Genomic DNA, 125,207 nt, shown 5'->3' on the forward strand with positions numbered 1-125,207 from the left:
AAAAAAACGTTTTTTTTAAAATTTAGCAAAAAACAAAAAAATATTGGGCCGGAGGCAAAAACCGGGGCGGGCGGTTACGTAAATCTAAAAATTAATTTTGAATGGCCTAAAGACCTTACCAGTGTCGTCGATGTGGACCTTTGGCATATCTAGATAAGCACAACAACCACAGTCATAATTAGTGCACTTGCATCCAGATCCAGATGATGACCTTATCAATGGTTTGGATGCTGATGTGTCTGAAGGGAAGAAGAAAATGCAGGATATTTATTACTGGTGCTTTAGCACTAAAAGTAGAACACAAGAATTGCAAAAAGCAGAAAGTCAACAACTCGTCATCCAAAAACAAAGCAAGGTATGGCCGGCAAGGAAAGATGGGGTTGGACATAGCACGACAAGGCAGTTGTCTTCGAGTTAGATGTGGGGTCTTGCATTGTCTTGGCTACATTTGAGTCTTGACTCTAGTAATAGGTGTTTTCGAAGAAGACGAATCAAAGCCATAACAAATCAAATGCGCACACTCGGAACACGTCATAAGCAACTTTGGACTTGGGAGTTGGACAATGCCTTAAGCCACTGTGTCCCTTTGTTCCAGGCAAACCGCATGGCTGGTCAAACAGACTTCTTCGAAAAGGTTGATAAATGCGGTAAGAGGGGTCCGACCGGCACTACTGCAGGATCCCTTACAAAATGACCATCACTTCCAAAATGTTCTATAGCTAACCCGAACCAAAACCTCTCTTTGAAGCATTTGTCAGGGATTCTGCAATCAAGCCGTCTGACCTAATTGAGGGAGTAATAATGTGAATACAAACAGTTTTGAGATGGCCCCTAAAAACCTGCTATGCGCTATGCTTGCTTTTTGCAGTGGACACAGGCCGAGGGATTTGGCCCAAGTCAACAAGTGCAAATTAGGACAAAGGTATTCTATCAATAGAATGACTAGCCTCAAATCGCTCCCAGGGGACCCTGTCACTCACTGACAGCCGACAGCTGACAGCTGACAGTTGACAGCTGACATTAACACGAAACTGTAAAAAGTGTAAGTCAAGTGCAAGTTCACTTCAGTTCAAGTGTAAATGTTAGAGCAGAGCATCACACATGCAGTGTGGACTGTTCCAATACTATAATAGCCCGGTATTTATCATCTGTACGTACTTCTATCAAGTAAGATATCTTGGGAAAGTGTTCGGGTCACCGACAAGCCCGATACAAGAGGGTTCACAACAAAAATAACACAAAGTGTGAAAAGGCAAAACGACAACATTGTTAGGTTATTTCTGACATCACCTTAATCAGGAAATTGCGGTCGTTTTGCTCCATGACCTTTTCGCCCCAGTCGTTTCGCTCCAAATCGAAGTCGTTTCGCAAATGTTGCTGTTGCTTGGGCGATTCTGACTTTTATCTCTTGAGTTGATGTACCGTCTCTGTTGAGGATGGACCCTAGGTATTAGAAATGGTTCACAATTTTGTGGAGTACCCTGTACTGCACTGTTGGCCTGTTACCCTGTGCTACATTGTTGCTGAATTCCATACCATATAGGGGCCACTGCTTCTTTCGACCCGGGTAGAGAGATCTTGGTGTTCTCCTCCGTCAACTGTCATCAAGTTGATGTCGTCTGCAAAGCGCGGGTTGCAGACTGGTCTGCCTCCAATGGAAATTGATGATTCAAAGTTTGTCAGCGCCTCCTGCATGATGTTTTCCAGGAATACGTTGAAGAGTGCAGGGGAAAGGAGACATCCTTGTCGGACTCCGACCGTCGTTCCGACGTCGCAGAGTTGGTTGTTCTGGAGGACTTGCACTTGCATACAGTTCTTTGATTATTCTGACCAGGGGTTCATCGATGTTGTAATCCCTCATGACCTTCAAAAGGCCCTCGTGCCATACGCGGTCGAAAGCCTTCTTGAAATCAATGAAGTTGTGATGTGGTTCCCTCTGGTGGCCCAGGTGTTTTTCGTTGAAGATTTGTTCGGTTTTGCTTCTTCCACTCCTGAAGCCGGCCTGTTCCTCTGATAGTATCTCCTCGACTTTGGGTTTGAGAGGATGATGCGTAACATGACCTTGCTGGGGTGGCTGATGAGACTTATGGTGAGGGATTGTGTCCATTCCTTCGGTCATTCCTTTTGTTCCCAAATCTTCTGGCAAAGTGCGGTCATGACCTTCACCATTGCAGGGCCACCGTGTTTCAGGAGTTCACCGGGGCCGTTGTCCGGTCCGGGAGATTTCCCTATTTTCAAGGTTCGGATAGCTTCCTTGATCTCTTGAGGTAGGATCTGGTCGCCACTGCTGTCTTCAGGTTGTCTTGGCTGGTTGTTGTTTAGGAGGATGGAAGCATCTGACTTAAGCTCGTAGTTGTACAGATCTTGGCAGTATTCTGTCCACCGTTCGAGGATAGCGCTCTCTTCGGTAAGGAGGCAGCCGCTTTTATCTTCTATGACGGCTGCCTTCTGCTGATGTGGCTTACTAGTCAGTTTCTTCGGGGTGTCGTAGGCTTTCTTGCTGTCGTCTTTGGTTAGTCCTTCCTAAATGATGTCGCACTGCTTGGAAATCCAGTTTTCCTCGGCTTTCTTCATTTCTGACCGGATGGTGTTGTTGACAGTACGGTGCTGTCCTGCAGCCTCTGCATCTTCAGCTTCTTTTCCTTCTTTAGTTCTCTTCTTTTGTCACAGAGGTCTAGAATGTCATCTGGGATCCAGGGTTTTTTTTCTTTTTCCTCGGTTTTCCAAGCACCTTTGCTGCAGTTTCGTGCAAGACTTTTTTGATTTCTTCCGTGAGGGTGTTGATATCGTTCTGGAGGAGATTCAAAGCTGCGAACTTGCCACCAATCTGTGCCTCAAAACTTGCAGGAACGGCTGGATCTTGCAATTTCCTGACGTCGTATAATAGCAAATCCGTGGGCTCTTCTCCTTTTGTTGTCTTCTCAGCTTGAGCTTCAACGTGAGCAAGACCATTTCGTGGTCGCTGCCGACATCAGCCCCTGGAAAGGTCCTTGTTTGAGCCATGTTGATGCTCGATTTGAAGCGGCCTGGGGTAAGGATGAAGTCGATCTGGTTGTGCACTTTGCCGTTGGGTGAGTGCGATGTTGCGCGCCTCGATGGTTTGTGAGGATGGAGTGGTTTCTGGCTCCATGCGAATTCAAGAAGTCTGTGAGGAAGTCTTTCCTATTCGTTCTCTGCAGAGTGCTTCCTATTTCTCCGTAGAAGGTTTCAATTTGCTCATCATCATAGTCAGTTGTTGAGCGTAGACTTGGATGATGGTGCTGTAATTGGGTCTGGCTGCAATGCGGATGGATATGATTCTGCTGCTAACTGGAGTGCAGCTGATGACGGCGGAGTTAATCCTACTTACATCCACTATGAAGGCCACTACATGCTGGTGTTTAGTGTCATCTCCGCTGTACCAGATTGTGTGTCCTTCGTCTGTTTGTGTCTCGCCAAATCCCGTCCATCTTACTTCAGCTAATCCTAGGATGTCCCAGTCATAGCGACCTAGCTCATGGGTGTGTCATTTGATCTTTCCTGCGGCGTAGAGCGTTCGGACATTCCACATCCCAATTATTATGCTTTCCTTGTGGAGGCTGATGTTATGTTGTGTGCCAGAAGCTTTTTTTTCAACGCATCCACTGGACGCTTAATCGTCCATTGAGGCCTGATCAACTAGCATTGGCTTGGAGATTTCGGCACACTCTTGACGCTATTAGAAAACTTATGTGGTACCAATGATGCCAGCAATGGCCGGCGGATTTGCACTTAAGTTAGAGTCGATTCTCTTTGGAGTCAAGTCTGCATACCTCATTTATCGTATTCAGTGATATAGCTCACTGTGATTTAGAGGATGGACTTGGGTGAGGGATTTATGTGACCTGGAGGATAATGTGCCTATTCGCTTCTTTCCTGTCCTATATACATGTATGTAGAATGGCTGGGATAGTTTATCGTATTGATCCACTGTGATTAAAAGAGAGAACTTGGGTGTGGGATTTAGGTGACAAGGAGGAAAATGCACCTATTCGCCTCCATGCGCCTCCTCGTGTAGCAAGAGACTAAATGCTGATCACTAATAACGATTTCCGCAAGTTTTGTGAGGTGGTTTTGGACATGTCTAGGAAATTCTACAATTACACGCAGTTTTGGTGACATATTCGTTGCAGTCTGAAATCAGTGGGTACTTGAGTTTGTAAGGTTCGGGTTCAGGGATTTTCAAGATAAAAATGATATTGATAATAATGATGTACATGAATGAATAAAAAAGGTAAATGAAGAGAAAAAACGTTGTGGATATACGGAGAGTCGTAAATTAAAGTGATGAACAAGAAAAGCCAATGCTAGCAACTCAGGTCTCAATGGACGATTTAGCGTCCATTGGATGCTTTGGGAGAAGACAGTTATTTCACAATCAGTCGTACGATTTAGAAGTCCATTGGGCAGCCCTCGCCTAAAGTGATGAAAAAGAGAAGCCAATGCTAGCTGATCCAAGCTGATCAGGCCTCAATGAACGATGGGGAGTTTGGCGGTGGATCAGTGCTTTTGGAGAAGACAGTTTATTTCTCAATCAGTCGTACGGACGATTTAGTGTCCATTGGACGGCCCTCGCCTAAAGTGATGAACAAGAAAAGCTAATGCTAGCTGATCCAAGCTGATCAGGCCTCAATGAACGATGGGGAGTTTGGCGGTGGATCAGTGCTTTGGGAGAAGATAGTTTATTTCTCTATCAGTCGTACGGACGATTTAGCGTCCTTTGGACGACCCTCGTCTATGATATGGACAAGAAAAGCCAATGCTAGTAGGTCAGGCCTCAATGGACCAGAGCCGGGCGTCCAGTGGATGCTTGCACCCGACGGTTACTAAGTCGGGCGCCCGAGTAACAAATTTAGTTAAGTTTAGTTTAGTTTAACAAAGTTAGTAAATATAAAAATTTATTTCATCGCCATTCCCAGCTACCGTAAACTTCCGATAGTCAACAACAAATCACTTTTATACATTATATATAGATATAAGACTTATACATTATATATAGATACAAGACTTCCCCAATGACATGCCCTGTGCCCAAGAGATCCAGTTAATCGGATCAGTGGAATGATTCAACGTATCTTCCCGTTCTTTGTCGTATAACCTCACTACTCAAAAATATTATATATAGGCCTATAGTAGAAAGCGATTTGGTACCTCGGGCTTTCTCCATTGCTTCAAAACCATCCCCTAAGACCCAAGGAGCGAAACGACTACGATTTGGAGCGAAACGATTTGGAGCGAAACAACTGGGGGCGAAAAGGTCATGAAGCGAAACGAACGGGCACCTTCTCAGGTGTCACATGACGTTCAAAATGGCGGACGTTGTTGACAGAGTTGTGACAGAAATTACTCTGCAAACTTTTTCTGCAAATGTAGAACCGGGATTGTTTCAGGATTTGATATGTGATCCATATAGAAGTAGAATAGCCGCTTTATCGAAAGATAATAAAATTTTTATCATACCATCAAGAAAAAGTGTAATAACAAGCGCCAAAAGGTATAAAAATATCCATCCGGTTATTGGATTGTTAGTTATTTGCATGTCCTGTGTCCGAGAAAAGGTTTTTAAATGATCTAAAGACAGACATTTATCTCGTCAGGCCTGCCATTCAGAACAGGACTGTCATTTTAAACTCTGTCTGATTTGGTTTCAAGAGACAAAATCGTCAGCGGTCAACCATCAAACCAAAAAAATTCCCTTCCTCATACACTATACATGCAGTGAGTTGTCATAATTATATTCCACATACAGCATGCAATAGTCACTTCACACACCAGTCAGAGAAAGTCACTGCTGGCCAAGACAAACCTAAATATAGGCACAACGAACAAAAGAACATGTGGTATACGACCATGTGGTATTTTGTTTGCTGCTTGTTTGTTTTGGCCAGCAGTGGCTTCCTCCGCCTGGTATGACTATGAGGGTATCTTTTCAGTAGGGGCCTTACCACTGGGGGTCAAGGTCAGTGAAAGCATGTCAACACCCTCTCTAAGAAACAACGATGATTTTGGTTCCTAACTGGCCGTGAGCATTCAAATTGACCTCTGACTAGTTTAGATACCAATCCATTAAGGACAGCATCTTTCAGTTCCAGTGTTGTCCTTGTTGCTTAAAATTAGTCATTGATTTTTCAGGTGCCAATGGTGTTCTCCGTGCAAAGCTGGAAGAAATGTCTCTTCTCTTGCGGTTATTCATCAGGATGACAGTATTGCACAATACCTACTGGAGTTCGATGCCAAAGAAGAAAACGCTAAACCTACTAAAGTTAACAGACTTTCATTTCCTGCCTTAGACGAAATCCTTCGTGAGAGAGAAATAGGTGAATGAACTTTCTGACCTCCTAAATAATAGTGACAACTGCAGCCCTGACCTCGCCGATCCCTGGTTCTGAGGTGACCAGGGCATCGCCTAGTGCCAGTGCTTTGCTTGTTGTGTTTAAAACAGTTCTGGCAAGATCTTGCCAGATTTACCTCGTACCTAGGGTAAGATAAGTGCAAAAGTAAGGCAGCCTAAGTATTAGAGAGTCAACTTGGGGATGAGATTGATGGTCGTGATCCCTGAACCCGAAAAATACAAACTGAAGTACACACTAATTCGAGGTGCTCAAGGTGGGAAACTGCGAAGGATGGTTTCAATTTGGGCAAAGATAATTGAGGTAGTCAAATACAGTCGTGAAAACTTTGAGGCAGTCCTGGTCAGTAAAAAAACAATCCATGTATAGCTGCTGCTATTTTTCATTGTACCTTGTTTATGCCTTTATCTTTCAGAAATAACAAAAGATCAGGTGAACATCTCGTTTCTCAAATGTAAGGAAACTGAAATCTGGATTTTGATCAACAACACTATAATTGTCAAACTGGACTCCAGTAAGGAAAATGAAGTGAAGGTCTCATGCACTTATGAACTGGATCATGGACCACTGCCTCCAACACTCATGGATGTGGCTGAAGAGTTTGTGGTTTTCATGCAACTGGAATATCTATGTATCCTTTAATACTGCCATTTAAAGTGTTCTTGTCCAGCAAAGGAAATATTCACATGAGCCAATTTTCGTGGATTGTGAATTGAATCCCCTACTTCTTGTTCCATCAATAATATGTAAGGTGACCCAGTTTAACAAGAAACCCATGGAAATCGTCCTTCAAAATGTGTGCCGCAAAAAGAGGGCCTGGTTGTTAGAAAGCGTGTTAGCTTATGACATGTTGACATGTTGTTTCATGTACATCGATGCACATGTAACAACATGTCAGCATGATGTTACATGTATAAGCTAACATGCTTTCTAACAACCGGACCCTGGACTGTGAATGTTGGTAAATGTCAGTTTTGGGTGGCACAATATTTTCATCTGGGTGTCAATGTGAAAAAGTACGAAATTTTACAGCACGAAATTTGACTACATAACGTTACCTTAACATTTTCTCAGATTTCTATCACTACCCGAGTGGAAGACGTGTCGCTAAGTTCAATACAAGACCTTACTTGAAGGAACAGGATACGAATTGTGTGAAACTCTTCAGTATATCCCCTGATCTTAAGACGCTTTGCATCCTGACTGAAAATGGCTCACTCTTGTACATTTCATTCGACACCAGTAGCTCAGGTCTGACATTGGGAAAATCAACAAGGAGCCGACCAGGTAGTGTCCATACCGGTTCTGACCTTCAGGGTCGGTCAGCTATTACAGCCACTGGTGTCTGGAAGAGTCAGGTGGATAATATGCTTCACCTGAGTCGGCAAAAACACCGAGGGATATCTTTGAGTGCGTCCGATTGGAAATATGACAGGCGTAGTAGAGTTTCTGCTCTTCAAACAAAATTAGGGCATTCGCTGTCCAAGTCAACTTTGGCTAGTTCAAGACAATCAGAGGACAGTGAGGCTCCAGTTACCAAAGGGGACTTCTTCATTGCTGACTTAAAGGAGACGGTTGCTGGACATGATGTCAATCGTATGTGCTGCGGAAACACTTACGTTAGCCTGTTAATGAGAGATCTTGAAGAGGAGATTGAAACATTGCTTGTGTATGAATACACCACTGATGAAATGAAGAAATACAGGTAAGTATGGCTAAGTCCCCATCGCGCCTCAACTACATATGGTAGATCCTCTCTATTAAGGACACCCTCTTGACTGAACTGCCGTCCTTAAGAGAGAGGTGTCCTGATTATGGAGGTCAAATTGAAAGGCAACAACCTATTTAGGACCAAAACTAGTGTCCTTAATTGAGAGGTTGTCCTTAGTAGAGAGGTTGTCCTTGATAGAGAGGTGTCCGCTAAGACAGGTTCCACTGTCATAGTATTTAAACAGTCACAGTTGGAGCTTTACTTCATCGTCTTCCTGCCAACTAGGATGTTGACAGACCTTGAATTTTTAAAACCAATACTAACAGTCCATTCATTAATTTGAAGCCAAGTCTATACCAATACTCTGTGCCGTTATCAACATTTCAAAGTTCCCCACTTTCCACCTTCCCCAACAGTGGCCGATCATAAAAAATCACAGCCACATCTTCTTCTTCTTAGAATCAAACGGCAAATCAGACGTCTTCTACAATTTCAGATGTACGATGTCGGAAAGTCGGATAATTTTTAGTGAAGCGTCTCATCCTCACTTGGTGCTAGAATCAACTAGACTTTTAGCAGTTTCCCTCTCGGCAGAGCAAGAACAGATTATTAATAAGGTAAGGTAAAAAATGAAAAGAAAAGTTACTGGACCATAGAGAGTCTACCTGCATTCAACACCATGGACATGGAAGGGTTATTTTTTAGTGAATTGTGCGGGAATAAGTATTAACCGTGCACTCTTATCAAAATCATACCAATAAACTTCTTAGATTCAACACCAGACTGAAGTGTTTTTATCCGTCAAATTATATTGGGTCAGGTTTGATTGTGACCATGAGACACGATGCTGTACTTGATCAAACGAGCGTTACTTCAACACTTTCGTTCAGATACAGTGGAACCCCTCTATTATGGACACCCTAGGGACTGACTAGTGCTGTCCTTAATAGAGAGGTGGCCTTATTAGAGAGGTCAATTTGAATGGAAACAACCAATTTGGGACCAAAACTAGTGTCCTTAATAGAAAGGGTGTCCTTAATAGAGAGGTGTCCGCTAAAGGGAGGTTCTACTATATATTCTGTCAAAATTTGACTGTGTTTTTGACACTCCTTCTCATCCTCTATCTTTAGATGATGATTCATGACTCAGCTAGTCTAGCAGATCAAGTTTGCTGCCTGAATTCATGGGACAGGTGCGCGATACCAGTTCATACTCTAGAAGTTGGTCTAAAACATCGACAACTGGATACTGTGGCATTCTTCCTCAAAACCAGAGAAAGCGGTATAAAATCTTTTCTTCTGCCATATAAGGTGTTAGCTCGTCATGGCACAGGCATCGATGTGTCCGGCATCTTGGTATACCACCAACACACCTCAGTCTGTGCGGTGATGTTGTTTCGCCAGACTATTATAGGGTATTGGCATGCCAACAGGTGGCACTGATTTTCACTATGGCATGCATGAAGATGACGTTAAAACACAGAAAAATTGACGTCCATAAAGTTGGATGGGCAGGAAGTTTGGAAATCGACGACAAAAAAGGGCAGGTGAACTGAGAAAAATTGCAAGGTGAGCACCTTCTGTGATAGAAAATGCATTGGCTGCCGTAGAAAAACAAAGCCAGGTAGCTCTTTTAGAGTGGCAGACCGATGTGCCTTTCTATTTTAATCAAGCAGAATTACTAAAAGCTCATCTCTCGATTGATATAATCAATAATTCCAATCCAGCTTTTTCAAGAACTTCCAACACCGAGCTGACGTCTGCTGATCCACCCTGGACTGACCTTGATCTTCTCCAGCTGACCTCCTCAATCACCTTGTTGACAACCAGCATACAGGAAAACATCCACGACCATGGCTCAAAACAGTTCGCTGAACAGTTGCTACACATTACCTTGAATCACCTTCATAAGCTCCTACAAAGTGTCACTACCCTCCTTCCCAAGGATCATCAAAGTCAAACCCGCCTTGAAGGAGAGAAGTTCGAGGCTATCACATCGCTCGTTGCTAAACTCAGTGCCTCAATTTTACACTTGAGGAAATTCCTGAAACACCCTCATCTTGACTCTACCAAGTTTGTTACGGTGGAAAAGGTTGACCGAGCAAAAAGTGAACCCGGACATCAGAAGGTCATCGTTTGGAAGTCGTCCTCACCCAAGGTATGTTTCAGACTGACTCTTCAAAAGCTGAAAAATTGCACTAATGTTGTGGCGAAAAACATTGTCTAATTAGCACAAGTCTGAAAATGCTAACAGTCTTGAACCTCTCCATGTACCATTTCTATGTAGTTCGTTCCATAGTCTGTCCATTTTGAGCAGGAAACTTTTGTCACTGCATGCCTCCATTTAGTATGTATGAATCTTCAGGACGTATTTTTGACGTCCTTGGACATGAGCAATCACTTGAGGTTGTAGGATGCATAGCCTTCAGCCATTTCATTTGGCAGATAGCATTGGTAAAGACACCTCAATTGTGTGAGCTTTCATTGCTTATATTTTCTCTGATTTCAGGACATAGTTGAAGATGCCCTGCTCACTAATTGCCTTCCTATAGCCCAGGCATTCCTGTGGAAACATCACGGCCAGGAGTTCGCATCAAAAGATTACTTCACCAGTGTTGGCCTCTGCTCAGTCACCAAACATCTCCAGCAGGAAAACTTGTCTAAGGCCTGTAAGATCTTGGCTAATTTGGTGAGTGCTCTCCCCAAGAAAATGCAGCTTAGGCACTTCATGACTGCACGATGAGGTGTCATTGTGATGTGCCACTGGACGAATGAGTCCATATTGAGACGTGTTTACTCGTTCAGAGTAAAACATTGAAGCAAAGAGAACCAAGCTTTTATCATTAGAATTCACTCTCAGACATATTAAACTGTCTTTAGCCAGTCTGTACATTTCGACGTTTTAGAGCCTGTCAATTCTCCTTCTCCAGGGCTTTGTTGTGAATGGTAAACTAAAGGATATCTGCCGACACACTTCAGATAAAGACCTGAGGTCATATTTGGTCAGTGTATTGACAAGCCAGTCGACATGGACACAAGAGGAGAGCACGATGGTTGACTATCTGACTGAAGTTGAAGCAGTCTATGGGACAGAATCAGTATCTCCGCAAAGGTATGCTTTCTGAAACATTTCAAGTGGGACTAAAGGCAGATGCTATTTTGATAGAGGGGTCTAAATAAAGTCATTTTTTACCCACCAGTAGACCTCAATAAAAGGGCTGAATTGGCATTTTATTGGTAACTGCAGTTTGCAAGATTGTAAAAAAACCAATTAGCTAATGTTGCTGTTTATCATCTTTACTGTTTTCACTTCCTACATCATTTCATGTTTTGTGACTTATCATTGTCAGTATAATCACTCTTATTTCCAGCTTCATGGAAGACCCATTGAATCTGAAGACCATCTTGGATGAGTCTGGTGTTGCCCCGTTCATTCCGCTACCCGAGGCTGGGGAAACAATTAGACCTGTCCCCATCCTGTTGGAATGGACTCGGCACTGGGACAAGGAGACAGTCAACAGGATCATTCTTGATAAGACACTTCCCTTTGGGGGTGAGTGGTACACATAGTCTCAATCTACAGTGGAACCTCTCTCATAGTAGTAGAAATGAAAGCCTAGCAATGAAGCCTAAAATATCAAATACTCAGTCAACGTAAGCCTCAATTTAGCAAAACAGTGCATTTAAAAGATATGTTAAAGCAAGGCTAGAATTTTACACAATTTTATCATTAATTTCCTTTGCTTTGCCCAGTCAGGTCCTCAATAATTCCTATTTTCCATTTGGCCTGACCTAACATAAATTGCATTCTAGATATCAGCCAATGTCAAACCGTCAGCAAGGAAACAGTCTGGAAATACCTGGCAACTTACAATCGACAGAATGAGTTGATGAACTGGGTCAGAGCTGCATTCCCTCTCACGGATGAAGCCTCATCTGATCCTGGGTGGCCATATTGTTTACCCGTAACCATGGAGATGATTGATTGCTTGGAAGAGTGTTCGGAGTTTGTGAGGGAGAATATTTTGGATGAATTGGCGAGGTAACACAAACTTTTATCTCCTGCTGTTTTTTCTCATAAAATACACCGCAGATAGGGATTTGTGGTGTTTTTATTTGCGGGCGGACTGCGCTTTAACGCTGGCATGGCACACAAGTGGGAAAACGGCGCGGGAAACAGCTATACATCTTGTAGTGGGGTGTCATCAGAACCCAGTCTAATTTATCGCGTGTAAGTTCCGGCCTCATGTGCAATACCAGTATGATTCCCTTGATTATCATGGTAATCTATCATTTAAGCATTTAAGCATTTTCTAATTTGTTCAGAAAATGGTTCTTGGGTTGCGTGCGTACGCAAGACTATATACCCCCTCCCCCCCTCCCCCCTCAGTGCCTACGTGCCTAATGGATGCTCCCTAAGACCTTTGAATATAACATCAAATTGAGATTCCTCGCACCTGCTGCCCATGCCAAGGCAAGCAGGGGAACCAATCCAAGGCCATGGGGAAACTTGAGTATCTCTTTTTTGAACTACCCCACTTTGCTTAAAGACAGCATCAGTTCTCCCAATTGGCACCCGACTGTAGTTGTACCCTATCAAACACTCACTGCCACAGTAGAAGAAGACAGATTTTATCAAATGATACCATTTCTAACTCAGGAGAGGTGTGTTCTGCAACGATGAACTCCACGACTTCAACAAGATGTTACGGCGGCTGAAACAGGTCCAAAGCATCATGAAAGTCGATGGCCCCATGAAGTCCAAACACTCCCGGGTCTCCATTGATGACTACCACGGAAACACCATAGAGTATCTGGTCGGGAATGAACTGATCCCAGCTCTGTACCTTTATTTGGACTTTTATGGGTAAGCCATGTGATGTATTCTATTCACTTTGCCGGCGCTCCTAATGATATAGGCCTAACATTTGGAAGTTTTGTGCTATATACAGTAGAACCTCCCTATTACGGACACCGTCTGTACTGACAAGTGCTGTCCTTAATAGCAAGGTGTTCTTATTTGAGAGATCAAATTGAATGGAAACAACCAATTTGGGACCAAACCTAGTGTCCTTAATTGAGAGGTTGTCCTCAATAGAGAGGTGTCCGCTAAGGGAGGTTCTACTGTACCAGTCTGCAAAGGTTTTTTTGTGGTTTTATATGTTATCAGGTGTTCACACTAAAAGACTTCTTGCAACTACCTTTGCATCACCTATGTATATTTCATCACTTTGCTGTTCATTTCTTTAGATAGAGCAACAGCACTAAATAGTCCTGTCATTGCAATGATTACATTGTGATTAAAGTCTTTCTAAATTTTAGCATTGATAAAGATCAAGTGGAACATCTTCTCTCTTCAAACAACTTCAATATTCCTTGGGTCCAGATGATGTTGAGATTCAGAGATTTAGCCAGGGGTTCAACCGACTCCTCGAAGATGTTGGCTGCAAGTTCCGCAAATGCTGGCCTGATGACTGGTATGGCAGACGTCAATGTCCATGAGATGATCAAACAGGGACTGTTCATTCCTGCCCTTGCCACCTTATTCTACCAGCCGATCGACTTGAGAAAGGTGAGAATTGATGATGACAATAGACAGGCTTGGTTTATGAATTGTTGTATAGTAATTGTAAAACCTTTCTTATGAGTAGCACTGTAATGTGTAATTCTTGGAATTAAGCGTGCGGGATTATTGGAATTGGGTTCAGATAAGATACTGGTGGATAATCGTGGAAAATTCCCACGGTCAACTTATAATCCTCCATTCTCCCCAGCGTGATCAATTACGTGATCAATTACGTCAGCATTGATGCGGCTCCTCATTGGATGGAGACGCATCAGCGTTGCCCCCTGATTGGTGCAGACAAAGCTGCACGTGGATACAAAACAACTGTCTGCATGCTCTCGGCAGAGAGAGAGAGAGAGAGTTAGTTATCAGAGTGATTACAGTTATTCCAGTCTCCCGAGTATTTCTAGTCACGTGCACGAATCGTCATCCCGACGAACTATTTTATCAATTATGACTTTGGTGTGTTAAATCTTGTGAAGCAGTTTTAGAATAAAGGATCGGGACGTTAGAAGGCAAATTCAGGACTTCTTACTTTTGTAACCTGTGGAAATACAACAGAATAGCCAAATTTGTAATCGAAACTTTATGATTTGATGCGTGACGCAAACACTGTCACTGTGACCTAGGGCAAGTTACTCTCTTCTTTGAATCCGATGTCAAAGTTAGACTCTTGTTTGTTGTGCCGATGCCAGTACCAGGCCAAGCAAAACACTACATCTGCAATCTATTAGATGAGAAATACAGTGGAACCTCCCTTAGCCAACACCTCTTAATGAAGGACACTAGTTTTGGTTCCAAATTGGTTGTTTCCATTCAATTTGACCTCTCTAGTCAGGACACCTCTCTATCAAGGACAGCACTTTTCAATCCCAAGGGTGTCCTTAATAGAGAGGTTCTACTGTACATGTTGCTTGCGATGAACACTATCCTCAGCCTGACAATGAATCTCTATGCAAATAGCCGTAACAACTGTGGCGATATACAACAAAGTGATGCCCGACACAAGAATGTAGAAGAACTACAGTAGAACCTCTCTATTAAGGACACTCTTTGGACTGACAAGTGCTGTCCTTAATAGAGAGGTGTCCTGATTAGAGAGGTCAAATTGAATGTAAACAACCGATTTGGGACCAAACGTAGTGTCCTTGTGTTCTTAATAGAGAGGTGTCCATTAAGGGAGGTTCCACTGTATAAGGTAGTGACAAGAGGCAATGGTTCCAAGAATGGATCTATTTTTCAGATTCTTACTGATGGAATCCAGCACGATATGCTCGGGAACCTAACAAGTGAGGACCTCAAAGAAGCCTGCGCTGGTTTCCCCAAGCTACAGGCTGCATTGTTTCCATCGGAGCTCTCATGTGGTATGATCGAACAGGATATCACGGTCTATAATCTATTACAGGTGAGTGATTTTAAGCCTCTCCAGATTAAACATCTTTGAAGGGTTACGCCTTTCGTAATTACTTGTGGTCCAGTTAAATAGAAATTCATTAATACACAATGCTGTAGTGCAGTTATTGTGAATACAAATTTGTTTAAACTTTGTATATTTGTATATCAGTCTACACAACGGCAAATTTATATTTAGTTGGTATGTATTTTTGCAATTGGACATTTTGAAATTCAATTACAAATTCAATTGATTTTAGCGAACGGCGTTGGCCTTTAAAGTCAGAAGACATATGATCGCCATTGTTGCCGAAAATTTCATCAGAAATAATGTTGTGACGTAAATGGCAATAATGAAAAACATGGTGATGATTTTTCTTCTTATCTTATTGTCCTGTAACTACTTTGCAAAGTCGTCTTCAAAATGTGACTTTTGTGGGCTGTGAAAACGTTGCCCCAAACTTCCTACAATGGTAGGCCTGGAAAAGCACAAATAATCCCCTTGTCGTATCAAATGGAAACACATTATTAAGCCCCTTTTCTTGTCCAAATAAGGTATGTAATTCGGTCCTTCTTTTTCCAGGGAAATGCGTCATTTGACCCGACTCATTTGTATGGATGGAAACAACTGAACCCTGGTGCCAGCGAAGGTAACCTTTTCAAACAAGGCTTTGATTACACTCGCGGGAGGGGGGGGGTTATGGTGGCATAGATGCTAGTGTCCAGGACTCTGCACAGGGAGGTTCTTGGTTCAAAGCCCATCATTGGCAGTTAGTTCTTTCCTGTTTTCCCTCTCTATAAAGGACACTAGTTTTGATCCCAAACTGGTTGTTTCCATTCAATTTGACCTCTAATCAGGACACCTCTAATCAGGACACCTCTCTAATCAGGACACCTCTCTAATCAGAACACCTATGCTAGTGTCCAGGACTCTTCTTGGTTCAAAGCCCATCATTGGTAGTTAGTTCTTTCCTGTTTTCCCTCTCTATTAAGGACACTAGTTTTGGTCCCAAACTGGTTGCTTCCATTCAATTTGACCTCTAATCAGGACACCTCTCTAATCAGAACACCTCTCTATTAAGGACACTTCTCTATTAAGGACAGCACTTCCCTCAGTCCTGAGGGTGTCCTTAATAGAGAGGTTCTACTGTACTTTATTTCAGTGGTGAACCTGCCGCATTTCGCCGACCCTGAGATGCAGGCCAAGTATAGTCACCATGAAGTACTGCAGCCTAGTTACTACTTAACGCACGGGAGACCATCATTTGCTTTCACCACGTTTATATCATCCCTTCTTGAGAACAGTAGCAAGACTCTAGGGAAAAAGAGGTAAAAGTCCATTGGCGAAAAATGCAGCCATTAATACCATGAAAGGTAACGTCAAATAACTACTGGGTCCGGTTGTTAGAAAGCATGTTAGCTCATATCATCATGCTGACATGTTGCTATAGGTGCATTGATCATGCTGACATGTTGCTATAGGTGCATTGATCATGCTGACATGTTGCTATAGGTGCATTGATGTACATGAAACAACATGTCAACATGATGTTATAAGCTGACATGCTTTCTAACAACCGGGCCCTGGATTGAAAAAAGAAACTAATAGAACGTTTCGAATAGCATCCGCCATTCCTCATCAGCTGATCTACTGCTGTTGTTGTTGTCGTTGTTTGGTGCGGGAACTTTCGGAAGTATGTCTCGAGTGGGCGGGGTCCCAGGTGCGTGAAAGTTCCACTCGTCTTGATAACGACAACAGCAGTAGATCAGCTGACTAGGAATGGCGGATGCTATTCGAAACGTTCTGTAAGTTTCTTTCTCAATCCAGTAGTTATTTCCTTTCATGGAATTACTATGATACCTGGATGACTAATCTTCACAAGGCAGCCAAGAGTTGATAACAAAATACTTGATACAGTGCCTCATTACTGGCATGCTTCTATTCGCCCAATGACATTGACATTTAAGAAAGGGAAATGAACAGAAAGGACATTTTTACGAATTAGAGAACAACCATGCTGCGATACTTGAATAAGTATTGCTAACGTGAGTGGTGCATTGAGAGGGCCTTGGAGCCGAATAAATCAAAAAAGCTTATCGTTTCCATACACAAGTGATGGCCTTTGACAACTTGTCAAGAAATCATCTATGTCCAATGTAACCCCTCTGGTGCTCACTGTAAAAATTTTCCATCACAAAGTGTAAGTTTTATGTCACAAGATACTGCAAACAGTTTAAAACATTGTTTTTACCGCAGAATTTCCCATGCAAGTATGAAGGCTCACATCCTGGCCATAAAGAACTTCACCAAACCAGTGATCAGTAGTTCCTGCGTGGCGTACATTGAAATGCTGGGGCGTGATGGCACCCTGCTGCGAGTCTGCCTGTACGCCGCATCAGCCATATATAGCTACAGGTTACGGGGGATGACAGGGACATTTGAAGAGCGGAAGGAGACGGAGCGGCTCCATGAGCAAGGAACGAGTAAGTTTGGGGTTCCGCCTTCTCTCGGTGTTAATTCTATTGAGCATTAGCTTTAATTGGTCCTCTGTTCTGAGTTAATTTTTAATTGGATTGTAGGTGTGATTGTTTCTGCCACTGACTATAGGAAGAGGACATGCTCCGAAGTTGGTATTTTCTGTCATCGTATGTTGATCAGGGAGTGTTTCCTGTGTGTACAAAGTAGGATACAGGAACTGTTGGAGTAGTCTTTTACATGTAAGAGGGCTCAGTCCCATGGACATTACAGTCCTACTTACAGTCTGGGGGCAGTATCCTCCTGTATCCATCTTGATCCTTATTTTGAACCACTGGCCTTTCTATTTTGAAATCATATCCTCTTTACAGCTGATCTCCTGATGTCTGCATTGAGATGTAGGAAGAAATACTTTCCTGTTGTCCTTGAAGAACTTGAGCGAGCTACTCTGTATATGATAGAACGAGACAGTCTCAAACAGTAAGTGAAATCTTTGCCAGTGAAAAATCTAAATACAACATAATGATATTATTCTGTATTACATGTATAGGAGTTCTGTCTTAGATCAGAATCAAGGATGCTGGTGTTGTGATGTAGTTCTGTCAAAAGCTTTTGCAAATGATGAATTTGTTTCAATTTCAGGTCATCATTTGAAGCAAGTCTGCGTTGGCAGCCTGTGCTACTCCTGTGCCGCCTTAGCAAGCTCCGCTACAGTACTCTCTACCTGCAGCAGTGTGCCAAGGTTGACAACTGGTTGCAGTTCATGGCATTTGCCCAGCTTCATCAGTATTCCAGTGATCAGGTAGGTGATAATACATCATGACATGAAGCAGCATTTATGAAGTGCTGTGCAGTAAAATGTGCAACAAAAGCATCTCTCATCTGGCCATGAAACCAGGGATCGCTGAGTTTGATGTTGAGTGCAGGTCGATTATCAATTCTTGTTGCAGGTCGCTGCGATTATCAATTCTTGTTGCAGGTCACTGTGATTATCAATTCTTGTTGCAGGTCGATTATCAATTCTTGTTGCAGGTCACTGTGATTATCATTATCAATTCTTGTTGCAGGTCACTGTGATTATCAATTCTTGTTGCAGTTTGCTGCATTTATCAATTCTTGTTGCAGGTCACTGCGATTATCAATTCTTGTTGCAGGTCACTGTGATTATCAATTCTTGTTGCAGGTCGCTGTGATTATCAATTCTTGTTGCAGGTCGCTGCGATTATCAATTCTTGTTGCAGGTCGCTGTGATGCATTACTGGCTGACTTTAATTGCAGTGTACTGCCCATTTGACTGATGTTTGTGAGGTATCTAACCTGTCCATTGTATTTAAGCTCTTTGAGATCCTGCACCTCTTCCCGAGTACCCAGCTCCAGGAACACCTGCACTATGTCATATCGAGTGCAAATGTCTCGTCTCGACTGTCACCGCAGCCCTCTACCAAGATTGACATGAGGAAGAGTTCATCGTTCATACAGCGCCATTCAGAACTAGTCACGAAAGTGCTAGGCGTCTCCAAGAGTAAAGAAAGGGGTAAGTTGTTACAGTGGAACCTCTCTTAGCGGACACCTCTCTATTAAGGACAGTAGTTTTAGTCCCAAATTGGTTATTTCTATTCAATTTGACCTCTCTAATCAGGACACCTCTCTATTAAGAGCACTTGTCAGTCCCAAGGGTGTCCTTAACAGAGAGGTTCTACTGAGTTTCATTCCTCTCAGCAATAAAAACTTGTGCAAATAAGGTCATCAACATGGTGGTACAGCAGCGATGTAAAAACTGGGCAAAAAGTGGGCAAAAAGTCATGCCAATGTCGATGTCTGTAGGTTAGTGATGTTAAAGGGGTACACCGTTCATAATTACTTGTGATCCAATTAAATAGAATTTGTTGGAAATTGGGATTTATAGTACATGTATTTGTATATCTGTGTATACAAAGGCAATGCTAAAAATTATATTCAGTATGTATTTACACAATTGAAAGTATTCAAATTCAATTACAAATTCAAAAATTTTAACGAATGGCGTAGGCCTTTTAACACTAGCACAGCCAATATTAATTTGATGAATGTCTCAGACAAGGCTTCCAGACAACACGTCACAGTCTCCCTCTGTACAGATTTGTTTACAGTATTTTTGTGTGCATGTAGATGCACAATGTATCCTTTATCTTGTACTGACTGTTTTAGACCTGACCAGTGAAGAAGAAGACACGTCAAGCATGTCCACACCAGAACCAGTGGAGAGTGCCCGGACCTCCCCTGTGATCATCAACAGAGAAGCTGTTCCAGACAACCTGTTTGCTGTCCTATTTATCTGCCAAGCTACACTTGTGCCGTGGATTAGTCTCCTCAAACACAGCCTAGTCTTGAAGAATCCTATCTTGGCAATTTTGGCTGCATGTTTCAAGGTATGTATATATATATATTTATTTATTAAAGTGTCACCATTACGTACAATAATGCCAGCCTATGAAGGCTTACGAGACACTATAACATCATCAAACTCTTTTAAATCATGGCTGCTGCCTCTTCATTGACAACCATCCCGGCCCCACCGATTTATTCCCAACTTGACTCTCCCAAGCCCAAACACTGCTGACCCACCCAAGAACCGACCCCGAGCCCCCAGCTCAGAATCGGTCTTCCAGTACAGGTACACCTATGATGCAATGTTGTAAATTGAGATGGAAGTCTGGCATCACTACACTTTAGACTGGCCAAGTACCTTGATGCATTGAACCCCAAGCATCTGCATGTACAATTACAAAATATGTCGATCTGTGTGCCAGTCCCACTTGTTAGGCCTATCATAGTTCAGCAAACAATCCAAGGCATTTTAAAAGCAAAGCACTGAAGCACAAGAGGATGGTCTAGGCACAGAGACCAAAAATGTTTTAAAAATATGTATCACCTCTTTGCTGGTGGCCCAGAATTATTTTCCTTCACACAAAGGATACACAATAGAATTCTATTGTGCAAGGGAAAACCTTTCTGGGCCACCCTGTAGAATGCATTGTTTGAAACCCAGCATACTCCACTCCACTGCATTCTTGAAATCCTTTGGTACCCAGGGTGATGCACTGGAGATTCTTCAGGGCAAGTCTCTGTCAAAAACCACAGTAGGTGTGCTAGAGGAAAGGTTCTAACTTCAAAGCTATTCTTTCCCTTCTTCTGCTAGGAATGCAACCTTCTTGATGCCCTGACGACGTGGCTGATTTGTTCAGCTGACGATGAGACGTATGAATCGTACATCAAGGGCGAGAAGACATCGTGGACACTTTCAGAACTTCAGGAATTGATCACCACTCTGTTACATAAGAGACACGTCACGAGTCTTGCCAAGGGTTTCTCTATATTTCAAAAGGTGGGGCTCATGCATCTACTTGTGTGCTTTGTTCAAGTATGAGAGGAAAATATTGCTCTCTTGATAAAAACAACTTAAGAGCAACCTCCACTACATGTGACAATCTGAATGTTTTAATTTAAGCACTTACATGTACATGTACATGTATATGAAATATTAAAGAGATTTTTTGATATTTTTTACAGGGTTCAATATTGGTGCCATTGCTGATGTTCTGCAAGTTTGTGTGCCACAGAGATTTCCAGAATGCCAAAAAATGTCTAATCGGTTTCAAAGAGTGCATTCTACAAAGCAAGGAGATGGTGAGTATCTGACACTTTTAGGTCCGACACTTATAGGTTATTCAGAGTTTGGAATTAAAGAGTGTCTCGAGAGCCAAATCTGGCCGGCCCTTTAATTAGGGGCGACGCCAAAATAAACAAGCTTTACTTTGACTGTGAGAGGCATTTTACTCTCTCTCTCTATTTCTAGGTGCACTCCACGGTCCTCACTCCATCCAGTATTGGTAGCCTTGAATGGGAGCTGAGCACGTCACGACTCATCATACTTGAGCTTCTGAAGACAACCACATCCACAACAGATATTTCCTGGGTGCTAACAGCCTTACATGATACCAGTGTTATTCTTTCCCTCAAGATTGACCGTAAGCCTCTCTCTCTCTCTCTCTCTCTCTCTCTCTGCAATTTACTAGAGCCACAAGAAAACACAACCAATACAAATAGTGTAAGCCTTTAAAGGGTAACTCGTGTCAAATTTCACCATATAATGTTTTAGCTGTTTTTGACAAATGACTACGTCACTTTCTCATAAATCGGTAAGGTTTTCGAATCGAAATGCACATTTTCTAGAAATTGATGGTTTAATCCCGCCCGGACGGCTCGCTTCGATGCCGTTTTCGTTGATGACGTCACAACATGAACATTTTCGCGGTCGCGGTGGTTTACATTCAGCGCTTTTATAATAAATCTAATCAAAAATGGAAAATTTGAGCTTTACATTTGTGATCAACAATTAAAAACAGACGTATTTCCGCAAAGTTGTAAATCACATCATAGTATCACTTTAAGCATTTCTTGTGTGCTACTTAGCATGGATGCCAATATGGTTATTGGCTCTGTGACTCCATGAGTCCATCACAGGCTGTTCACGTCCCTTGCTTATGTAGGGTCCTTTGCTTGCCCTGCAACGGGCACCAGACACAAGGAGGGAATCCTTTTCTTTGCATTTCTTTGGCTTCCCTGACCTGTCTACATCAGGGGTTGTACTCTACAGGGTTGCCCAGAATTATTTTCCCTTGCTCAATAGAATTCAATTGTGTATCCATTGTGTGAGGGAAAATAATTCTGGGCCACCCTGTATATAACTGGCAAATTTTCTATGAAATGCTGACTTGTGGTGCTACTATCGTATCACAGGCCGTGAAATGATGCCATGCCATGAACTTAAGTTTTGCTTGAAAGACCTGATATACCAGTATCAAATTTCTGACGTACTCCTGTGATTTCAACAGACTATTGGCCTTTTCAGAGCCAGACCTTCACCGTCTGCAGAGCCTGTACACCATAGCCACTGAATGCAGCATCAGTCCTCAGTGTGGTCGGCTGGCTGACCCAGACACTTATGAAGAAGAGTGCCAGTCCATGATCTCGCTACTTATTGACAAGGAGAGGTTTGATGATGCCAGGAGATTTGCTGTGGTGGCCGGCATTGATACCGTCAATATTACCATGAAACAAGTGGAGAGAAATCTTGCTCGTGTCTGCGGTTTCACTCTGTGGGAATCTGAAGAGGGAAGGATTCAATTTTGGAATGAATGCAGCACAACATTTACCAGTAACAGAGTTCCGCCTGGCATTGCTGCGGCATTCTTTCAGGTAAAACTGCCAGTTGTCTTTAAGATAAGCAGTAACTAACATACTCTTCTGTGCAGACACTGTCAATTATCAGGAGGAGATTACCAGATTAGTATTTGCTGTATGGCCTTATAGATGTCTCTACTATCTCACAGTACATCAGCAATATCTATGCTTGTATGAGGACTCTTTTAAGTCAAACAAGACCCAGTTCCAGTTATCTTGACACCACCCATGTTGGACCCCCTAGCTTCTGCCTATTTGTCCCCCTTAAGTACTTGATTTGTCCTAGAGAAAATAACTCCAAAGGATTTTATGTGATAGGATGTTGGTAGGCATGGTCATTTCATTGAGACGTCTTTCTTTCCTAACCAAGGCAGTCTCTTTTTCAGGAGCAGTCCAGTCAGCAGTGCAGCCATATAGAGAATGTCAGTCTCCTGCAACTGGCCTATGACTGGTTATGTAGGGATGAGCAAAGCCCTGGCGCGGTTAGAGATGAAGTGCAGATGGCAATATGGAAATATAAGATACAGATAGAGATTGAAAAGCAGGAGGTATGTGCTTCAACTTAACAGTTAACTACTTTGTACACAGATATGAAATGGACATCCCTTGGGCAACCCTCTTGGAGTTTTATTTGTGTGTTGTACTTCAGGACAATTTTCCTGAAGGTCCAGTTTCCTTATATTTATGATTGTTTTGCAGAAAAAGTCTCCCACCATCTTGCAATATGACAGTGTGATGCAGACGCACCATATCCCAATCTTCGAGAAATCAAAGAAGGCCGAGAGGTCAGAGTTGTTGATCTATGGCAAGATGCCACGGGACGTCTCGGATGACGGTGGAAGCACTGTTCTCACAAGTCACGAAATTCTGGCTCTTGACTCGCTACTTGGTACCATGTTAGATCAAGGAAAGATATCAGAAGCTTGCAAAATGGCGGCAGAGTTTTCACACTACAGTCAGGACCTTGCAATAATTCTTGTAAGTCAGGTTGTAATTTTTGTTGCAATAGGATGCTGCGGTTCTCATTATGAGATAGAGTAGACTAAATATCGGGTTTTCTGAAATTATCACAGTTTTAAGTTCGCTTTTGACAGTGCATTCCAAAAATCACAAAAACAACGCACTCACAAATTTTCACAGTTGGCGGTAATACAGACATTGACATTGATGAAACTGGAAGAACATCCCCATCCCCTGGTTTTGCGTGAAGTGCACCGAGCTGTCTTGCGTTATTTCAGACCTGCATCCGTCTAGCTCAGCAAGTCGTCACTCCTGACAACATCGACGAGTCCATGAAGAAGCTGTCGGCCGGAAGCAAACTGACCATGTTCATGAGAAAACGTGCTCTTTCAAACGTGGGGATCCCAAGAAATCCAGGCAGTATGTGTTAAATAGTCCTTAAAACTTTATTCTAATTCTTAGAGGATTTACTTTTACTTAGGAGAGACCATATTGAGTTACCGTACCTTAATATAATGGGCCATATCACATAATGATGGAGACAATTATCTTTTAACTATCAAATACAGTGCCAGTTCTGCTATTGTTACATGGACTAAAGCATGAGCACTCTGGTCCTGCCAGAGGGCACAGTTTAATAATCTGGGTGGTACGTGAATATGTTGTGCCAGGATTGTCAACAGATACTGGGTATGACTTAAAGTTAAAATGTTTTTTTCAGGCCAAAGTTTAAGCACTGCTTTCGGTACAAGTTCTCCCGTCGACCAATCGCTGAACAATACTGATGAGGACGTCACCAAGCACACAATAGCAACAATGGAAAAGCTTTTAGATCACTGTTGTCATGGCAACCAGCCATGCTCCAGGGTCATCACTGCCTTTAAAATTGCTCAGGTAAATCCTCATTCTTTCAAGCTGCTATCTGTTGTCTGAATGGGACTTGATCACAATCTACAGTAAGACCTCTCAAAGGACACCCTCGGGACTGACAAGTGCTGTCCTTAATAGACAGGTGTCCTGATTAGAGAGGTCAAATTGAATAGAAACAACCAATGTGGGACTAAAACTACTGTCCTTAATAGAGAGGTTGTCCTTAATGGAGAGGTGTCCGCTAAGAGAGGTTCCACTGTAGTAAATTTGTTCATGCATGGCCCTACAACGTAGACTGTGGTAAGAGCTGACCAATAGTTCAGCATCAAAACCTCCTTGGAGTAGGCCCCACCAAGGTACCCCTTGAGCCAAGTAGAATACACATCCATTTGGCTTGATCTTCAGTAAAAGAGACCGTTAAAATGGTCTTCCTGTAATGAACCCTCAATTCTTGAAGTTCCTTAGTGAAACTTTACAAATGTTTGTCAATTACATATTTTCAGATGCTGAAACACAGGCGTTATGAAGACGTCATCAATGAAGAGGAATATGCCTTGCTCAAAACCATCTTGATGTGTGACCACTCAGATAAGTTCCTCCTCGCCCGTGACTACATAGTGACGAACAGACTTTCCGACGTGGAAGTCGCCGGGTTTCTGTGTGACATCATCACGCATTCTCTGGCGGTCATCACAAACCAAGGTATAGCAAGCTGCCATATATTTGCACCCCTTTATTATTGCGATTTGCAAACACCTTGGAAAATTTGGTGATAACGAAGCTTCCCTTAATTTTTTCTCTTTCAAAAGTAGGACTACAACTCTGTTTTGTCATGGGTCACTTTGAAAACCACCCTTATCATATCGGTACTTCTATTGCATAGAAGAGTTTTTTCGGTTATTTTAACCAATGTTACTTATAAAAGCTGTTGAGTTTTATTCCATAAACATTTTTTCCTCGAGGTGTCATTTCCTAGTTTCTCCTTCTTGACCTTCCAGAACCAGAAGTAGCAAAGGCAACAAGTTCGAGCGAATTAGTTTTCAATCCCTTGGAAGATGCCAGTGTTTTTACCTGTTTCATCAAGCTCTGTTCAGATCCCTCGGTGCTTGGCAACCGTCTGTTGGAGGCAGCTGCGGCGATGTCTAATGACACTGTCACCACGACACAACAACAAGGAGGTAGGTGGTACTTCGTCATCAAAACATTATAGTCCCTTCAGAGAATTCTGCTCATTTGAGAGTAACGATCCAGGTGTAGAATTGCCCGCTTACCCAAAAGCTATTTTAAACTAGGATGATTTCAGTTCATCTGGTCATCTTTTAAAGGGACAATATAGGCAGCGGCTAGGCAGGCAAGATAAAGTTACACGAGGTCGCCAAAGAGGGTCTCTCACATCTCGCAGCATGTCGAAATGATTGACGCTTGTACGAGGAATATATTTAGTGCTGGATCTGACATGACCCAGGGCCCTTGCTGTGTATATTAGTCACCTGGAGATGGCCAAATTAGCCCCTCTGCTCCTGCCTGTTGTCCCCCTTTTAAGTTGGTGCCAGACAAACTGTCGGGCACCAACTCACACCTGGCAGTCAAATCACAATTTGGTGCCATACAGTGAGCTTCACCCCTTCCCCGCCTATTTTCAGACTAGCATCACTATTTAGTCATTCATTTACTTATTCGATGATCACGATGAGTTGATTTCATTTCAGCTCTCACAATGGAGGTAGAACTCCTAGTCAGGTCACACGAGTGTCACACCATTGCCTGTAATATGGAGGGCATCGCCAGTGTTCTCAGGACAGCCCGACAGCTCACCAGCAACCTCGCACAGGCAGAAGAATTTACTCTTATGGTAAGGTCTGTCAGTGAGAAGCTGCTTGTCCAAAGTTACATGAATTTCATAAACATCTACTGCGTCGAAGTTGGGGCCTCTGTGCCATAATTGGTGTTATGGGAAATGGGGTTGATACAAATATGTGACCCGTCACAGCAAAACCAGACACATGTCGCACAGAAGATGAGCCTAAATGACACCAGGAGATAATGGAAGAAATTGATGTGCTCGTATTTCACAAAAGGCAGACAATAGAGAAATGAATAAACAGTCCATCTCAACCTGCCAAGCTCAGAGCAACATGCGCCTGGTTTTGCTGTGACGGGTCACATTTATGCACAACACTTGAAAGAAAACTCAGTAGAACTGAAAAGCTTCAAACTGCTTGGAATCGATTTGTCACCGGCTCGGCACGAGATGATTTTCTATGGCCTGAAAGCTCTCGACAGCACGAGATGATGTTGAGAGGTTTAGGCAGTAGAAAATCATCTCGTGCTGATCCGGTGACTCGAACCGGTCACTCAGTCGGTTTTCTTATTGTATATAGCTCCCTTCCCAGACACTGAAGGACCCACTCTCTATCAAGGACACTTGTTTTGGTCCCACCTTTGGTTGTTTTCATGCAGTTTGGCACCGCTTTTTAATTTCAGATACGGTTGTTGACGGGGATTGGTCGATTTAATGAGATGACGTACATCTTTGATCTGCTGAAGTATCACCATCAGTTTGAGTTGCTCTTTAGGAAGGGAATGGAAAAGGTACAGCTTAAATCGAAACAATTTGATCAATTAAAAGATGGTCACGATGGCCATTTGTGTAAACATGATGCTTGAATGATGGAATCCAAACAGGCGTACACAGCAGTCATTAGATTTTAATTGAGAAAACACAAAGTAATGTTGATTTTTGTAATGTGTGCTCTTTAAAAAGTCCTATGAACTTTTTAGGAGGCATCCCTGTTCCATTATACCCACTCCCCTCCCAACTTGTTTTCTTTTTTTAGGAAAATAAACTCAAGCTGGCTGTCCTGGACTATCTGAAACGATTTCATCCAACTGACAACGATACCTACACAATGGTGTCTTTGCACTTTACAATGTACAGAGAAATTGCACAGATGTTGGAGGAAAATGCTGTCAAGCTGCTCGACTCCCTAAAGAACAAGCCATTAGGTAAGCAAGGGCGTCTGAGACTTTGGCGAATGTCCCCTTGATAGATGGACATGCACCAGTGTTGCAATCACCAGCTCAGAAATGTCAATGTCAATGTCACCTCCTCCAGTTTCTAAGGAAGTGAACGCGAGTGAAGTCTCCGCCTAGTCCTAGTGGAAACTCTTCCTAAACATCTGCAAACTTCATGGGGACAGTCTCCTTCTTGATCATACAGCTTATCAGTGAATAATTATCTTGATTAAGCACTCGATCTCGGCCAGTTCATGAGCACAACTGTCTTCGAGAGGCATCTTAAAAACTATCACTTTGCTTGCTCTAACATCTTATTGTATTGTGAAGCGATGTTGACCACATTTTTGGGGAATCGCAGTCATTCATGTTACAGCTCAATATAAATCCTGTTACAGATTCCAGCAGTGATACCCAGTCAAAACTCAAGGACATCCAGCAGTACTTCTGCGATGCTGCTGAGAGTTATATCAAACAAGAATGCCTGAGGCATGCGCAGCACTGCATCAGACAGGCGCGGTTGGTCTCCTTGCAGCTTCACCTCATCAGCTCTGGAACCACTGTCCTGAACCTAGACTCGGACGGCTTGACCAAGTTCATCACAAATCATGGAAAGTTCTTCGAGGTAGATCAGGCTGATCATTAGGAAAACTGGCAGTTCCCAGAGTTGAAGAACCATCCTTCCCCCACTGGCTGACCAGGTGAAACCTGACCAAGCAACATATCTAAGCTATTTGTGAATGAAAACAGAAAAAGCTGATTGTGATATTTTGAATTCATTCCAGTTATGAAAATAGAAAGCATAAGCCAAACAATAGGTCTCGATTTTGTTCTTTCAGGCGTTTATTGTTGCAGAGGCATATCACAGAAAGTCCGACTGGGCAGCTGCGGTATGCCAACAAGTGGCCATCAATGGAGACTTTACTTACCTAAAAGATCTCAAGTCGTTTATACATCTAACCCCGAATCTTTTGGCGGAAATAGTGGACAGGTATGTATGGGACACAAAACGATGTCACCTCATTCTCAGAATTGAAAGTGGATGTGACAAGGTCACAGCTAGCTAGGATACTGGGACATTCGTGCGTGCATTCTAATCTCATGATTGTGATATCTCCTCTCATTTGTTTCAGGTTTAAGAGGGAAGCCAACAAACCAAGCCAAGGTAACAACAACATGAAGAGAATCCTGAGTTATTGTCGAGACATCCAGATGAAATATAAACTGGCTACTTCACTTGGATTGACTGATGTGGTCATGGAAATGTACAAGGGCGATGGCAGTGCTTATCTTAATGACACAGTGTCTGCATAAAAGAAAATGAGGGCCGCGAGGACACTTTCTCTGCATGAGAGGATGTGCTCAGTTCAAGGACAGATCTCTGTATAAAAGCATCTGCCTATTCATGGACAGTCTCTGCATGAGAGGATGTGCTCAGTTCAAGGACACATCTCTGTATAAAAGCATCTGCCTATACAAGGACAGTCTCTGCATGAGAGGATGTGCTCAGTTCAAGGACACATCTCTGTATAAAAGCATCTGCCTATTCAGGGACAGTCTCTGCATGAGAGGATGTGCTCATTTCAAGGACTATGATGCATGAAATGATGTGCTCATCTCATGAACAGTCTGCATTAGTAGTGGTGCTCATCTCGAGAACGGTCTCTTTATCATGCGCCCCATGATACCATGTGTTTATCTCAAGAGTTTCTAGACTCAGACTTGTAGCTTGCTTAACTGATCCTGACATGTGTACAATAGAGAAACTCGGAAAAGAATTATCAACTGCATATTCCTGACACATAGGAAGATATAAATAAAGACTCGCAAATGCTTGCTTTATCTTAAATTCCATGTAGATTTACACTAGGCCTTTCTGAACAAAACTGAAGTAAAAGCATTTGCTAGACTTTATTCATATCAGCCATTGCCTGCAGTACATATGAGTTGTTGCACCTCCTAATGAAGAGTGAGATAAAAAGTTGTGATATTGAAATATTTTGATATTGAAATGGTGCTAGTACAAATGATGTTGAAAAGTTAATTACTATCACATGTAATATTTTCTTTTGTGAATAAAGAATTCAATCAAATTCATAAGAAACCACGACTTTTTATGTTATTAGACTTGTTGTCCCATTTAGTTCAGACGGTTGAGTTGAAGTTTATTTTGGCCATCAACAAATGTAGTCGCCAGATGATTGTCTCCCTGGTTTATTTATGGTCGATTGTGACTTGTTTGTCATAGTTGTTGGGTTTTTTTCTTGTGGACGTCGACGGTTGTGCCAATCCTTTGATTGTAACAGGTGGGTCCAGCTTCTAAGAGGGTTGTCAGGTTTTTTTATTGGAGAGCCCAGCATCATGAGCCCATCATGTCACTATCAGTTGATTGACAGATTTGACTCAAATTGGCTAATTGGTTGGCAGGTGCTTGTTGGTCTTGTGGGATTTATGTATTATAGACTAATAAAGTTTCGAAAAATGGGTTTTTTAATGAATAATTATCTCAAATTTAGTTTCATCTATTCATTTTAAATATAATTTGACAGTATCAGTATCCGAGTTGAGGTGAAACGCATGAAAAGAAGACTTGGCCTAACTCAATTTATTAATTATTTATTTGTTGAGACCAGTCCAAACCCGGAAGTGGTTGCGAATGTAAACAACATGGCGGACAGTCCGCAGCGTTTTGGCAAAATGTCAGAAATTATGATGGCATAGCGTGATAAAACATGTATTCTCGTATGCGGTGAGTACAGAAGAGTCTGTCTTATACTGAGGTTGAGATGTCGTCAATATATTTAGTTGTCCTAAAGAATACTTTGCTTTGGGGCGAAAGAAACCAGGCATATGGCATATAATATATCATCCGAATCCATGCAATAGGCCTATCATGGTTGACATGAATAATTTTGCGTGATACCCTACGTACAAGCTCTGCTGTGTTGTGTAGGCCTAGTACCTGAGTGTGGCCCACTGCATGCCACATTGTCTGTGTGATTGCCAGTTGGGAACCACTCATAGTCATAGTAAGCAGTATGTCATGATCAGCCAACCAATCTATAAACTCATCCCAAATAATATATCGGTACACATCAGACTCATGTATCTCTCCTTGTTTAATATAGCGTAGAAAGATTGGGCAACAAAGCCCAGTTACCTCCAGCATGTTCAACACCAGTGAAAAGCATACTTGGTCCTGCCCCAACATCAACGAGCCTGTCTGATGGCTTGAAGGGTGAAAGTCTCGTAGATAAGTAAGTATTTTCATGCTTTGTTTCAGAGTCATAGGCCCTAGTAAATATTGAAATTGACCTGAAAAATTGTGTATTTGGCTCTAGGGGATACTATATAAACTGATACAGTGTAGACTTAACCACCTAAAAAAAGTATCTTCTCAATAACAATCAATCAGACGCGACCAAAATTATATTTCTTTTTCATCCTTTCTTAATCCCTTACACTACAGCATCTACTTGGCAGTGAAAGGCAACCGCGTCAGCGAACTTCTTCAACTTCTTCAAGAGAAAAAACTGGGGGACAAGGTCAAGTTATGGATCTTGATGCTGTCTGCTCGTTACGGCAGGGTTCATTTTGCCCAGGCAATGGTTGAGGCAGGGCTTGGTCTAGATCTTCAAGACGTCAACGGAAACACGGCAGTCCTACTCGCAGCTCAATACGGCCATACAAACATGGTGAACTATCTTGTGAAAACAAAGTGTAACCCGAGCGTCAAGAACAAAATATCGCGGGAGGCTCTTCATATGGCTTGTGAACGAGGGCATCCGGACTGTGTCAAGATTTTGCTGGGTGTGGTCGAAGACATCAATGCAGTTGATGGGACAAAAGAACCACCGATTGTTCTTGCTGCACGCCACGGCCACCACGATGTCGCCAGAGTCCTCATTGATGCAAAATGTGATATCGAGAACCCGAGCCAAATGGACCAGAATCAGAGACGGGCGATTCACTTCGCCTCCGTCTCTGGGTATGACGAGTTTTTGGATGTGCTGTTGCAGGCTGGGGCTGATCCGGATGTTCCAGACAGGGCAGGAAATTCTCCTCTTCTCCTTGGTGCAACGTGAGTGTATATCCTTTGGGGAATTCAAATTAGCTCCACGGTCGTGCAAGTTGAATCAAAATTTCCAGATTTTCATCAGGTGCATCTTGGTTACTGCTCGGTCTCAATGGTTACTTATCATTGTGCATCATTACCGGATACAAAATCTCGAAATTTCATTCCGTCTTCTGCTGATTGTGGTGTTTATTTGAAAAAGGCCTCGAATGAGTATTCAGCAGTGACATTGTATTTTCTTAGGCTTGGTGTCTGCAGCAGCGGTACCAGCGCAGTGGAAGGGAGTCAGCCTCATGATCAGGAGGTCGTGGGTTCGACTCCCGGCCCAGTCACTGCTAAGTATGGTGATCTTTTATGTAGCTGTTCATGTTTCTATTGTATGAGATATATTGTAGATACAGCACTGATCTGGTAGTTTCCAATTCTTGAATATACCAAATCTGTTTATAGAAATGTTCTATCTGCAATTCTAAGCATGGATTTTCATCTTATATATTTTCAGGTGGGGCCATAGTGCAGTAGTGAGGTCGTTACTGAAGTGCAAAGTGGATGTGAACAGGAAAAACACCCTCGGTTTGTGTGCTGTGATAATGACATCTGCCGAAGGACACCGTGAAATTCTTCGCCAACTGCTCGATGCTGGTGCTGATCCAGATGCTGTGAATCATATGAGAGATCCTGCAATATTAGTCGCGTGTCAAAACAGCAATACTGACTGTGCCGAAGTGCTAATAGAAAACGGCTGCGATATGGATTTATATGATGAAAAACATGGGAGGACAGCTCTAACCTGGGCTATCGACAATGGACTGAAGGAACTAGCCAAGAAAATGATTGAGAAGGGTGCAGACGTCGACGCTGGTCGAACAGGCTCTCCACTTGAGGCAGCGTGCAAAAAGGAAGATGAAGGAACTGTTGACCTGCTTCTCGGCAAAGGTGCCGATGTGAATAAGAGGTTACTCCCTGAAGAAACAACCGCAGTGATGTTTGCGCTCGAGACCGGCAACGTTGAGATATGCAGGAAGTTATTGAATGCTGGAGCTGATCCGAATCTTCCAACGATATATCGTGTGACGTGTTTGATGCTTGGCACGGACCGCTCGGGTGCCGAGGTCACAAGACTGTTGCTGGAGAAGGGTGCAGATGTTAATTATAAGGGCTTTCAGGGCTATTCTGTGATGTTCGCAGATGAGGTTGATGTCGTGCGTGAACTCCTTGCTGGGGGTGGTAATATTAACCAGCAGGACGATGCTGGAAATACACCTCTGATCCGAGCAGCGACATACACTCTTAAAGGCCTGGTTAAATTCTTGATTAAAAACAACGCCAACGTGAACATCAAAGGTATGTCCTACACCGCCTGCGAACAAGCCCTCATTGAAGATCAGGGTTATGACATTGCCAAAATGTTGATCAAGGCTGGGTGCGATTTGAGTTTCCTGCAGCGCTGGGAGAGGACTTGTTATCCCAAGACTCTGGAAGACAGGTTGGAACGGATTGAGTGGCTGAAGGAACAAGCAAAGCTTCCACCGAGCCTGACCCACTGCTGTAGGAAGTCTATTCTCAATGCACTTGCGACAAACATCCCAAAGAAAATCGATGAGCTCAATTTGCCCAAAAATTTGAAAGACTATCTTCATTATGTCGACTTGGATGAGGATGAGAATGGGAAAGCTGACGGTGAAGGAAGTGATGATGATAGTGATAATGACGATAGTGGGGATGATGGTGACAATAATGGTGATGATGATGGTGATGCTGGAGAAGATGCTTCTTCTGATGAGGCTGGGGAAGAAGGTACTAGATAACATCACATGTCATCATCTGCTATCGCTTCCGAATACACTGCCATAACACATTAGTTAGAAGCATGCTTTGGGACTTTGTAACATACATGTACATGTATATACACTGACATGACTTTTGCTAGTGTGCATCATATGAATCTTGCTTTGGGACTTTGTAACATACATGTAGAGACACTTAACAGACTTTTGCCAGAATGTCATCTGAATCTATTTTTGAATTTGTTCAGATGACATGTTTTTGCCCTGGGTTTTGGTCGGAATTGTCATATTCTAATTACAGTAGAACCTCTCTATCAAGGACACCCTCTGGACTGACAATTGCTGTCCTTAATAGAGAGGTGTCCTGATCAGAGAGGTCAAATTGAATGGAAACCACCAATTAGGGACCAAAACTAGTGTCCTTGATAGAGAAGTTGTCCTTAGTAGAGAGGTGTCTGCTAAGGGAGGTTCCATTGTATAATGTTGAGACGGCAGCACCTGAACATTCGGATGGAGGGTGGGGTTATAAGGCTGTGTTATGTGTCGTGAGACAGAGATATGCTAAGCGAGACAAAACACTTAAGTCAAATCACAGTTCTGCATATACAGTTATCTATGTGACGAGTGTTCATTCATAACTGTCATAACTATGCTTTGTAAATAATAATACAGTGCAGCTTATTGGTGAATAGAGATGTCTTTCAATCGATAGCCTCGATAAAAGAAATGTGGGTCAGTGGATTAATGTGGGCAGATTTGATCGATTTTACAATAATTTTTTTCTATTCATCCTTTTGTAATCAGGCCTGGTCGTTGCTATTTAGAGTGCACACCCACTTAGCATTTAGTGTGTCAAGGATACGCTGTTTGTAATTACTTGTCAGGTCGTCCAGTAAAATAGAAATCCACTAATACACAATGCCGTAGTGCAGTTATTATGAATATGGATTTATTGAAAAATTGTATTGGTAGAACAGTAGAACCTTTCTATTAAGGACACCCCTAGGACTTACTAATGCTGTCCTTAATAGAGGTGTCCTGATTAGAGAGGTCAAATTGAAAACAACCAATTTGGGACCAAAACTAGTGTCCTTAGAGAGGTTGTCCTTAATAGAGAGATGTCCGCTAAGGGAGGTTCCACTGTATTTGTCTATCTGTCTACACAATGGCACTGTTGAAATTTATATTTAGTATGTATTTTTGCAATTGGACATTTTAAAATTCAATTACAAATTCAAAATTTTTTACGAACGGCGTTGGCCTTTAAAAGTAGATTAGCACTTCAAAAGCTCTTGTACAAGCTTTGGTAATCATAACGAATTATAACTTAAAGGGGGGACTATAGGCAGGAGCAGAGGGGCTAATTTGGCCATCTTCAGGTGACTGATATACACCATATTAAGGGCCCTGGGTCATTTTAGATTCAGCACCAAATTAATTCCTTGTACAAGCGTGACTCATTTCGACGTACTGTGAGATGTGAGAGACCCCTATTGGCGACTTTGTGTAACTTTATCTTGCCTGCCTAGCTGCTGCCTATATTGTCCCTTTAAGATTTGTATATTTTAAATGTTTTATAAAATATGTGCCATAAAACTTAACTATATATGATATTTAGAGCTAACCATAGCCTGCTCAATCGAAAGAGAGATGCCAAAATATTTATGATTTATTGTTGTACGATTCACTGTGGTACTACTTCAAACATTTGTGCTATTTTGTTTCGATAAATTTTCTTTGGACTACATGTTGATTTAGGCAGCAATTAATACTAACATTCCTTTTTCACGAATTAGACATGCATTGTTAACAACTATTTCAACCTAGTGCTTTAGCTAGAGCTTCCATTAAATACACTTTACATACTTTTAGTTGTGCAGCTTTTTTATCGTATGAAATTTGTGTTCAAGCTAGAGACAAGCAGAGAGATGCTTGTAATGATGGCCTATGATGCAGGTCAAAATGCTCTCATAATCAGTGTGGTGAAAATAGTTGGAGATATACTGTAGTAGCCAATCTGATTAAGTCAGGTTAAAAGACATAACCAGAATGTTGTCTCAATCGGGCTGTGTTAATGAAAGACACAGGCAGGAATGATGTCACAATCAGTCTGTGGCCTAGAGACGGGGAGAAATTCGATCCCTGCCAACTTTCTGGGGACATGAGGTAACAGCTGAAAATGTCTCAGCAAGTCTGAAAATATCTGGAGACACAGGCTGAAATTGACAGAGACCGACATTCACAATCAACCGGGCTACTATTATTGGGAGACCTGGCTGAGCAGTCTCAGCCTTTTTGATAATACTGTTTGAGAGAGCACATATATCGGCCTGACTGGGAGACCAAGGCTTAAAAGGTATGTGGAATGCTGTGTCAAGCAGTCTGATAATATTGAGAGACGCCGGTTTATATTCTGTCACAATCAACTTGTTTGGGTCGAGTTCTTTTGAGACACAGGCAGGTCATAGCTTGGCAGCTACGAAGCTGACAATCACTTGCCTGAGCACAACCCTTGAATATCTGAAGGGGACACAACCGACAAGGGTGGGAAGACCATATATATCGTATCATGATCAGTCTCTATGCTTGGGACCACGCCGCACCATAATCTGATTCTGACTAGAGTATGAATAATATTCTGACTAGAGTATGAATAATAATGAGCCTGATGTCTTACTCTTGTCTCTTGTTATTTTTCAGCAAACCTTGAAGAAATGATGGGCTATCTGCAACTGATGCAGCAACTTCAGCGTCTCCAACAAGAATAATCGAATCATCAACCTAGGCGCACATGCATGGAACAGTGGACGCCGGCGCACCCTTTATACTGTCAAAGTCGGCCAGGAGCCGTCCCGCTCTCGAGATGGCTACATTCTTACATCATGCATTGTATGATAGCGACAGCTCCTAGACGGCTTCACAGTAATGGAAAGTTCTTGAAAACTATTACTAATGGATCCTTTCAACATTGTTGGGAAGAATGAGTCCCTCTGAACAAATGAAACTATGCAAAATCCTTGTTCTTCTTGAGCTTCTTAGGGCTGACATTCTTCTTTTGGGTCGACACTTCTTTGTTTCTTGGAGAGAGGTGCATGCCCTGGAAAATCTCATGCCGATCTAACAACGTTGTGCATATTAGCATGGAGACTTTAGGATTGATGTTCACCGCCGGTTGATAGTAGGCATGGAAAATCTTTGCTCGCTGATGGAAGGGCCAAGGGAGGCGCCTAACAGAGGGACTGCAAGGAGGCACGGGAAGGATGATATAAGTTTGATTTCATTTGCTACAGCGGGTTATTTTAGGAAATCTCAACGTCCCCCTGAACATCTCTGATGAATGTTTGCCCTCGACCTATCACTATGCCTAGTTTTCTGAATGTCAATTTTTATCTTCGCAAGTGCCCATCACTTTTTTCCATCGTCGGTCTATTATGGGCCAATAGGTAGCTTTAGTGATGGAACATTGGACGTTTGGGCACAGCTACAGCCGGGAGCAACAGAAACAGAGTGTTGAGCAGAGAATGCGTACACTCCTGAGGCAGTCCTTCATCATCCGATGCCAAACATAGCCTTCCTATATATTTGGAAAGTAGAGGGACGATTCATATCCAATGCGTCCCGAAGTGTACTAGTGACAATATTCTTGCACTTGCTCACAGTATATTCTATTCCACCACGGTCATGATGCACACTATATAGAACTAAAGAAATAAGTAGTATATATTCATAGAAAATTGAGATTTTTATTTTTATTTGCCATTTGCGCACTGAAGCTGAGACCAACAGAAAAGATATTAGTGAGGTTTAGATTGAAAACATATACATTTTGTACGTATTAAACATCAAATTCAACAGTGAAAAGCAGGATCAATACGTCACCGAATGGCTACTGGTAATCAAGCATGAGATGAGCCCGGCCATTACACTGGCATTTAGGTGACTAACTGAGTAGAGTAACCAGTATATATTAGTTTTTATCACTTGCTCGAAAACTGACCTATTTCATCCTGAAGTTCCTTCATGACCCTCAAACACACTTCACCTCTCCAAGGGAGACTGACACACTGCACATTGACAGGCAGATTCTCGGAACCACTTGCAAATCTCCGGACCAGTTTCGATATCAGATCGGTAGCAGGGTAACTAGTCTCCAATTCCTCATCATCTGCGGCCGTCACCCGGGTTATAGGGATAGACCCTGCTGGAAAATCCACCAGATTGTACAGGGCCGGGTAGGAGGACATCGCCCTGCTTGAGACCTCGTTCGAAAGTGCTGGGGTTGCGAAACCAGGACAGATGACAGCATCCAGCTCTGAATCCTGCCACTTCAATAGAAATTCCTCCTTGTAGTCGTCGATCATACCAGACAGAACCCAGTAATCGTAAATACTCCCAAGTCTCAGTCCCGCGGACAACATTTTCGAGACTGTAGGACACTGTGGACGGAGCATGTTGGAAATGATCTTCCGAACGAATTCTGGAATCATCAGGCGATAATACAGCTGTCCTGCCGAGCTGTCGATCTTGTCATGACGGATCTCCTCGAAGAAACTCCTGCCGTGGTCGCCGATCATGGCATTCACGAACAGTACCTCCATGGCGTATTTCACCCTGGGTGGTTGCCAAGGCACAAGGGTGTGCCCTTGTCTTTCCAACGCCTTCTTGGCGAGCTCCACTGCCCTGACACATGCTGGAACTGGTTGAACATAGCCATCGTGAATGTAATAACCGATGCGTAATTTTCTATTGTCCTCAAAAAGTCCTGTGTTGAATGGCAATGGCGGGATAGCGAGATCAGCTGCAAATAACTCTGGACCAAGGAGAGACCTAGTAGCCATTACGAGTGCTTTCACATCCCTTGCCAAAGGACCTATGGATGTGAAGATTTGGGGTGGAATCTTGGAGGATGCATGAATCCCTGATCTACTGAGGCGAAGACCTGTTGGCTTGAAGCTAGCGATACCACACATACTCGCTGGGATACGAATTCCACCGCAGACGTCAGTCCCGAATCCTAAACAGGAGCCACCCACACTGATCAACGCGCCTTCTCCCCCAGCAGCACCACCCGGTGTCCTGCTAACATCAAGAGGGTTAACTGTCCTCCCGAAGATGGGGTTACTGCATTGGTAACTGAGAACGACCTGTGGTACATTTGTCTTCATGAACGGCACAGCGCCTAGCTTTTTCAGCAAGTGAACAACAAGACAGTCCTTTGAGCAGACGTCACCAGCATATTTGGAAGCACCTGATGTCGAGACGTATCCCTTGATGGGTAGGCACTCTTCTAAACTCACTGGAATCCCGTGCAAGGGACCAAGAGGGACATCGCTACGGTCACATTCTAAAGCTACTGCCTCAGCCCCAGAAATTGGCTCAGTGACACAATTGATCTCAGTGTCTACGTCAAGGGCTTTCCACTGAAACGCGTGCAGTACGTCCACTGCTTTCAGTTGCTGTGATTGAAGTTTCTCTACCAGTTCTTCGAAAGATTGACAGAGAATATGCTCCCATTTCGCCTTAGAATTCATCTTGGCCAAATTGTCTCGCAACACCGTTTTTGAATCTCGCGCCATTTCTGACTTCAGCGTGCGCATCGTGTAAAGCCTGTACCATTGGTACAGGTAGTTTGCGCACTGTCCTAGACACACAGCGCCAATGGTCCCCACGGTACAGGACAGAACCCAATGTTCCTTCCAAAATACCTCGCTTGAGAGTTTCTTTGTCACGTATCTTGAGCCATACTTGAGCACGAGCTCATCCACGTCATATTTACCCATTCTGCTGAGCCAAGCAGCGGCTATTTCTCCAAGTATTCTTTACGGTTATATATATTCTACATTTAGAAAGCCAAATAAAGTTTATTGTGATCGTAGTTTGTCAGATATTGACCTTTTTTAACAGTTTTTTACCACAAAATAAAATTTTTCCTTTTCGTGGGCGCAGCCATTTTTAGATCACGTGCCTGCCTGATAGCTTGCCTTGTGATAAATTCATACAGGAAACATGTACATTAATGATCTAGAACCAGTCACACCGGTTAATTTTCATCAATCTCAGGTTTTGTTTTTGCCGTTCTGTACTTGTCACGAATATCTGCCGAAATGAATGACTTCCAAGGAACCTGGATTCTCGAGAGTACAGATAACTTCGATGGGTATATGAGGAAGTTAGGTAAGAATGGTTGATTTATTTGCAAATGATACAAAAATCTGTTTTTCCACCCAGTCCCATGCATGATGCAGGTGCTTGTCACATGTGCGGCATTCACAATGCCTGGCACATTGCCAACATTCAAGTCCTGGAGTTGTTCTCTTCTATTTCTAATCCATCTAAACCACAACATGATGTCGTCACTGTGCATAGCTTTGGTACCTGCTACGGCGTTCATCATGACAACTTGACGTAGGCCAACTGGACGAACAAAAATCGAAGACAACATGATGACAGATGATGAACTAGCGGAGGGATTGATTCATTTTTGTCTGGAATAAATAAACAAAAAATATTTGGAACTTGTCTTCTATTTTACATAAATAATGTAGCCATTACGAACGTTGCACGATATTTAATCATCGTGGGAAGATTTTGTGTATTGATGGGAATTGTCATGACCATGTAACTGAAGAATGCGTAACAATGTGATGCAATTTACACTTGCACTTGCACTGTTGCAGTCAAAAAGTCCCCTTGTGTTGGTTTGTTCTTCTTTTATGATTTTGATGATATAACCTACACAAATGTAGCCTCAAATTCTAAAAAATATGAAAACTACAAAAATTGCCCTTGCAATAATTACAATTGCAGGTGCACTCCTCGAAACTCGTGCACTGTGATAACTAATATGGTTACCAAACAACAAATTGTTCACACTGCCAAAAACATGCTGGTTTTTCTAATTGAAGTTAGGGAAGGGCAGGTGTGAGCTTGGGGGTCAGACTTGTAGTCTCCATATACCACCAATTGGGTTATGTTTGTCTACAGAAGAGACACTTATTGTTCACTTTGCAGAGATGTGGAGCACACGTGAGTAGGATTCAGTTGGAAGTTTCACTATACAAGACTTAAAATAGAACACCATGGTCACAATGATGACTCAGTTCAGTGGCCTCCCTCCATAAATAGCTCTCACTCTCAGGCTATTGCATTGAATTGAATTGAATGATCAGGATTACATGATTATACATTCTCAAAAGCTATGTAATGCTCTCAGTCTTATGTAAGCAACCCACTCAATTTTTTTGTGTGCCGAGTTATTTTTGCCTCATAAAATTCTTTCTTGTTTTTCCAACATTTTGAGTCGCCTTGCCTCCACCATCCTGACTCAATCTCATGCGTTTGCCACTATCAAAACCTTGCGGGTCAAGATGTGCCTCCATGCACAAAATCATACTTATGTACCTTATATAGTTCTCGAATCATATTCCACAATAAAATTGTTCACAGCCCTTTGATTAATGGTATGTTGTCCCTAAACTGTTGATGCCAGCCATGTTCTGCTAACCAGAAGACTGTTCTGTTCTTCTTTCGGGTGAGGGGGGGGCTGTCTGGTGGTGGTGGTGGGGAGGGGGGAATCCCTGGTGGTGGTGGGGGGGAATCCCTGGTGGTGGTGGGGGGGAATCCATTGATAGATGAAACATGGCTTGTTTTGCTTCAAGTATTAAATTTTGAAATGCTCACTTAAAAAATTACATTATTACTACATAAAGCAATTTCATGGTGACCTCTGCATTTCCAAAACAGGTGTGAACTTCATTATGCGAAAGCTTGGCAACCTGGCGAAACCCACCCAAGAGATCAAGGTCAACGATGAGGGAGAAATTTACATCAAAACAATCACTAGTAGCACCATCGGTAAATGGTCGGAGCTCACTTTCAAATTGGACCAGGAGTTTGATGAAAAGACAATAGATGGGAGACAAGTCAAGGTGAGGGATTTTTTTCCCCCCTCCCCATCCCCCCAAATCCCCTTCAATTCCAACAGATGTGACATATTTTTTTTAAAGTGTCACCATGGTTCTGAGAGATACATGTATTTTCACTGGTCGTGGCAATGTGATGAAAATGAAATGCACTGCAGTTTTATAGACTAAAGAAATATTGATTTAGCCCCGAGATGAATGATGATATTGTTCCAGATTGATTTAACCCTGTTTACACTTGCACAGCATTCCACGGTGTCATGAACTGTTTTTGTAAGCTCACTTCCAAGTATCAAGTACCAGACAAGTGCCAGGAGTGGAAGTGCTTCGAATGTCTCAAGTGACATTGTTATTTTGATGACCACATTCTTTCTACAAGTACAGTCTAGATTTTAGAGGTTACAGTTGTGATGATGAACTCTAGGAAGCCTCCTAGACACCATATCCAAAAGTATTACCACCTACCGGTCAATTTTGCAAAAAATATAATTCAAACTGCATTTAAAAAGCAATTTTTGTGTCGTCCTCCCAAAGGAAAATGGCTAGATGTGTTGTCTTAAAAACTTCTTTTCTCGTAACAACTTATATTTTTTCATAATGCTACCGTATATGAACTCCTTTTACCCCAAAAAGGGACTTACTCATTTTGCTGTATGGGTCACAATCGCATAATTTTCAGACTGACAGAGCAGAATTATAGGAATGCTATGTCTGTGTAACAAAACAAAGCTATTTCTTCATATTTGTCTGGTAAAAAAGGAAAGGTTTAAGAAATATCTTCTTATCTAAATCATGTCAACCTTTCAGAGTTTGGTGACAAAGGAAGAAGAGGATTTTGTCCACACCCAGAATCCTTCAAATGGTGGACCAAAGACTATCATCAGAAGGCGTATTGAGGATGGAAAATACATTATGGTAAGATTGCTTGAAAAAGACAATTGGATTTTGGAACATGAAAACCAGTGAGATGTACAGTCACTCACTCACCCACTCCGTAACTTGACATTTTTATGTCAACTGGGCCACCACATCTCACCAGCCCTTATGGTCCTGAGCTGCCAGTGTAAACACGTCTCTTACAACTCCAGCATGGATATTCTTCTGGCAAAAGATTCATTTATTCTGTATCTTTAGAGTGATTAATTCTTGCAACTACTTGCTTCTTTCATCTGTTCAACAACAAATTCTTTCACGAAAAAAATCCGGACATCAGCTAGATCCTTGATAGTGGACACTGTGCCAAGACATGTGTAAGACTGCCCAGAATATTTCTTTACCTTTGTTCATCTTCATCAAGAGTTTGTCTCACTTCTTTCAGAAACTCGAATGTGACGGCGAAGTTTGCACGCGAACGTATGTGAAGTCCAAGGCTGCGTAAAGCGCCCTTATATGGAAATTTGCTCTCTAGTCTATGGAGAAACACGATAGTCATTGGCTAGACGACTATTATCACTGGGATATATAATTTGATGAACGTTATTTTATCTTGCTTCAAGTACTTTACATGTAATGTATCTTCAGATGTACATCGTTACCTATGAGATTTCATTGTAGCTTAATACTGGTACGCCTTTATCTCTTTTGATAAGCCTGCAGACTCTACTGGGGGAAAGCTTCTGCAGTGCTATTGTACTCAAGAAAGCAATTGATGATTTGAAGTACAAGAAACCGTTAACGCGCTCTTCTGGTGAAATCAAATTCTTGGAACCATTTTGTTCATCAGACTGCCCTCTATTGTCCAAAATCGAAAGCACAGCTGTATGTGGTAAATTACCACATAAATAACATAAATAAAGCAATAGGCCATCGGAGACAAGACCACAATTGATTTTTTACGCCTTTTAGCAGTTAAATTGTCAATGTTTGACCGCGACGCATCAAATACTGCGTGGGGTTGTGAATCTGAAATTTAGATTATGTTATTCCGGACAGTCGGGCAAGTAAATGGTGAAAAATAAACTGGTAGTTGACCACGGAAATTTTTTGATAATCGACAAATTAGACAGACTTTGATATTTCCACTCTTTTCAGCCAACTGGCAGAAAAAACTCAAAACACGCCCCCTCTCTATTACCCAATTAGCAAAATTCGATATTAATTTTTTCATCAAATAATTTCTTTATATCTGTAGACTTGCCACAGCAAATATTTTTTCAATACCTCTCCAAATATGTACTTGAGAGTTAAAAACATGCACTCGTCTAATTGATAGGCCTCGACCCTCCAACCTATGAATATTCATTAGTGGTCTTGTCTCATCAACACTGCAATATCTCTGTGTAAGAACCCACGTATTGAAGTTTTGAAGCCAAATGTTTGTGAAATTGCTCCTCTTTTTTTGGCTCATTCTTGTATCTGCTCAATGTTTAAACCAAAGTCTGGCTTTGCCTGTCTGTTTTTCAATCTTACAACCTGCTGACTCTGTTTGCCTTTTGTAGTGATGTACTTGATCTCTAGTTTTGCTAAAAAGTGCATCTTACTATAAAACGAGTGGACATGTACTTTTGCCAATATTGTATCATTGAGTTTCTGTGTATTGGTCGGTGCGTCCAAAAAAATCTGGTCAGTAAATTCAACGCATTGGGGCATCCTCATTTGGTGGACCATAAAAATGACCAAGTAAAATTGGAATATATTCGGCATCCTTACATACCAGACTTTGATAGCTTTTTAAAGTATGTTTTTTTTGTTCGCTCTGATTGGGTGCAATGCAAAGGTTTTTTTAGACCAATGTTACTGTGTAAATTCAGATTGGTACTACATGTATTGTATGATATTTGCTCACTGAGTCTGAGAAGTCATTTTATAGATTTAAAGTATAAAACCCACTTTCTTTCACTGAGAAGTCATTGAGATTTATACAAATAAAATTCACTTTCATCTCGACAGTATTTTTAAAATGGATACACCACCAGTCTTGTTTGGAAGTGTTCTTGTTTTACAAGTGTTCTTGTTTTACAAGTGTTCTTGTTTTACAAGTGTTCTTGTTTTACAAGTGTTCTTGTTTTACAAGTGTTCTTGTTTTACAAGTGTTCTTGTTTTACAAGTGTTCTTGTTTTACAAGTGTTCTTGTTTTACAAGTGTTCTTGTTTTACAAGTGTTCTTGTTTTACAAGTGTTCTTGTTTTACAAGTGTTCTTGTTTTACAAGTGTTCTTGTTTTACAAGTGTTCTTGTTTTACAAGTGTTCTTGTTTTACAAGTGTTCTTGTTTTACAAGTGTTCTTGTTGCAAAATCCTTTTGGTGCTAAAGCACAAGAATTCTCCCACCTTCACACGCCATCGTTTTACATAAAATGTTGTACACCAAATTTGTAAATGTGATAATGTGTCATGCGAAATTATACCGCTATGTTGGGAAGTTAGGACCTCTCATTCAGTGGTAAAACTGTTGTTGCATTTATTTTTGATCTGTTGTAAGACCATGTATTAATAAACCTGTTATAACCTTGCAAGCAATAACAACGTTATCTAAAAGAATCTCTTAATACGTACAACTGAGTTGAAATCGGATCTGTGGAGATCTTAAAATTCATGTTGAATCTGTTGCCTGGAAGTTTTAAAAAAGAACTCAAGGGCAACCCACAGTCAACATCTGTTTGCCACGAGGTTCTGTCTGGGTCACTCAGCAACTGTACGAATACTACCAAAATCAAATCTCAACGACAATGTATTCGCATTGCAGTTGGGTGTTTTTGTGTTGAAGACATCGAGAATCCCATCAAAATGGATGTGTAATACAATTCAATTTGTACCTTTTTGGCCAGGGTAGCACAAAGATCAGTGTGAAAGGACCTGAAACGTAAAAGCAAACAAGCACATGGCCAGAACTGATAGTACCAATAGTACCAAGAGTTAATAAAGACATCTTAATATTAATTCTTGATAGTATTAAATGATTTTGTAACATTTACAGTAAAGGTGCTATATTCACCGAGTCATTTCCTGATTTTTAGCTCTGCATTTTCGTTCATGTACATGTTGTTTTTTTAAATTGACAGTGTTCTTACTATCCAAGAAGTATCATCCAGTCTGCTCCTCACTCTCAGTCTCAATTTCATGATTATTTCCACTTTCACTTTCAGTGTAAAAACTGCCAAATTCTAAAATCTTTACTTCACATTCTGCATGGTGGATGACGGTATCGGTATGCCTTTAAAAAAACAGTAGAACCTCTTTATTAGGGACACCCTTGGGATTAACAATGCTGTCCTTTATAGAAAGGTGTCTTGATTAGAGAGGTAAAATGAAAGCAACCAATTTGGGACCAAAACTATTGTCCTTGATAGAGAGGGTGACCTTAATAGAGAAGTGTCCACTGTACGTGATACTAGAGAGTAAATTATTACTTGAAAGAAAGACAAAAGACTGGTTCCTTCTGAAGGATGTAAGGCCACAGATTCCTTATTTTCATTGCATTATATTGCTCTAGAACTGTTTAAAGAGCGCCTTGCCCTTGTTTCTATTGTGTTGCAAAGGTATAAACCGATACCTTGATCCACATTGTTCATACTGCCAAAACATGTAGGGCCGAATTTACGAAGGGTGTTTAAGAGTTAGACGCGTGTAAATTCTACATAATCAGTTTCAGGGCCTAATGCGGTTTTCATGAAGAAACCCTGCAAGGCCCTGACTCTGTCTATTCAGACATTAAACGCTGTTTTAAGCTAAACACCCTTTGTAAATTCGGCCCGTAGTTTTTTCTTCATTAAACAAGTCAAAGATGGACTAGAGCATGTATATACTAAGTGACACAAAAAATATTCTGCACTTTTAATCTTGATCTCATTAATACCTGCATTAGTTATTGCGCAATTGAAGCATTTACGATTTTCATCAGTTCTGCAGCTGAGAAAGTTTTATTGCACGAATCAAACTCTCGGACCACGGTATAAATAAACTAACAAGATCAAGCAAACTGGAAACCAAAAGTAGTGTATTGGTCTTACAAACTGTACATACACATGACATATACAAGGATTATAAGATTTAAGTTCTGCTAAGAAGTCGAAGTTCTTTATTTTGAACTTATTTGGGCTGTCTATGTAGTATGTAGCGTACAAACACAACCTGCATGTATCAATGTGGGCAAATTAATATGACCTCCACTAGAACTGTCATGATGTATTACAATAAAGTAATTGCGAATACGCATGTAAATGGTATCAATTTATCTGAAATAATCAGCAGTTAAATAGTTACTATTTAAGACTAAATGGAATATGTGATACATGTATGTAGGCTACACGACCCCCATGTTTATACACATAAATCCACTTTTTGGACAATGATGGCATAATCTCCCTATTAAGGACGCAATAGAGAGGTTGCACTGTATATTATATTTTTTGTGTCACCTAGTACAAGGGAATATATCTTGATTGTCTTGGTGATAAAAAGAGTTACCTGCCTCCTGTCTCTGGTTTTTAGCTCACCTCTTAGCAGAGGTGAGCTTATCCCATACCGTGGCGTCCGTCGTCCGTCGTCGTCGTCGTCGTCCGTCGTCGTCCGTCGTCCGTTAGCAGGGCACGTTTCGTAACTGTTAGAGCTATTGAGTTGAAACTTGGTACACATGTACCCTTATGTAATGACACCTTGGAGACTAAGTTTCGGTCCGATTCGTTTCATGGTTTGGCCACCAGGGGGCCAAACGTTAAAAGTGAAAATATGCAATATCTCCCTTAATAGTAGTCGGGAAATTTTGAAAAAAATATGGTAGGTACTTCTAGCAAAGGTGCATCATATATCCTCCGGGTTTTTGATTTGACCTCCTTTTCAAGGTCACAGAGGTCAAATGGTGTAAATTGGTCGTTAGGATGTAACGATGGCACGTTTCTAAACTACAATGACTATTGATACCAAATTTGGTACACATTTACCCCTTAGTCAGGTGATCTCAGGGACCGAAGTTTGGTCCAATATGATTCATTACTTGACCACCAGGGGGCAAAATCCAAAAACCTTAAAAATGCGATTATTCCTTAACTTCTTGCCCGATTGCCACCAATTTGATATCATGGGTACATCTAACCACCATACAGTATATGTCACACAGGTTTATAATTTGACCTTCTTGTCAAGGTCACAGAGGTCAAATGGCGTAAATTCGCCGTCAGGCCGTAACTATGGCACGTTTCTTAACAGCAATGACTATTGATCACAAATTAAGTACACATGTACCCCTTGGTCAGGTGATCTTAGGTACCGAAGTTTGGTGCAATCTGATTTGCCGTTTGGCCTCCAGGGAGGGGGCCAAATCCTAAATTCTTCAAAATGCCATTATTCCTAGCAATGACTTGCCCGATTGGCACCAATTTTATATCATAGGTACATCTAATTCTAACAACCATTCAATGTGTCACCCGGGTCTTCTTTGATTTGACCTACTTTTCAAGGTCACAGAGGTCGAATGTATTGTAAATTGGCCATTTTGGGGAAATCGTAATTGCTTGGACCTACATCAAACCTAACACTACATGACACAATACCATGCTCTTTATCCATCTTTCCTCCACATGAGGTGAGCACAATGGCCCTGGCCATTTTCCTTTGTATTTCTGGATACAAGATCTGCATGTTCATATGCCAATTCAGAATTAGTGACCTGATATAATTGGGAGTATTTTTTTCGTATTTTTTATGCAGCACCATTTTTTACATGAATATTTCATCTGCTTGATGACCATAGCAATTTTAAAGATACATTCCGTTTTTTGGAGCAGAAGAAAAATCATGTTTGTTTTGTATTTGTTTTGTTGTAAACTAACAATCTGTTATAATCTCCATCAATTTGTTGAATGATGAGTTAGGGGCACAAAACTACCAATATTACTGACTAACATTATTCTATTTCTTACAGATTTGATCTGTAAAAGTCTGTTTCAACTGCATCACACGGGTACCCTATTAAGTTGGCTCAATGAATTGTGTCGTGCAAACGAAATGTCAAACCCATTTTAAATTGTGGAATACTTTTTGTTCCATCATTTAAACCAGTCTTGTTTCTTTTGATTAGCAATATTTGATGAAGTGATTTGCTTAAATGTACTGTATGCCAGCTCTATAATAAAGCTATGGTACTGAAATATCTTTTCAATTCTCCTGTACCTAGACATTTTTCGGCTGGACACACTGATCTACAACCCGCAGATAGATGGCAGCAAAACACAGTCAGCAGACTAATGGACATTCACACAACCAGACCATTCAGGGACAGTCCCACCTCATATCAAGAGACTATGGACATTGACACAACCAGACCATTCAGGGACAGTCCCACCTCATATCAAGAGACTATGGACATTGACACAACCAGACCATTCAGCGACAGTCCCACCCCATATCAAGAGACTATGGACATTGATACAACCAGATCATTCAGGGACAGTCCCACCCCATATCAAGAGACTATGGACATTGACACAACCAGACCATTCGGGGACAGTCCCACCCCATATCAAGAGACTCATGCTACTCACACAATCAGACCATTCAGGGATAGTCATCACTTTTTAAAAGTTATCCCCACTGTCCTTCAGACGCCTGGAGATCCAGTAAATCACGATGTGCCGTCTCCCCAAATATCCCCTCTGTCCTTAAGTCGCCTGGCGATTCAGTACACACGATGTGCCGTCTCCCCAAATATCCCCACTGTCCATAAGTCGCCTGGCGATTCAGTACACACGATGTGCCGTCTCCCCAAACATCCCCACTGTCCTTCAGTCGCCTGGAGATCCAGTAAACACGACGTGCCGTCTCCCCAAACATCCCCACTGTCCTTCAGTCGCCTGGAGATCCAGTAAACACGATGTGCCGTCTCCCCAAACATCCCCACTGTCCTTCAGTCGCCTGGAGATCCAGTAAACACGACGTGCCGTCTCCCCAAACATCCCCACTGTCCTTCAGTCGCCTGGAGATCCAGTAAACACGATGTGCCGTCTCCCCAAACATCCCCACTGTCCTTCAGTCGCCTGGAGATCCAGTAAACACGACGTGCCGTCTCCCCAAACATCCCCACTGTCCTTCAGACGCCTGGAGATCCAGTAAACACGACGTGCCGTCTCCCCAAACATCCCCACTGTCCTTCAGTCGCCTGGAGATTCAATACACACGATGTGCCGTCTCCCCAAACATCCCCACTGTCCTTCAGACGCCTGGAGATCCAGTAAACACGATGTGCCGTCTCCCCAAACATCCCCACTGTCCTTCAGTCGCCTGGAGATCCAGTAAACACGATGTGCCGTCTCCCCAAACATCCCCACTGTCCTTCAGACGCCTGGAGATCCAGTAAATCACGATGTGCCGTCTCCCCAAATATCCCCACTGGCCTTAAGTCGCCTGGCGATTCAGTACACACGATGTGCCGTCTCCCCAAACAACCCCACTGTCCTTCAGTCGCCTGGAGATCCAGTAAACACGACGTGCCGTTTCCCCAAACAACCCCACTGTCCTTCAGTCGCCTGGAGATCCAGTAAACACGACGTGCCGTCTCCCCAAACATCCCCACTGTCCTTCAGTCGCCTGGAGATCCAGTAAAGACGATGTGCCGCCTCCCCAAACATCCTCACTGTCCTTCATTCGCCTGGAGATTCAGTACACACGATGTGCGTCTCCCAAAACATCCCCACTGTCAGGGACATTCTCACACCACAACAAGAGACTAGGGACATTGACGCAACCAGACCATTCAGGCAAAGTCTCACCCCATATCAAGAGACTCTGGAAAATGACACAACCAGACTATTCGGGAATAGTCATAACATTTTTTAGTCATCCCCACTGTCCTTCAGTCGCTTGGTGATCTAGTACACATCTCTACTGTCCTTCAGTCGCCTGGAGATCCAGTACACAGATGTGCCACCTCCCCCAACATCTCTGCTGTCCTTCAGACGCCTGGAGATCCAGCACACACGATGTGCCGCCTCCCCAAAAATCCCTACTGTCCTTCAGACGCTTGGAGATCCATCACACAAGATGTGCCGTCAGCCACAAACATCTCCCCTGTACTTAAGTCGCCTGGAGATCCAGTACACAAGATGTACATTCTCCCCCAAACTTCCTCACTGTCCTTCAGACGCTTGGAGATCCAGCACACAAGATTTGACGTCTCCCCGAAACATCCCCACTGTCCTTCAGTCGCCTGGAGTTCCAGTACAAAATGTGCCATCAGCCCCAAACATCCCCACTGTCCTTCAGTCGCCTGGAGATCCAGTACACAAGATGTGCCGTCTCCCCTAACATCCCCACTGTCCTTCAGACGCCTGGAGATCCAGTACACAGATGTGCCATCAGCCCCAAACATCCCCACTGTCCTTTAGACGCCTTGATATCCAGTACACAAGATGTGCCGTCTCCTCAAACATCTCCACTGTCTGGGGCAGTTTCACACCATACCAAGAGACTCGGGACATTGACACAACCAGACTATTGAGGGATAGTCATGACATTTTTGGCCATCCCCACTGTCTTTTAGACGCCTGGAGATCCATTACACAGATGTGCCGTCTCCCTAAACATCCCCACTGTCTTTTAGACGCCTGGAGATCCAGTACACAGATGTGCCGTCTCCCTAAACATCCCCACTGTCCTTCAGACGCCTGGAGATCCAGTACATACGACGTGCCGTCTCCCCAAACATCCAGTCTCACACCATACCAAGGGACTAGTAACATTGACACAACCAGACCATTCACGGACCATCTCACCCCATATCAAGAGACTCTGGACATTGACAAAACCAGACTATTCAGGGATAGTCATCACTAGTCATCCCCACTGTCCTTCAGACGCCTGGAGATCCAGCACGCAGATGTGCCGCGTCCCCAAACATCTCTACTGCCCCTCAGACGCCTGGAGATCCAGTACACACGATTTGCCGTCTACCCGAAACAACCCCACTGTCCTTCAGTCACCTGGAGATCCAGTACACACGATGTGACGTCGCCCCAAACATCTCTACTGTCCTTCACACGCCTGGAGATCCAGTACACAAGATTTGCCGTCTCCCTGAAACATCCCCACTGTCCTTCAGTCGCCTGGAGATCCAGTACACACGATGTGCCGTCTCCCCAAACATCCCCACTGTCCGGGGCAGTTTCACACCATACCAAGAGATTCGGGACATTGACACAACCAGACCATTGAGGGATAGTCATGACATTTTTGGTCAACCCCACTGTCTTTTAGACGCCTGGAGATCCACTACACACCATGTGCAGTCTCCCCAAACATCCCCGCTGTCCTCCAGTCGCCTGGAGAGCCAGTACATAGATGTGCCGCAGTCCCAAACATCCCCACTGTCCTTCAGACGCCTGGAGATCCAGTGCACAGATGTGTCGTCTCCCCAAACATTCGCACTGTCCTTTAGACGCCTGGAGATCCAGTACACAGATGTGCCGTCTCCCCAAACATCTCCACTGTTAGGGATAGTCTCACATCATACCAAGAGACTATGGACATTGACACAACCAGACCATTCAGGGATAGTCATCACTTTTTTTAGTCATCCCACTGTCCTTCTGACGCCTGGAGATCCAGTACACAGATGTGCCGTCTCCACAAACATCTCCACTGTCCTTCAGACGCTTGGAGATCCATCACACAAGATGTGCATTCTCCCCCAAACTTCCTCACCGAGCACACAAGATTTGCCGTCTGCCCCCAACATCTCCACTGTACCTCAGACGCCTGGAGATCCAGTAACCAGATGTGCCATCAGCCCCAAACATCCCCACTGTCCTTCAGTCGCCTGGAGATCCAGTACACAAGATGTGCCGTCAGCCCCAAACATCTCCACTGTCCTTCAGTCACCTGGAGATCCAGTTCACAAGATGTGCTGCTTCCCAAAACATTTATACCGTCCTTCAGGTTCCTGGAGATACAGTATAAGTGCTGTCACACTAAACAATGCTGCCGTTCCCAGACGCCTGGAGATCCAGTACATGATATGTGCCGTCAGCCTCCCGTGCGTCAGCCTCAAACATCTCCACTGTCCTTCAGTCACCTGGAGATCGAGTACACAGGATGAGTTACATTCAACATCACTTTGAGAAACAGGAGATTATTGTCCTGCTCCTGCTACACTGGGCACGCATGTTGTGAGAGAGGGAAACATTCGTATTGCAATATCAAGCTGTAGGTTGTATTCTCTCTGCTACGCAATTCACGGGTAGGGACAAAGGACTATTTCTCCTGCTAAATGTACACCCAGCCGAAATTCGTCGTGAAAGACAGAGGACTATACCTCCTGTTACACCAGGTACCGGTTGTGAAAGACATGGGACCAAGTTGTGAAAAGAGAAGCGATTATTCCTTCCACAACCCTTGCTACACCGCCTAACGGTTTTTAAGTAAAGGGGACAGTTCATCTGTCCACGTACATCTGTTGCGCGCAGGTTGAGACTGACAGGGAGGGGATCCTCCTGCCACATCAGCCACAAGCTGTGAGAGACAGCCAGAAGTTGTCTACACCAGCTACTAGTGATCAAAGACTGGCTAACATTCCTCCTGCTACACCAAGCTGCAAGTTGCAAAAGACAGAGGACTATTCCTCTTGCTACACCTGCCACAAGTTGTGAATGCCAGGGGTCTGTTCCTCCTGCTACACCAACCGCCAATGCGAAAGACACGGGAGCCAAGAAAGCAAGACTGAGTGGGCACCTATCAGGGACAGAATCGGTCGACCACCCGCTGATCAAATGTACTACCGGTCCTCTGTGACTAGTTAGCCACTAGGGCTACTGCTGCTACCCCTCCCTCCCTCACTCAACTTATCAAGCATCAGTTGGCCTCTGATGGCAAGTGAGAGGAGTGAGGGAGGTGCAGCTTCATCCCCTTGTGGACGACCGGTAACAGAAGACCATAATATAAGCACCTATCAGCAGATGGTCCGCCTTTATTGCCCCTTATTAGCTTCAAGTGGGGATTCATTCTTGTTTTCTTGGCACATCCCCGGTCTTTCACCATTGAAAATGATCTTCTGTCTTTCGCAACTTGCAGTAGCCGGGTGGCATACGTAGCAGGAGAAATGTTCAACAGTCTTTCACGGCTTGTGGCCGCTGTAGCAGTAGGGATGGTCTGACACAACCTATGGCTAGTGAAGCAGGTGAGGAGGAGCGGGTGGTGTAACAGGAGGAAAATTACCCTGTCTTTCACAGCAGAGGAATATTCCCCTATCTTTCATGACTTCGTCCCCTGTCTCTCCCAACCTGTGAATGGTGTATCATGAGGTATAGTTTTAGCAGACAGCGGGCGTCTGTGGGCCGCTGATGGTAAACGAGTGGGAGTGATGGGAGGGGCAGCTGCAGCCCCCTCTGGACCACTGGCGATGGAGGACCATTAGCACCGTTGATGAGCTGGTGGTCAGCCGATTCTCGCTTCCAGGGTTCACCTGTGTTAACACACCTGCACAATTTGGTGTCCGGCGTGCGGGACGCGTTACAGGAGGAATAGTCCCCCAAGGGGATCTCAAGGCTGGCTTTCGGTATGTATTAATTTATTAAGAGGCTGAAGATCCTTGTTGTATGATCTCCAGGCGATTGGATGAGGTAGACATATTTGGGGGAGACGGCACATCTTGTGTACTTAAGATCTCCAGGCGCATCTTGTGTACTATCTACAGGCGACTGGAGGATGGTAGAGATGTTTGAGGTTAAAGGCACATCGTGTGTAATGGATTTCAAGGCGTCTGGAGGACGGTAGAGATGTTTGAGGTGATGGCACATCAAGGGTAGTGGATCTCCAGGCGACTTGAGGACGGTAGGAGGCACAATCGTTGCTACAGGATCCCCGGGTAGGCGAGTGGAGGACGGGAGCGATGTTTGGGGAAAATGGCACAACTTGTGTACTACAGATGATCGGGACTGGAAGACAGTAGACTCGCCGAAGAAATGTTTGCGGGTGATGGCACATCGTGTGTACTGGTTTTCCAGGTGACTGGCTGTCAGCAGAGGCGTTTAGGGAATATATGAGAGTCACAATCTAAACCAGAACATACATACCTGGCGAAGGGGTCAAGGGATTCAGTGGGCTTTGTGCTCTCCTTTTCTACCTGTCAAATCCAGGGAAAGAATGTCTTGTCAAAATTTGGTTCTATGTACAGTTTGAGACGATCTGGGAGACAATGTACATGGATTATCACCTCTCATGTCTGATAGCTAGAAGTCTCATTGTTCCCTGAAAGATCATCACAGTATAAAACCAGACGAGATATACCCAGGGTAGGGGAAATTTAGTGGACCAGTACTCTTATATTCCTGACAAAACCAGGAGAGACTGTCTCGTCACAATCTGGCACAATGTGCTGGTTTAAACAATCTGAGAGATCATGGATGGATTATCAACTCCCATGTCCAATACCTGAATGACCAGCCTGTCCCAGCTTTCTCTCTGAACATCAATGGTACATGTAACATTCTTTTTATAGTATGTTGTCTTAGCAAAGATTGTGACTTTGCCCGACAGGACAAGTCTGTGGCAAATTTGAAGACCAGCCATCTCATGTCTAAAACGTCTTTTATTGTGATGCTAATCAGCACAATCTGGCAAAGACATATAGACGGTTAGCAAATCATAGTCATGTTAATAAAGAGTAAATGCTTTTACTTAATACTTCATGCACATATACATTAGGCCAATCTGTGCAAAACTGAAGTAAGAGCATTTACTTTTTTATTCATATCGTCCATGGGTAAAAAACAGTCCTTTATCGGCTCAAGTGATGTGACAGAGCGTAAACAATAGTATAAATAAACCCTTGCCCTTCACCTGGTCACTCACAGTCGTTCTTCATCACAATCAGGCTTGGCAAAGCCTCGCACTCTTTCTTGTTTCGAACTGAAAACATAATAAAAATCTACAGCTCGTCGATTTTGCCACTTTTATTTTTTATTTTTTCACCTCTTTTACATTTTGAGCCAAATGCAACAATATGCCACATGGCCAATAATAATATTAGCAATATATGTACACACTCTAGCGTCACCCACTTCCCTCATGAATTGACAGTAAAGTCCCATGAGCTAGACGCAAAATTCAATTTTATAGGGGAAGAACTGGCAATTGAGCCCAGGCACCAACCTGTTATACAAATTCATCAGTTACATGTAAATCTCTCTTGTTTACCGTATAGAGAACAAACCCACACTTCTAGGCCCAAATAGGCTGAATGAAAGGGCTTGCATTTCTCGGATTATTCCTTAAAGCTGTCTTGAGCTAATACATGCAAGGTTGCGTATCCATGGATTGTTGGCTTGTGCAGTTTTTTCCTTGTTCTGTGTTTGCTTGTGACCATATGACGCACCACACACAGAAATTTGAAAATTAACTGTTAGATGTTCCAATTGGTCGTACCAAGGAGCCCGCTATGGATGGACACAATAGAAACAATGTAATAAGGAAACAGCCTGTGGATATTAAGCAGCCATCGATGTAGATTTCAATTTCATAAAGAATTGGCAAGCCATCAACCATTGTTGAGCACAGCACCACAATTGCCAACAATGTCAAGATTCCGATTTCGACTGTTTCGAGAACGGATCCACATTTTAATCAAACCTGAGCTGAATGGGAATGCCTGCAATTCTCCACACATGTGTTCACATTCACAAGAGACAGTTCAATTCACAAGAGACAGTTCAATTCACAATCGAATCCATGATTCGAAACTGGCAGGACAGTGGCGTCCCAATACATGTCCTCATTAGCGCCGATTCTCATATATCGAATATAGCTTCTTCTTTAAGCACCTCCTTCTTAGCTTTAATCATAGCACGCATTTTCTGGATATCCTCCTGAAAAATACAAATATCATATTTTGATAGGCTGAGGAATCATCTTTTCCAAGAATTATACAATACACAATGGCAATCTAAGAAGTTGTCAGAGACTTTAATGCAGCAATGGCTAAGAAATCGACAGGGCCCGGTTTGATGGATGGCATATTTGCACTTACCATAGACAATTTCGTATCCGAGACAGTTTTCTTCACGGGAACAGGAGCATCGATTTTAGGAGGAGGTTTTTCTAATTCCATTTCGTTCACACTAGAATGAAAAGGAGAACATCATAGACAAACCAAACTTCTGAAAAAGTGCTTCAGGAAACTTTTCTCTCAACAAGTCATACTCTCTTTGTCAATCTAGATATTGAGACCAAGAATATTGTAATGAACTCATCGCAAGTCGTCAAACAACAGGCCAACTCATAGTTTCTGTTTACAGGACATCAATGAAACGGCCAGGGGCCATTGTGCTCACCGTATACATCTTTTAGTAGGCAGGATCATGCTTAGTTTAGAGGTGAATATGGTGAACACAATCAGGCATGAAGACTTTTTTTAGATGTGTATTGATGTCAAGTAATAAGACAGGGCAGTATATATAAGTTTATGATCCAACCAATAATTGTCTATGAGTATGACATCAACAAGATCAATATCGTGTGATTGCTAAGAGTCCCTGCAATAAAAAATTCATCGAAAAAAAGTCATTAATAAGCAAGATATTGCATGTCCTACTTTTTCAGTTTTGACCCCCTGGTGGCCAAATCAAGAATCAGATGAGGCCAAAATTCGGTGTCAGAGATTATCTGATGTAGGGGGTTACATGTACCAACTTTCAAGTTCATAGCTTCAGCAGTTAAGAAACGTGCCATAGTTACACTCTAATGGCCAATTTACGCCATTTGACCTCTGTGACCTAGAAAAGGAGGTCAAATCCAAAAATCGTAGGACATGTGGTGTATCCTTGCTAGAAGTCCCTGCCATAAAAATTTTATCGAAAACAATTCACTCAAATAAGCAAGATATTGCACTTCTTCCTTTTTCCATTATGGCCCCCTGGTGGCCGAATAAAGAATCAGATCAGGCCAAAATTCGGCATCAAAGGTTATCTGATGTAGGGGGTTATATGCACCAAGTTTCAAGTTCATAGCTTTACTGGTTAAGAAACGTGCCATAGTTTACACTCCAACGGCCAATTTACCCCATATGACCTCTGTGACTTTGAAAAGTAGGTCAAATTGAAAACCCATAAGACATGTGATGTATTCTTCCTAAGAGTACCTACCATAAAAATTTTATCGAAAACAAGTCACTTATAAGCGATATATCACACTTTTTAGATATCCACTTTTGGCCCCCTGGTGGCAAAGTTGAGAATCAGATCAAACTGAAATTCAGCACCAGAGGCTATGTGATATAGGGGGTTATATGTACCAAGTTTCAAGTTCATAGCTTTAGTGGTTAAGAAACGTGCTATAGTTTACACTCTAACGGCCAATTTACGCCATATGACCTCTGTGAACTTGAAAAGTAGGTCAAATTAAAAACCCGTATGATATAAGATGTATATTTGCTATGAGTACCTACAACACAAGTTTCATCGAAAACAAGTCACTAATAAGCGAGATATCACACTTTTTAGATATCGACATTTGGCCCCCTGGTGGCCAAGTTGAGAATCAGATCGGACCGAAATTTAGTGTCAGAGGTCACCTGACCTAGTGGGTGCTGTGTACAAAGTTTTAAGTTCATAGCCCTAGCGGTTAAGAAACGTGCCACTGTTTTTTAAATAGGATACGACGACGGACGACGGACGACGGACACTGCGGTATTACATAAGACTCCCCTACGGTGAGCCAAAAATCAAGAAAATGTAAGATACAAGTCAGAAAAGATACAAGTCAGAAAAGACAAAAGGGAAAAGATAAAAAATAATAAAATAAAAAAATATTTTTGGCCGTCCCTGACCGGGGTTTGAACTCACGACCTTTGGATTGCCACAACACGAAAAACACAAAACATGCAATTTCGGCCATATCTGTGTCTGCGTTGTGACCTCTGTGACCTCGACAAGTAGGTCAAATTAACAACCCATATGATATATGATGTATCCTTGCTAGGAGTACCTACCACAAAAGTTTTATCGAAAACAAGTCATCAATAAGCGAGATATCACACTTTTTAGATATCCACATTCGACCCCCTGGTGGCCAAATTGAGAATCAGATCGGACCGATATTCAGCACAAGAGGTTATCTGATATAGGGGGTTATATGTACCAAGTTTCAAGTTCATAGCTGTGGCGGTTGAGAAACGTGCCATAGTTACACTGAAACAGCCAATTTACGCCATTTGACCTCTGTGACCTTGAAAAGTAGGTCAAATTAAAAACCCGTATGATATATGATGTATCCTTGCTATGAGTACCTACCACAAAAATTTCATTCCAAACAAGTCATTAATAAGCGAGATATCACACTTTTTAGATATCTACATTCGGCCCCCTGGTGGCCAAATTAAGAATCAGATCGGATCGAAATTTAGTGTCACAGGTCATCTGACCAAGGGAGTCCTGTGTACAAAGTTACAAGTTCATAGGCTTAGCGGTTAAGAAACGTGCCACTGTTTTTGAAACAGGATACGACGACGACGGACGACGACGGACGACGACGGACGACGGACACTGCGGTATTGTAAAGACTCCCCTACGGTGAGCCAAAAAGCTACACCAGATTAAAATTTTTGTCATCAAAAACATTACTTTGACCCCCGTTTCAGATGATACCTAAACATGAATCCAGTAGCTCGATTCAGACACCTCTTTGACAACCAATAGCACAAGTGCAGCACCCTCATGAGCTGAATCAACAACAATCGGATGCTGGATTGCCATTCAGAGAGGGTACAATGTACCAGTCCCAAAGTACCGTTAAACTGGACTCCCGATAGACAGAAATGCAATTCACGGCTAACCCAAATCCTGCTACTATACTGCTATCCTGAATCCCAACAGCGATTTCAGCCTCCCCAGTGTTCCCAAAAAGACATTCCCCTTAAATCAAAATAAAAGTTGCCTAATTTTACCTCTCATCATCTTTTTGTATGCTGTCATTTCTCTCCGGACTATACAAACTACTGGCACTGGGAGACACTTTCACAGGTGGTGGGGAGGGCCAGGATGGCATACTTTGTACAGAAGTTGGCGAAGTCCTGGGAGGAGATGCCTCCGATGATGAGGACTCGGACATCAATGGTGACCTTGGTGGAGATGACCTTGGGGGAGTTGACCTCGGTGGTGACCTCAGAGGAGATAACCCTGGTGGTGATGACCTTGGAGGAGTGGACCTTGAAGACGATGACGACGAAGATTCTGAAGACGACCTTGACCTTGATCGTATGGGCTTCGGCAAGGTATCAATACTATCATTTGGTGGAGGGGGCACTTCTTTTACACCATTATTACACACGGTTATTGTGGACCTGGAAAAAAAGATTGGCATTGCAATAAAAACTGGTGATTGCTATGTGTCGCTTTTCATTGACGACGGTCGGTGCCAAATCCTTCACAACCTATTATAGGTCTCCACAGACGCACCCATTAGGTATCAAGTGGCTGCCATCATTTCACGCTCACAATCCCCAACACCGAGGGCCTGCTTGAACTTTCAAATTTATCAACAACACCGAGTTACAGTGAGAACTTACTCTAATTTCGGTCGCTTTGGTGATGAGCTGGCGCGAGATGACATGGTTGTCTTCCTCTTCTCAGCTTTCGGTGATTTAGACCTCGAACGTCGAGATTTTGGTGACCTTGACCGATGTTTCTTATCAGACTTGCGGCGTTTTGATTCCTTCGACTTTGGTGATCTTGAGCGCGATTTTTTCCGTGAGGATTTTTTGTCGGATTTCGACCTTGACTTTTCTTTCGAACGTGACCTAGATCTGTGTTTATGAGATTTCTCTTTTGATCGCGACCTTGACCTTTTGCGTGATGATTCTTTGGATCCAGAGTTCGTTTTTCTTGATTTTGACCGAGAGCGGGAACGTCTTCGCTTACTAGGTGATCGTGTTTTTCCAGATGACTTTTTGTCCCGAGGGGGTGACTTGGATTTTTTGTGTTTAGAGCGTTCCTTTGACCTTGACCTAGATCTCGACCTTGATATCCGTCTCGGTTTTTCCAGAATCTCTCTAGACTTTGATCGGTCCAGTGGCTTTGGTGAACGAGACCTAGACCTAAAAAAAAAACAAACGGAATTAGACATCTATTATCACAGTAGGGTGCCAACCCTCTAGGAGGGCTATCAGGAACTGTTCCATAAAGTTTCCTTTCCTCAGTATTTCTGACCAAAATATCAGTACTATTCAGCATTTTTGCATGTGATCCGTCTTAGCTTTTTCAGAGACCTGTCACCCTCTGGAGGAAACACTGATTAATATCAATCCATACAGCACCTCACTACCATGGTGTTTGTCCATATGCATTTTTTTATAGTATTCGTGAAGCCACCTGGGTAGTTTACTTATGACCCTCATCCACAGAAGGTTCTTTCCCACCTCCGAGTTGGCCCTCATCTTGTTTGCGAGTCTACAACTTACATGTACATTACAAGGGTAGATTATTTCAGGGTCAAAAGAGGTATCAGTCATACTTTACCTTCTGACAACAGCATATGAAGATGGTGGGGTTCGCGATTTCCGTCTCCTAGGTGATCGCGACCGATGTCGTTTTGATCGCGATTTCTTGGGCGACTTTTTCGATTTCTTTGATTCCTTGTGTTTTCTATGTCGTTTGTTTACGGGCGATGTTGATGGGGACCTTCTATGGGACGTCGGGAATGAGAATGGGCTTTGTGATCCACTGTCTCGAAAAGCAGCAACAGGCGAAGATGCACCTACAAAAGGAAATAACAGTTAAACTAGGCCTGATGGTTATTGTTCATATTATGAATAAGCTTTGCACATCCTCTCCTGGTATTTCAACAGAACAATTGTTTCAGTTTTGGATTTATCGTCTGATATCAACAATGGTAGAGGTTATATCTGGCAGATATGGCAAACTATGAATTTTAGTCCCGAGCGCTGTATAGCTGCAGCTCGGACCTGTGATACTCCCAGAGAGTAGAGCTTGAATCACGAATGTACAGGTCAATAGCTGGAGGTAATAATGTGAAGCACTTTGAGTGACTGAAACAAGTTGGATTTAGCACTATATATATTATTTGTTTATTGTCACCTATTTATTTATACAAATAGCCAGCCTTAAGGCTATAAGTCTCATAATTATTATTATCTGATTTTACACTTTTAAAGCCCACTTTTTCCTGAAAGCTTTCAGTAGAGCTCAGATGAGCTGCTCAATCAGCACTGCAACCTGACCATACCGACCTGTATGGACTTTACACCTGGGCGGAGTAAGGCATGTGAGACAAAAAAACCTGCCTAGAGTCTCACATTGACAACAATGGGGATCAAACCAGGGACCCCAAGACTACTAGTCAGAAACCCGAGCTACTACACCTCTAAAGCTCCCCATTACTTCATCCAGACTGTCACTTACTTCATACAGGACCCAAGACCCCTCTACTCATCAACTCTTTGCGGTTGGATTCACTCCTTCAAAAGAGGAATTTCAAAAATATTGGGTTGAAACCTAACAAATATATGCAGAGCTAATATTACGAAACCCAGCCAAGACCTACCAGTGGCAGCAAGGACTGCTGCAGCCTCCTTACTCTCATCAACTTTCACACCAGAACTCTTGAGCATGTTTATAAACATGGCTGCCTTCCTCTTGCGTGCAGCCTGCATCTGCTTCTCCTTGGAGGTCTGGGCGAGCTTGTCCCTCGCGGCCATTGCTAGCCGGTCCTTGATCTTGTGCTCAGCTGAAATATAAAATTATCAATTAGGAAATTGGTCTGCAAGCAGATACGAATGTCTTATTTCTACTTATATTTTTGTTATTGCCATTCAAATTTGTGTCACTGTGGAGATCTGACGGAGTAGTTTAACAAATTTTAATTCTGCTATTGCCAAGAAACGTGTTCTAAATGCTGTTTAGCAAAAACAAACAATGAAAGACTCGACAATTTCAAGACAGGAGCAGCAAGGAGAACTGTCTTTTGTTAATAGTAACATGTTGTCTTCTTAGGGTGATTCAGGAATGCCCCAAAAGGGCACACTATGAGCCAGTAGCAAATAAAACTTCCCCACCCCACAAAGCCAGTTAGTAAGTCACAACAGACCAAGGCAGTTTCTAATATCTATAAAATATCCTCGAAGTGACAAACTGACCTTGTTTTCTGTCCAAGTCTTCAGCTGTTGATGTGACCTTATCATCCTGCTTTATAGCTTCCTCAAGCTCCTCTCCGTCCAAATCTGGACAGATTGGCGTCACTGACTTCTCCCGGCAGAGCACTTCAGATCTTTCCAACCTTTCCCTGAATTCGTCACCTGAAAATGAAATGCCGGGATTTAGTTTTCAGTCTCAGGACAATTGATATCCGACACACTAAGGTGCCAGTCATTTCAAACAATTCAGTCGAAAGCTTCAAATGCGGTATCTGAAAGGCGTATTTGTATAGATACATGTAAGCAGACACAATAAGGAGATAGGGAGCTTTGATTGAACAACTGAGCGCACATCTTTATTTAATACAAACCTAGAAATCTTGCATATTCTTGACGATGGTCAAAACCTGACCATTCACATTATAAAAGAACCTGATCAGGTCAAGTTTACAAGTTCTAGAACGAATTAACATCTTGTGGGATTTAAATTCATGCCCCATATCTCAATACACCACTAGGCTATTTGTTCCGGAACATTTGCAACTTTATGCTATCATCAAATACGCTATAAAAAACCCTGATCAGGTTGCGTTTTAGAGTTTATATCAAAAGACACCAACATTGGATGAGATTCAGATTCTTGCCCAAAATCTTATGCCGCTGGGCTAATTGTTCAGAATCATTTTGCACCTTCATGCCATCATCAAATAGAACTAAAAGCTGACAGCGGATTGAGATGCTAACTAGACTTACCCTCCTCATCTGAACTCTCATCCACAAATGCTGGTCGCTTCTCCTTTGTCACAGGCTCAGGTTCCTTGATCTTGGCTTTGATGGAAAAACTCACACTTACTGCAAAAAAATATGTTTCGAGTTAAAAATCCATCCTTAAAGTGCTCAGCATCCAACATTCTCCGGGGTGACGATAAACTAAAAGAGTAACCAAGGTGAAAAGACCAAAGTGAGTGTCTCACAAAGTGGATCAAATCACAGAAGGGACAAAGCCCTGGTGGCAGGCAATTTTACGTGGTTACATGTATGTCAAGCCCTGCTTTAAACCCATGGAAATGAAACGTACACATAAATTGTGTACATCCATCAGAGAAAACAAATATTCACACTTTACTGAGGCAGACTGCAATTTATATGCCAACTTACTTTTAGCACCACCCTCTGTTGAGCTCTGTGATTTATCATCTTCTAGTGCCACCTGGAGGCTAGAGTTTATAGGCCGCTCGGCAACTGTTGTGACCGGGGCGGCTGCTTTGGCCTCAGCTTCTGATTTCTCCTTCTCCTTTTCCTTCAGGAGCTTCTCACGGGCCATTTCCTGCAAACAAGAACAAGCCTAAAGATGAGATACGCTTTTTTATTGATCGGCTCAAATTATTGTACACACAAACCTCCCTTAGCGGACACTTCTCTATCAAGGACAACCTCTCAATTAAGGACACTAGGTTTGGTCCCAAATTGGTGGTTCCCATTCAATCTGACCTCTCTAATCAAGACACTTCTCTATTTTAGGACAACACTTGTCAGTTCCGAGGGTATTCTTAATAGAGGCCATACTTACTGTACATGATATTTGCATGCAAATATAGTTAGGAGCAGTTCATTTCATACTATGTAAGCACAAATCTTTTTCAATGCTCCCTCCCCTTGTATACACATGTGTACACGAGAGCCAAGACTCCCACCTGCCTATGTACACAAAAATTGAGAGTTGATACTGATGTATTTAGGATCTTTTAGGATGTGTATATAAAATAATCACTTCAAAACAGTGATAGGCCTAGTTGTCCATGACACAAGTGCCTTTACAGTGGAACCTCTGTTAGCGGACACCTCTCTACTAAGGACAACCTCTCTATCAAGGACACTAGTTTTGGTCCCAAATTGGTTGTTTCCATTCAATTGACCTCTCTAATCAGGACACCTCTCTATTAAGGACAGCACTTGTCAGTCCCGAGGGTGTCCTTAATAGAGAGGTTCTACTGTATTTCCAAATGCAACATCATCAACGACAACTCACCCTCTCAAATATCGTCTTCTTGAATGTGTAGTAGGTGAAGAAAACGTGTCCTTCAGTTAGGAATTCGAATCGCATGTCGCGTTTGTTTCTGACGGTGCTCTCAAAGTCTGTCCCGTTACGTGCAACGTATTCGGCCATTTTGTCGATGATTGGCTGAAGATCGGGCGGAGGTGGGATGATATTTCCTGGTGGGACAAGGGCCGCCAATAACCCACCATTCTGACTGAAAAAGAGAATTAAAATGAATTGACAATACAGTAGAACCTCTCTATCAAGGACACCCTTGGGACTGACATATGCTGTCCTTATTAGAGAGGTGTCCTGATTACAGAGGTGGACCAAAACTAGAGTCCTTGATAAAGAGGTTGTCCTCAATAGAGAGGTGTCCGCTAAGGTAGGTTCCACTGTATATTGTATGCAGGGACAATGATGATCTGCACCTAAAATCTGTGCCGATCCCGATGCAGCCCTGTTTCCCGCGAGGACTGCACTTCTTAAGGATACATTTACCCCCTCCCCTAAAAGATTTTGCTATAACTCGAAACCAATGTCATATCCCCGAGATGAATCAAGTCATACGTACGCCATTTCATTTCTCAGTTCCTCTGGTAGGACCGTAGTTTCCGTTCCTGGTGGCGCAGGCTGGCCGTCCTTTGCTACAGTGATTGTGTCAACTTCAGCACCAGAACCTGAAGGTGCTGGGGAGTCGGTGGAGCGAACATTATTCCTAAAAAGAAAAGTCACAATCAGTCAGTCTTGTATGAGTCATAATCTCATTAAAAAATAACGAAAAGCAGTAACTTATCATCAGAAAATCACTCTTGAATAATGCTGAAGGTCTGCTACGTACGTTTTACATACCCTCAAAGAAGCTAAACAAAAAACTTGAGCAAAAAACTTTAGCAAGGATTTGAATATTGATGCAACAGGAAAGCAATAACTATTTTGTATGACATGGCTGATTCAAATGGTTGAAATAAAGTACCTCCTCCGAGGTATTCTTCAGTAAAATGTTATTTCAAATGACTTACTGTGGAGAATTCCTTCCAGAATCGAGCAAGTTGATCTTGTTCAAGAGCTTCGCATAGGCTGTGTCCTGGACTTGTTCAGAAGACAGCTGGTAACGGGAGGGCGACTGCAAGCAAACAGAAACAACATCAGCAATTATAACAAGTAAACGTACATATATCATTAACTTAATCCTTGATGAGGTTGACTTACTAAGCAAAAGCAGTGAAGTAAGAGTGTCAGTCGTATAAGGAGTACTTACCACTGCTTCTCGGGCATTCGGATCAACCTTAGGCTTAGCCATGAGACTTGGGTGCAGATAACTCCCATCGTCATCATCATCATCCGACTCCTGGCTTGAACATGCTGAAAACACAGTCAAGCATAGAATAATATATAAAGAATATCAATCGTGAATGAATGGAAAAAATGTACACGTATGTATGGGTTGTATTCAACTACACGTACAATGCCAGATTCTACATTTTTCGAATTTCTAGTGTTACAGTTTTTTCTTTGTTTTTTAGTGGGGGGGGGGGGGGGGGGGGATGAGGATGCTGCTATCATGCACTACTCCAAAGGAAGGCGTAAGTTGTGCTCACTACATGTACTTCAATGAGGGCCTGATAATGTTAGGCACAACCTGAATGATCACTGGCATGAAACGCATTCCTGCTATTACATGACATTGGTCAGGAGAGGAGTTTGTGAAGCGTCCTGGGACCCAGCATACACAATCCTGCGTCCTTGCATCATTCAAAGGAAAATGCTCGACTTACTCCGCGTGCGTTTCCTAGGCTTGACCTCCGGTGGTTTAGGGCGATACTTGCCCGACTTCATCAGGGTGACAAGCTTCTTGTAGTACGCATTCAAGCTGTGATCCATGTCGAGAAAGTGGAAGTTCGTGTTGTCTTTCTGTTTTGTTTTGATGACGATCTCCATCTGCGGGCCGTGCTGACTCACAAACAAGGCCGTTTTCTCGATGATTGAATTCAATTTCACAGTCTCTGGCTGAAGCGCAATGAGAAGAAAAGTGAATAGGAGAAAAATTACTTGAACCATGCCATGCTGAGCCCTAAACACCTGGCATGGGCCACTCCTCCCCCCATCTCGTTTCCAAGATCTCTTGTTTCCTTTCCCACCTTGTTTCCGAATGCACACCATTGGGGCTCTCAAGGCACTCCCCCTTTCCAGAGAGGCTCCACCACTGCATGAAATACCCTTCACAGTGACATCAGAAACCAGACATTGTCCATTCAGGAGACATCCCAAAACAGAAATCTTCAGAAAGTAGTATCGGACAGGAGGCCAAATTTGAACTGGAATCTTTTGGCTGGAAGTTGTGCAATTGAAGTGCCAATTTGACAGATTTGTCTTGCTGTTAAGTGGCTACAAAATCAGATCATATTTCTTACCATCATGAATTGTTCAGTGATAAACTTCCTCAACTCCTCCGAACATTCAAACGGTTCCTCTTGGTCTTCATCATCTTCCTCCGCTGCAAAAAAGCAACTTGAAAATGTGAACTTTTCAAAACTACAGTGGAACCTCGCTAAATAGCGGACACCTCTCTATTAAGGACAACCTCTCTGTTAAGGACGCTAATTTTGGTCCCAAAGTGGTTGTCACCATTACATTTGACCTCTCTAATCAGGACAACTCTCTATTAAGGACAGCACGTGTCAGTTCACAGGGTGTCCTTTATAGAGAGGTTCTACTGTATTTATTGAATGTTTAACACCAGACATGGAGACACCTGAACGTACAGTCTGGTATATGATTAGTTCCTACCACAATGCGGCCAACTTTTAAAAGAAGTTACTCATGATGAAGCATACATGAGAAAGAACACGAGAAATAAGTTCAAGGACCAACACCAGCATCATATTATTATCATCATCACTATTAAAAAAGACTCATTATTATGACAAATTTCTTTTCTTGATTTTAAGAATCTTCTCCTACCCTGGTTCTCCTCAGTGTCTTCAGTTGGCGCTGGTTGATCGTAGTTGAAGGCCACTGCTCCATAAGAGTTGTCTGCGAGAGCTTCGTTTAACCGCTTCAGTTCCTCCTCTAAAAACAACAAAAATATTCAGCTAATTATGATTTTTTTAAAACATGCACATGTGACATGGTATTCCATTAGCGCTTTTTGAATACTCGAGTTTCTCACTCTTAACGTCAAACCAGATCTTCACATAGTGCACATTTCTAGGCCCGTAATGGGGTAATTTTTAGGCCTCTGATAATCCTCTAGAATTTGAATGTGAATAGCAAGAGCCACTATTGCTAATGATGCTGCTGGTCAATCAAGTATAGGCCTAAAGAAACTTACTTCCATTGTGGCCCTACCAAAATGTACACCCTATACACTGGCTTACGACAGTAGACGTTAGGTTTGCGAAACTCGAGTAGTCTTGATCTATTCTCATCTTGACACTCAAGTATAGATCTACTCTGCCGACCAGAACTCTACCGACCAGAACTCTGCTGACCAGAACTCTGTCTCGTCAACAGATGTGAGGGAGGGGAGAGGAGGTTACGGACGGAGAACTGCGGATTCAGAATTGTCATTCGAAGCCAGTGACACGAGTGAACTGGAATTGACAAAGGAAGACCAGACAAACTTGCAACAACTGCCTGGGCAACTGAGCTCACTTGTTCCCATGAATGACTGATAACAAGATTATTCACAAACAATGGCAAACACTGATTGGAGAATTTTGTAAATTTTCAACTGTGAGGTTAAATTTCAAGAGGACTAGTCCTATTTATTTGACATCTATATTGACTCCAAAGGCATGGCTAGGCTGATTCCAGATCTGAGAAAGAGGAGAGAGGCTTTCCCTGATGGTTCTGAATCAGACCAATTTCTCTCACCTCTCATGAGATACCAACAACTACATAAGTAAGATTTGCTCTCATAATAGTTGACCAAATTTGATAATTTATGATGTCTACCTTCGTACGCTGCCTTTTCCATGATATCTGTGTGCAACTCTAGGTATCTCTCCTCATCACAAAGCGCTTCGATACGCGACTCCTCGTCCGACCGTACCGATCGGTGGCCCAAGTCAGCATCGTACGGGTCAATGTCAAACAAGTGTCCTCGGCCATCATACCTGTCGACAAATTATGCACAGTTAATACGTTTCTTAATAAACGTTTCAAAATTAAAAGAAAACTAGTGAATACTTACCACACTAGTTGTGGGTGAGAAGCAAAACTAACATTATACGATACAGCTACAGGCATTCACATTTAAGGGCAGTGATCACTTTCAAGCCACATCTTTTCCCTTGAATCATCTTTTGGAGAGCTGCTATCACTCTCAGTCTCAATAAAAAGAGACTGTCATAGACAATTTTAATGTTTGGAAAGTGATTCAGTTCTCGCCAAAGCCAACTGAGGAAAGTGAAAAACAGGTCTTCCTGCAATTTTCAAATGTGAAAGCCTGCAATATCAATGTTAAGTACAGGTATAGTGTTCTTGCCAATTTATGATGTGATAACATCAACAGACATTTGACGTCTTTGTGACTTTCCATTATTCACCAAGATTACAATTTTAGTTCATTCTACCTAAATTTTGCAACGAGGACCAGCATTTCAAAGGTGACAATCTGAAGCAATTTCCCAAATATGGACTCAAGACTAAGACTGAAATGCATCCACAGACTGTCTCTTACCTCCCTGGCATTCAGACACCAATGGCAAAGCAGATTATGCAAGTTATGCAGGATCCTTGGAAACAGAGACATTGACAAGAACACTAGCCAAGAACAATAATGACATTGAACTTCAATTCAAATCTTTGAAAAGGATAATCTGCATCAAACTGGCAGTTTGCAGCCCACTATCCATTCCAATTCCAAGCAAAGTTTGATCAATTGTGCAGATGTTTTGTCTAAACACTCCACAATTCAACCCAATTCTTTTCTGATTCAGATTCAGGTTAGAAAATGGAGTTCAGATTTGTTTTCTTTATCATCAAGTCTTGCAAGCTTAGAGGATTTGTAGAAAGACACTGGCACATAGCAACAGGTCTTCATGAGATACAAATTTACATGTTATTTTTAGAAACATTCACAGCCAAAAACATTTTCCATGTCATGCTAGTTGGTGCAAACTGCCAAACAGATCTAAATAAGTTCGTTCACACTAATGTTCTGTCACCATAAAACACTTTGTTTTGAAAATTGAAGGTTTCCTTTTTGTTTATACAAACCATTCTTAAAAATTGTAGTAGAAATCATGTCAAAGTGTTGTAGTAGGGGACATGCACGTGCACCACAGTGTCTGCCAAATTGCATTCTGCTGCACTGGTACAAGTAAGTGTAGCACTTGCAGCTACATGTAAATCATAGTTGCTGCTACATTTATTCCCTAGTGTAAGAAGCCAATGTCGAGTCCTTTTTGACATCCACATGTTTGCAATATGCATATTAAACCTATACACTTGTTTTATGCCCATCTTCGGGTGAACACAACTATACTAGGTTGAATATGCTTACTATTGCTCTATCTTCTTTTGTTTTTGTTGCAAAAAGGTGACATAACAATACAGTCACGGGCAATGACCATCCATGTGACAAGCCCATTGGCCTTTCATTCATGCTTATTGCTTTGTCATTTGGCCTTCAGATGATCATCGGCAATCATGATCAGAGTTGCGCAACAAACAACACTAGTCATGACACAGACTGCTGTCTTGAGTAATTTTGCTGTTAAATAGCTTGGGTAAATTGATAATCTGACTGAGCAGAGAGACGGTCACGGTGTGTTGACAATATCCTTTCATTCATTTCAGCAATACGCCAGCAGGGCCAGGGACCTGTCTTCCTGATCACCGCAACCGATTACCTTCCCTGGAGAAATGTGAAAACCTGTAGGGACTAAAATGATCATGTTAATCAATAAACAAAATGTCAAATCGGAACCTTTTTTGGTTGAAAAACGACGGCTGGGAAAATCCATTCAAGTTGGTGAAGGGACGAACCTGTCGATAAGCAGCTTCTGGTTGCCCATCCAGGGTATCAGGTGTTGTCCCTTGTTGATTTCCACAGCCTTGACATCATCGCGGAACAGTTTGCACGCATAACCAAACACAAACAGCTCATCAAGGTCGTCATTTCGGCGAACTTCGGGAAGATATTGTGGATGCGGCCTTCGTTTCTTTGACGCCATTTTCCTCTTAACCAGACAGTGGATCCAGCCGTGTAATTCTAAGTGACGGTGCGGCCTACGCGATTGCTGCTAATTTCAAAAGTAATGAATTGATAAAGTATTATTTTACCTGAAAATACAGATAATTGTGTTAAAATGTCAATGAACATAACTCGTGGCAAAGTTATTTTGCAAAAGAAATAAAATCGGCAGTTACATTACTGATATTGACGGCTATTACACCAATATTCAAGATGGCTGCCGTCGAAATTTTGGTCAATTTTTCAGCTTTTTTGCGAGACAAAATCACCGATGCCGTCTCAAACCCACAATGTCCAGTCGATCTTAAGTTATCTTTGGAAACATTGGGAAAATCTCAAACCATTCCATATTCTTTGGTGACTCAATTACACACGTTTCTCTCCAAAGAAGGTGAGAAATGATTGTTTTATCATTCAAAGCAGTCAACAGGTCACTCGGGACCATAAATTCGCAGTATACTGTATTTACACAGCACGACATCCAATAATGCACTGCAGTATTTGTGTATCTTTCTGCACAGCAGCATTGTTCAATTTCTTAAGTTTCATGAAAACTCCAGGGTGATATTCAACTATGGAAAGTTCAAGGTCTCAACGTCAATGTGCAAAACATTTGCTCGCAAACAAGCAAGTCAACTGCAGGTTTTATAATAGGTTACTGCAGGTCATACAATACTGTTTACTGACACTAGGTTGGTACAAACTGATTAGTTATGCCGGTACTTCTACTGCAAAATTGCGGTCCAGTAAGACCTGGTCCGGACTTCAAGCTGGCTTGATCTAAATCGTAGCTAGATCAAAATGTGGCCTCGCAACTACGGTACAACCTCTCTATTGCGGACACCCATGGGACTGGGTGTTGGTGTCCGTAATGTAGAGGTGTCCTTAATAGGGAGGTTATGCCATTATTGTTCAAAAAGTGGATTCATGTGTATGAACGCGGGGGTCGTGAAGCTAAGTCTACGTACCGGGGTATTACATATTCCATTTAATTTTGAATATTTTACTTCAAACAATTTGATGCGATTTATATGCGAATTTGAAATTACTTTATTGTAATACCTTATGGCATTTCTAGTGGAGGTCATATGAATTTGCCAACATTGATATATGCAGGTTGTGTTCGTAAGCTACATACTACATAGACAGCGTACATCCTTAATTAGTTGTATAAAAGCTACTACACATTGAGCTACTACACGTCAAGCTTTATTCTTTGTAATTAGAGCACAAGGGGACAAACAACTCAATGGACTGCAATTAATGTTAGAATATACAGTAGCTTGGCAATGTGATGAGCAGTGAAGATAATTAAACGAAACATAGGACTAGGAGAGCAAAGGACATTGAATTCACTCCACCCTGTAATTAACTGAACACATTGTCTAATTATATTCATCAAATACGCAAACTTCACACCTGTCTAATCGACTACCTAAGTGAACACGGGAAGCCATTGTTTTTGCTTACTGTCCGTAATTGTGAGGTGATTGGACCAAAAAGTCACCATGGCCTTGGTGCAATTCGGAGCAGAGAGGTGTCCGCTCTACAGAGGTTTTGGTTAAAACAAATGACTTAGAAAAAATCGGGACTGAACGAACATGTCCGTAATGCGGAGGTGTCCGCCTGGCAGAGGTGTCCGCAAGGGGAGGTTCTACTGTACTTCTTAGGCAGCCTGTTCATATATAGCTGCATGTGCTGCACACTCTTTGATAAATCAGTCTGAACATTTGGCAGACAATGTATAGGTGTTAATACCAATTGCTTAAATACATATCTCCTGAATTATAAAAAAACTATAGATGCCAAGTTTCAGAAAACTGCAAACTGTACTACAGCATCAATGTGTTTAGCTGCATTTCTAGTTCCTGGACCACCAGTAATTATGAATGGCGGACTTCTTTTTAACCTAGCGAAGTCTGTTTAGGATGACCCCATGCATCTTTACTCCTGTTGCAGGTGATGTCTATTTACATGAATTACTTGAAGGAAGTGAGGTGGTGCTGCCAGAGGTGGAAAAGCCAGCAAGGGTATGTCATTTAAAAAAGAGAGAAGTTTTGTTTCATCATGTTGATTTCGGAATTGCATTTAAAGGAAAAGTAGCCTGTGATTGGGTCGGTTGGCACTACTGTAATGAGTATATACATGTAGGTCAGTGTTTCTGAGTAGAGGATTGGCTGCACTGCAAAGGCATGCTGTAAACTGGGTAGTATTTGCAGCTATTTTGAGCATCTGAGCTTATCATATTCCTGAGTTTTGAATCTCTCAATCTTGTGTGTTGGAGAAAACCTGCTGCCTTGTTTTAAAAACCATTTCTTATATGGCTTGGGTATTTGAATTTGGGGATCGTGGGGAAGAATTGTTCTAATGAATTCTAATACCTCCAGGCTGAAGTGAGCAAAACTTTTTGATTTGTTTGCTTATTGTATTGTACTGTGTGTGTTTTGCCAATCGTTATACTTGGAAGCCATCTTTATGCTTGGTAGCTGTCTATGATATTTCCAGTATTTCTTGATCTAAACCCAAATATCAGCTCATTGCAAAGATATACATGTATGCAGAGCCCTTTTTGAAGAGGAACATTGAATGGACTTGGTATTCAGGACAGGAGTAAGAGATGCTCGGAACCTGGACTTGTATCGTAATATTCGGTGTATCTTTCAATTCCAAAATGGACTCTATCTTCAGAATCCTCAATTGGAATCGCGTTGCCAGAAGCTGAGGGCTGAGCTAGCCAATAAAGACTATAGAAGGATGGTGGGAGATATCGATGCAGTGGAAATAATGGATCGAACAACGACAAAAGATTTTGGAAAAGAGAGTAAGTATCCAGTGACATAATTTTCTTCAATCCTTGATTGTCAAATTGTTATTCTTACTGGAAGGACCTTATAGTTTGTTCGTGCAGCAGGGTCTCAAGGGCACAGCAAACCGTAGAATTGAAAGGATGGCATTGTTCAAAATTGATTTTGAAATGTTTTCGTTTGTTTTTCAGTGAAAGCAGTGAATCGTCAACTTGTGTCGGTCTTCAATTTCCTCATTACTGTTGCTGGTGCTTTTGCTTTTGGTTACAAGGCAACAGAGTATTCACTGGACGAGCCAAATGTACCAGCAGTAAGTATCTGCAGTCAACGAATAACCAATTTGAGGTTGTCCTTATTAGAGAGGTGTCCGCTAGGGGAGGTTCGACTGTAATTGCTATTTTTACATGTAATGTAATTGAAAATTTATGATGTTTGTTTTTTCCATTTGCAGCAACTCTGCTCCGGATTGGTGCTCTCAACGCTTGTCTTCTTTGCTGATCTTTACTTCCTGCTGATGTACAACATTGAATGAAACCCGTGCCACCCAATTGATGTCATATAAACCATCGTTTGAATACTCAGTTCTCTGTTGATTCCAATGTAGACAAAGGATGAGGTGTCCGGAATGTTCAAGTTTCAGGGATATTGCTGATATCATGATAAATAGGCTGAGCAAAGTATTGGTACAATTGTTGTTGGAATTTTAACACTACGCTGGGAGGGGTGGAGCTAAAATGTTGGCCAAAACCTGAGGTGCTTTGGGATTAGGTTCAGTGGGGGAGCTTTACCCATTGGCCTTGATAGTAGAACAGAGACCCAACAAATATGGTGTTTATTTCAATTCCATCACACCAAAAAAAATCTAACAATTTGTTGCACAAAACTTACTGAAAAGTTTCTTTGTTCGGTCAAATCCAACACTCCTATCAAGATCGCTGCCACAAAAATGAGGCACCGTATATAATATGTGAATTGCAAATTGCAATCAAGGTGTGTACATGTATAGAATGTACTGCATATCAGAATGCATTGTATTGTATAGCTAAAAAGATTCCAGTGTTGATTTGATTTGATAGAGGGAAGTATAAAGGCCTTCCTTTGTATTCTGTTGACAGTTTTAAGTGTGTGGATAGAGAAAATGGCATTTTATAACTAGCAGGTAAAATTATGTGGTATACAAAATTTGAGGACTGGGGCTCGTTTGGGGTTCAGTAAGAATGGACATTGATCCAGCCCCTGCAACGCGTCCACTTAGATTTTTGTATGCAGCTTCATTGAAATGAACCTCTCTATTAAGGACACTCTCGGGACTGACAAATGCTGTTCTTAATAGAGCGGTGTCCTGATTAAAGAGGTCAAATTGAATGGAAAGTACCAATTTGGGACCAAAACTAGTGTCCTTCATAGAGAGGTTGTCCCTAAAAGAGAGATGTTTGTAAGGGAGGTTACAGTGTAATTAAAAAAGATAACTACTTTAGTCAGCTGATTATTTGTATAAAGACATTTTTATCATATTGATGAAAATCTATTATAGACAGGGCATCTATAATAGATTAATAGATATAATAAAAGTAACAAACTTCTCTTGCCGCTACCTGCTATAATGCATGCAACAAAACTCATGTTTGCAATGGTTATTGCAGGTACCTGTGACAATCTGCGATCGCTGCAACCTGCGATAATTAGCAAACCAATCGATTATTGGTTTTACCCACAGACGAGCAATCTTTTTTATTGCTCAACTCGGTGATAATTGTCGCAGGTCGCTGCATACATGTAAAAATATCCTGTTTGCGTGGCACTTTTGTCAGCCGGCAGTAATTCACACGAATCTTTCTTTAGTAAACCGAGAACATTAATTCAGTCATTACTTCGATGCAGCTTTATTTACACTTAACATAATATGTAGATATTTGATAATTTATTCTAATTTATAAATAGTCTTTTTTTCATATGGTTTATGATTCAGTTTGCATATCTTAAATACATATGAAAAAATACTATTTACAGGGTTTTCCAGAAGTAACTGATCACAACCTTTTGGACTGCATTATAGAAACTACTGGGCATATTTCTTGAAAGTTTGGTTATTTAAATCTGATTTTGGGACCTAATACATCTGGGTTGGAGATTTGCAAACCTAGTAAAGACATTTTGGCTTCATTGGAGCCTTTTGACAAAGGGGGGTGGCTGGAAAGGAGCTGATTTTTTTTCAGGTAGATATTTTTTAATGACACTAAAAACAACATTCTGAAGATTTCATCAACATCAAACTTTGCACAAAGTAGTTTTCGTACAGCTATCCAAAAGTGTGTGGTCATTTCTCCTGACTTTAGGATGCCATTTAAACATTGATCGTGATATGATATTTGTACTCGTACAAAGGGGACCATTGCGACCTGAAAGAACGGGTCAATAAAAGCATTTTAAAGAAATATTCTTGTGAGGTGTGTTATTTCAAGTAGGACAAGATTAACAAGTAGCTTCACTGTTTGAGGTCTTAGAGGGGCACCGACTGTGTGGCAGGGACACAGCTTTTCCACAACAAACTTGAGAGTCCAGGGAAGTGCACTTCACTGATGGGAATTCTTCACAGGACAGGTGGATATGTTCAAAGAGACAATATCGCAATCTTGATCCGTCAATAATACTTTACCATACATGTACATTGCGACTTTGGTGCAACCAAATGATGCATACAGGATGACTGGTCCATTTGTCCAGACCAGATGGCAATGAATGACCTGTTGAAAGATTCACGTAGTCCATAAAGTCTAGAGACTGTGGTCATTGATACTTCGTCACAGCAGAATTCTTTCACTTTGCAATGTGGTCATTGATAGCTTTGCAGTGATGCTCCTGTTGAAGTGCCACTCTCACATCTAACACCTCACTCTCAAAGCAGATCCAAACAGATGGATATGTGCAACTAGGCGCTGCCTGTTCCATGCATACAGGTCATTGTATCGAGTATTCTGTGCGCTGTGCAAGACTTCCCGCCATACGTTGTAAGAAAGGGCAGTAAGAATTTTGGAGAATTCTGCATTAAATAGCTGTAAACATCAGCTCGGGGGGCACAGTAGTGTGGCCGGACTGTAGGATGTATTCTGTAGCCCTGGAAACAATATTGTCACGACCAACATTCATGCAATTGAGACTCCTAATGAGCATCTTGCTGGCTTATGGTCATTGAGATGACGTCGTCCCAATCATCTTTCTGCAGATACAATGGGTATTCATATGGCCACTATCAGAGATGATAGGAAAGGAAATAAGATAAAATGTTTTTAGGTAAACTTATTAAACAACTTTACAATGATTACATGAATGATCTGAAACCACACAAAATGGAGATCACAGTTGGTTTCGTATTTTAAGTACAGGTAGCTCACCTATAAGAAATGTACGACATTGATCTACTTTAGGCTACCTCATTCAAATAGATACACACATTGGTATCATCAAGGAGAGGCTATCCTTGAGATCATTCTAGTTATTATACCATATTTACATGCGCAGCACTGGTGACTCAAGAAAAATAGAACTTAAAGGTGTTGCAATTAAATTAGCTGTGGTTTCAAAATACAAATTCTAAGACGCCATGAAGTTTGGATCGCTGTCTTGTACACAATAATGCAATTACATGGATTCAAATTTGGTATTTATAGTATTGTATGTCTGTCTATATAACAGCATTGTCGATTACATTAGAAATTTCTTTATTCAATTTTCAATTTGAATGAAGGGAGTCCCAACCTGATGAAAAATGATGCATTGTTCTTTTACACTGTACATTAACTGGGTTAACATTTAAAATCTCATACATGTAACTGGAAGGTGTAACATTTTGATGATAGAACCCAAGCAAATATTAGTCGTAGTTCCACCTATCATAAAACCCTGTGATTTTTCAATACCTGTGTCTTCGCCGTGTGTCAAAAAACCCGGGGCGCACTTACACCTATCAGTGGTGTTAGATAATGGTTAATAGCCCCGGCGACAGGTGTGCTGTAGGTAGGGAGCTCTCCTGTGTTTCTTTCCCGTTGGAGGGGGCGTAATACCGAGGCAACTACACCGCGCCATCTGTCGCCGGATCTTAGAACTTGCAATTGCCGTGTCTATTCAGATTCCACCTATCAAAAAACCCGTGTTGAACACGGGTCTTAATTAGCCCCCGATAGACACAGGGATTTGACACACGGGTCTATTTAGACACGGCAATTCATAGGTGTAAGCGCAAAAGACACAGGGATTTGATAGGTGGAAGTACGACTACTGATGCCATTCTAACTAAAGCCTTAGTAATGATACTAAACAATTTGGTCTACATATTTGACAACTTTCCAACATTCTACTTTCAGAACACTTATTTACCTGAGTTTAAAATCTCAGAGTCCCAGTTGTTAGAAAGCGTGTTAGCTCAAGATGACATGACATTTCATATAAATTTACATGCAACAAAATGTCAACATGCTGATATGAGCTAACATGCTTTGAACATTTGGGCCCTAACACATACTAACAGCACTAATATCTACAGTAAAATCAGTTCCAATTCTCTTGCACTTTTTGTTAACTACTGGGTGTAAAAAAACCACGATACACTTTTAAATTGAATACAATCATGTAGCATCAAGAATATATTTAGAACCTAGTTAAATAATAGTTTTTAGCCTCGATGATTGTATGATTTAGCTCGGCTGTGTGTCAAGATCACAAGAAATAACCTCAAAATCAGCAACGTACAGTAGCTTCTTTCAATGTCAGTTTAACGCTGCAGCCTGCAGCCAGCTTAGCTACATACATTGTATATATGATAATACAAGGATTGGATAAATGTTCTGAATAAATTTTGACGCTATTCTATTTTAAAAGTGTATCGCGTTTTTTACACCAAGTACATGTATGGCCCTAACATTCCACTGCACTAACTTTAACAGCAACTCTTCAAATACAGCCAAAAGTTTTCACATAAAGCCATTTGGACTACTGGGCAATGAGAAAAAAACTTACACATTTGAACTAAAACGCAGCCTGGACATTAAAAGATTTGAGTATTTTACATCAAACTAGCAAGAAAAAGATCAGTAGAACCTCTCTATAAAGGACACCCTACGGACTGACAAGTGCTGTCCTCAATAGAGAGGTGTCTTGATTAGAGATGTCAAATTGAATGGAAACACCGAATTTGGGACCAAATTTAGTGTCCTTTATAGAGAGGGTGTCCTTAATAGAGAGGTGTCCACTAAGGGAGGTTCTACTGTACTATTATAGCAAATAATGAAACATCAAATGATCCCACAACTTTCTGAGAAAACAGTTTTTTTTGTGGATTCAGATACCCACAAGAAATGCTTCATTCAATTTATCATAACAACAACTGATAGCAACTACGTAGAAGTAGGACTTGATAGTGACACTGGTAGTTTGCTATCAAAATTGATTGAAAGGTTGATGGGGTGGATTGTTTTGTTATGATCATGTGGTCATTATCCACATCATTTAATAACAGGATTTCTCTCACGATGTTTGGCTCAATTGTGTGAAAAAGGTTTATACTTATCTCCTCTTGTTTTCACAGATTTTGAGATATATTTTTGGCGGGGGTTTGGGAATAGAGCACATACATGAAAACCTCAAACTGATACGAAACATGAATTTCAAGAGTCAGTCAGCGGAAGTTTATTTGATTCAATCCATTGCTACAACTTTGTCACATATGGCTTTCGTGAAATCTGAACATTTCGCCGAACCTCCAAGATCACCAGTCAAGTACTGAAAGAGAAAATGCACTGTTAGAATAGCACAGCAAAACTGCTGGTATAGGCCCCTACAAGCAGATCTACAGAGTAGGTTGGCTGACTCAGAGCCGTCCTGGATGACAGGGTTATAATTTAGAAGTGGGTCTGTTGCCCTGGACCATTAATGTCAGGACGGGAAACTTCTTCGAGTGTGGTGGTCCTATTGGCTACTAGGCAGTTCCCTCTTTCCGGAAAAATACATTGACGGACAATTTGTTTGTGAAAAAGGGCAGAGTTTGAGTCACCTGGGTGCACTGTATGGTTTTTATATGGCTCAGGAAGGTCCTAATAATGATTTCTGAAATAAAAAAAATTGAACGGGGCAGCCCACATAATTGGTGCTGTAGGCCATCCTGGTTCTAAACAGTCAGGGAAGACACTGCCATCATTCCATCAGAAGTCATTTCAGACCTCCCCATTGACAGGAAAGAGAGAAGTATACAGTTCTCAATCATTTGTGAGTTACCCATGCTCAATTAACTCGACAAGAGATTTTTTTCTCTGTAAATCACGTTTAATCCTACCTTTCCTTCTCTGATTGTCTCAAAGCAGGATTTTTCTATTCTTGCTCCATACGATCCAAGTCCCATGTAGCGTAACATCATAACGGCGCTAAGCAGCAGGGCAGTGGGATTAGCTTTGTCTAGACCAGCAATGTCTGGTGCCGTACCGTGCACCTGAAAGATGGCGTTAGGTTGAAATATTGTCATGACTACTGCAACATCACGTAAGTATGGAAGCGTCTTCTTCTGCTTCACTCAGTTATCAAGTCTATTAGTACAGAAGAACCTCTCTATTAAGGACACCTTTGGGACTGGCAAGTGCTGTCCTTAATAGAGAGGTGCCCTGATTAGAGAGGTCAAATTGAATAGAAACCACCAATTTGGGACCAAAACTAGAGTCCTTAATAGAGAGGTGTCCGCTAAGGAAGGTTCCACTGTATTACGTCTACACACCTCATTGCATGAAAAGTGGAACCTCCCTTAGCGGACACTACTGATAAGGACACCCTCTCTATTCAAGGAGACTAGTTTACACCCTCCTGGTCTCCATTTAGTACAGAGATAACCCCATGTGCGGAATCTATACCGTACTAGACCGTAAGGAAAAACATCTCGATAGGTAGAATTAGTAGGAAAACATTCTCTTTTATTGTGAAAAGATTTGCTGGATTATGCCAAACAAGCCCTATTTTGTAATTATACATACCGATTCAAAGATGGCACAACCTTCACCAATATTACCACTTGGCGTAACACCGAGGCCACCTATCAAACCAGCACAGAGATCACTGAAAAACAGATAACACCATTTCATAGTAAAAATACAACATGAAGTTTTACAAGCCACTCAAGATACACAGAATATCCAAAACCAATTTGTCCCTAATATAAGGGGACTTTGGCCCCCAATCCTTCTGGGGGTGCTTTAGCCCCCATAGTACAACTACCTGTGGGAAAACAGCAAATTGCATCCAAATTTATAAACTAGAATGAAATACATGTATTGTGTTGAGGATATTATTAAGCTGGTTGACAAGTACCTGTACAAAAGGCATATCTTACTAAGGTCGATTGGCGATTGTGTAACAGAAACGCCTCAACCAGCTCAATAGCATCAACACAGTACATGCACTGCAAGCTGCCATTTTTCCAATTTTTTGATTGTTTACCTTAGAATATCACCATATAAGTTGGGCATGACTAGAACATCAAATTCCGCAGGATCTTGCACCATCTGAAAAAGAAAATATCGACAACATCAGAATTCTGAGAAGATTGGAATTCAAAGGTGCGCTAGACTGTTGGTTGACTTAAAGTGAATACTGATAACGTCTCAACGTCATAATCTCACAGCCTACCTTTTTAATCATGTCACTGCGCAACCCCAGTTTTCTCCTTTCTTTGTAGAAAGTAGTATTTATGCCTGTAGCCTGAACTACATCGTAAAGTGTTCAAAGGCACAAGTCGCAGAAGTGAAAATGTGGAGATTTTAGGTTATGGTAGGTCACAAGTTAACATACATCTGCATGCTATTAAGTCTAAACCAAAGGGATACCTAAAATAACTACAGAAAAAAGTGTCTTCAGCAGGAATTCAAAGGTGCGCCAGACTGTTGGTTGACTTAAAGTGAATACTGATAAGGTCTCAACGTCATAATCTCACAGCCTACCTTTTTAATCATGTCACTGCGCAACCCCAGTTTTCTCCTTTCTTTGTAGAAAGTAGTATTTATGCCTGTAGCCTGAACTACATCGTAAAGTGTTCAAAGGCACAAGTCGCAGAAGTGAAAATGTGGAGATTTTAGGTTATGGTAGGTCACAAGTTAACATACATCTGCATGCTATTAAGTCTAAACCAAAGGGATACCTAAAATAACTACAGAAAAAAGTGTCTTCAGCAGGAATTTCCAGAGGAGGAAATTTAATTCACCTATCTTATACGACTGAACTACAACTTACATTTAAACAAACTGTGTCGAGATACATCTCTTGGAACTTGATCCCTCTATATTTTGCTGCTGCATCTCTGCAGCACTTCAGGAAGAGACCGTCGGACATTCGCCTGAAAACATTTTTTAAGTACACATACAAAGACTGCTGGAGGAAATGATGAGGCTCCAAAGCATGACCAATTAAACTCAGATCAAGTCACCAATATCGACAAATGAGACAGCCCCTGATGATAATGCGGTGTACAGGTGAAAAAGAAATACGAAGGGTGGGTTTTAATCCCAGCTCTAGTTCTGAAAGAAGTTTAAGAATGGAATAAGTACAGGAAAGCAAGTCGCCTTGATTGGAATTCTAACCACAGATCATTGGATTGCTGGTCCACTGTTCTCCTGTAGACCTATCGAGGTTCCCCGGTTTCTTTTGCACTGTGTGACACCACTATCAGAGCTAAATTTTTGTAGACATTCTTTTCCGTTCAACCTTATCTGCAAAACTAGCAAGCGCCAAAATTCCCTTTGTTCCTACATTATGCATCATGGCTCCTGTACTGTAGTTCCGCAAAATATTCATGTGCAAAATGTCGAGTTTTATCAGTGGTAATGAAATGGCCAGGGCCATTGTGCTCACCTCATGTGGAGGAAAGATGGATAAAGAGCATGGTCTTGTGTCATGTAGTGTTAGGTTTGATGTAGGTCCAAGCAATTACAATTTCCCCAAAATGGCCAATTTACAGTACATTCGACCTCTGTGACCTTGAAAAGTAGGTCAAATCAAAGAAGACCCGGGTGACACATTGAATGGTTGTTAGAATTAGATGTACCTATGATATAAAATTGGTGCCAATCGGGCAAGTCATTACTAGGAATAATGGCATTTTGAAGAATTTAGGATTTGGCCCCCTCCCTGGAGGCCAAACGGCAAATCAGATCGCACCAAACTTCGGTACCTGAGATCACCTGACCAAGGGGTACATGTGTACTTAATTTGTGATCAATAGTCATTGCAGTTAAGAAACGTGCCATAGTTACGGCCTGACGGCGAATTTACGCCATTTGACCTCTGTGACCTTGACAAGAAGGTCAAATTAAAAACCTGTGTGACATATACTGTATGGTGGTTAGATGTACCCATGATATCAAATTGGTGGCAATCGGGCAAGAAGTTAAGGAATAATCACATTTTTAAGGTTTTTGGATTTTGCCCCCTGGTGGTCAAGTGGTGAATCATATTGGACCAAACTTTGGTCCCTGAGATCACCTGACTAAGGGGTAAATGTGTACCAAATTTGGTATCAATAGTCATTGCAGTTTAGAAACGTGCCATCGTTACATCCTAACGGCTAATTTACACCATTTGACCTCTGTGACCTTGAAAAGGAGGTCAAATCAAAAACCCGGAGGATATATGATGCACCTTTGCTAGAAGTACCTACCATATTTTTTTCAAAATTTCCCGACTACTATTAAGGGAGATATTGCATATTTTCACTTTTAACGTTTGGCCCCCTGGTGGCCAAACCATGAAACGAATCGGACCGAAACTTAGTCTCCCAGGTGTCATTACATAAGGGTACATGTGTACCAAGTTTCAACTCAATAGCTCTAACAGTTACGAAACGTGCCCTGCTAACGGACGACGGACGACGACGACGACGACGACGACGACGACGACGACGACGACGACGACGACGACGACGGACGACGGACGCCACGGTATGGGATAAGCTCACCTCTGCTAAGAGGTGAGCTAAAAAGGGGGCAACCACAAATGAAACCTGCCGAAATTGTTTTCTGGGTTTATGCAGCATACCAAAACTTCTGTTCAGGGTTTCCGCCAGAGGGGGGGATGGAGGGATTCAACCCCCCTAAAATATTTCAAGGGGGGATACCCCCCTAAATTTTGAGCACTTAAGTTTTTTTTACGATCAAATGAGTAATTTTCATGATTTGATATGTAAAATAAGAGCATTTTGGAGCCAATTGTAGCGGTTTTAGCGCCAAAAAACGTCTCAGGAGGGGTCATATACCCTTTTTAAGAAAAAAAATATTTAAAAAAAAAAATTTTTTTAGAAATTTTTTTTTGTTGATCCCATCAAATTTAATCCTGGCGGAAACCCTGCTGTTACAGCAGCTTAATACATGAAGATAGAAGATTTCATAGTAAAATGGACCACTTACATCACATTGGCTTTGTGTACAGCTGTGACGGTACTACGGTTGTTGTCTTGGGCATATTTGAACGCATACTCCGCCACCCGCCGTGACGCCTGCTCTGTGATGAGTTTGATACTTTGGACTACACCATCAACGATCTAAACGTGGAGAGAGAAAAACATGAGGAAGATTTTTAAAAGTCGTTCTTGGACTGAAGGTGTTCATGTCAACCCATACCTGCAACAAAAACAAAAACGCCGACAACTTTCCGAAACAAACAGCATTTAAATTCAAGTTCAAGATATTTTAAAACTTAACTTTAAAAGGTGCCCCACAAACGAGCGCTTTAAATCACTGCGACCTGGAATTCAAATCGCATGCAATGATAATTGCTTGTCTGCTGTTGTCATTGCAGGTTGCAGCGACCTGTGTTTCAATATCAGACCCAGTGATGACCAGTTTTACCAGCAGATGAGAGATCCTTTTGTTGCAAACCGCAGCAATCGCAGGTCATCGGATTTAAATTGCGTGTCTGTGGGGGCGATAACACAACTTACCACATGCTCAATACCGCTGTATTCTCCTTCTGTATTTTCTCTTATCGTCACCAAGTCCACATCTTTATAGGGAGTCTCATAGCCTTCTATTGATTTACATGGTCGCACATTAGCATACAAGGTGAACTCTCTGAAGAGACAGATAAGTGTTAGAAGGTCGAGGTCAACAAAATCACATCCGCTGTATAGCGTAGCAATGTGGCAGTGTAATAATAGTAATAATAATACGAGTCTTATATAGCGCAGTATCCAACCATAAACTGGCCGCTCAAAGCGCTTGATAGGCCTCTTTAATGAAATGGCCAGGGCCATTGTGCTCACCTCACGTGGAGGAAAGATGGATAAAGAGCATGGTATTGTGTCATGTAGTGTTAGGTTTGATGTAGGTCCAAGCAATTACAATTTCCCCAAAATGGCCAATTTACAGTACATTCGACCTCTGTGACCTTGAAAAGTAGGTCAAATCAAAGAAGACCCGGGTGACACATTGAATGGTTGTTAGAATTAGATGTACCTATGATATAAAATTGGTGCCAATCGGGCAAGTCATTACTAGGAATAATGGCATTTTGAAGAATTTAGGATTTGGCCCCCTCCCTGGAGGCCAAATGGCAAATCAGATCGCACCAAACTTCAGTACCTGAGATCATCTGACCAAGGGGTACATGTGTACTTAATTTGTGATCAATAGTCATTGCAGTTAAGAAACGTGCCATAGTTACAGCCTGACGGCGAATTTACGCCATTTGACCTCTGTGACCTTGACAAGAAGGTCAAATTAAAAACCTGTGTGACATATACTGTATGGTGGTTAGATGTACCCATGATATCGAATTGGTGGCAATCGGGCAAGAAGTTAAGGAATAATCACATTTTTAAGGTTTTTGGATTTTGCCCCCTGGTGGTCAAGTGGTGAATCATATTGGACCAAACTTCGGTCCCTGAGATCACCTGACTAAGGGGTGAATGTGTACCAAATTTGGTATCAATAGTCATTGCAGTTTAGAAACGTGCCATCGTTACATCCTAACGGCCAATTTACACCATTTGACCTCTTGTGACCTTGAAAAGGAGGTCAAATCAAAAACCCGGAGGATATATGATGCACCTTTGCTAGAAGTACCTACCATATTTTTTTCAAAATTTCCCAACTACTATTAATGGAGATATTGCATATTTTCACTTTTAACGTTTGGCCCCCTGGTGGCCAAACTATGAAACGAATCGGACCGAAACTTGGTCTCCAAGGTGTCATTACATAAGGGTACATGTGTACCAAGTTTCAACTCAATAGCTCTAACAGTTACGAAACGTGCCCTGCTAACGGACGACGGACGACGACGACGGACGCCACGGTATGGGATAAGCTCACCTCTGCTAAGAGGTGAGCTAAAAAGCAAATGTTTCAGGTGTCCCTTGAAAGATAACAGAGAGCTGCAGTTCCTAACAGTTGAAGGAAGTTTGTTCCACAGCTGAGGGGCTCCAATTGAAAATGCTCTACCACCGACTGACATGACATTGGCCTTTGGGATAGACAGAAGAACGGCCGATGAAGAGCGCAGAGTTCGAGAAACGGTATGAACGGTGAGAAGTTCTGAAAGGTATTGGGGGGCAAGTTGGTGAAGACACTTGTAAGTAAGAAGGAGAACCTTGTACTTGATGTGCTGTTGCACAGGAAGCCAATGTAGAGACCTGAGAGCTGTATTAAAGAACGTCTGATTTGTGATCAGAATTTGGCTGAGAAAATAGCCAAATGTTGCACAGTACAATGTATGTGGTCTTTGAGATTTCTACAGGTAACAGAAGGGCTTCAGGATTAGGCTGGGAAATAAATGTAAATCACTTTAAGACTGTTGTACAGTTTAAATACTGTGCAGACGTTAGTGAAGTTTTCAACCAGTTGAAGGGCGCCTGTACAAATGGTCTATACTACGTACAATAGGCCTATGTAAAACAGACGCGCCAAAAACAACTACACAGCAGCTAAATGTACATGTATTTAAGCACGGAGCTGGGATGCTCTTCAGTTTAGCAAATTCCCAAGTACTTGAAGCTTATTCTATTTAAACTCTTGTCTCTGCTTCATCAGGTCTCACTTGGACAAGATGTTACTTGAAGTACACCGTAAATTTTTAGAGGGTGAGGCCAAACAGCTGAACGAATTCAGAGAGGCCAGCCACTTCAGGGCACGAATTCACCCAGGCCACTGCTGCAATGGCAGTTGGTGCCAGCCCAAGAATGGCCTTCGTCCCCTCACAACTCGTCTTTCAGGTTTTCCAATACAATACCCAAGGCCAAATGGCTCTGAATAGGGGGCCCTAAATAAAAATTTGATTCAAGACCTCCGACTCACTTCCTCAGTGCAAGATTGAGTGACTGATGACCCTTTCCAATTGGTGTTGCAAGCGGTCCCTTCAGTCCCACTGTCGTGCCGTGCATAGATTGCACAGCCTTGGTAGGAATGTGGAATTTTCCGTCCGGCCCCTTCACAGGGGTGACATCCACCGGTTCCCATGCAATTGGAGCCTGTAGAGAAGAAGGAAGTAGATGAGACCAAGCTATTTAGAAAAATGGACAAACGAATTCAATTCCATGCAAATCTCGCCAGACATGCATGTAGGAAATTAGAGAGTGATGTCACCGACACTCTTCCATTTGGAAAGTAGCTCGGTTCAGGAAAATAAAGGAACATAAAAAAAGCTATGTTGTATGCTGGTCCACCTTCGACTTCTAGTAGAGCGCCAAACCCTGCCTTTTTCCAATTTTCTTTCTTCGCCCTGGATTTTTTCACAAGTGGCCACTGCAATTCCATTCAAAGCAGGGGGTAGCGAACGTCGTTGCAATAAAACTTTCATTACAAACTATCTATTCTAAGATAAGAGCGAACATTTTCCAGTTATGCGATTTCCACCTGGCGAAATGTACAAAATGCAAACTTTAATAGGTTTTGTCCTTACCTGGGCTGCAGCAAAAATCTCCTGAACAGACGATGAGATTTCAGGTCCAATGCCATCACCAGGAATAAGAGTCACAGTCTGGATCTGAAAAGTACAATGTACCACGTTCATCTATTTGGCTGATCCAGGTGGCGACTGTTTCTGAGGTTACGAGACTCTTGTCATGCACACATCTTGAAAGAGGTGAATTAATTCCTTAGCCCTGAAATACCTACCTCTTGAGAGTAATTTCTCTTTCCAATTCTAGGCCCAGACAGACGTCCAAGAAAGGAGCTCTGAAATAAGAATAATTTTGATGTAGGCTTAAACTATTGTAAAAGGTCAGGGAGCCAAAGACAGAAAGAAATGGAAAAGTATTTTAGGCAAGAGGCACGAGTTGATAAGTAGGCCTAACAGTAACACTGTCCAGAACACCTTCCCCCCTGTCAAATGCTCAACATACATGGATGCTCAAGGCCCAAATACCAAAAAGCTAGCTAGAAAGCTAGGCTAGGCTAGCCTATGCCGGCCCTGCACTTGACCCGGAGTTTGTAATGTTGATGTTGTATCGGCCGTTTTGAAAACTAAAAGCCATTTTCACAAGCAACGAAAGTTGTTTACATGGGGGGGGGGGGTCATACGCCTTGTAAAAGTCATGTTTTAAATCAAATCATCACCAAAAACCATGCCATTCAGAATATTGTGAACATTGGAAGCATGAATAACCTCAAATAAGCTTGTCTATTCTTACTTGCTTGGCATGGCACTGGCAGGTTTATTTGATGGTAAACAAATAGCCTAAGACTAAGTACGTTGTCTGTGAGTGTGACTGAAGGGCTTTTCAAAATGAAATTTATTCTCACAGGGAATCAATATATATTGGGTTGGATAAGGCCATAAGCCCTTATAATTCCTGTGCAATAGGTCAACATCAGTACGTACATTCAATCATCATGTCCCGGCCCCCCTACTCCCCTTATTTAGGGGGTACATAGGCTTGTTCCCAAGTTTTAAAATCACCCCCTAATGGAAGGAAACAGCATTTTTTTGTACCCCCTATTTGCGGGCTTTTGTGAGGAAATTGACCCCTATTTGAAGGAAGGATTTGATCTTACCCCCCTAATTGAAGGGAGTCTTGGATCCCTATCCCCTAATTGAAGGGAGTCTTGGATCCCTACCCCCTAATTGAAGGGAGTCTTGGATCCCTACCCTCTAAAGGAAGGGTCAGCCCATACATGTCATCAGGCCAACTTGTAGATTTCCAATTAATGGATGACATGTTATGAGGTCTGACTGAGGAATTGAAAAACAGAGGACTGCTAGTCATGATAACTGAAATGGCAAGAAAGAAGCTGAAACACTGTTAGGCCCGGGCGGAGTGTAGGAGTTGAGTGTAGCTCAACTACATGGAGAGGGAATTGACACGATTACCAACACCCCTGACGGACCCTATTCTCTCTGCAGCGTGGAAAGAGCGGGAACGGGGTGGCGGGAAGATTCATGACCGCATGCCCCTGCGCGTTAGATAATTTTAACCGGGGATAAAACGGCCCGTAAAACGGGCTTTTTAAAAATCTTTTCGGGGAAGAAGACCCAGGGAAGGAAAACATGAGAAAATATACCCCTATTTTCAGTTTTTGAAGGGAAAATAGCACTTATAACACCCCTAGCCTATTTATTGATTTTTTCGGGGATTTTTCCCCGAAACAAGAGTGACTAAAAATTAACCCCCTTTTCCCGAAAAATCGAGAACGCACCTGCGGCCCCCTTGACTATGGAAGTGGGGGGGGGGGGGGGGGGGGGGGCCGGGCATCATGTATTGAATCATCATGCATGCATTTATTTCATGGTGCATCTGCATGCATGCACTGCATCACACAGTGCATGCAGACATGCAGAAGCTGTCAAGGACGCAGAGAAGGGATGCAATTCGTGGGAAAATTCAGGTCATTTACGAATCTAACAACACTGATTTTGTTCTGAATATGTTCAGTATGACAATATCTTGCATCAGCTACTTTTACTACTGTCAAAATATTAATAATGGAGAGGTTATTCGGTTTTAATTCGCACTAACCAACGGCCGAAAACACAGTCGAAAAGCCATTTTTTAGTTTGTTCCATTCCAATAGAACCGCCGTTAACTCCACCTAGCCGCGACGACAATCCCAAACATAGCGGTTAAAATCGCATCCTGAACTCGCATCCCGAGTAAGAAGAAAGCGGCAGATAGAGAAGAATACAAAGCATCTAAAACTACTGTCCCTCTCCCGACTAGCAAAGGAGTAACTCACTGCCTTTTTAAACTCCATTATGTAGATAAAGAAGGCCCCAAGGTGATGAAGTCGGCGTACAAATTCCCAATTCCAAAGAAAGGAAATAAGGACTCCTTACTCACTGCTAGATAACTACCGCGGGATCACAATAACGTCTACCTTTGTGGCAAGCTGCTGGAGCTGATCTGCCTCATGTGCACTGAGAAAGACCTTACTGATGGGCAAAATGGATTAAAGTATGGTTTCTCAGCTGGAAGATCACCATCAATGGCCTATGTTCTTGTGACCGAAGCCATCGCCGAGACCAGGGAAATGAAACAGGACATGTTGATCTGCTCACTGGATGCCCGCAAGCCCGGCCCCCTCACTCCATTAATTTAGGGGGTACCTATGCTTGTACCAGAATTTCAGAGTGACCCCCTTTGGTAGGGAACACAGAAAATGATAGACCCCTTAAGTAGGGGACAGGACTGATTTTTACCACCCTTTTTGAGGGATTTTTCTAAGAAATCAACCCCTTTATTAAGGTGAACCTATCTCCAACGGTCCTCGGGGTCCTCGTTGATGGAGAAAAACCGGGAGAAAGCACGTGTCTGCGGCGTGGTCGTTTACCGAACAAAAAGGATACCCTTAAATACGGGGTGTGGACCCTAAAATACGGGGCGCACATTAATGGGACTCTCAGCATACCCCTTTTACAGAAATTGAACGGAACTGATCGGCAAAATTGACCCTTTCTTCATGGTTTGAACGGGGTTTTCTCCGTACCTCAAACCTGAAAAAGTGACCCTTTTCCGTACATTTCCCGTACGCGCATGCGGTCACAAAAAATTTTGAGTGAGGGGGCCGGGCCCGCAAGGCCTTTGATGTTATGTCCCACTCTCGCCTCAAACTCAAGATGTTCGCGTTCGGATCGGTACGCGGTACACCAATGAAGAAATCCCTGTGGTGCTTGATTGATGATCTGTATGACTAAAGTACAGAGGTTGTGATATGGTGCAGCGAAGACAGCAGAGAGTATGCAGTCCGACAAGGAGTGAAGCACACTGGGCGCAGGGCTAAGGGCGTAGTTATGTCTCCAACACTATACAAGTTGTATGCTAACGACCTGGCATCGTCTCTAATGAATTCGGTGGTAATAACATAATTATGGAAGACAAGGACAAAGTTAGGGATGTGAAAATGACCATTTTACATCCCAATTTTGTACCTGCAATAGAAAGTTTAGTATGAAATCTACAGATGAAATGAAGAAAACAATGAAAATGGAGAGCAAAAATAAAAGAACTTGGAGCATAGAATGTACCATTGAATCCCCATAATCGTAACTTCCTTGGCCCAGTAACTGTATCAGGACCTGGGCATGAAGACAGGCTTCCGTCTTGAGGATAGAAGACAGTTCTCTGCTCCTTGGTTGTGTTAAGGACAGAGACAGGCTTAATAATATTGTATCAGGCTCAGGGCATGAAGACATGCTTCCGTCTAGTCTCCAATACAGAAGAATGTTCTCCGGTCCTTGGTTGCGTTGAGGACAGTGACAGGCTAAACTGTATCAGGATCTGGGCATGAAGACAGGCTTCCGTCTCGAGGGCAGAAGATAGTTATCTGGTCCTTGGTTGTGTTCAGGACAGAGAAGGGCTAAGCTGTATCAGGTTCAGCGCATGAAGACATGCTTCCGTCTGGTCTCCAATACAGAAGAATGTTCTCCGGTCCTTGGTTGTGTTCAAGACAGAGAAGGGCTAAACTGTATCAGGATCTGGGCATTAAGACAGCTTCTGTATCGAGGACAGAAGAGAGTTCTCATGCCCTTGGTTGTGTTCAGGACAGAGACGTGCTAAACTGTATCAGGCTCAGGGCATGAAGACAGGCTTCAGTATCGAAGACAGAAGAAAGTTCTCAGGTCCTTGGTTGTGCTGAGGACAGAGACGGGCTAAACTGTATCAGGATCTGGGCATGAAGACAGGCTTCTGTATCGAGAACAGAAGACAGTTCTCTGCTCCTTGGTTGAGGTGAGGACAGAGACGGGCTAAACTGTATCAGACTCAGGGTATGAAGGCAGGCTTCTGTCGTGAGGACAGTAGACAGTTCTCAGGTCCTTGGTTGTGTTTAGGACAGAGACGGGCTAAACTGTGACGGGCTAAACTGTATCAGGATCTGGGCATGAAGACAGGCTTCTGTATCGAGAACAGAAGACAGTTCTCTGCTCCTTGGTTGAGTTGAGGACAGAGACGGGCTAAACTGTATCAGACTCAGGGCATGAAGGCAGGCTTCCGTCGTGAGGACAGTAGACAGTTCTCAGGTCCTTGGTTGTGTTTAGGACAGAGACGGGCTAAACTGTGACGGGCTAAACTGTATCAGGATCTGGGCATGAAGACAGGCTTCTGTATCGAGAACAGAAGACAGTTCTATGCTCCTTGGTTGAGTTGAGGACAGAGACGGGCTAAACTGTATCAGGCTCAGGGCATGAAGACATGCTTCCGTCTAGTCTCCAGTACAGAAGAATGTTCTCTAGTCCTTGGTTGTGTTGAAGACAGGCTTCCGTCTGGAGAACAGAAGACAGTTCTCTGCTCATTGGTTGTGTTGAAGACAGAGACGGGCTAAACTGGATCAGGATCTTGACGGTTCGGCGCTGAAAGTGTTTGACTGTGGATCGGCTGCTGGTATTTTCGAGGATACATTGGAATTAGGGTATCCTGAGCTTCAGACCTTTATACTCCTTCGTCATATCGAGAGGCGGAGGATATTGTAAACCACTGGTGCCTAGATGGTTAAAGGGGTACGCCGGTCGTTGACGTATATTTACTGTTTGGTCCAATCATATCTAGTTCCTACTTCTAACGCCAATCAACTCCAATAGTCAGTAGTCAAACGCTCGAGCGCTATCTGTATACAATTGGTTCGTGTATAAGTTTTCCCGACCGCTGCAAGTTAGTTCAGTCCGACTTTGTGTTTTAAGGATGCGGGTTACTTTGTTGCCCGATGACCATCCTCCTCCCTCTGTACACAAGCTCGGTCAATAGTGTCGAATGTTGGCCTGTGCTTTAGGACGCCTGATGACCAATTAATTAGATGTTCGAGTGACCCTGCTCGTAGGGTCGGAGAAACGAACAGCGAACATTGACCCCGGATTTCCTCAGGATGGCTTTAGATGTAGACAAACTTGTTACTGATGGGAGTAATGCTGACAAAATCGGAGTGATTTATAAGCGTCTCGCCAGTTTATTTGTAAGTATAGATTAAACCAGTTAGGTTGCGGAAAATACTCGCCACATTTATCCGAGGACTTTATTTGACACGTGGCGGAAAACGACAGTGAAACCACCTGCTATGTTTCTGAATCGAGAAAGTCCTAATCCTAGTCAGCAGTGAAGGACATGGCAGATTCATCTTGACCACAAAAGCTTTTGCATCTCACAAGATCCGGTTATGGACCATGGGAAGGTTCAGGGAGTTGCAACTCCCTGAAAAGGGCGAGAAGGCGGCCAGTGCACGATTCTGCTGACACGGCCTGGTCCAGCTGGACTTATGCTAATTGCTTTGATACCATCAAAAAATAATCGTCGCCCAAAAAGGCAAAAAAGCATTATAAAAGTTGCGCTTGGTAGGATTCGAACCCACAACACAGGTCATGCCAGTCTGACGCTCTATGCTCTGAGCTAACGCGCCACAACTTCTGAAAGTTGTTCGACCACTTTGTGGAGTTTGATTTGCCCTTTCTTCGACGATTTGCGCATGTCCCTGCCATGATTAGCCCCTTTGCGCATGACCATGTCATGATTAGCCCATTTACGCATGTCTTTGGAATGGCACTGTGATTGCGAGGGCATTTTCAAATTGCGTGGTGAACAAACACTCCCGATTTCTCATGTTAGACCGTGTTTACGTTGTCAAAAAGCGTGATCAAATGTAAGTACGATGTTCTTTGTTACTGTTTATTAGGCGTATTTAGTCACTGTTGATTTTTCAGGCCGAAATATTATGTTCTAAAGGTACTGCGGTGTATACCAATCAATACACTGCATGTATGCCTCGTGTTGTGGGTTCGAACCAAATAAGCGGAGATGTGCCAAAGGCTTCCATCTTTGACCTTGCACCTCCACCGCATATTAATATCGTCTTTTATTGTTATGTTTTAGGTCACGTACCCGTAATAAACGTCTAAGCCATATTTCAGTTGAATAAAGACAATCCGCCACACTCGCATAACTTTTTCCCAGAGGCTTAGTTAATGAGGAACGCTTTCCATCCAAATACAGTGGAACCTCTGTTAGCGAACACCTCTCTATTAAGGACAACCTCTCTATTAAGGACACAAGTTTTGGTCCCAAAATTGGTCGTTTCCATTCAATTTGACCTCGTGAATCATTTCGACCTACTTTGAGATGTAAGAGGCCCCTATTGTCGGCTTTGTGTAACTATATCTTGCCTGCCTAGCTGCTGCCTATATTCTCCCTTTAATATCAACACCAGTGACTAGTGATGTTTCCTAAACACCAGACCGATTTAATTGTGGTTTGCACAGGGTTGTCATCAATCTTGTTGTCCATATGAGATTGTATTCTTCTGTCTTTGCAGACAGCTCTACTGCAAGAGCAGGCCTAGATTTTTGGTATCGGGAGGTTCTTCAACCGAAGGAGGGTCAAGTTTGGAGGCAAGCTACAAGGTTAGAATAGATATATTAGTTTGTAAAGTGAAAAAGTTTGAAAGTTTGTGAAATTGTATCCTTCTATCTTTGCAGAAAGCTCTACTGGAAGAGCAGCGGGCCTAGTGCAGGCAAAGATTTCTGGTATCGGGAGGTTCTTCAACCGAAGGAGGGTCTATTTTGGAGGCAAGCTACAAGGTTAGGATAGATATTAGTTTGTAAAGTGAAAAAGTTTGAAAGTTTATGAAATTGTACCCTTCTATCTTTGCAGAAAGTTCTACTGGAAGAGCAGGCCTAGATATCTGGTATCGGGAGGTTCTTCAACCGGAGGAGGGTCAAGTTTGGAGGCAAGCTACAAGGTAAGAATAGATATTAGTTTGTAAAGTGAAAAAGTTTGAAAGTTTGTGAAATTGTATCCTTCTATCTTTGCAGACAGTTCAACTGGAAGTGCAGGCCTAGATATCTGGTATCGGGAGGTTCTTCAACCGAAGGAGGGTCTAGTTTGGAGGCAAGCTACAAGGTTAGAATAGACATTAGTTTGTAAAGTGAAAAAGTTTGAAAGTTTATGAAATTGTACCCTTCTATCTTTGCAGACAGTTCAACTGGAAGTGCAGGCCTAGATATCTGGTATCGGGAGGTTCTTCAACCGAAGGAGGGTCTAGTTTGGAGGCAAGCTACAAGGTTAGAATAGACATTAGTTTGTAAAGTGAAAAAGTTTGAAAGTTTATGAGATTGTATCCTTCTATCTTTGCAGAAAGTTCTACTGGAAGAGCAGGCCTAGATTTTTGGTATCGGGAGGTTCTTCAACCGAGGGAGGGTCTAGTTTGGAGGCAAGCTACAAGGTTAGAATAGACATTAGTTTGTAAAGTGAAAAAGTTTGAAAGTTTATGAGATTGTATCCTTCTATCTTTGCAGAAAGTTCTACTGGAAGAGCAGGCCTAGATTTTTGGTATCGGGAGGTTCTTCAACCGAGGGAGGGTCTAGTTTGGAGGCAAGCCACAAGGTTAGAATAGATATTAGTTTGTAAAGTGAAAAAGTTTGAAAGTTTGTGAAATTGTATCCTTCTATCTTTGCAGGCAGTTCAACTGGAAGTGCAGGCCTAGTGCAGGCAAAGATTTCTGGTATCGGGAGGTTCTTCAAACGGAGGAGGGTCTGCTTTGAAGGCAAGCCACAAGGTTAAAATAGATATTAGTTTGTAAAGTGAAAAAGTTTGAAAGTTTATGAAATTGTACCCTTCTATCTTTGCAGAAAGTTCTACTGGAAGAGCAGGCCTAGATATCTGGTATTAGGAGGTTCTTCAACCGAAGGAGGGTCTAGTTTGGAGGCAAGTCACAAGGTTAGAATAGATATTAGTTTGTAACGTGAAAAAGTTTGACAGTTGATGAGATTGTTTTCTTCTATCTTTGCAGACAGTTCAACTGGAAGTGCAGGCCTAGATATCAGGTATCGGGAGGTTTTTCTTTAGAATCCTACTTTTAAATCCCACTTGCACGTTTTCTTTAGTAATGACTTTTATTTTATCCTGTATTGATGTTTTAATGTTTTATTATAAATTGTAAAGCGCTTAGAAGTTTTAACAACGTTAAGCGCTATACAAATTTTTTAATAAAAATAATAATAATAATAATAATAATAATAATAATAACAATAATAATTAATAATCAATAATGAGAGGTTGCAAGTCTCAGTATTGTCGCTGCCTTTGGGATGACAATGAACGACCCTCCCAACCAACCTGAGGGAGAGCCTCAAGGTAAGACCTGATCCTTGACTCAGCTTGGCCACAAAATGGCGCAGACAGTCTGCTATTTTGATGCCTTAAATTTTTCGGAAAGATTTAATACATCTTGCTCGGATTGGTGATTTTTCTGCAAGGTTTAAGAAATCTTGCTAAGGATTGATTGAACTGCCTCATTCTGATTCCATATTTTATAGGTTCAACTAGTCTTTTAGGTGAGAGATTGCAAGTCTCGGTATTGTCGCTGCCTTTCGGATGACAATGAACGACCCTCCCAACCAACCTGAGGGAGAGCCTCAAGGTTCGACCTGATCCTTGACTCAGCTTGGCCACAAAATGGCGCAGACAGTCTGCTATTTTGATGCCTTAAATTTTTCGGAAAGATTCAATACATCTTGCTCGGATTGGTGATTTTTCTGCAAGGTTTAAGACATCTTGCTAAGGATTGATTGAACTGCCTCATTCTGATTCCATATTTTATAGGTTCAACTAGTCTTTTAGGTGAGAGATTGCAAGTCTCGGTATTGTCGCTGCCTTTGGGAAGACAATGAACGACCCTCCCAACCAACCTGAGGGAGAGCCTCAAGGTTAGACCTGATCCTTTACTCAGCTTGGCCACAAAATGGAGCAGATAGTCTGCTATTTCAATGCCATAGATTTTTTGGCAAGATTTAATACATCTTGCTTGGATTGGCGATTTTTCAGCAAGGTTTAAGACATCTTTCTAAGGATTGATTGAAATGCCTCATTCTGATTCCATATTTTATAGGTTCAACTAGTCTTTTAGGTGAGACGTTGCAAGTCTCGGTATTGTTGCTGCCTTTGGGATGACGAAGAACGACCCTCCCAACCAATATGAGGAAGAGCCTCAAGGTTAGACCAGATCCTTGACTCAGCTTGGCCACAAAATGGCGCAGACAGTCTGCTATTTTAATGCCATAGATTTAGCGGCAAGATTTAATACATCTTGCTCGGATTGGAGATTTTTCTGCAAGGTTTAAGACATCTTGCTAAGGATTGATTGAAATGCCTCATTCTGATTCCATATTTTATAGGTTCAACTAGTCTTTTAGGTGAGAGGTTGCAAGTCTCGGTATTGTCGCTGCCTTTGGGATGACGAAGAACGACCCTCCCAACCAACCTGAGGGAGAGCCTCAAGGTTAGACCTGATCCTTGACTCAGCTTGGCCACAAAATGGAGCAGACAGTCTGCTATTTCAATGCCATAGTCTTTTAAGTGAGAGATTGCAAGTCTCGGTATTGTCGCTGCCTTTGGGAAGACAATGAACGACCCTCCCAACCAACCTGAGGGAGAGCCTCAAGGTCAGACCTGATCCTTGACTCAGCTTGGCCACAAAATGGCGCAGATAGTCTGCTATTTCAATGCCATAGATTTTTTGGCAAGATTTAATACATCTTGCTTGGATTGGAGATTTTTCAGCAAGGTTTAAGACATCTTTCTAAGGATTGATTGAAATGCCTCATTCTGATTCCATATTTTATAGGTTCAACTAGTCTTTTAGGTGAGAGGTTGCAAGTCTCGGTATCATCACTGCCTTTTGGATGACAATGAACGACTCTCACAACCGACCTGAGGGAGAGCCTCAAGGTTAGACCTGCTCCTTGACTCAGCTTGGCCACAAAATGGCGCAGATAGTCTGCTATTTCAATGCCATAGATTTTTCGGCAAGATTTAATACATCTTGCTCGGATTGGAGATTTTTCTGCAAGGTTTAAGACATCTTGCTAAGGATTGATTGAAATGCCTCATTCTGATTCCATATTTTATAGGTTCAACTAGTCTTTTAGGTGAGAGATTGCAAGTCTCGGTATTGTCGCTGCCTTTGGGATGACGAAGAACGACCCTCCCAACCAATCTGAGGGAGCGCCTCAAGGTTAGACCTGATCCTTGACTCAGCTTGGCCACAAAATGGCGCAGACAGTCTGCTATTTTAATGCCATAGATTTTGCAGCAAGATTTAATACATCTTGCTCGGATTGGAGATTTTTCTGCAAGGTTTAAGACATCTTGCTAAGGATTGATTGAAATGCCTCATTCTGATTCCATATTTTATAGGTTCAACTAGTCTTTTAGGTGAGAGGTTGCAAGTCTCGGTATTGTCGCTGCCTTTGGGATGACGAAGAACGACCCTCCCAACCAACCTGAGGGAGAGCCTCAAGGTTAGACCTGCTCCTTGACTCAGCTTGGCAACAAAATGGAGCAGACAGTCTGCTATTTCAATGCCATAGATTTTTCGGCAAGATTTAATACATCTTGCTCGGATTGGTGATTTTTCTGCAAGGTTTAAGACATCTTGCTAAGGATTGATTGAAATGCCTCATTCTGATTCCATATTTGAAAGGTTCAACGAGTCTTTTAGGTGAGAGATTGCAAGTCTCGGTATTGTCGCTGCCTTTGGGATGACAATGAACGACCCTCCCGAATAACCTGAGGGAGAGCCTCAAGGTAAGACCTGATTCTTTACTCAGCTTGGCCACAAAATGGCGCAGATACTCTGCTATTTCAATGCCATAGATTTTTTGGCAACATTTAATACATCTTGCTCGGATTGGAGATTTTTCTGCAAGGTTTAAGACATCTTGCTAAGGATTGATTGAAATGCCTCATTCTGATTCCATATTTTATAGGTTCAACTAGTCTTTTAGGTGAGAGGTTGCAAGTCTCGGTATTGTCGCTGCCTTTGGGATGACAATGAACAACCCTCCCAACCAACCTGAGGGAGAGCCTCAAGGTAAGACCTGATCCTTTACTCAGCTTGGCCACAAAATGGCGCAGATAGTCTGCTATTTCAATGCCATAGATTTTTTGGCAAGATTTAATACATCTTGCTCGTATTGGAGATTTTTCAGCAAGGTTTAAGACATCTTTCTAAGGATTGATTGAAATGCCTCATTCTGATTCCATATTTTACAGGTTCAACTAGTCTTTTAGGTGAGAGGTTGCAAGTCTCGGTATCATCACTGCCTTTGGGATGACAATGAACGACTCTCACAACCAACCTGAGGGAGAGCCTCAAGGTTAGACCTCCGTGACTCAGCTTGGCCACAAAATGGCGCAGATAGTCTGCTATTTCAATGCCATAGATTTTTCGGCAAGATTTAATACATCTTGCTCGGATTTGAGATTTTTCTGCAAGGTTTAAGACATCTTGCTAAGTATTGATTGAAATGCCTCATTCTGATTCCATATTTTATAGGTTCAACTAGTCTTTTAGGTGAGACGTTGCAAGTCTCGGTATTGTTGCTGCCTTTGGGATGACGAAGAACGACACTCCCAACCAATCTGAGGGAGAGCCTCAAGGTTAGACCTGATCCTTGACTCAGCTTGGCCACAAAATGGCGCAGACAGTCTGCTATTTTAATGCCATTGATTTAGCGGCAAGATTTAAACATCTTGCTCGGATTGGAGATTTTTCTGCAAGGTTTAAGACATCTTGCTAAGGATTGATTGAAATGCCTCATTCTGATTCCATATTTTATAGGTTCAACTAGTCTTTTAGGTGAGAGGTTGCAAGTCTCGGTATTGTCGCTGCCTTTGGGATGACGAAGAACGACCCTCCCAACCAACCTGATGGAGAGCCTCAAGGTTAGACCTTATCCTTGACTCAGCTTGGCCACAAAATGGCGCAGACAGTCTGCTATTTTGATGCCTTAAATTTTTCGGCAAGATTTAATACATCTTGCTCGGATTGGAGATTTTTCTGCAAGGTTTAAGACATCTTTCTAAGGATTGATTGAAATGCCTCATTCTGATTCCATATTTTACGGGTTCAACTAGTCTTTTAGGTGAGAGGTTGCAAGTCTCGGTATCATCACTGCCTTTGGGATGACAATGAACGACTCTCACAACCAACCTGAGGGAGAGCCTCAAGGTTAGACCTGATCCTTGACTCAGCTTGGCCACAAAATGGCGCAGACAGTCTTTTATTTTGATGCCTTAAGTTTTTCGGCAAGATTTAATACATCTTGCTCGGATTGGTGATTTTTCTGCAAGGTTTAAGACATCTTGCTAAGGATTGATTGAACTGCCTCATTCTGATTCCATATTTTATAGGTTCAACTAGTCTTTTAGGTGAGAGATTGCAAGTCTCGGTATTGTCGCTGCCTTTGGGATGACAATGAACGACCCTCCCAACCAACCTGAGGGAGAGCCTCAAGGTTCGACCTGATCCTTTACTCAGCTTGGCCACAAAATGGCGCAGATAGTCTGCTATTTCAATGCATAGATTTTTTGGCAAGATTTAATACATCTTGCTCGGATTGGAGATTTTTCAGCAAGGTTTAAGACCTCTTTCTAAGGATTGATTGAAATGCCTCATTCTGATTCCATATTTTATAGGTTCAACTAGTCTTTTAGGTGAGAGGTTGCAAGTCTCGGTATTGGTGCTGCCTTTGAGATGACGATGAACGACCCTCCCAACCAACCTGAGGGAGAGCCTCAAGGTAAGACCTGATCCTTGACTCAGCTTGGCCACAAAATGGCGCAGACAGTCTGCTATTTTAATGCCATAGATTTTGCGGCAAGATTTAAATACTTCTTGCTCGGATTGGAGATTTTTCTGCAAGGTTTAAGACACCTTGCTAAGGATTGATTGAAATGCCTTATTCTGATTCCATATTTTATAGGTTCAACTAGTCTTTTCGGTGAGAGGTTGCAAGTCTCGGTATTATCGCTGCCTTTGGGATGACGAAGAACGACCCTCCTAACGAACCTGAGGGAGAGCCTCAAGGTAAGACCTGATCCTTGACTCAGCTTGGCCACAAAATGGCGCAGATAGTCTGCTATTTCAATGCCATAGATTTTTTGGCAAGATTTAATACATCTTGCTCAGATTGGAGATTTTTCTGCAAGGTTTAAGACATCTTGCTAAGGATTGATTGAAATGCCTCATTCTGATTCCATATTTTATAGGTTCAACTAGTCTTTTAGGTGAGAGGTTGCAAGTCTTGGTATTGTCGCTGCCTTTGGGATGACAATGAACGACCCTCCCAACCAACCTGAGGGAGAGCCTCAAGGTTAGACCTGATCCTTGACTCAGCTTGGCCACAAAATGGCGCAGATAGTCTGCTATTTTAATGTCATAGATTTTTCGGCAAGATTTAATACATCTTGCTCGGATTGGAGATTTTTCTGCAAGGTTTAAGACATCTTGTTAAGGATTGATTGAAATGCCTCATTCTGATTCCATATTTTGAAGGTTCAACTAGTCTTTTAGGTGAGAGGTTGCAAGTCTCGGTATCATCACTGCCTTTGGGATGACGAAGAACGACCCTCCCAACCAACCTGAGGGAGAGCCTCAAGGTTAGACCTGATCCTTGACTCAGCTTGGCCACAAAATGGCGCAGACAGTCTGCTATTTTAATGCCTTAAATTTTTCGGCAAGATTTAATACATCTTGCTCGGATTGGTGATTTTTTAGCAAGGTTTAAGACATCTTGCTAAGGATTGATTGAAATGCCTCATTCTGATCCCATATTTTATAGGTTCAACTAGTCTTTCAGGTGAGAGGTTGGAAGTCTCGGTATTGTTGCTGCCTTTGGGATGACAATGAACGACCCTCCCAACCAACCTGTTCTGGCGAAGCCAGTTTGTTTTGATCATGTTGATCAGAACTGTCAGATTTGCCATGTGCTTATGTTTATGTTTACATTGGGCAGAACCACTACCAGGATGATGTCTGTCATGTGATAACTGCTGGCTATTGTTGATTGGCTGCCCTTGCAGTGTTTATTCTGGGAACAGTATAAAGGCCTAGGAGTTCAGGGAACTAATTGCATTCCAAGCTGAGACTTTGGCTGAGTAGGAGCCAACACCGATTTCTTGAGAAGACAGAAGATTGCCAATGGTGGACACCTGGCTGGTATGGTAATTCAGCCATGGTGAGGTGAAGGATCTGTGAGCGTGGATAGCCGGTACAGGAGAAGGGCCAAGGAAGCTTCTGCTGTTTTAGAACTATGCATGTGGGCTTAGTTCAGTACATGGTGGTACTATAATTGTTGGCTTGACCCCGAGCCCAAGGTGTGTCTGGCGACACCCTTTTCTGGAGAAGGAAGCCATCTTGTCCAGAGTTTATACATTGGAAAAAGCAGACCAGACTTGTAATTTATCTGCTACAAAAAGATGTTCTTTGCTCTATTGTTGATGCACGGATTTGATATACCGGTGAGGTGATGGTGTGGAACATCGATGTTTAGTTGAAGACGAAGTCAACCCATAGATTGTAGGCGTCAGTTAGTGATGGTGGTTTATGGTGCCAGTGTTCAAGAAGTTTGATGTTCTTCCTACCCTGTGAGATATCCTTGTGAGAGGTCATTGATGTTGTGACGGTTCCGGAAGACGAGACGGCGGTGCCCGTATTTCCCACCCGTACTACAGTAACTCATTGATGATCAGTCCAGTCTAATTTGATCTCACCATTAGCGAAAATCGGTGTCTTGGAATGCCATTAGTCTGGACTTGATTACCTTTGGAGTATCACATCAAATCAGTTAGTGCTCAACGTTAGAGTTTGTCTTTGCTTCACGCTCGGTCGTGAAGTGTTTTGTTTGAAGCACCGGTTGTGTTACCGTTTGTCGGGCACTTTGTATCGTGGACCAGAAGCACCTGTTGTGTTACCGTTTGTCGGCACTTTGTATCGTGGAACACTTTGTATCGTGGAATTATATCCAACTTAACTTAAACTGCCCCTTAGTGGATTGCAACTCCGTTGAGGTGAACAAGCTACAGCTCCGGGCCAAGTGGAGAGAATCGGAGAAGAGAGGCGTCCGAAGACGAGAGCGAGAGGGATCGGCCCAGCTGTGGATTGTGGATAGACGAACGACAAGGATTGACAACGTGATTGACTTGGTTAGTATGGTCAATCCTCGTACCTTTAATACAGTCCTCTAATTTTGATATTGCTTTGCAGCCACGCATTAACATTTGGTCTCTCCGACCGGATCCTATCTGATTTGGAGAAAACGTTACTAGTCCTAAGGGTGCAGTTTAAGTTGAGGAGTTTTATAGACTGATTTTATTATATTCGTCAAAAATTGTCATTTTGTTGCTGTTTCTTCGACCGACTCGATGGCCACTCGTCCACGGCGTGAGCCGTGAGGGAAGGCGAAGACCTGCTCGCTTTGGTGAATATGAATGTGATGAAGGTGCCAGCTACTTGGGTGCTCCAGCCAGTCAAATGATGATGAGTGATGCTGACACGCAGTTGAAGTTAGAGCGAGCGACCCGCAGCCTGGAGAAGCAGTTTAGTCGGAATGTTACCAAAGCTGAAGGTGTGATAACTTCCTGGGGAAGACGAACTTTGCTGAGGTCCGTCGAGAAGCCCCTACATCAGACCTTTGATGAATTGAAGTCCGTTGTTGCGGATTTGTATTGCATGATGGGAGACGCCGAGTATTACACCAAGCTCCAGGATTGGTTTGATGAGATGACAGCCCATGCAGAGGATGTGTTTGATAACATCACCCAGCATTTGTATACCCGCCAAGGCGAACCTGAGACCTGTTTTGAAGGTAGCATTCATTCCGATCGATTGAGCGATGTCAAAGTTTGGAATTGGTTGATGGAGACTACCACCAAGTCCAGGGGTACCGGTCTAGAGAAAGAAGAGAAACCTACCGAGAATCAGCCTAAATCGACTGCCCAGTTACTTTTAGTTGCCCAGCGGAATCCAGGTGGTAGTCATCGCCTGAGTCAGACAGATGCGGCTTCACAGCCCATAGGTGAGAAACCAGATGCTGATGACGACAACCGAGATGAGGAGACTAGAGAATCTGGGGAAGAAGATACGCAACAGCAGACTAAGGTGAAAGAGGTTGTGGTTGAGAAGAATATGGTAGGAGATGGAAAAGTGGTTGTAAAGGCTGAACCTGAACCTGAGCAGCATCGTGAACCACCTGGTGAACCATTGGTATCAATGAAGCGCAAGATTGCCAGCAACATACAAGATGGGGTTACATCAGAAAAGAAGATTGAAGACGGTGCGAAGCCAGAATTGTTCAGCAGTCGCCCAGGTCCTTTCCAATTCAGTCGACACCCAAGATTTCCAGTGGGAGCGATGCCGATAAAGAGAGAAGAGCCTACTCAGCCTAGTCGATCAATCATCAGGAATGCACCAGTTAGGACTAGAAGGAGTCCCAGACGAGAGCCTAGTCCAGAGCGGGAGGAAACCAACCCAGCAGCACTCCGTCAGTTCTTCCAGGGGATAGCCCAGGGGATAGCCAAGCCGAAGTTGCGACATTTCTCAGATGAAAAGGACAACTACTTTGACTGGCGAGAACAATTTGATATTTTTGTTGACTATGCCAAGATTCCAGTGAAGCACAAGATGGTAATGCTGAAGTCTGCCCTTGGTGGCAAACCGCTCAAGTTGATTGAGAATTTGGGATACACTGAAAGACAATATGAAATGGCATTGGATAAATTTGACATGCGATATGGTGGCGATAGGCGATTGTTACAGAAGCAGATTGACAAACTGAATGACACACCCAGAGTTAAGATGGACGATATACGCAGTATTGAAGAATTCGCGGACACACTGTATGACACCGTTGGGAAGATGGCTGAAAGTGGTCGCCGAGATGAACTGATTGGTGATTCAGCGATGTTAACCATGGTGATGAGGCATGTTCCTGAATCTCTACTGATGAAATACTATGACACAGACCCCGATGAAGATGGTTTGGCTACCTTTGCTGACTGGCTGATGAGCTATGTGAATAGACGTCTGGAGTTATTTCAGCTTAGAGCACCAGCAAAGAAACCCAGTGACACTTTTAAGAGGCCGGATGGCGAGATCCAGAAGAAAAGGACCTTCTATAGAGACAAGAATATGTCGTGGAATTCCAACACCACCCAGATGACAGCATCCTCCAAAGTCAAATGTCTGAAGTGTGGAGACAAGCATGGGATCGAGCAGTGCAAAGAGTGGAAATTGATGACTGTTCACCAGCGATGGCTGTTTATCAAGGATAAGGGAGCTTGCTACCGGTGTTTGAACAACACCGCCCATAGAGCCAGAGATTGTGACAAATCAAAAGTCTGTGGGAAGGATGGTTGTGAGAGGCAACATCACTCAGACTTGCATTCTACGCCCAAACCAGGCAAGAAGGATGACAGGAGAGATGAGCCAGTTCCACAGAAGAAATATGACCCCTCCTTTCAGAAGAAAGGAGAACCTGAGAAGAAAACCACTCAAACCAGCAGTCGTGTCCTGGCAGACAATATTGCTATTGATGTAATTGCACTGAGGTTGATTCAAGTGTTTGTTTTGGGGAAGAATGGGGAAAAGGTGACAGTCAATGCTTTACTGGATGAGGGCTCCGATACAAGCTATATACGTGAAGGAGTGGTGCAATCATAAGGCATCAGTGGCGTCAAAGGGCAGCTGGAGATAGCAATGTTCTCCAGTGCAGTGTCAACTCCCAGCTTGAAGACCAAGGTCATCATTGAAAGCCTAGATGAGAACTTTCGGAGGGGGATCGAAGTCTGGACCATGACGGAGATGTGTGCCAACATGAAGGTTTTGGATTGGGCCAAGCTGAAAAATGAGTATTCACATTTGAGTGGGATACCATTTCCCTCTTGTCCTGGAGGAAAGACCGTAGACCTTTTGTTGGGTTCTGACTATCCTGAATTGGGAGTTTGTTTGGAGGAACGACTTGGAGATCCTGGCGAGCCCACAGCTAGAAGGACCCCCCTAGGTTGGACGTGTGTGGGGAAAGTGAGAGCTAGGAGTGGTTTGAAACAGCAGAGTCAGACATTGTGCATGACTTCTAGTCCATGATTTCATGCCCTGCCACTGGATGAAGGTTTGAGAGCCCTATGGAACCAGGACTTGATCAACTGCCGAGATGTTCCAAACTACACAGTTGACGAAAAGAGGGCCCTGGACATAGCGGAGAAAACAATGAGACCAATTGGTGACCGGTTTGAGATTGGTATCCCTTGGAAGCAAGACCAACCAAATCTTCCAGACAATCGAGGAATGGCAGAGAGGAGGCTGAGAAGCTTAGAAGCACATCTAAAAAAGAAACCAGAGGTGCAGCGACAGTATCGAGATGCCTTTCAACAGAATGTTGATAAAGGATACATCCAGAAAGTTGGACCAGTTGAGGCGGCTAGAGATGGATGGTACTTGCCCCATTTTGCTATCGTGAAACAAGACAAGCAAACCACCAAGGTGCGTATAGTGTATGATGCAGCTGCCAGGTTTGGAGGAACCAGCCTCAATGATGAAATGTTGCCTGGGCCAAATTTGCAGAAAGACATTCTGGAGATCCTGCTCAACTTCAGACGGCGCCCAGTTGCTTTGATTGGCGATGTGAAGGAAATGTTTAGTCAGATTGTGCTCCAGTTAGAATGTAGACGTTACCACCGCCTCCTGTGGAGAGATTGTTACACAGATCGACCGATGGATACTTATGAAGCCGTGCGAGTAACATTTGGTGACAGGGCATCCCCATTCCTAGCCATGTATGTGCTACAAGAGCAAGCTCGACGGGCAGCACCAGACTACCCCTTGGCAAGTCAAGTGATTAAGGATTTCACATACATGGATGATGTCACCGACAGTTTTGAGACCACTGCAATTGCCGCAAAGATGATACCGGAGCTTAAAACAGTTGAGAAGCCTGGAGGATGGACAATCCGGAGATGGAGCAGCAATGAGCGAGAAGTGCTTGTTGGCCTGAGTGAAGAAGACAAAGCGACTGGTGTCCACTTCCAAGACAGCGACCTGCCTACTATGAAAACCCTTGGTGTCTGGTGGGATGCTGAAACAGACGTCTTCAGTTACTCCGTGAAGTTTGAGATGACCACAGTCAACACAAAGAGGGAGTTATTGAGTCTGGTAGCATAAGTTTTTGACCCTTTCCAGTTTTTGGCGCCTCTTGTGATCCGAGGAAAGATTGCTCTGCAGGGGGCGTGGATGAGTGGGAAAGACTGGGATGCTCAGCTGACTCCAGATGTGAAAAAGGTGGCAAAAGACTGGATCCAGGAGATGAGTCAAGCTCAAGATCTGAAGATTCCGAGGTGTTACAGAACGCGGCCAATCACTGATGTGAAGCACATTTCGATACATGTCTTCTCCGACGCGTCCCGAGAAGCCTATGCTGCCTGTTGCTACCTAAGATTTCTGTATGATGATGATACGACACAGGTGACATTCGTTGCTGCCAAGGCAAGAGTTGCCCCGCTGCGGGCTATCAGTATCCCAAGATTGGAGTTGATGGCAGCGGTGCTAGGTGTAAGGCTAGCCCGTATCATAGCCAAGATGCTGGAGATCTCAATTGGAGAGCACAGATTTTGGACAGACAGTACAGATGTACTATACTGGATCAGGGGACAGTCTCGACGGTACAAGCAGTTTGTGGCAAACAGAGTATCAGAGATACATGAACTCACCTCCCCCCAGCAATGGTGTCACATTCCTGGAAAATTAAACCCAGCAGACGACCCGTCACGAGGTGTGAAGATGACCGAGATGACTGACGATAAGAGATTGTGCAGAGGGCCAGATTTCCTGTGGAAAGGAGAGGAAGAATGGCCAAGGCAGGTGATGGAATCACTTGATGTGTCTGGAGCAACTGTTAGTGAAGTAGCCATGGGTGAAGAGAAGAAAGAGGCGAATTGCGCAGTAGCCCAAGTGAGTACACCAGTTCTACCAGCCGCATCATTTTCCAGCTGGACCAGATACCGAAGAATGGTGGCCTGGATGCTGTGCTTTGCCAAGAAACTACCCAAGAGGAAAGATGGGATGCGATCATTTACCCCTGATGAGTTGAGGCAAGCTGAGATTGGGATTTTGAGAGATGCTCAGAGACAAGTCTTCAAGTCTGAGATGTTGAGTGTACAGAAAAGTGAAGAACCCTGCCGTGGAAGTCTGAGAGATCTATGTCCCATGATTGATGACGATGGCCTGTTGAGAGTTGGTGGGAGATTGGAGAAGTCAGATCTGCCCTATGACGCTCAACACCCAATCATACTGCCCAAGAATCATCCTGTGACCACGTTGATCATCCGATCATTCCATTTGTTGGCATACCATGTGCGTGGAGTGAATGGACTGCTTGCCGATATCAGGACGAGATATTGGCCGGTGAATGGGCGAGAGGCTGTGAAGAAGTACGAGCTCACATGTGTCAAGTGTAAGGAACGAAAGAAGAAATTGTACCAGCAAAAGATGGCGTCACTACCTGGTCTGAGGGTCAAGATTCCAATCCGAGCGTTTGCCCACTGGAGTTGATTATGGCGGGCCATATCTTGTCAAGGTGACCAGGAAGATGAGGGACAAACGATACTTGTGTTTGTTTACCTGTTTGGCGTCTCGAGCGGTACACCTGGAGGTGGCTTTTGGATTGGATACCGCCAGCTTTCTGAATGCGCTGAGTAGGATGACAGCCAGACGAGGGCGCCCTCAGGTCATGGTCTCTGATAATGGAACAAACTTCCGGAGCGCTGACAGAGAATTAAGAGAACTGGTAAATGAACTTGACCAAGAACGCATCACCAATCATCTTGCAGAGAAAGGTATTGAATGGCGGTTCAATCCTCCCTTAGGAGCCCATCATGGAGGCGTCTTTGAGATCATGATAAAAGCTGCAAAGAAAGGGCTCAAGGCAATCCTGGGAGAGGCAGTGGTGAATGATGAGGGGTTTTCAACAGCTGTGGCAGAGGTAGAAGGTCTTCTGAATGCCCGACCTATCACCTACTGTGGCCAAGATCCGAAAGATGAGAATGTGTTGACCCCGAACCACTTTTTGATTGGACAAGCCGGGGGACAACTTGCTCCAGAAGTCACAGATGAGATCGCTTTCCATCCAAGAAATAGGTGGCGTTATGTACAGGACTTGGTGAAGAAAGTGTGGATTCGATGGCAAAAAGAATTCCTGTCCTTACTGCACAACAGACCAAAGTGGTTCAGAGTTGAAGAAGACATTAAACCTGGAGACATAGTGTTGATGGCTGATCCAGCAAAGCCGCGCGGGAGATGGCCATTAGGACGAATTCTAGAGGTCTTCCCGGGATCTGATGGCAGGGTCAGAGTTGTTCAAGTCTTTTCAAGAGGAAAAGAATGGCGACGACCAGTGAGCAAGCTAGTGCAGATTTTGTCTGCAGACGAAGACGCGAGAAGACCGATTTTGGATGATCGAAACCAGAAGATGACATCATTGGCAGACAATGGCGATGATGAAGACGAAGAGTAGAGGACCCTTTTTGCTTCGCTTTGTGACTTTGTCAAGTCACAAGGGGGGAAAATGTTCTGGCGAAGCCAGTTTGTTTTGATCATGTTGATCAGAACTGTCAGATTTGCCATGTGCTTATGTTTATGTTTACATTGGGCAGAACCACTACCAGGATGATGTCTGTCATGTGATAACTGCTGGCTATTGTTGATTGGCTGCCCTTGCAGTGTTTTTTTTGGGAACAGTATAAAGGCCTAGGAGTTCAGGGAACTAATTGCATTCCAAGCTGAGACTTTGGCTGAGTAGGAGCCAACACCGATTTCTTGAGAAGACAGAAGATTGCCAATGGTGGACACCTGGCTGGTATGGTAATTCAGCCATGGTGAGGTGAAGGGTCTGTGAGCGTGGATAGCCGGTACAGGAGAAGGGCCAAGGAAGCTTCTGCTGTTTTAGAACTATGCATGTGGGCTTAGTTCAGTACATGGTGGTACTATAATTGTTGGCTTGACCCCGAGCCCAAGGTGTGTCTGGCGACACCCTTTTCTGGAGAAGGAAGCCATCTTGTCCAGAGTTTATACATTGGAAAAAGCAGACCAGACTTGTAATTTATCTGCTACAAAAAGATGTTCTTTGCTCTATTGTTGATGCACGGATTTGATATAACGGTGAGGTGATGGTGTGGAACATCGATGTTTAGTTGAAGACGAAGTCAACCCATAGATTGTAGGCGTCAGTTAGTGATGGTGGTTTATGGTGCCAGTGTTCAAGAAGTTTGATGTTCTTCCTACCCTGTGAGATGTCCTTGTGAGAGGTCATTGATGTTGTGACGGTTCCGGAAGACGAGACGGCGGTGCCCGTATTTCCCACCCGTACTACAGTAACTCATTGATGATCAGTCCAGTCTAATTTGATCTCACCATTAGCGAAAATCGGTGTCTTGGAATGCCATTAGTCTGGACTTGATTACCTTTGGAGTATCACATCAAATCAGTTAGTGCTCAACGTTAGAGTTTGTCTTTGCTTCACGCTCGGTCGTGAAGTGTTTTGTGTGAAGCACCGGTTGTGTTACTGTTTGTCGGGCACTTTGTATCGTGGACCAGAAGCACCTGTTGTGTTACCGTTTGTCGGCACTTTGTATCGTGGAACACTTTGTATCGCGGAATTATATCCAACTTAACTTAAACTGCCCCTCAGTGGATTGCAACTCCGTTGAGGTGAACAAGCTACAGCTCCGGGCCAAGTGGAGAGAATCGGAGAAGAGAGGCGTCCGAAGACGAGAGCGAGAGGGATCGGCCCAGCTGTGGATTGTGGATAGACGAACGACAAGGATTGACAACGTGATTGACTTGGTTAGTATGGTCAATCCTCGTACCTTTAATACAGTCCTCTAATTTTGATATTGCTTTGCAGCCACGCATTAACACAACCTGAGGGAGAGCCTCAAGGTTAGACCCAATCCTTGACTCAGCTTGACCACAAAATGGCGCAGACAGTCTGCTATTTTAATGCCATAGATTTTTCGGCAAGATTTAATACATCTTGCTCGGATTGGAGATTTTTCTGCAAGGTTTAAGACATCTTGTTAAGGGTTGATTGAAATGCCTCATTCTGATTCCATATTTTGAAGGTTCAACTAGTCTTTTAGGTGAGAGGTTGCAAGTCTCGGTATCATCACTGCCTTTGGGATGACGAAGAACGACCCTCCCAACCAACCTGAGGGAGAGCCTCAAGGTTAGACCTGATCCTTGACTCAGCTTGGCCACAAAATGGCGCAGACAGTCTGCTATTTTAATGCCATAGATTTAGCGGCAAGATTTCATACATCTTGCTCGGATTGGTGATTTTTTAGCAAGGTTTAAGACATTTTGCTAAGGATTGATTGAAATGCCTCATTCTGATTCCATATTTTATAGGTTCAACTAGTCTTTCAGGTGAGAGGTTGGAAGTCTCGGTATTGGTGCTGCCTTTGGGATAACGAAGAACGACCCTCCCAACCAACCTGAGGGAGAGCCTCAAGGTTAGACCCAATCCTTGACTCAGCTTGGCCACAAAATGGCGCAGACAGTCTGCTATTTTAATGCCATAGATTTTTCGGCAAGATTTAATACATCTTGCTCGGATTGGAGATTTTTCTGCAAGGTTTAAGACATCTTGCTCAGGATTGATTGAAATGCCTCATTCTGATTCCATATTTTATAGGTTCAACTAGTCTTTTAGGTGAGAGGTTGCAAGTCTCGGTATTATCGCTGCGTTTGGGATGACGAAGAACGATCCTTCCAACGAGCCCGAGGGAGAGCCTCAAGGTTAGACCTGATCCTTGACTCAGCTTGGCCACAAAATGGCACAGATAGTCTGCTATTTTAATGTCATAGATTTTTCGGCAAGATTTAATACATCTTGTTCGGATTGGAGATTTTTCAGCAAGGTTTACGACATCTTGCTAAGGATTGATTGAAATGCCTCATTCTGATTCCATATTTTATAGGTTCAACTAGTCTTTTAGGTGAGAGATTGCAAGTCTCGGTATTGTCGCTGCCTTTGGGATGACAATGAACGACCCTACCAACCAACATGAGGGAGAGCCTCAAGGTAAGACCTGATCCTTGACTCGGCTTGGCCACAAAGTGGCGCAGACAGTCTGCTATTTTGATGCCTTAAATTTTTCGGAAAGATTTAATACATCTTGCTCGTATTGGAGATTTTTCTGCAAGGTTTAAGACATCTTGCTAAGGATTGATTGAAATGCCTCATTCTGATTCCATATTTTGAAGGTTCAACTAGTCTTTTAGGTGAGAAGTTGCAAGTCTCGGTATCATCACTACCTTTGGGATGATGAAGAACGACCCTCCCAACCAACCTGAGGGAGAGCCTCAAGGTAAGACCTGATCCTTGAATCAGCTTGGCCACAAAAAGGAACAGAGAGTCTGTTATTTTAATGCCATAGATCTTTCGGCAAGATTTAATACATCTTGCTCGGATTGGAGATTTTTCTGCAAGGTTTAAGACATCTTGTTAAGGATTGATTGAAATGCCTCATTCCGATTCCATATTTGAAGGTTCAACTAGTCTTTTAGGTGAGAGGTTGCAAGTCTCGGTATCATCACTGCCTTTGGGATGACGAAGAACGACCCTCCCAACCAACCTGAGGGAGAGCCTCAAGGTTAGACCTGATCCTTGACTCAGCTTGGCCACAAAATGGCGCAGACAGTCTGCTATTTTAATGCCATAGATTTTTCGGCAAGATTTAATACATCTTGCTCGGATTGGAGATTTTTCTGCAAGGTTTAAGACATCTTGTTAAGGATTGATTGAAATGCCTCATTCCGATTCCATATTTTGAAGGTTCAACTAGTCTTTTAAGTGAGAGGTTGCAAGTCTCGGTATCATCACTGCCTTTGGGATGACGAAGAACGACCCTCCCAACCAACCTGAGGGAGAGCCTCAAGGTTAGACCTGATCCTTGACTCAGCTTGGCCACAAAATGGCGCAGATAGTCTGCTATTTCAATGCCATAGATTTTTCGGCAAGATTTGATACATCTTGCTCAGATTGGAGATTTTTCAGCAAGGTTTAAGACATCTTGCTAAGGATTGATTGAAATGCCTCATTCTGATTCCATATTTTCAAGGTTCAACTAGTCTTTTGGTGAGAGGTTGCAAGTCCCGGTATTGTCGCTGCCTTTGGGATGACAATGAACGACCCTCCCAACCAACCTGAGGGAGGGCCTCATGGTGACACTCGACCCTTGACTCAGCTTGGCCACAAAATGGCGCAGATAGTCGATCTGCTATTTTAATGCCATAGATTTTTCGGCATGATTTAATACATCTTGCTCGGATTGGAGATTTTTCAGCAAGGTTTAAGACATCTTGCTAAGGATTGATTGAAATGCCTCATTCTGATTCTATATTTTATAGGTTCAACTAGTCTTTTTGGTGAGAGGTTGCAAGTCCCGGTATTGTCACTGCCTTTGGGATGACAATGAACGACCCTCCCAACCAACCCGAGGGAAAGCCTCAAGGTTTGACTTGATCCTTGACTAAGCTTGGCCATAAAATGGTGCAGATAGCCTCAAGGTAAGACTCGATTCTTGACTCAGCTAGTCTGCTGTTTTAATGCCATAGATTGAAATTTTGAGCAGTGACTGAGATTATGTGACTTGAGTAAGATACAGCTGAACCATCCAATATATTCAAGAACATAAAAAACGGATTCCAACAAGAATGTAAAGATCTAGAGGAGAGATTTCTAGCAGTTTTGAAAAGTCTTGCTAAAGATTTCATTCCAAATTGAACACATCATTCTTATTCTAATATTTTAAAGGTTCAACAAGCCCAGGATCACATCTGAATCACTGACATCCCCATTCTGTAGGAAAAGAGCCTTGGGAAAGGAGAACCCATCAAAGATCATCTCGAAAACACTTGCCTTGATCAGGATACGCTGAAAAACCACCGATGAGGAAAATCACTTCATCATCATCATCGTGGAAGTTTTATAACCCTTTTGGGTCTTCAACTTATAAGGTTTGTGAAAAATCAGTGCAATACAGTCTTATTTTCCATCTCTTTGAATCTGACACAGTCAATTCTTTAAGACATCCTCATTCCTTGTCTTTTATACTTTGACTCATACTTAGACTGGTCATTCTCTATTGTTGTTTGCATATCAAAATATGGTGCCCACACAGAAAAACACAAAAAGACCAGGCGCTTTATAAAAACAAGGAAAAACGAAGTACGGTGTGGGAGAGTCATCTCACTTGTAGTAAAAATATGAACTTTTTAATTTTTCCAGAGATTGTCTAAACGGGTTTTGAAAGTTTCAAGGGTATTTCTATTTGCAGCTACAACTTCATGTCAGAGATACATGGAATACTGTCAGGAACAAACCTGATGAAAGAACTCTCATTGCTTACACCAATGTTCGCGTTGATACAGAGCTGGACGATCCCATCGATGCTCTTGTTTCAGGCAAATGTAATGAAGTGCTGTGCAAACGATCTGTTAGGCAAACATTTGTTCCAAATTGTAGCATAATATTTGTTCCAAATAGTGATTTACCGACATGCTTGAAGATCACCTGTTTGTATTTGACAATGCAATACTGCACAAATGTAATGTGATGTAATGCAACGCTACAATTTGTCAGGCAAAATGTTTGTTCAAAATTGTGATTTATCAACATGTTTGAAGATCACCTGTATGTAGATCACCTGTATGTATTTGACAATGCAATACTGCACATAATCTTTCACTGTGGCCCAGTGTGTTTTGCACCCTTGAAACTAATGTAATTTAAACTTTTCAAGCCTGAATGCTCTTGGGAGCGCCCTTCCTGTTCTCAAATAGTCTGTGAATCAAATAACAGCCACTTAAGTACATGTATGTTGATAACTTTATCATTTCATACAGTGTCATCTTCCTTTGCCCCACATAGGCATATCTTTCATTATTTTCAATTATTTTTTATTTTTTAAAGATTTTTTGGCATTTTTGTTTTTTCTTCAGTGGTACATGTTGGTCATTATAGCTAGATTACAGGTAGGTTAGGCCTACAGGGTTACAGCATTAGTTTATTTCATGACTGGCAGTTAGTGCCGTCATCAGCAGCCACCTAGCGATAGGATTGAGACTAGTGAGTGCAGTAGGTGTAGGCGCAACGTATCTAAGGTTAGGCACTCACTGGTCTTAATTATCTCCAGGAAGATGACACACCTGGGTAACCATGGCGAAGCTGCAATACAATCTTATCACTGGTTTTAAACTTGACCCCAGTTGTTTGCTATAATTGGGAAAAGTTTGTTATCAGATTTTAAAACTCAGAGGCTCATGCCAGTGAGCATGTTGCGCGTTTTAATAGTAATAGTAGCTCGAATTGGGCACATGGCTTGAAAGGTTTAAAACATTGACCTGTGATAAAAAGGGTGAGTTTCTGGGAATGGCCTGCAAAGGCAATTGCATTTTCTCACCCATTTTTTCACAATCAAATATTGTTTATAAAATGTAAAATTTATGATGTAAATAATGAAGTAAAAATGTATAACATAATAAGAAAGTACTTCTTTGAAGTGGCCAGCCCCCCCCCCCCCCCCCACTATAAACTCACCCAGGAGCTGTCTTAACCTTAAATGTGGCAGCACCAGTGGGACATATCAGTCCGCTACCATCGTACGTGTTGGTCCCTACTGTAAACTCACCCAGGAGCTATCACCTCTTGATCATGTGAATCAAATGCTAGTCTGGAGGTCTCAGAGCCCACTTTGTCCCCTCCAATAGATCTGAGACATGCCTTTTCCGAGGCCGGGAAGGATGTACGCTATCCTGATTCAAATATTATTCATCATTTTCTTCGTTGGCCATCTTCTTAGGTGCCTGAGATAGTAAGTCAGGTGCCCGAGATGAAAAATAAACATCGTCACTGAAAAAAAAACACCATGTCCTTTCACTAAGACGAGAATATCGTCTAAATCGGATTCTGGGTCGTGTGAATAACTGTGATGTCTCAAATGGTCTGTGAGAGGTGTCTAAATGAACTCTTTGCGACCTCGATGTCAATCGTCAGAGATAACGCCCTAGTGGGAACAGGTTATGAAATTCGGCACGCGGCGACTTGTCGTAGCGGACAATTCCAGCGATTTTTGCAAAGCTACAAATCGCGTCAGTGGGTTCAGGCCAGCTGTGTCTTTCTATACCCAAATCAAGCTGGCCCCATATTTCCAGCACCAAGTTTACTCGGGTCTTACTCGAACTTACTCGGGTAAAGTGTCAAGCCAGCACTAAATTTCCAGCCCCATTTTTGGCGTTTTTGCGTTTACATTTTCGTCGAGTCAAAATGCAATCACCGACAGTAACCGACCTGAAAGGCATCTACTAAAAGTTAACTATAAGCCATTCTAACTAAAAGTTAACTATAACCTACCGGTTATACTAATTCCCGACCTACCCCGACATTTACCGACTTGCGGAAAATGCTGCCAAAATATAGTGTATTAATCATCAGAATATTTATATTTGTACTGTTTACATAAATATACAGCAAGTCTGTTAATTTCCAGACTTTTGAACGATGCTAAGTTGAGAAAATCAACTCCAATAATTACATCTATTTATCGACTGCAATTATTTTCTGCAGATCGGCAATCTTTGTTAGTTCTGGTTGTCGCTTCTTGTAAACTGTACATGCATATGCTCGTGTTCGGCCTTAATTTTTTTTCTTAACACCCCAAGCTCAAAAACCACTTGGAGATGGCACTTTTTCTGATTGTTCCTATCCCAGGTGTGACCAAAATTTTTAAAAAAATCTTTTTTAAGTAAAATTTCTAATTTTTTCTTACCACCCCAAGCTCAAAAACCACTTGGAGATGACACTTTTTCTGATTGTTCCTCGACCAAACCACATGGGTACGGTCGGGGGCGATGCCCTGCATAGCCTCATACCACTCTCGATCCTAGGTGTGACCAGATATTTTTCAAAAATCTTTGTTAAGTAAAATTTCTAATTTTTTCTTACCACCCCAAGCTCAAAAACCACTTGGAGATGACACTTTTTCTGATTGTTCCTCGACCAAACCACATGTGTACGGTCGGGGACGATGCCCCACATAGCCTCTGACCACCAAATTTACTTTAAAAATATTTTGGAAAAATTCGGGTCACACCTAGGAACGAGAGTGGTATGAGGCTATGCGGGGCATCGTCCCCGACCGTACACATGTGGTCTGGTCGAGGAACAATCGAAAAAAGTACCATCTCCAAGCTGCTTGTCTCCAGAAATGAACCCCTTACTGGTGCTGCCCTCCTGAAAATACTCGGGGAGCATAGAACTGAAATCAATATTTTATGAAAGATTGAATACTAGTCTATAATTCAAATCAATATTTTTCTTGATTACCTTTGTATTAACCCACGCCACCCCAGGGTCAACTTTTTGTTTTTATTCTTCAATAATTTGTACCGTTGTAGGTGTCACTGGTGTTGTGCCTACTAAAATGTAACGCAAAAACTCCAAAAATGGGGCTGGAAATTTAGTGCTAGCTTGACACTTTACTCGAGTAAGTTCGAGTAAGACCCGAGTAAACTTGGTGCTGGAAATATGGGGCTAGCTTGATTTGGGTATAGAAATTTGGTGCTAGCTTGACACAAGCGTGGTATGAGGCTATGCGGGGCATCGTCCCCGACCGTACACATGTGGTCTGGTCGAGGAACAATCGAAAAAAGTGCCATCTCCAAGTGGTTTTTGAGCTTGGGTGGTGGGAAAAAAAATGGAAAATTTACTTTAAAAATATTTTTGAAAAATTCGGGTCACACCTAGGAACGAGAGTGGTATGAGGCTATGCGGGGCATCGTCCCCGACCGTACACATGTGGTCTGGTCGAGGAACAATCGAAAAAAGTGCCATCTCCAAGTGGTTTTTGAGCTTGGGTGGTGGGAAAAAAAATGGAAAATTTACTTTAAAAATATTTTTGAAAAATTCGGGTCACACCTAGGAACGAGAGTGGTATGAGGCTATGCGGGGCATCGTGACTTCATCGAAGAGTGTGCGAAATCCTTTTGTTCGGCCTCATTCAGCCTTTTGTCGCCTCCTTGGTCGGTCGACTGGCTTCCCCTCCTGTCCATTTTGCTTTTCTCCGATTTTCGACCACAGTATTTTGTGTCTTTCCTCTCAGGCTTGCCTGAATCTCTCACGGCTCTTTATCTATCTTCCTTCGGGTCACCCTAGGGAGCTTCTTCGCTCGGCTAGGGGGGACGGCATCGTAGCAGACCATTGGGGGGCGTGCTCGAGCCAGAGATATGAGATATATATAACTGTCGCCTTGGGAGTCTTGCGTAGGCTCGCCAGTGAGCACAGTAGAGATGAATCGGGCGTTGCAGTTCCTCTCTGAACGCGCCGATAGGCGACTATATAGGGGAAGTCACGCTCGACTATTTTTTAGTCTGATTCGAACTCCAAAATTTTCTACAATTTTACATCGCCAAAGCCACACAGTGCACACATATATATTGGGCAAGCTTACGTCAGAGTCACCCAACGAGCTGTCAGTTCGCCCTTGCGTAATTTTAGAATTTTCGGGCGATTCCTAGCCATGCGGGCAAGAGCAAAATTTCTAAGCCGGCATTTGTGTCCCTTGTTTCGTAAGTACAAAGCCTGGAGTTCCTAAACCCATGTCAGATAACAAGGAATAGCGCCCTTGTTCAGCTCTTTACTTCCACAAGGGGTAACTTCCCTAGTGATCTTTTTCACGTGGGTGGGGGGGGGGGGGGTTGAGAGCTTTCTGTCCTTCCTAAATGTAATCTCTATTTGTTTTGCAGAATCATTGCTTTAGAGCGTATAACGTGCCAACATGGGAACTAAAACGCCATTTGATCCGGTGTCAGCTTCGCGCTCTGCAAGGTTTTCGCCAAGCTGGGTAAACCTCAAGGGACAGAAAGCCCAACTCCCCGCCCAATTTTGCCCAAAATTTGAGGACGTTTTTTCCCGGCGGCTAAGCTTTGATGCAAATAGTATTGCGCTAAGAGACCCAGATAATTTCGTTGCCGGCCAGTTGCACGAGCATGCCAGTTCTTGGGATGAAATTCTTCCCCCTGACGACCCTATGTCGCAACAGTACAGCCACTGGCTACATAATGGAGTTGACATAGAGCCATTTTTTAAGCATTTCAAGGGAGATTTTAAAGGGCAAGCATTTGACTCTCAGCGCCCGCCTTCTGAGTCGTTCCAAAATTCGCCCTCCTGTGCTAAATTTGCAAGCTTTATTGCGTCAGAGTTGGAACAAAGTATAAAGCCATCTTTAGAGAATGCGGTAGAGGTACTTCCTATTGTGACATCCTAGGCGCGGGAAACCCGGCGGCATCTCCGCTCGTTAAATCGTACATAAAACATATAGCAGGGGAGCAAGCAAGAGCTCAGGTTGTTCCCACTCAGGCCAAGCCCATGTTTCTCTCAAAAATTATCAAAATTGCCGCCTATATTGATAATCAAATAACTCTTAGTAACCTGTCGCCAAGGCAACGTTTCGCTCTACATAGAGATCAAGCTTATTTCAAACTTCAATTCCTTGCGGGAGATCGTGCCAGTGATTTAGGCAGAGTCGCAAGCCAACTTAGACAACTCGGGTGTGGCGATATCGCACTCCTTCACAAAAGCGATTAGGGGGCTACCGGCGTTTGCAACACTTTCACGGTTACACGCTGTTCTACCTGCCCGATTGCGGGTCTTGACCGTTATGTAAGCTGGGCTCGTTCATGGGCGGTGGATCTCTCGTTAGGTTATACATATATAAACTGGTAGTTGACCACGGAAATTTTTTGATAATCGACAAATTAGACAGACTTTGATATTTCCACTCTTTTCAGCCAACTGGCAGAAAAACTCAAAACACGCCCCCTATTACCCAATTAGCAAAATTCGAAATTAATTTTGTCATCAAATAATTTCTTTATATCGGTAGACTTGCCACAGCAAATATTTTTCAAAACCTCTCCAAATATGTACTTGAGAGTTAAAAACATGCACTCGTCTAATTGATAGGCCTGGTTCATACATTAGAAATAGCGTCGTTAGCTTTCTGGAGACGTTTGCTTTGCCCACCCACCCACCCCAGTTCTCCGTCCTTTCGCTTTTCTGCTTTTGCAGATGTCGTGCTCAGTTCCTCCCAATACTCTTCCTCATGAGCACACGATTGGATGGAGTCACGTGGGGTGCTATCAGGACAGAGACGGTCTAAACTGTATCAGGCAATGGGCATGAAGAAAGGCTTCCGTCTCCAGTACAGAAGACAGTTCTCTGGTCCTTGGTTGTGTTGAGGACAGAGACGGGCTAAACTGTATCAGACTCAGGGCATGAAGGCAGGCTTCCATCGTGAGGAGAGTAGACAGTTCTCTGGTCCTTGGTTGTGTTTAGGACAGAGACGGGCTAAACTGTGACAGGCTAAACTGTATCAGGATCTGGGCATGAAGGCAGGCTCAGGGCGTGAAGACAGGCTTCCTACTAGTCTCCTGTAACGAAGAATGTTCTCTGGTCCTTGGTTGTGTTGAGGAAAGTGACGGGCTAAACTGCATCAGGATCAGGCTGAACTGATCCTGATAAGACAGGCTTCCGTCTAGTTTCCAGTACAGAAGAATGTTCTCTGGTCCTTGGTTGTTTTTGAGGACCGAGACGGGCTAAACTGTATCAGACTCAGGGCATGAAGGCAGGCTTCCATCGTGAGGAGAGTACGACAGATCTCTGGTCCTAGGTTGTGTTGAGGACAGAGACGGGCTAAACTGTATCAGACTCATTGCATGAAGGCAGGCTTCCGTCGTGAGGACAGTAGACAGTTCTCTGGTCCTTGGTTGTGTTAAGGACAGAGACGGGCTAAACTGTATCAGGCTCAGGGCATAAAGACAGGCTTCAGTCTCGAGGACAGAGGACAGTTATTTGGTCTTTGGTTGTGTTGAGGACAAAGACGGGCTAAACGTTCTGTATCAGGCTCAGGGCATGAAGACAGGCTTCCATCTAGTATCCAGTACAGAAGAATGTTCTCTGGTCCTTGGTTGTGTTGAGGACAGTGACGGGCTAAACTGTATCAGGATCTGGGCATGAAGATATGCTTCTGTATCGAGGACAGAAGACAGTTCACAGCTCCTTGGTTGAGTTGAGGACAGAGACGGGCTAAACTGTATCAGGCTCAGGCATGAAGACAGGCTTCCGTCTCCAGTACAGAAGACAGTTCTCTGGTCCTTGGTTGTGTTGAGGACAGAGACGGGCTAAACTGTATCAGACTCAGGGCATGAAGGCAGGCTTCCGTCGTGAGGACAGTAGACAGTTCTCTGGTCCTTGGTTTGATAGCACCCCACGTGACTCCATCCAATCGTGTGCTCATGAGGAAGAGAACTGGGAGGAACTGAGCACGACATCTGCAAAAGCAGAAAAGCGAAAGGACGGAGAACTAGGGTGGGTGGGTGGGCAAAGCAAACGTCTCAAGAAAGCTGACGACGCTATTTCTAATGTAGGCCTATCAATTAGACGAGTGCATGTTTTTAACTCTCAAGTACATATTTGGAGAGGTTTTGAAAAAATATTTGCTGTGGCAAGTCTACAGATATAAAGAAATTATTTGATGAAAAAATTAATTTCGAATTTTGCTAATTGGGTAATAGGGGGCGTGTTTTGAGTTTTTCTGCCAGTTGGCTGAAGTGTGGAAATATCAAAGTCTGTCTAATTTGTCGATTATCAAAAAAAAAATTCCCGTGGTCAACTACCAGTTTATTTTTCACCATTTACTTGCCCGACTCTCCGGAATAACATAATCTAAATTTCAGATTCACAACCCCACGCAGTATTTGATGCGTCGCGGTCAAACATTGACAATTTAACTGCATAAAGGCTTAAAAAATCAATTGTGGTCTTGTCTCCTCGAACGGGACAGCTGGGGAGCAGCCATTCTCCTCCCCTCTCGGGGCAAAAGGCTGAATGAGGCCGAACAAAAGGATTTCGCACACTCGTCGATGAAGTCACGTGGGGTGTGATAGCACCCCACGTGACTCCATCCAATCGTGTGCTCATGAGGAAGAGTATTGGGAGGAACTGAGCACGACATTCCTTCAATTTCGAATGCGCCAGGCAAAATCTCGCTCATTCCTATTCCAACACTCCCACCACTCCCAAAACTCCTATAACTTCTCCAACGCGTGAAAGAAAATTATACAAGGCGGATATATCTTATACAGAGATACTTTTATTCCTTTGAACCAAGAGTACATATTGTATATACGTGACATACGGCTACAGAAACGGGAGTTAACATGATGCAAACGCAAAACGTATTATTACCGAAATCACTTTAGTGAGAATGATGATAGAAGCTAGCTGAGGGTTTTGGTTTAGGGGCCTGCGATTACCGTGATATAGAAGTCCTCGTTGTGAACATGTATGCATGCATATCATTGAATTAATGAACTAATGTAATTGAATGAGCTCTTACAATCGTATTTTGTGCTGAATCAGATTTGCGTGAAAATTATATAGCGCTGGCGGCACACTTGAGGAGCTAGCCAAACTAGGGGCAACGGCGATAGCTCGCTTCAACGAGCCTTCCCTAGTGTAATAAGCATAAGATTTTCTTGTCGACCAACCCACGTGCCTCATCGTGTCGGTGGCGATCGTGTCGGTGGCGTTACTTTCACGAGGGTGAAGAGGTTGCTGCGCATCAGAAAGTGCTAGGGTGATAGAGCAACCCGCTCTTATGCTGTAAGGGGTCTCACCCTGGTATATGCTGAGGGTACGTAGGTAATGGATCAGGCGATGATACATAGTAGTGTATGATACGGGTTTATTTAAGACGGTACCATTTTCCGATACCACTCTAAAGAGATAACCTAAGGAGAGATCCACCGCCCATGAACGAGCCCAGCTTACATAACGGTCAAGACCCGCAATCGGGCAGGTAGCAACATCGGCACAGCGTGTAACCGTGAAAGTGTTGCAAACGCCGGTAGCCCCCTAATCGCTTTTGTGAAGGAGTGCGATATCGCCACACCCGAGTTGTCCGTGAATCGCCGCACACCTCTAAGTTGGCTTGCGACTCTGCCTAAATCACTGGCACGATCTCCCGCAAAGAATTGAAGTTTGAAATAAGCTTGATCTCTATGTAGAGCGAAACGTTGCCTTGGCGACAGGTTACTACGAGTTATTTGATCATCAATATAGGCGGCAATTTTGATAATTTTTGAGAGAAACATGGGCTTGGCCTGAGTGGGAACAACCTGAGCTCTTGCTTGCTCCCCTGCTATATGTTTTATGTACGATTTAACGAGCGGAGATGCCGCCGGGTTTCCCGCGCCTAGGATGTCACAATAGGAAGTACCTCTACCGCATTCTCTAAAGATGGCTTTATACTTTGTTCCAACTCTGATGCAATAAAGCTTGCAAATTTAGCACAGGAGGGCGAATTTTGGACCGACTCAGAAGGCGGGCGCTGAGAGTCAAATGCTTGCCCTTTAAAATCTCCCTTGAAATGCTTAAAAAATGGCTCTATGTCAACTCCATTATGTAGCCAGTGGCTGTACTGTTGCGACATAGGGTCGTCAGGGGGAAGAATTTCATCCCAAGAACTGGCATGCTCGTGCAACTGGCCGGCAACGAAATTATCTGGGTCTCTTAGCGCAATACTATTTGCATCAAAGCTTAGCCGCCGGGAAAAAACGTCCTCAAATTTTGGGCAAAATTGGGCGGGGAGTTGGGCTTTCTGTCCCTTGAGGTTTACCCAGCTTGGCGAAAACCTTGCAGAGCGCGAAGCTGACACCGGATCAAATGGCGTTTTAGTTCCCATGTTGGCACGTTATACGCTCTAAAGCGTTGATTCTGCAAAACAAATAGAGATTACATTTAGGAAGGACAGAAAGCGCTCAACCCCCCCCCCCCCCCCCACCCACGTGAAAAAGATCACTAGGGAATTTACCCCGGGTGGAAGTAAAGAGCTAAACAAGGGCGCTATTCCTTGTTATCTGACATGGGTTTAGGAACTCCAGGCTTTGTACTTACGAAACAAGGGACACAAATGCCGGCTTAGAAATTTTGCTCTTGCCCGCATGGCTGGGAATCGCCCGAAAATTCTAAAATTACGCCGAGGGCGAACTGACAGCTCGTAGGGTGACTCTGACGTAAGCTTGCCCAATATATATGTGTGCAATGTCTGGCTATGGCGATGTAAAATTGTAGAAAATTTTAGAGTTCGAATCAGACTAAAAAATAGTCGAGCGTGACTTCCCCTATATAATCGCCTATCGGCGCGTTCAGAGAGGAACTGCAACGCCCGATTTATCTCCACTGTGCTCACTGGCGAGCCTACGCAAGACTCCCAAGGCGACAGTTACATATATATATCTCATATCTCTGGCTCGAGCACGCCCCCCAATGGTCTGCTACGATGCCGCCCCCCCCTAGCCGAGCGAAGAAGCTCCCTAGGGTGACCCGAAGAAAGATAGATAAAGAGCCGTGTGAGATTCAGGCAAGCCTGAGAGGAAAGACACAAAATACTGTGGTCGAAAATCGGAGAAAAGCAAAAAGCGACAGGAGGGGAAGCCAGTCGACCGACCAAGGAGGCGACAAAAGGCTGAATGAGGCCGAACAAAAGGATTTCGCACACTCGTCGATGAAGTCACGTGGGGTGGTGTTAAGGACAGAGATGGGCTAAACTGTATCAGGCTCAGGGCATAAAGACAGGCTTCAGTCTCGAGGACAGAGGACAGTTATTTGGTCTTTGGTTGTGTTGAGGACAGAGACGGGCTAAACTGTATCAGGCTCAGGGCATGAAGACAGGCTTCCATCTAGTATCCAGTACAGAAGAATGTTCTCTGGTCCTTGGTTGTGTTGAGGACAGAGACTGGCTAAACTGTATCAGGTTCAGGGCATAAAGACATGCTTCCGTCTAGTCTCCAAAAAGGAAGAATGTTCTCTTCTCCTTGGTTATGTTCAGGACAGAGAAGGCCTAAACTGTATCAGCCTCAGGACATGAAGGCAGGCTTCTGTCTTGAGGATAGAAAACAGTTCTCTGGACCTTGGTTGTGTTGAGGACAGAGACGGGCTAAACTATCAGGCTCGGGGCATGAAAGCAGGCTTCCGTCTTGAGGATAGAAGACAGTTCTCTGGACCTTGGTTGTGTTGAGGACAGAGACGGGCTAAACTGTATTAGGCTTAGGGCATAAAGGCACGTTTCTGTCTTGAGGATAGAAGACAGTTCTCTGGACCTTGGTTGTGTTGAGGACAGAAACGGGCTGAACTGTATAAGGCTCAAGGCATGAAGACATGCTTCCGCCAAGTCTTCAATACAGAATAATGTTCTCCGGTCCTTGGTTGTGTTGTGGACAGTGACAGGCTTAATTGTATCAGGATCTGGGCATGAAGACAGGCTTCCGTCTCGAGGACAGAAGACAGTTCTCTGCTCCTTGGTTGAGTTGAGGACAGAGACGGGCTAAACTGTATCAGAATGGG

The 125,207-nt window shown here is 42.9% G+C and overlaps 11 protein-coding genes and 1 long non-coding RNA gene across 14 annotated transcripts in view; 8 read left to right on the plus strand and 4 right to left on the minus strand.

The window, feature by feature from the left end:
* The window catches only part of LOC135482622 (uncharacterized), an 8,646-nt gene extending 7,344 nt beyond the window's left edge, over positions 1 to 1,302 (minus strand). Inside the window, exons 1-2 of the mRNA XM_064762832.1 lie at positions 1,159 to 1,302; positions 120 to 239 (exon numbers count right to left, since the gene is read on the minus strand). Of these exons, the coding sequence (XP_064618902.1) occupies positions 120 to 239; positions 1,159 to 1,267 (229 nt within the window). The 5' untranslated portion in view covers positions 1,268 to 1,302. The remainder of the gene's footprint in view (positions 1 to 119; positions 240 to 1,158) is intronic.
* Positions 1,303 to 5,337: 4,035 nt separating this feature from the next.
* On the plus strand, positions 5,338 to 29,678 carry LOC135482625 (spatacsin-like). 2 transcript variants are annotated; one of them, XM_064762837.1, is made up of 37 exons: positions 5,338 to 5,512; positions 6,151 to 6,335; positions 6,784 to 6,999; positions 7,443 to 8,073; positions 8,576 to 8,696; positions 9,210 to 9,360; positions 9,806 to 10,236; positions 10,588 to 10,767; positions 11,009 to 11,190; positions 11,450 to 11,631; positions 11,892 to 12,120; positions 12,739 to 12,945; positions 13,401 to 13,650; positions 14,888 to 15,049; positions 15,620 to 15,686; positions 16,200 to 16,365; positions 17,294 to 17,520; positions 17,884 to 17,992; positions 18,155 to 18,314; positions 18,848 to 19,046; positions 19,700 to 19,920; positions 20,691 to 20,876; positions 21,062 to 21,178; positions 21,348 to 21,519; positions 22,404 to 22,750; positions 23,122 to 23,283; positions 23,435 to 23,713; positions 23,974 to 24,115; positions 24,417 to 24,589; positions 25,069 to 25,267; positions 25,564 to 25,743; positions 26,275 to 26,417; positions 27,050 to 27,157; positions 27,403 to 27,571; positions 27,979 to 28,205; positions 28,420 to 28,571; positions 28,714 to 29,678. In XM_064762837.1, the coding sequence occupies exons 3-37, from the start codon at positions 6,951 to 6,953 to the stop codon at positions 28,892 to 28,894; spliced, it is 6,861 nt and encodes a 2,286-aa protein (XP_064618907.1). In that variant the 5' UTR covers positions 5,338 to 5,512; positions 6,151 to 6,335; positions 6,784 to 6,950; the 3' UTR covers positions 28,895 to 29,678. The 2 variants fall into 2 exon arrangements, with proteins under 2 accessions (XP_064618907.1, XP_064618908.1); XM_064762838.1 differs by having other exon boundaries at positions 23,974 to 24,112.
* A 559-nt stretch (positions 29,679 to 30,237) lies between these two features.
* On the plus strand, positions 30,238 to 37,145 carry LOC135482623 (ankyrin repeat domain-containing protein 17-like). 2 transcript variants are annotated; one of them, XM_064762834.1, is made up of 5 exons: positions 30,238 to 30,329; positions 30,709 to 30,837; positions 31,050 to 31,661; positions 32,158 to 33,452; positions 36,143 to 37,145. In XM_064762834.1, the coding sequence occupies exons 1-5, from the start codon at positions 30,313 to 30,315 to the stop codon at positions 36,208 to 36,210; spliced, it is 2,121 nt and encodes a 706-aa protein (XP_064618904.1). In that variant the 5' UTR covers positions 30,238 to 30,312; the 3' UTR covers positions 36,211 to 37,145. The 2 variants fall into 2 exon arrangements, with proteins under 2 accessions (XP_064618904.1, XP_064618905.1); XM_064762835.1 differs by having other exon boundaries at positions 30,250 to 30,329; positions 30,714 to 30,837.
* Positions 37,146 to 37,419: 274 nt separating this feature from the next.
* On the minus strand, positions 37,420 to 39,222 carry LOC135499586 (vitamin D3 hydroxylase-associated protein-like). The gene has a single exon (XM_064790449.1). It carries the CDS (start codon positions 39,220 to 39,222, stop codon positions 37,420 to 37,422), a length of 1,803 nt encoding a protein of 600 aa, XP_064646519.1.
* Positions 39,223 to 39,472: 250 nt separating this feature from the next.
* Positions 39,473 to 44,386, plus strand: LOC135482624 (myelin P2 protein-like). The gene is made up of 4 exons (XM_064762836.1): positions 39,473 to 39,616; positions 41,186 to 41,370; positions 42,172 to 42,279; positions 42,683 to 44,386. Exons 1-4 carry the CDS (start codon positions 39,547 to 39,549, stop codon positions 42,740 to 42,742), a joined length of 423 nt encoding a protein of 140 aa, XP_064618906.1. The 5' UTR covers positions 39,473 to 39,546; the 3' UTR covers positions 42,743 to 44,386.
* Positions 44,387 to 55,220: 10,834 nt separating this feature from the next.
* LOC135499594 (splicing factor, suppressor of white-apricot homolog) lies at positions 55,221 to 70,651 on the minus strand. Its single transcript, XM_064790461.1, has 18 exons — positions 70,464 to 70,651; positions 68,427 to 68,587; positions 67,431 to 67,538; positions 66,881 to 66,963; positions 66,245 to 66,476; positions 65,728 to 65,831; positions 65,489 to 65,592; positions 65,041 to 65,184; positions 64,458 to 64,680; positions 63,587 to 63,755; positions 63,182 to 63,280; positions 62,432 to 62,590; positions 61,840 to 62,022; positions 60,795 to 61,032; positions 59,846 to 60,373; positions 59,225 to 59,620; positions 56,312 to 56,402; positions 55,221 to 56,150 (listed from the first exon to the last, which is right to left on the minus strand). Exons 1-18 carry the CDS (start codon positions 70,649 to 70,651, stop codon positions 56,073 to 56,075), a joined length of 3,288 nt encoding a protein of 1,095 aa, XP_064646531.1. The 3' UTR covers positions 55,221 to 56,072.
* A 233-nt stretch (positions 70,652 to 70,884) lies between these two features.
* Positions 70,885 to 75,248, plus strand: LOC135499601 (transmembrane protein 199-like). The gene is made up of 5 exons (XM_064790475.1): positions 70,885 to 71,062; positions 72,631 to 72,701; positions 73,360 to 73,492; positions 73,667 to 73,785; positions 73,927 to 75,248. Exons 1-5 carry the CDS (start codon positions 70,885 to 70,887, stop codon positions 74,005 to 74,007), a joined length of 582 nt encoding a protein of 193 aa, XP_064646545.1. The 3' UTR covers positions 74,008 to 75,248.
* Positions 75,249 to 76,771: 1,523 nt separating this feature from the next.
* Positions 76,772 to 89,481, minus strand: LOC135499611 (isocitrate dehydrogenase [NAD] subunit alpha, mitochondrial-like). The gene is made up of 11 exons (XM_064790487.1): positions 89,452 to 89,481; positions 87,611 to 87,670; positions 87,396 to 87,479; positions 86,792 to 86,964; positions 84,439 to 84,568; positions 83,906 to 84,039; positions 81,738 to 81,840; positions 80,949 to 81,013; positions 80,486 to 80,567; positions 79,801 to 79,953; positions 76,772 to 79,250 (listed from the first exon to the last, which is right to left on the minus strand). Exons 1-11 carry the CDS (start codon positions 89,479 to 89,481, stop codon positions 79,167 to 79,169), a joined length of 1,098 nt encoding a protein of 365 aa, XP_064646557.1. The 3' UTR covers positions 76,772 to 79,166.
* Positions 89,482 to 105,958: 16,477 nt separating this feature from the next.
* Positions 105,959 to 106,909, plus strand: LOC135499619 (uncharacterized). The gene has a single exon (XM_064790497.1). The coding sequence runs from the start codon at positions 105,959 to 105,961 to the stop codon at positions 106,907 to 106,909; it is 951 nt and encodes a 316-aa protein (XP_064646567.1).
* Positions 106,910 to 106,978: 69 nt separating this feature from the next.
* On the plus strand, positions 106,979 to 108,295 carry LOC135499627 (uncharacterized). Its single transcript, XM_064790506.1, has one exon. The coding sequence runs from the start codon at positions 106,979 to 106,981 to the stop codon at positions 108,293 to 108,295; it is 1,317 nt and encodes a 438-aa protein (XP_064646576.1).
* A 148-nt stretch (positions 108,296 to 108,443) lies between these two features.
* On the plus strand, positions 108,444 to 109,256 carry LOC135499635 (uncharacterized). The gene has a single exon (XM_064790517.1). The coding sequence runs from the start codon at positions 108,444 to 108,446 to the stop codon at positions 109,254 to 109,256; it is 813 nt and encodes a 270-aa protein (XP_064646587.1).
* A 3,931-nt stretch (positions 109,257 to 113,187) lies between these two features.
* On the plus strand, positions 113,188 to 115,347 carry LOC135483663 (uncharacterized). The gene is made up of 3 exons (XR_010446352.1): positions 113,188 to 113,311; positions 113,559 to 113,761; positions 114,082 to 115,347. It is a non-coding gene; the product is annotated as an uncharacterized LOC135483663 (long non-coding RNA).
* The last annotated feature ends 9,860 nt before the right edge of the window (positions 115,348 to 125,207 follow it).

This window comes from Lineus longissimus, chromosome 2 (assembly GCF_910592395.1).
Source record: "Lineus longissimus chromosome 2, tnLinLong1.2, whole genome shotgun sequence".
Lineage (NCBI taxonomy): Eukaryota > Metazoa > Nemertea > Pilidiophora > Heteronemertea > Lineidae > Lineus > Lineus longissimus.

Bases quoted from the DNA above. Each gene is read 5' to 3' on its own strand.
- LOC135482625 (XM_064762837.1), top strand. From the start codon at position 6,951: ATGGATGTGGCTGAAGAGTTTGTGGTTTTCATGCAACTGGAATATCTA. The intron at 11,191-11,449 runs GTATGCTTTCTG...TCTTATTTCCAG, and splicing joins GAATCAGTATCTCCGCAAAG to CTTCATGGAAGACCCATTGA. The intron at 12,946-13,400 runs GTAAGCCATGTG...TCTAAATTTTAG, and splicing joins CTTTATTTGGACTTTTATGG to CATTGATAAAGATCAAGTGG.
- LOC135482623 (XM_064762834.1), top strand. The intron at 30,838-31,049 runs GTAAGTATTTTC...CTTACACTACAG, and splicing joins GGTGAAAGTCTCGTAGATAA to CATCTACTTGGCAGTGAAAG. The intron at 33,453-36,142 runs GTACTAGATAAC...GTTATTTTTCAG, and splicing joins TGATGAGGCTGGGGAAGAAG to CAAACCTTGAAGAAATGATG.
- LOC135499586 (XM_064790449.1), bottom strand. From the start codon at position 39,222: ATGGGTAAATATGACGTGGATGAGCTCGTGCTCAAGTATGGCTCAAGA.
- LOC135482624 (XM_064762836.1), top strand. From the start codon at position 39,547: ATGAATGACTTCCAAGGAACCTGGATTCTCGAGAGTACAGATAACTTC. The intron at 39,617-41,185 runs GTAAGAATGGTT...TTTCCAAAACAG, and splicing joins TGGGTATATGAGGAAGTTAG to GTGTGAACTTCATTATGCGA. The intron at 42,280-42,682 runs GTAAGATTGCTT...CACTTCTTTCAG, and splicing joins AGGATGGAAAATACATTATG to AAACTCGAATGTGACGGCGA.
- LOC135499594 (XM_064790461.1), bottom strand. From the start codon at position 70,651: ATGGCGTCAAAGAAACGAAGGCCGCATCCACAATATCTTCCCGAAGTT. The intron at 66,477-66,880 runs GTAAGAAATATG...ATTGCGCTTCAG, and splicing joins TCACTGAACAATTCATGATG to CCAGAGACTGTGAAATTGAA. The intron at 65,832-66,244 runs GTAAGTCGAGCA...CTGTGTTTTCAG, and splicing joins GCCTAGGAAACGCACGCGGA to CATGTTCAAGCCAGGAGTCG.
- LOC135499601 (XM_064790475.1), top strand. From the start codon at position 70,885: ATGGCTGCCGTCGAAATTTTGGTCAATTTTTCAGCTTTTTTGCGAGAC. The intron at 71,063-72,630 runs GTGAGAAATGAT...CTCCTGTTGCAG, and splicing joins CACGTTTCTCTCCAAAGAAG to GTGATGTCTATTTACATGAA. The intron at 73,786-73,926 runs GTAAGTATCTGC...TTCCATTTGCAG, and splicing joins ACGAGCCAAATGTACCAGCA to CAACTCTGCTCCGGATTGGT.
- LOC135499611 (XM_064790487.1), bottom strand. From the start codon at position 89,481: ATGGCTTTTCGACTGTGTTTTCGGCCGTTG. The intron at 80,568-80,948 runs GTAAACAATCAA...TCTGTTTTTCAG, and splicing joins TTATATGGTGATATTCTAAG to TGATCTCTGTGCTGGTTTGA. The intron at 79,251-79,800 runs GTAGGATTAAAC...TTTCTCTTTCAG, and splicing joins AGACAATCAGAGAAGGAAAG to TACTTGACTGGTGATCTTGG.
- LOC135499619 (XM_064790497.1), top strand. From the start codon at position 105,959: ATGAGACCAATTGGTGACCGGTTTGAGATTGGTATCCCTTGGAAGCAA.
- LOC135499627 (XM_064790506.1), top strand. From the start codon at position 106,979: ATGAGTGGGAAAGACTGGGATGCTCAGCTGACTCCAGATGTGAAAAAG.
- LOC135499635 (XM_064790517.1), top strand. From the start codon at position 108,444: ATGACAGCCAGACGAGGGCGCCCTCAGGTCATGGTCTCTGATAATGGA.